Source organism: Orcinus orca, chromosome 1 (assembly GCF_937001465.1).
Source record: "Orcinus orca chromosome 1, mOrcOrc1.1, whole genome shotgun sequence".
Lineage (NCBI taxonomy): Eukaryota > Metazoa > Chordata > Mammalia > Artiodactyla > Delphinidae > Orcinus > Orcinus orca.
In genome coordinates this window covers 36,741,325-36,884,938 of record NC_064559.1, presented here as the reverse complement: position 1 = coordinate 36,884,938, position 143,614 = coordinate 36,741,325, and the positions used below count along the sequence as shown (strand labels likewise).

General features: G+C 41.5%; 5 protein-coding genes and 1 long non-coding RNA gene across 18 annotated transcripts; 2 read left to right on the top strand and 4 right to left on the bottom strand.

The window, feature by feature from the left end:
- Nucleotides 1-3,008: 3,008 nt before the first annotated feature.
- C4BPA (complement component 4 binding protein alpha) lies at nt 3,009-44,623 on the bottom strand. Of its 2 annotated transcripts, none has more exons than XM_033410462.2 (12): nt 44,459-44,623; nt 35,844-35,998; nt 34,679-34,864; nt 33,883-33,982; nt 20,990-21,075; nt 20,624-20,818; nt 13,483-13,665; nt 11,651-11,851; nt 10,360-10,548; nt 5,164-5,337; nt 3,985-4,160; nt 3,009-3,436 (listed from the first exon to the last, which is right to left on the bottom strand). In XM_033410462.2, the coding sequence occupies exons 1-12, from the start codon at nt 44,488-44,490 to the stop codon at nt 3,263-3,265; spliced, it is 1,851 nt and encodes a 616-aa protein (XP_033266353.2). In that variant the 5' UTR covers nt 44,491-44,623; the 3' UTR covers nt 3,009-3,262. The 2 variants fall into 2 exon arrangements, with proteins under 2 accessions (XP_033266353.2, XP_033266354.2); XM_033410463.2 differs by having other exon boundaries at nt 35,844-35,995.
- A 4,786-nt stretch (nt 44,624-49,409) lies between these two features.
- Nucleotides 49,410-59,273, bottom strand: C4BPB (complement component 4 binding protein beta). Of its 3 annotated transcripts, none has more exons than XM_049703046.1 (6): nt 59,145-59,273; nt 58,417-58,587; nt 56,488-56,664; nt 52,626-52,719; nt 50,589-50,712; nt 49,410-49,842 (listed from the first exon to the last, which is right to left on the bottom strand). In XM_049703046.1, the coding sequence occupies exons 1-6, from the start codon at nt 59,200-59,202 to the stop codon at nt 49,771-49,773; spliced, it is 696 nt and encodes a 231-aa protein (XP_049559003.1). In that variant the 5' UTR covers nt 59,203-59,273; the 3' UTR covers nt 49,410-49,770. The 3 variants fall into 3 exon arrangements, with proteins under 3 accessions (XP_049559003.1, XP_004282462.1, XP_049559006.1); XM_004282414.3 differs by having other exon boundaries at nt 49,410-49,618; XM_049703049.1 differs by lacking the exon at nt 58,417-58,587 and having other exon boundaries at nt 49,410-49,618; nt 59,145-59,250.
- Nucleotides 59,274-65,944: 6,671 nt separating this feature from the next.
- PFKFB2 (6-phosphofructo-2-kinase/fructose-2,6-biphosphatase 2) lies at nt 65,945-92,744 on the bottom strand. 8 transcript variants are annotated; one of them, XM_033410471.2, is made up of 17 exons: nt 91,719-92,744; nt 91,090-91,293; nt 89,872-89,979; nt 83,834-83,959; nt 83,221-83,317; nt 82,728-82,794; nt 82,521-82,595; nt 82,097-82,153; nt 81,075-81,199; nt 79,062-79,269; nt 78,304-78,450; nt 77,441-77,545; nt 76,557-76,686; nt 75,725-75,787; nt 75,401-75,465; nt 74,613-74,804; nt 65,945-68,242 (listed from the first exon to the last, which is right to left on the bottom strand). In XM_033410471.2, the coding sequence occupies exons 3-17, from the start codon at nt 89,957-89,959 to the stop codon at nt 68,180-68,182; spliced, it is 1,608 nt and encodes a 535-aa protein (XP_033266362.1). In that variant the 5' UTR covers nt 89,960-89,979; nt 91,090-91,293; nt 91,719-92,744; the 3' UTR covers nt 65,945-68,179. The 8 variants fall into 8 exon arrangements, with proteins under 8 accessions (XP_033266362.1, XP_049558872.1, XP_033266364.1 ...); XM_049702915.1 differs by having other exon boundaries at nt 74,625-74,804; XM_033410473.2 differs by lacking the exon at nt 74,613-74,804.
- Nucleotides 91,244-100,836, top strand: YOD1 (YOD1 deubiquitinase). Of its 2 annotated transcripts, XM_049703027.1 has the most exons (4): nt 91,244-91,342; nt 91,745-91,883; nt 93,207-93,366; nt 94,354-100,836. In XM_049703027.1, exons 3-4 carry the CDS (start codon nt 93,228-93,230, stop codon nt 95,055-95,057), a joined length of 843 nt encoding a protein of 280 aa, XP_049558984.1. In that variant the 5' UTR covers nt 91,244-91,342; nt 91,745-91,883; nt 93,207-93,227; the 3' UTR covers nt 95,058-100,836. The 2 variants fall into 2 exon arrangements, with proteins under 2 accessions (XP_049558984.1, XP_004282465.1); XM_004282417.3 differs by lacking the exons at nt 91,244-91,342; nt 91,745-91,883 and having other exon boundaries at nt 92,862-93,366.
- Nucleotides 100,837-101,804: 968 nt separating this feature from the next.
- Nucleotides 101,805-128,793, bottom strand: LOC117197672 (uncharacterized). Its single transcript, XR_007474176.1, has 3 exons — nt 128,712-128,793; nt 121,154-121,290; nt 101,805-102,178 (listed from the first exon to the last, which is right to left on the bottom strand). It is a non-coding gene; the product is annotated as an uncharacterized LOC117197672 (long non-coding RNA).
- On the top strand, nt 119,150-131,056 carry C1H1orf116 (chromosome 1 C1orf116 homolog). 2 transcript variants are annotated; one of them, XM_033410467.2, is made up of 4 exons: nt 119,150-119,217; nt 124,639-124,824; nt 127,182-127,359; nt 128,750-131,056. In XM_033410467.2, exons 2-4 carry the CDS (start codon nt 124,720-124,722, stop codon nt 130,285-130,287), a joined length of 1,821 nt encoding a protein of 606 aa, XP_033266358.2. In that variant the 5' UTR covers nt 119,150-119,217; nt 124,639-124,719; the 3' UTR covers nt 130,288-131,056. The 2 variants fall into 2 exon arrangements, with proteins under 2 accessions (XP_033266358.2, XP_033266357.2); XM_033410466.2 differs by having other exon boundaries at nt 119,209-119,342.
- Nucleotides 131,057-143,614: the final 12,558 nt, after the last annotated feature.

Sequence of the window (143,614 nt, the reverse complement as noted above, 5' to 3'; positions counted from 1 at the left end):
AAAGAATGGAGAAATAATTCATATCAGTGTGAATTATAGTCTCTGTACTGCTCCTTTATACTCACAGAGAATGGCAAGGAAGGAAACGTGAAGGATTGACATTTAAAAGCCCCAACTATTTCTGCTTGACAGCTAAAGAATGAAGCTTGCGATAGAATTCTTTATCTGAGCACATAAATAATACCCAAACATAAGCATACTTAGCTATTCAATTCTAATCCACTAATAAAATGATGTAGAAGTAAGAATCAGATAGTAGAAATCTTAATTTCATTTATGAAAATGAGAAAAATTATTCTCTCCCAACCTATCCCAATATCCAAACCAGTTTCTCTGTATCCGTAAAACCTTCTTAAGCACAGCTACAAAAATCTACCAAGGATTTCTATGTATATAATACATTTAAAAACATCAACTATCTTTATCTAATAATCAGTGAACTCATTAGTGAGTATAATTGCAAGCAGTGTTCAGTGATACTATATAGTATGAAATAGAAATTACGTTTTTATTCAATTGTAGAGAAGATATGTACTATAGTTAAAAAAATGAAATAATGTGATATAAATAATAATGATATAAATTATAATGAAATAGGAAATTAATTCAATCAGCACATAACAAAATAAAATAAATAAGCAAAGACATGGTTTTCAAATTATTACAGTACTTAATGAATGAAGGCTTTTCTGAGTGAGGTTTGTTGGCAAAGGAGGGAGATGGGAGCATATAATCACTCCTGCTGGTGGGAGAAGATGAGTGAGAAGTAGTAAAAGCCAGTGAGTGAAACAATTGCCAGATATTTATCCACATCTAATCGCAAGGAACTGGCCAGCGTCTTCTCCTCCAGTCCTTGCTGATGCTGGAAGTAGAGAGAACCATTGCAGGAAGACACAGACTTAAACAGAATGGACATCTCTTTGGGTTTCCTTTGCTTACAATTATCCAGCTCCTGCTAACATGAGACTATGCTGGCAATTTAAATTTTTTTAAAATAAATACATCTGCCCTACACCCTCCTCATAAGGCATGGAAATTATTTTTCCATATGTTCTAAACTTTAAATTTTTGGTATAAAATATCCAGGTCCCTTTTCTTCCTCTCACACAAACCCTCAATGAGCACCAAATTGAACAAGTTTCTCTCTTGCAGATTCTTCTAATAAAGCTTTCCTAAGCCTTCTCAACTCACTCCCATTCCTAACAGGATATTCCACTTTCTTAGATCATATTTTTGATGATGAATGTGAAGATAATTATAATACACAAGGTATTTGGACAATGAGAGCAGATGATGATGCAATCCTATTCACGAAGTGTCTGAAGAACCCCTGAGGCTCATACTGCATCCTCACATCCCAAACCAAAAAAAGGAAGAATAATATTTGTTACAGGGGATTGGTGAATTCTAACTGTTTTTTAGGCAGTGTGAGCAAATATTTGATTTGTTAGAATTCATATAACAAGAAATACCACAATTGGAAAAGAGCCCAATGGAGGATGAAGAACTAAACTGCTCACTGTGAAAAAATGAAGGGAATTGTGTTAAGGGTTACAAAATCCAACTGTTGCAGGAGTCTAATAAAGGCAAATGAGAGATTTGAGTAGGGAAAAAAGCATAGACTGGAACAACATGTCCACAGAGAAAAAGCAACCAGAGAAGACATCATCTGTGTTCTCCCCACATCCCTGCTCTGGAGATTACCACAAGCGTCCCCACAGAGCCATTGGCTACCTGTGTGTCTCGGCCTTGATGTCTTATTGCTGGCCCCACCGGCCCACAATGGGGTCAGATGTGATTGGGTGTCAGTGCTGCTAGAGCAAGTCTTTACCAATGAGAGGAGGGTACTGTTGAATAAATACCCAGGCTCATCCTTCTTAGAAAGACAACTCGGAATTGTGTTCCCCAAGCTCCCAGAAGGCAGTCAGCATGATTGAGCTTCTGCTTGCAACAGCAATGACCTCTTGAGGCTGTCCTCACTCCCCCATCTTACTACCCCACTCAATCACAGTGCTTTCTGGGGAACCTCCCAAGGAAAGTAGATCCCCACGTGTCTCAGGAGAAACCCAAAATAAACATCAACCAAAAGAAATTCTGAGTAAAAGGACCAGACAAATGGCTTTTAAGACCATGGTTATGGTAACTCACTTAGCAGTATTTCTATATGAAGATGAATGAGCATATTATACATAGAGTGAAATACAGTATTGGAATTAAAAAATAGTGAATAAAAAAAAAGACCATGGACAGATACCTTCTATATTAAGTATGTTACTATAGCAATTCAAACCTATCTAAGGTTTAGTGAAAGCCTGCTACACACCCTTGTCTCATTGGAGTATGTTTGGGGGAATTAAACTAAAGAGGTCACTGTTCCCCCATAGAGTTCTGTGTATAAAGGAGATAGAACAACCAAAGGAACTGAGATATGAATGAGAGAGAGATTTTAGAGGATGCAAGTGTTGGAGGAAGTCGCCAAACACCCCGAGACATAAATGTGATTAATATGGGGTTTCTCCTCATGTGGGGGGGTAGTTGCTTGAGCCATTTTACTTTCTATTAAGGAAAATGAGGACCATATCAGAACAAGGACTTGGGAGCACAAAGGTGGCTGCTGGGTGGGCTTCCACTCATCAGGCTTTCAGAGTCTCTTCCTGAGGATGGAATCAGGAGATCAGACACCGACATGAATGTCCTTCTCACAAGCCAAAAGCCAAAAGGGAGCATTAGTGAGGCAGAGGTCAAGTGCATGGGGGTTTAGAAAAGGGCGTGACTGCTTCAAATGGGGGACAACGGACAAGGCTTTTGGGGTGTGTTGATGTTTAATCTAAATACTGAACACCTGAGTGACTTGCACATGTGAACTGTGGAGTAAAGGCAATCCATGGAAATGTATTGGTGTGAACCCATGTTCATATGTCCAAGGTCCCTACAGTAAAATAAATATATCAACTTTATGTATGGGCTTTTTCATAGACCGCATTTCACAGAGTCCTAATGACCACGAAGACAAAATACTGTTGGATATGTAAATTGTTTAATTGATAAAATGTGTACTCTGTGTCCAGAAAAGCAAAAATATGAATCAGAAGATGATCAATAATTCTACAGTATCAAAGCACTAAATATTAACCAATTACCCTTTCTAGATAATTATTACCACAATTGATGGTGTAAAAGAGATGGTAAAGGTGATTAACTGAAGTGATCCATATTGGATTTAAGGCAGCAAGGCACATTTTCCTCCCCTTCATGAGAAACATTACAGTGAACCCTCCTGAGTGGCTTGCTTTGCCTCATCTTTCTGAAGCTCCAGGGTTTGAATCTCCAGGTACAGCTTATACACTTCCAGGGCCAATCTCACCTCCTCTGGATCTGGGAGACACTGCATGAGTTTCTTGCCTTTGACCACGTGCTCACAGCCTTCAGGGTACTCCTAAAGGAGAAATATGTGATGAGTGTGCTTAAAAGGCTTCTCTTCCAATTGTTAGGGGGCATAGTTCATGCTGACAAAGGCAGGACTACAGATTCAGGACCAAGACCCACCCAGAACTGGTGGATGAGCAGGAAAACAAGAAAACACCTTGGACCCCACCATCTTCTTCCTCAGAGGAATATAACTCTGCTCTGAGACAGCCTCCCAGAAAGCCTCTGTGGGAACAGAGACTATTTCTGCTGACCATTCAGAAATGGGACAACAGTATACCATATCCCCTAGAAAAGTAAAGTTAAGGAGTCAGTACTCCCAGGTATCTGAGAACCTCCACTCCAAAGGGGCTCAGTTTTCCCTGTTCTCAAGTGAGAACAGGAAAACTTGCCACTCCTTTCTGACCAGAGGGCTTCAAGGCAAAATTGAGAGTTCCTTTGCATGAATGAATCTTGACAAGTCAGATGTCACCTTTACTGGCAGGACAGTCCTTTGAGTGAGACACACCCATTTTAGGGTTTGATAGATTGTAAACTTCCTTGAATTGTGCCACTTACCCACTCACACTTGGGCACCTCCGGGTACCACGTTCTGTTTTCTGAACAAGTGATACTTTGGGAACCAACCAAACCATAATGAGAGTCACACTGGACAGTGACAGTTTCAGGTTCAACATATCCATCCGTATCCACAGATAACCTTCCATGTTCTATCTCTGGTTTCAGACACAAAGCTGAAATGGAACATAATTTTAAGCAATCTGTAGATCTAAGAAAAAGATATGAGTCTACGGTACTACAAATGAACTATATTGAAGTGCTGCTAATTGTTTTACCTTTTCTTTCATCTTGAGAACAAAAATAATTTTCATTAACATATTTATTGAGCATTGGCTATGTATTAGACTTTGGGCTAGTACTTTATGTGATTATCTTATTTAAGTCTCACTATTTTATCTAGGAGAAAGTGAGATACAGAAAAGTTAAGTAACTTGCCCAAGGACATAACAATTTTAAATAGCATGACAGAATATAAAAAGGGCATGTGACCCTAAATCCTCATCTATCAAATCAACTACCTCTCGTATCTTGATCCCTATAAGATGCTGAATACAAGATTTTCCCTCTCGCCTATTATCCTCCCGTGTGCAATGGAAACAATGGTGGCAAATAATCCCTGCGGTTGTTGATGACAAAGTGATATTAAACTTGTGTGCATGTAACAATCAGACCCGATCTTGTCCCCTCTTGTCCCCACACAGCTGGCACACTAGGAGTCCCCCACTCACAACATGCCTACGTCCTGGGCTGGTGGTGCCCTGCACTGGCTCTGATGGAAATACCTGTGACTTCACCACGACGCTTGCAATTATCCCATGGGAGTCGACATTCATGCTAGACCAACATTCCATGACAATTTTGCTATGGGCCACAACTACACTCAGATAAGATGTACCAACTGTAGAATATTTCTGGAAGTATACAAGAAACAAAGAATAGGGGCTGCCTCACAGAGGCTGAATTTTGCACCTGGGAGAAAGAAGTAGGAGAGATTAATGTTTCTGTTGTGCCCTCTGTACTTTTTGCTTCGGGTACTGTCAGAATATAGTAAGTATTTTAAATAAATCAAATCAAATCAAATATTTTTTTGCTGCCTCTGGCAGAGAAGAAACTGTGCTCTCAAGCCTTTCAGGATAGTTCCCCCACACACAAAGCTGAAGAGAGAGCTGGAGTTACCTTTACATTGAGGGGCTTCAGATGACCAGCCTGAAGAAGAGCAGGAGAGTTTGTTCTTTCCAACCAAGGTGTACCCTTCATCACATCTGTATGTAGCCTCAACATTTCCAAGTTGAAATAATGAACTGCCTAGTTTATGATGTCCATGGGCAATGACAGGAGGAGAATCGCAATCTTGAAGTGAGACATAAAAATCAAAGAGGGTCAGAGTGTCGAATGCTTATATCAACACTTCCCAGAATCTGTGTGGTTTGTAGGAGGCTTCCTTCTGTCCTTCTATCTTCTCTGCCCATCTGCTCACTTAGCCAAACCCAGGACCTATGCTGCCCTTCTGTAGGCGTGAGGCTGGGGAACCTTAGAAAGGCTCCAATGGAATGACAAGCACTTAAGATTTGTTTCATTTTATTGACAATTCACTAAACTTGACACTATTTAGGAACCATTTTGGCATGAAGGCTGAATTCAGTCCAAAGTCTCATTGTACTAGTGGTACACTCCACTGATTTCAGGCTAAATGCAGAGATGTACATCTGGGAGAGACTGTAAAGATGCGAAATAAATCCACAATCTCTGACTCATTGCTCCCAATCAAGCCTGTCCATCCAACCCCCCAAGAATATACTTACTGTCTTCTAAAATATTTTAGAAAAGAGCTCATAGAAAGAATAAAAAAGGTGGATTGCAGGTTGGAATAATAGATGTGGCATGGTGCTGGGTACCTCTCTGAAAGGGAACACTGTCAGGTTCCACAAACAGTGCATGAGAAATTTAAATAGAACAGGGCACCAGGAAAGTCAGGTACAATATTAAACTGACAGGCTATAGTATCTACAAGTACTATCCTCAGATGCCTCCTTGAGGCATAGAAAACATGATGCTGACAATGAGATTCAAATGCTGGAGTTGCCATGGCACGTGGTAGAAAGAGAGATTAAGTGACTCAGAGAAGAGAGCATGCTGGAGTGGATGTACCACACACATGCTGGAAACCCCACCAAATGATTATGGTCCCTGGGAAAGCCTGGAGGATACAGGTACCAAGGTCAGAAGGAATATCCTAACAAGAAGAGCACCCATATCAAAGGCCAGAGCTGATGATGCGAAGAACATTAAAGAACAAATTTCACTCTTAGCAATCGCAGTCTGAGAGGTGCTTATATGCTTCAGAAGCTAAGTAAATGTAATCATCATAATGAGTGGCCAGTTAGAGAGACAACCAGAGGTGCCTGAGAGTTAGGAATACGGTTAATAGAACATGGCATTCATAAGGGTGAAAACAGATGAGCAGCCAACCAGATACGACTCAATTTGTACCATCGAAAGAAATTAAGGATGGATGATCAGGAGGCTGTTGGCATTTGGTCCAATAAAAAGTTATAATCCTTTGTTCAGTTTCTGGACCTGTGCCAGTTGTCAGGTCTGGAGATCATCGACTAAAGAAAAAAGACAGTTTCCAGAAGTAAAGATACTACAACACCTTGGGAAGTATAGACAGTAATGAGTGCCCCAGTCTTCTAAGAGAACCTATGTCTATTTACATAGGTAACTGTGCACAGGTGAGAGGTGCACAGTAATCCAAGGATTATTGAACATAGAGCTTGAGTTGACATGGATACCTGGAACCATCATGGCCCCCCTATTAAGCCATTTGGTGGCCTTTTCCATTATCTTTTTTTTTTTTTTTTTTTTTTGTGGTACACAGGCCTCTCACTGTTGTGGCCTCTCCCGTTGCAGAGCACAGGCTCCGGACGTGCAGGCTCAGCAGCCATGGCTCACGGGCCCAGCCGCTCCGTGGCATGTGGGATCCTCCCGGACCGAGGCATGAACCCATGTCCCCTGCATCAGCAGGCGGACTCTCAACCACTGCGCCACCAGGGAAGCCCCATTATCTTTGAAAGTATAAACAGGATAGACAAAATGGGTCATTGGTACAACCTCCACATTGGTCCTTGGCCTATGGGGTTAGAGCTGTCTTATCCAAGAAGGCCAAGTACAAGACATTGATACTACCTATACCCTCCCCCTGGAGGCAAAGAAGGTAAGTTTTTTTAAAATATCATGTACTGAAGGGTAGGGGAGAAGGAGAAATTTGTGCCACTCTTAAAGAACTAAAGATGCAGGAGGGGTCATCATATCCCCATGTACTTCACCAGTGTGTCTACTACAAAAATTAGGATTCTGGAGAATTCCAGTAGACTACTGAAAACCCAACAGCATTTTAGCCCCTATTGCAGCCACTGTACCAGATGTGGTATCTTTGCTAGAGCAGATTAATATGTCTTCGAGTAAGTGAGGCCACTGATTCAGCAGAGGCCATCTTTTCCATCCCTATCAGAAAAGAGGGTCACAAACAGTTTGCCTACACATGGAAGGTTCAAGATCAAATATTTGCATTTTAAGACCTTGGCTATGATAACTCACCAGTCCCTGTCATAATAGAGTCTGGAGATATCATGACCATGTGGACATCCACAGAATATCATATTGATACAGAACATCAATGGCATCATGTTAATTCTACTGAATAAGCAAGAAGTAGATGGCCTGATGATGTTCCAGAATACGGAAGGTAGAGAAGGAAGAAAAGAAGTAAGCTCCGAAAGGCAGGTTCACTAGATGTGGGCAGGTTTTATACTGTAGGTGAAGCCATATGGACTAGAAGGAAGAGAAGAAAAAAGAATAAATACCAAGAAATAAAAGGTAATAATTGAACTGTCTAGCTTATCTTTTAGATGTGGGCTCTTTTCATTGATTCAGAAAAAAGAAGGAATCCAGGAAGTTCAAAAGAATGGGAACAAACAGTGGGGGAAAAGAGAAAGTTGGACTGAGGGGGCAGTATTTTTTAACAAACTTATCCACTCTTAAAATCATTCAGGGTATACGAACTTTTTTACCTAATGTGGGGTTTTTTTTTTCTTTGTTTTGATTTCATTTTTCCAACTGAATGAGGCTGTAGTAAAGGACTTTCACTGCAAGTTCATTTGTTGCATTCAAATTATACAAACAATGTTAAGGGTTAAAAAGTACCACACATAAAAAACATCAGCATCAAACAAAACACCAGCTTTACACATTTCCTAAATTCTAAATTTACATTATAAAAGCAAATTATGAAAAAGGCATGGTAGGGAATGAACAATGTCATACTTCCTCTTTCTCAATGGAAGTCACAACAGTTACTAATATTTATCACCCTGTGAAGTTCATTGTTCTAATTTCCATTATCCAAAGAGGGAGTCTGTCCTTAAGGATATCCAAAACCCTATTATGCTGTGGTATTAGCAGCATCCTTGACACTGGGACAAAAGCCAAGCAGTTTGTTCTATGTTCAAGTTGTTGATCCATAAACAGCACAATAATACCAGGTTTCCTGGGAGGGTGCCCACATGCTTCAACCAGTGGGTTCCGAGATCAACATACTCACAGCTGATCAGGGTATAGGAACTTCTAGGTAAAAATGCAGAATAAGAGAATCTAGCATTGGAGCCTTTCTGCAGTTCACACACACTTCAGATGAACTAAGAGTAGATTTCCAAGAGAAGAAATCAAACTTAAATTTGATAATTTCACCTGCTTCTAGATTGTTCTTTAGTACTACTCCAACTCTTAACCTCCAAAAAGCGATGGGAAGAATGACATTCATCTCTAAGATCTGATTTTCTATCCTTTCATTCACTTAGCAGATTTTTTTTTTTTTTTTTTTACTAAAATCTTGTCTTTGTTCAGTCCACTTCCTCTTCCATCCAGGCCTTTCCAGCATAGGTGAGTCCTGCTGTTGATCACAGCTACTAGCCGCCAGGGTCTCTTGATGGTGTCTTAGCACTTTAGCAGTCTATCCAATACTTCTGAAGACTTTTCCATGTATCACCTTTCACCCATTTTGAGTTCTTCGTGGCAAGTTCTGGCATAACTCAGTGATGGGTAGAGACGAGTCTTTTCTTCTTACATGTATCACCAATAGGAGAAATTATGCCTTTGACAATTCTAATTTTCCTCTTCCATTCATGCAGTCCTTGGCCAGCTCAAACAACCCGAGGTGCGTGTTGATTATAGGATTAAAAAACCACAAGCAAGGAGAACCACTTCTGTCTTCTCTGAATTTTCCATGCTAAGAATTTGAAGCTGTTGATCTAAAAGGAAAGCTCCGACACCTCCCTTGTTTTTACAAAGGAAATTCTGCAAATCTGAGGTGTTTTGCAAGGTAGGCTATTGGAACCATTCCAACTTGTTTGTCAACAGTCTTCTCTAAGTTGGGCTGTAGCAGTGGTTTCACATCCAAACTGTAACTCTGTTCCCAAGGCTAGAGGCAAATTTACTGAGGTTTTTTCATTTTACAGAGAGACTGAAAGAATGAAAACTTTCTGCTCCACACTTGAATATGACCTTGCCTTGGGGACTGTTGTATTTGACCCTCACAGACTCAACCATCTTGGAACCCCTATGCTTGACACAAAAAAGCATCCTGGACTGATTCCCCTAGAGACCAGTTTCTCAGGGGCTCCAGGTGAGGGCTTACCGTGTCCTCAGGGCCAACCAACCCATGTCTCTTTTACCTAATTTGAAAACTTCCCTTAATAATCTCCATCATTTTGAATGTTCATACCAGCATTATTTACAGTAGCCAAGATATGAAAGCAACCTAAGTGTCAACCAACAGATGAATGGAAAAAGATGTGTATCTATATCTATGTTATATATATATATATATATATATGAATATTACTCAGGCATAAAAAAGAATGAGGTTTTGCCATTTGCAACAACCTGGATGGACCTGGAGAGTAGTATGCTTAGTGAAATAAATCAAACAGAGAAAGACAAATACTCTATGTTATCACTTATATGTGGAATCTAAAAAATAAAATGAATGAATATAACAAAACAAACAGATTCACAAATATAGAGAACAAACTAGTGGGGTGAAGGAAGCTAGGAGGGGCAAGATAGGGGTAGGGGATTAAAAGGTACAAACTACTATGTATAAAATAAATAAGCTACAAGGATATATAGTACAACACAGGGAATATAGCCAATTTTTATAAGTGGAACATAACCTTCCAACATTGTGAATCACTATGCTGTATGCCTGAAACTTACATAATATTGTACATCAACTACACTTTAATTAAAAAATAACAATCTCCATCATTTTGATGTGAAAAACTTCTAAAATAACATGCTTCCATAAGCTCTTACCTGGGTAACATTCTGGTGTTTTGGGACTCCATGTGCCATCTGCTGTGCATGTAGCATGATATGTATATTTCTCATGACATGTATATGAAACCTGATCTCTATAGAAATAGGTACAGCTATTGTCAATGTCGCTTTTTCTCAGTGGAGTGATTCTGCCATTGTTCAGTTCTACTACTGGGCAACAAACCTCTAAAAAATATAAAAGAATGCTAATGGTTAGTAAAATCACCATGAGGAGGACCCTATGGCTAAAAGTCTAATTTCTACCTTTAGAAGATCTCACCACTGAAGAGAGATTGGGAAAGCAGAGGCAATTTGAGTCTGCTCTCCCTGGCCCTGATTTGCTAAAGCACTCCAACTCATTTGTTTCCAATTCAGTTGTTTCCAATACTTTGTTATTTAAGTGGTGGCAATAATTTTTACTAAATATATTTTAATTCAGTGATATTGTTAAAATCTTTCATTCTATTTCCCCAGAATGAGTCTGAACGACTGCAATGGAACTTTAAGTCCTAATGTGAAATGACTAATCTTTCAGTAAGTGGGTTACCATTTTTCATTATTTGTGCATTTCACATATTTTTCAAATTCCAATCTACAGAATAATGTTCTCTGTATTCTGGGCCTCAGTGTCTTTACCTCTAAAATGGCAAGAGTCTGATAGATGTGTAGAAGAATGCATGTTGTCAATTCCATTGAGGCCCATAAAATTGCATCCATATATCTTTCAGCCCCTCACTTACTCCCAAGTGAGACTAGAGAGAGTCTCCTTTCTATCCTACTGAGGCAAAAGCACTGGGTCAGGGGTCAGAGTCTGTCTTCTAGAGGCAGGTCTTTCAGCCCACAGTCTCATGGCTCAAGAGACATGAGACACAAGTCACCTTGCAGCTGCTTGAGTTCATGACTGTTTCACAGACTTTCCTTCTGTCGAGCACCCCAAAGTCTACACTGGGGAGGAAAGGGCTGTGATGGAGGTCCGACTTGGGCGGTGGTGGAGCTGTATTCTCCATTGTACCTTTACCAGTAATGAAGCTCATACTTAAATCTTCATAACATTTGACTTCTGTGTTTTGTCTCATTTGATTCTGAACCAGGATAAGATTATAATTTCTCAGCTCCTCAAGCTCCAAAACATTTATGGTCCCTTCTGGCAATAATTGTTCACTATTGTGTTCAATTAGTATAATTCTAAATTTATCTTGAGGAAAAAAATTATATTCATTTAAGATGGAAAATCCTATCACATACTGAATATTTAATATACAAAAAAATTTTAAAAAAAGAAACTCACCCTCACATTGTATGTATGGGGTCCACTCCAAATTTCTCTGACAAGTCACAGTCATGGGCCCATCTGCCTTGGGTTTATAGCCAGGAAAGCAGGAGTACCTCAGTTCAGTCCCAATATCATACACCTCCTCTTCTGTTGGCTTCTGGTAGCCATACCTTCCCCAGATGGCATGGGGGATGTTTGGTAAGCCAGCACAGCCATCTGCCCATAAAGGAAGAACAAGGGAAAAGGACACTCTTACTAGGGATGCAACAGTGATCAATGAGCCTGTCCTATCAAAGGGTGTCATGTGCTCATTCAGCCAGGAACCAGCCTGCCATAGGTGATGAATCAGTCACACCAGAAAACACACATGGACATGTACCCAAATGTGCAAGGCACCAGAGAGGTTCTTACTAAGGGCACTAACAAGTGGTTTCTGTGTGTCGTGCCAACTATTCAAAATATGAATTCTTCTTCCTCTTCATTTTACTTCAGAAAGTTTGGTATCTGAATTGAAGCATTGGGCTTGCTAGGTGGATATGACTGGAGAAATGTTGCAGACAAATAAATCTAACTCTTTTGTTTCCTGGCTGATAGGAGAAAATAAACAAGAGTCATTCCCCTTATCCAGATGACACCAGAAACTTTATCATTTAAAGGTTTGGCAAGAACAAACCATGCACAAAGTGACTTCTGAGCCTAAACCTTTTATCTTGTCCTCTTCACTCTTTGCTGCTGCTACTGGTTCACAGTATGGAAATGTAATAGAAACATCTGTCAAGTTGGATGTTTATTTTATTTTTATCTTCAAGGGTAAGGGTCTTTTTTAAGTTTTATTAAGACACAAGTCACATAACATAACATTTAAAATACACTATCCAATGGTTTTTACTATATCCACAGAGTTGTGCAACCATCACCCCTATCCAATTTTAGGATATTTTTGTCAACCCAAAAAGAAACTCTGTACTCGTTAGGAGTCACCTCCTAGTCTTGCCTCCTCCCAGGCCCTGGAAACCACTAAAATTCTTTCTCTCTCAATGGATTTGCCTGTTCTGGACATGTCAAATAACCTCTGTGAATGGATTTCTCATCCTTAAAATGAGGATAATAACAGTGCCCACAATTCTGGACAGAATTCATTGAATTAATTCTTGTTATGTACTTAGACTAGCACCAAGTTACCATTGTTACCATTAAGATAATTTTTAACAGGGAACTCTACTTAATGCACTGTGGTGACCTGAATGGAAGGGAAGTCCAATAGGGAGAGGATATATATACATGTATGGCTGATTCATTTTTCTGTACAGTAGAAACTAACACAATACTGTAAAGCAACTGTACTCCAATAAAAATTAATTTTTAAAAAATATAATTTTTAGTGATCCACATGAGTTTATAATTTCAGAGTATCAGAATCATAGTTAGTCCATACAATAATTTTGTGCAAGTTAGAAAAAGGCATTTTTCCCTCAGGACACTTTACTATATATCTTTTAAAACAATCACCATAATATAATGATTTTTGCTAGAACAAAGCAATTTTCTATCAACTGCAAGAAAATTATTGAAATACACATACTAATCCACAATGTCTACAATGCTACATCTCTCTTTAGGGTTGTAGTGTGCACAACTGCGTGTGGCAGCCTTTTGTGATGTTATATGACCTTGCACAGTGTAGTGTAATCATTTTTTTTTCCAACAAGAAAAAAACTGAGGGATTGATCTAAATTTAAATTTTTACTGTGATTCAAATGGGCTTAGGCATATAAATATGTCCCCATCAATATTTCTGGATATCTTTAGATGCCAGACATTGAAACTCTTTCATGGCCCATACTTACTGAGTTCACAAATGGGAGGAGGAGGATGCCAGCTGTTATCAGCTCCACAATGGATTAACTTGTTGCCCTTGAGACGATAACCTTTATTGCAGTCAAATACAATAGTCTGTTTATAAGTATAGATGGGTCCAAATCCAGAGATTATTTTTCCACCTTTAACCACTGGCTGAGAACAAGTGATTTCTAAAAACTCAAAAGAAGAGACAAATGGGTTATATATATATTTATATATATGCTTTTTTTTTCAACTTTTTTGTGTTTTTTTTTTTGCGGTACGCGGGCTTCTCACTGTTGTGGCCTCTCCCGTTGCGGAGCACAGGCTCCAGATGCGCAGGCTCAGCGGCCATGGCTCACGGGCCCAGCTGCTCCGCGGCATGTGGGATCTTCCCGGACTGGGGCACGAACCCGTGTCCCCTGCATCGGCAGGTGGACTCTCAACCACTGCGCCACCAGGGAAGCCCTTTTTTCAACTTTTAAAAGCCTCAGTAAAATGAGATCCCATCATGTAGGTTCTATTGTGAGATGATTGTGGATAACTCTAACTTCTTCACTTTCCCAAGAAAAACTAGCCATATATAATCCAGGAAAAAAGACATATCTTGAGGTCCTCAAAACCTCTTCCTATAATGACCTGCTCTCCTGGATGAGTTTGATGGTGGGCCAGTGGTCAGTGGCAATGATGTGATAGTCATGATGCAGAGGTAGCCAGGGCATCAGAGAGCTGTACCATCATAAGCAAAGAACAAATTGCCCCTGCCTCCTACCCCACAGCAGTCAGTCATCAAGTCCTGTCAGTCCTGCCACTTTAATTCCTCTAGGATTCCTCAATTTCTCTCCAGGCCCACTGCCATGGCAACAGTTGAAGGAGCTTCACTACTTAGCAAGATAGTTGCAACAGGTACCTATGGGTTAAGTTTTGTCCCACTTCAAATTGTTGTCCATTCTGCAGCCAGAGTTATCTTTCTAACATTCAGCACATTTTGGTTAAAGCCTTTCAGTGCCTGCCCTTCACCTTCATTCTGAACTCATGAGAGTTCTTCAGGCATTTTAAACGGTTTGCAGTATCATGCTCGTTTATCCCCAATTTGATTGTGTCCTGTGCTGAGTCAGAATAGTAAGTGATATTGTGTGGGTGTTTAGTAGCAAAGGAAGATGCCTTAGATTAGCAAACTAGCAATACCACAATATTTCTTCTTGCTCAATTACTGTTTGCTTTGTCCTGTTGAACTTCCGGTGTTTAATAGGTTTTGCTTGCTCTGTAGGTATATGTGGTTGACATGAAAAGTGCTAAACAGTATTTCCAGTTCTGCTTCCTGCACAGACAAAAGGTGATATTCCTCAGTTCCCTTAGGATGAGTAGCATCTACACATTACTAGTTTTGGACAAAAGGCTGAAATGCAAAGTGATATGTGGTCATTTCCAGGAAAAAAGCTCTTAAAGCCAGGGGACAATTTGATTTTCTCTCTTCCTCTACTAAAGAGATTGTGAAAGCACATTTTGATATCATAAGATTGAAGCAATCTGGATTGCTGAGATGGTTGCTAAACTAACACCTAAATTATAGCTGCCCTAGAGAGTTTCCTGGACAGGCAGTAAACTCAATATGAATGAGAATCAACTTTTACTTTGCTGCTGGGACACACTTACCCCAAGCCCATACCCATTCCAGCTCCAGCCATCCCCCCAGGGTGGTTCTTGGGCAGAGCACCCTGGGACCCCCTCCCACATGCACCCATTCCAGCTCCAACTGTACCATAAAGGCAGACCCAATGCAGTGAGTGCCAGGATCCCCCAGCCCATGCTCATTCTGTTTTGCCTAATTCATAGACACAAACATGGAAAGTCAAATAAAATGAAGAGACAGAGGAATATGTTTCCAGTGAAAGAATAAAATAAAACCCTATTTTTAAAAACCCTAATGAAATAGAGATAAGTAATTTACCTGATAAAGAGTAAAAACTAACGATTATAAAGATGCTTACTGAACTCAGGAGAAGAGTGAAGGAACACAGAGAGAACTTTAATAACACAGAGTTAGAAAATATAAAAAAGAACCAGTTAGAGCTGAAGAATACAATAAATAAAATAAAATACACTAGAAGGAATCAATAGCAGGTTAGGTGGTACAGAAGAATGGATAAGTGATCTGAAAGACAGAATAGTAGAAATCACCCAATCAGACCAGAAAAAAAAATTAATGAGGCTAGTTTAAGATGCATCTAGCGCAACATCAAGGAAACTAACATTTTCATTAATGGAGAATAGAGAAGATAAAGGGGAAGAAAATTTGTTTGAAGAAATAATGGCTAAAAATTTCTCTAACCTGGGGAAGGAAACAGATATCCAGGTCCAGGAAGTACAGAGAACCCCAAGCAAGATAAATGAAAAGAGATCCACACCAAGACATTATCATAATTTAAATGACAAAAGTGGGCTTCCCTGGTGGTGCAGTGGTTGAGAGTCCGCCTGCCGATGTGGGAGACACGGGTTCATGCCCCGGTCCAGGAAGATCCCACATACCGCAGAGCGGCTGGGCCTGTGAGCCATGGTCGCTGGGCCTGAGCGTCCGGAGCCTGTGCTCCGCAACAGGAGAGGCCACAGCAGTGGGAGGCCCGCATACCACAAAAAAAAAAAAAAAAAGAAAAAAGTTAAAGATAGAGAATTTTAAAGACAGCAAAAGAAAAACAACTTGTCATGTACAAGAGAACCCCTCGTAAGTCTACCAGATAATTTTTCAGCAGAAATTCTGCAGGCCAGAAGGGAGTGGCAAGATGTATTTAAAGTGCTGAAAGGAAAAAAACTTACAACCAAGAATACTTTACCCAGCAAGGGAATCGTTCACAATTGAAGGAGAGATAAAGAGTTTTACAGACAAGCAAAAACGAGAGGAGTTCATCACCACTAAACCAGCCTTACAAGAAATGTTAAAGGGTCTTTTGTAAGCAGAAAAGAAAAGGCCACAACTAGAAATAAGAAAATATATGGGGCTTCCCTGGTGGCACAGTGGTTGAGAGTCCGCCTGCTGATGCAGGGGACACGGGTTCGTGCCCCGGTCCAGGAAGATCCCACATGCTGTGGAGCGGCTGGGCCCCTGAGCCATGGCCGCTGAGCCTGTGCATCCGGAGCCTGTGCTCCACAATGGAAGAGGCCACAACAGTGAGAGGCCCATGTACCACCAAAAAAAAAAAAAAAGAAAGAAAAGAAAATATATGAAAGAAAAAAATCTCACTGGTAAAGGCAAATATAGTAAAGGCAGTGGATCTACCACTTAAAATAGTAGTATAAAAGGTAAAAGACAAAAGTAGCAAAATCAACTATAACTATAATAAGTAGTTTAAGGGATAAACAAAATAAAAAGTTGTAAACTCTAATGTGAAAAATGTAGAATGGGGGGGCAGAAACAATATAGTGCTCTTAGAATTCATTTGAACTTAAGTGACTATCAATTTAAAATAAAAAGATATATATCAGTTTATTATATATATATATATATATATATATATATATATATATATATAAACATCATGGTAACAACAAACCAGAAACCTATAATAGTTATGCAAAAATTAAAGAGAAAGGAACCCAAACACATAACACTAGAGAAAATCATCAAACCACAAGGGAAAAGACTAAGAGAAGAAGAAAGGAACAAAAAAAAACTACCATAAAAAAACAGAAAACAATTAACAAAATAGCAGCAAGTACATTCATATCAATAATCACTTTAAATGTAAATGGACCAATTAAAAGACATAGGTGGCTGAAAGGATAAAAAAAATTTTAAAGGCCCTTTTATATACTGCCTAAAAGAGACTCATTCTAGAGCTAAACATACACAGACTGAAGGTGAAGGGATGGAAAAAGATACTCCATGCAAATGAAAACAACAGGAAAGCTGGGATAGCAATACTCATATCAGACCAAAGAGACTTTAAAACAAATACTATAACAAAAGACAAAGAAGGATCATCAAGACAGAACATTAATAAGGAAATATTGACCTTAAATGACATATTAGATCAGATAGTTTTAATAGATATATACAAAACATTCTATCTAAAAACTGCAGAATACACATTCTCAAGTGCATATAGAACATTCTCCAGAATAGATCACATATTAGGCCACAATACAAGTTTCTATAAATTTAAGAAGATTGAGTTCTCTTTTCCAAACACAATAATATGAAATTGGAAATCAATTATAAGAAGAAAAATGGAAAAATATAAACATGTGGAGGCTAAACAACCTGATACTAAACAACCAATCGGTCAATGAAGAAATCAAAAAGAAAATCAAAAAATACATTGAGAGAAATAAAAATGGAAACACAATTTTCCAAAATCTATGGGTTGCAGCAAAAGCAGTTATAAGAGGGAAGTTCACAGCAATATAGGTCTACATCAAGAAACAAGAATACTCTGAAATAAACGATTAAACTTTACACCTAAAAGACCCAAAAGAATTAGGAAAAAAAACCCTAAAATTAGTAGGAGAAATGAAATAATAAAAATCACAGTGAAAGTAAATAAAATAATGACTAAAAAATATAGGAAAAAGCAATGAAAAAGAAGAGAGATGCCTCAAACAAACTCAAAAGTAAAAGAGAAGTTACAACTGATATCACAGGCCATTTATGACAAACCCATAGCTAATATCAAAATCAGTCATTAAAGGATGAAAGCTTTTTCTCAAAGATCAAGAATAAGACAAGGATGCCCCCTCTCACTACTTTTATTAACCATAGTATTGGAAGTCCTAGCCACAGCAATCAGACAAGAAAAGAAATAAAAGGAATCCAAATTGGAAGGGAAGGAGTAACTGTCACTATTTGCCAGTGCCATGATACTATATATAGAAAACCTAAAGACTCCACAAAAAAAAAAAACTATTAGAATTAAGAGATGCATTCATTAAAGTTGCAGGATACAAATTTAATATACAGAAATTTGTTTAATTTCTATACACTAATAGCAGACTATCAGAAAGAGAAATAAGAAAACAATCCCATTTACAACTGCATCAAAATGAATAAAATATCTAGGAATAAATTTAAACAAGGAAGTGAAAGTCCTGTACACTGAAAACTACAAAACATTGATAAAATATATTGAAGATGACACCAGAAAATGGAAACATATAATGTGTTCATAGATTGGAAGAATTAATATTGTTAAAATGTCCATACTACCCAAAGCAATCTACAGATTTATCAATCCCTATCAAAATACCCATGGCATTTATCACAGAACTAGAACAAATAATCCTAAAATCTGTATGGAACTACAAAAGACCTCAAATAGCCAAAGCAATCTTGATAAAGAAGAACAAAGCAAGAGTTATCATGCTCACTGATTTGAAACTATACTGTAAAACTTTGGTAATCAAAACAGTATGGTCCTGGAACAAAAACAGACACATAGATCAATGGAACAAAACAGAGAGCCCAGAAATAAATGCTTATATGGTCAATTTTTCTAGGATAAAGGAGGCAAGAGCATACAGTGGGGAAAAGACAGACTTTTCAGTAAATAGTGTTGGGAAAACTGGACAGCTACATGCAAAAGAATGAAACTAGACCACTTTCTTACACCATATACAAAAATAACTTCAAAATCGATTAAATATTTAAATGTAAGACCTGAAACTATAAAACTCCTAGAAGAAAACATAGTCAGTGATCTCTTTAACATTAGTCTTATCAGTATTTTTTTAGTTGGATCTGTCTCCTCAGGCATGGGCAACAAAAGCAAAAAAAAAAAAAAAAAAAAAAATGGGACTGCATCAAACCAAAAAGCTTTCACACAGCAAATGAAACCAACAGCAAAACAAAAAAGCAACCTACTGAATGGGAGAAGATATTTGAAAATGATATATCTAATAAGGGCTAATGTCTAAAATCCATAAAGAACTCATACAAATCAATATAAAAAATCTGATTAAAATATGGACAGAGGACCTGAATAGACATTTTTTTCAAAAAAGACATACAGATAGCCAACAGGCACATTAAAAGATGTTCAACATCACTAATCACCAGGGAAATGCAAATAAACCACAATGAGATACCACCTCACATGTGTCAGAATGGCTATTATCAAAAAGACAAGAAATAAAAACTGTTGGCAAGGATGCAGATAAAGAAAGAACACTTGTGCACCATTGATGGGAATGTAAATTGGTATAGTCACTATGGAAAACAGTATGGAGTGTCCTCAAAAAATTAAAAATAGGACTACCATACAATCCAGGAATTCCATTCCTTACTATTTATCTGGAGAAAACAAAAACACTAATTTGAAAAGATATATGTGACCCCAATGTTCATTGAAGCATTATTTACAATAGCCAAGATATGGAAGCAACCACAGTGTCCATCAATAGACGTATGGATGAAGAAGATGTGCTCTCTCTCTCTCTATATATATATATATATATGTGTATATATATATATATATATATGCCATAAAAAAGGAATAAAATCTTGCCATTTGCAATAACATGGATGGAATTAGAGGGTATTACGCTAAGTGAAATGTCAGGCAGAGAAAGACAAATACATGACTTCAATTATGTGTGGAATCTAAAACAAAACAAACAAACATAAAACAGAAACAAACTCATAGATACAGAGAACAAATTGTTGGTCACCACAAGGAAGGGAAGTGGCAGGGGGGAATGGGGTGCAGAGCAAAATAGATGAAGGGAATTAAGGGGTAAAAACTTTCAGCTATAAAATAAATACATCTCAAGATGTAACATACAGCATAAAGAATATAGTCAATAATATTGTAATAGTGTAAGGTGACAGATGGTAACCAGATTTGTGGTGATCATTTTGTACTGTATAAGAATATCAAATCACCATGTAGTATACCTGAAACTAATATAATATTGTGAGTCAATTATATTGATACTTTAATTAAAAAAAAAAACTTTTACTTCACAAAGCCAATGAGATATCGGTGTTATTTATTACCACATACTGGTACTTCATGCATAAGCATCAGTTTACCAAAAAAATACTGCATCATTGCAATAATTAGTTTGTCTTTGAATCATTTCACTTCCCCCAATACATTTACCTTCCTTTTTCTTTTAAACAAAAAATTCAAACCAAAATTCATCATTATGACTTACTTTTACAAATAGGAGGGCTTGGATTCCAGACACCTATTGTCTTATTTTCCAGTCTGCAAGAAATGGAGGCTGTGCCTAACATTGAGAAGTCAGGGTCACAGCTGTAGGTGACAGAAGAGCCATAAGTGTAGAAGTCTTCATCTCCACCATTGTGCTTCCCATTGCTGATGGCTGGAGGAGGCTCACACTTGACAACTGAGATGAGTGAGTGAAGAGGAAGAAATAATTAGGGAAAGCATCCTTACAAATCTAACATTCATGATGCAAATTCTAATGAAGGGTATAAGAAGCAGCAAAAATGCACAGGAGTTTTATTACGTAACATGGTTTAGGTTTAGAGGCAAGTCAAAAAAAGTCTTTACTTACTTTCGCAACTGGGGAGAGGATCACTCCAGCCAACTCCTTTATCTTGGATCTCACAAAAACTAGTGGCTGAGCCAGTTAAGATATACCTGAGTAAGATAGGATCAAAGATTTTAATGGAATTATTCCTACTATAAATTAAGTTGAATAAACGAGTCTGAACAAATGGATTTATTACTCAATATTAAAAATGAAGAAATAATGTTTTTTCAGGTAACATTTCCTATTGAGAACTCCATTTTGTAAAATGTTATCACTGCAATGAGATGTGTGTGTTCACTTGTTCTTTTATTCTGTAATCTCTTATTGGACGCTGACTAGATATCAGGCATGGAGTTCATTCAGTGCTCAAGCAGGACAATGTAGAGTAAAAGACTCATTTGAGTGTGTTCTGCAATTTTCTTTGGATGAGTGTACCAGCCAGATTACTGGCGCCAAACTCTCTTGTCCTCTGCTTTGCCACCTCCTGACGTCCAGATGCTTGCCCTCTCTCATACACCATTAACTCCCACTTCATGACCCCCCATTTCTATGGCTCTTGACAAGTCCTAAGCTTTCTTCAATTTGTTTTACTACCCCATATGAGTTACGGTAACAGAAAAAAAAAAAAAGCATCATTAGTACAATTTCAAATTGTACTATTATCAAGGAATAAACCTATAATGTGACTGAACACTAATATAAATGTTACCTTCAGCAATCTAAGAGGTCCTGAAATTTATTTACTAATAACTTTTTAATGATAATTTAATAGTAATTTTAATAAGGTAAACTACAATAAGAATTAAGCATTTCTTTATCTCGAAATTTCTTAAAAATGTAATTTTTCTAACCTAGCCAGGAAATCAAGTGAAAAGTGTTGTTTTTGGTTATTCCAATAGAAACACTTTGGTGTTCCAACAGGATGTTAGTTCTGAATCTTCTCACTTTCCCTCTTGGAAGCCATACACAGTAAGGGAAACATGAGAAAATCAAACAAAATGAAACAAAATTATCCAAAAAGTGGAGAAAAAATGTTAGATATAGATGACAAGCATAGGAGAATCAACATATACTTAATTGGACAACCTGAAGAAGGAACACAAAACAGAACAAAATAGCTATCTTTAGATATATTTCTGGTAAATGTTACAGAAATAAAATAATATTTTAATCTACATTTTAAAATTGTACATCATATAGCAACAAAAAATTGAACCAAATTGTCCATATCAAAACAACTAAGAGTAGGATTACTAGATTTAAAAGGTACAGAATATCTTTGGACAGCCAAGCAAAGACTAAGTCACATATAAGAGTAAAAAACCCAGAGTTCTCTAACGCAACATCCTCCAGAAAAACAGACACAGCAATATCTATAAGATATTCAAGAAAAGAAAGTATGAGCCAAGGACTTTATATCCAGCCACATTATCTTTTAAGTAGCAAAGCCTCAGACAGTATTTAAAACTGCAATAATTCAACAGTAATTTTCACTCAGAGACTTTTCCTTGGAAATCACCAGAGGACAAACTATAGCCAACCCAGAGATTACAGGAGAAACTAGCAAAAACAAAAACAAAAAACAACTGATAGTGAGTACTGAGCATGCAGATCTAAGACAAAAAGGTGTGGTTAAGAGTGACTGAATGAAATATAAATGTTATGTGCTCTGACAAGCTGAGATGATATAATTAACAAAAATAGGAGATCCACCAGAGGACAGACAGCAGAAGCAAGAAGAACTACAATCCTGCAGCCTGTGGAACAAAAACCACATTCACAGAAAGATAGACAAGATGAAAAGGCAGAGGACTATGTACCAGATGAAGGAACAAGATAAAACCCCAGAAAAACAACTAAATGAAGTGGAGATAGGCAACCTTCCAGAAAGAGAGTTCAGAATAATGATAGTGAAGATGATCCAGGACCTCAGAAAAACAATGGAGGCAAAGATCAAGAAGATGCAAGAAATGTTTAACAAAGACCTAGAAGAATTAAAGAACAAACAAACAGAGATGAACAATACAATTCCTGAAATGAAAACTACACTAGAAGGAATCAATAGCAGAATAACTGAGGCAGAAGAATGGATATGTGACCTGGAAGACAGAATGTTGGAATTCACTGCTGCGGAACGGAATAAAGAAAACAGAATGAAAAGAAATGAAGACAGCCTAAGAGACCTCTGGGACAACATTAAACACAACAACATGCACATTATAGGGGTCCCAGAAGGAGAAGAGAGAGAGAAAGGACCCAAGAAAATATTTGAAGAGATTATAGTCGAAAACTTCCCTAACATGGAAAAGGAAATAGCCACCCAATCTGGGAAGCACAGCAAGTCCCATACAGGATAAACCCAAGGAGAAACACGCTGAGACACATAGTAATCAAATTGGCAAAAATTAAAGACAAAGAAAAATTATTGAAAGCAGCAAGGGAAAAATGACAAATAAAATACAAGGGAACTCCCATAAGTTTAACAGCTGATTTCTCAAAAGAAACTCTACAAGCCAGAAGGAAGTGACATGATATACTTAAAGTGATGAAAGGGAAGAACCTACAACCAAGATTACTCTACCAGGCAAGGATCTCATTCAGATTCAATAGAGAAATCAAAAGCTTTACAGACAAGCAAAAGCTAAGAGAATTCAGCACCACCAAACCATCTCTACAACAAATGCTAAAGGAACTTCTCTGAGTGGGAAACACAGAGAAGAAAAGGACCTACAAAGAGTTAGTTTGATCTGTTTAGGATTACACAGTTTGTGTTAGAACCAGAAGTGTAGTTTACTGATTTAAATTTAAATGCTTTTTCTATTCAGTCCTTCTGTATTGCCAAAACTGGCACATTCTTCACTATGTCAATATAGCTTATCTTTACTCATTTAAAAACCAGCACATATATCTATATGAGATATAGATATATAGATACATGGATATAGATATCATTCCTTGTCCAAATATATATTAAAAACCTTTTCGTCTTAAAAGAATGAAACACCTACAAAATTGTGGTTTCATTACAGATGCATGAAATGCAGGATATTAAAATTCTTTTAATGTAGGATAACTTTTAACCACACTCATTTTTTCTCTTCTTTCTCTATAATTGTTTATTTCCCTTACTATGTATACTTAAGGATTGCTTTTGAATAATCCTAAGAGATTATGGGACACTAAGATAGGCTGTAACTTTCAATTTTATCAGTTTGAGCCCTTCCAATCCCAAAGGTCATTTTAAGCCTATTTACTATTTAATATAAAATTATTTGGCTTTCTCAATGCAAAGTGATTGTTGGGTTTAATTGTAATATATAAACAATTTAGGCCATTTCATCTTGGTAATATATCTTGAGAACAAAAAGTCATGATGTATTCATGGAGTAAGAGTCTAGAGTTACAGCCTTGTTGTTGCAGTCTGCAATCACTATGTTTAGAATAACCTCTGTGTGCAAAAAAAAAATCTTTAAGCCACAGGTCCTGAGTTGGGGGGCGTATAGTGGTGGTAGGATGAAATGGAAATAGTCCATATGGTTTCTGCTCTCATAGAACTTTCTAAGTGATTTCACAGTTGGTCTAGTGCTCTTTAGTATCTTTCCTTAATAAGTAAATGGCTATAAATAAAATGGATAATTGTAAAAAAAAAAAAAAAGAAAAGGAGATGAGGGACAGAGTGGAAAAAAACCAAACTCATTGATTGCCTCATCTGTAAGTGCTGGAAGTAAAATCAAGCTATAGACATATATAAGTACTTAACATTAACGTTGAATACAAAGCAAACACTAAGATAATACAAATGACATAAATTTACTGGTAGAAAAGACAGAGGGGTGGGGAGGGAAGGAGAGAGTACAAGATAAGTTTACTGTAACTTATAACAAGGAACAAGTTTAAAAATAAAGATAGAAATAAAGAAGGTATTTAAAGGTATATATAATTATATAAAGGTATATAATAATTATATACAGGTAACCACTAGAATCAAAATTTGAACTCTCCTAAATATATATATATATATAACTGCACATATATACATATAGTACAAAATATGAAATAATATGAGAAAATTAAACCTATAAGTATCACTAATATCAATAAATGTAATTGGACTTGTCTCCTTTTGAAAGAAAAAGACCTTTTAGTTGCAACAAAATTCGACTCTATGTTGTATACAGGAGACAAATCTAAAAGTACCTCAGATAGGTTAAAAACAAAAGGAGGGGCAAAGTTATATAAAGCAAATGCAAACAAAAAGAAAATAAGGGATACTGGTTTTACTATCCTATGAACTGGACATCAGAATCAAGATCCTTAAATTACACAAAACGGGCATATTATGGTGTTAAAGATTTTGATTTGCAGTGAAGAGCTATAAATATTTATGTACCAAAAAATGTAGTAGCAATTTTAACAAAAAAAATACATGGGTCGGGGCTTCCCTGGTGGCGCAGTGGTTGAGAGTCCGCCTGCCGATGCAGGGGACACAGGTTCGTGCCCCGGTCCGGGAAGATCCCACGTGCCACGGAGCGGCTGGGCCTGTGAGCCATGGCCGCTGAGGCTGAGCGTCGGAGCCTGTGCTCCGCAACGGGAAAATACATGGGACATAAGAAAAGTATGCTATTATTTATCAAGAATTTTTGTGATATTAAATAATTATGAAATTAATTTACTTTAATTCTTACCTTTAAGCTTGATATATATACAGGAAAGCATAATTAAAGATTCAAAAGAGCTCATAAATAAATTATACCTGTTATGTATATATCAAAGTCTGTATACTAAGAGTAAACAATGTAACTTCATTTCAAGTGCCTATGGAATATCAATTAAAATTGATTATATATTATGAAGTACATAATATTCTAAAACGTAGAAACCTTAACAAATTCTAAAAAGTAGAAATAATACAAGTAATATTCTCTGTTAGTCCAGAAGTCTTAGTAACCAATGGAGGAATGCTTCTACCATTTAACACAGCAAAAGTTCCATTAAACTAAGGTTGCTCAATTTAGCAAATAAATAACCAGGATGCCTAGTTAAACATGAATTTCAGGTAAACAATAAACATTTTTTAATATAAGCATGCCCCAAGTATTGCATGGGACATACTTGCACTAGAATTAAACCAGGAATCCTGTATTTTATCTGGCAAATTACCTGGCAAATTAAACTTGAATTTGGGTCTCAAGTCTGGTTCCTCAAGCAAATGAATAAACAGACAAAGAAGGGTGTTACTTTCCTGACTGAGGTGATTAATCCTGATTAGCCATGGGAAATTGGGTTGCTTAAAAGCAACAATGGTGATGATGTATACGTCTGGAATGCAGGGAGATTTCCTGGGCACCTTTTTGCACTATTTTCATGCCCTCTAATTAAAGTCAATGAAAACTATAACAACCCAATACAGGCAGGACTGCTAATGGCCCAGACCCTTCAAGAATAAAAGTTCAGGGCTTCCCTGGTGGTGCAGTGGTTGAGGGTCCGCCTGCCGATGCAGGGGACAAGGGTTCATGCCCCGGTCCGGGATGATCCCACATGCCGCGGAGCGGCTGGGCCCGTGAGCCATGGCCGCTGAGCCTGCACGTCTGGAGCCTGTGCTCCGCAACGGGAGAGGCCACAGCAGTGAGAGGCCCGCGTACCGAAAAAAAAAAAAAGTTCAGGTGATCCCATTACGCAAGGAACCACGATCAGATGAAGTGGTTACTGAGGGTAAAGTGGACATGGAATGAGTAATAGAAGCAGGTAGTTATAAATACTAACTACAACCACATGACCAGTTGCAGAAATAAGAACCATAATAGTTATAAACATTTCTTTCTTATTTTCATATGAATAGATTTGGTCTAAATTAAATTTTTTCTCTTTATTTTTTCATTCCTCTAACATCTAAACAAGATGCGTTAATAGTAGTTTAGCTTATATCTCAGTATTTAAATTACAGGATATCAAAGGGGAGGTATGACTTTGCTTAAAGAGGATCATCTTTGGGGGAGAGAGTTAGCATGTTTTCAGTTTTATGAGGTATAGTTACATTATGTAAGTTGGAAGCATAATTTTGCTATTGCTTTTATCTGGAAGTTAAGCTAAGTATGGTTAAAACAAGTGTGTATAAATACCAAATTTGACAAGGGATGGACCCTGGTAGATTCAAATTATGTCAACTTAACTAAGCAGAAATTACTTTTTCCAGAATTTTCTTCCATGCATAGCACCAAGTTAGTGTTGTCCATAAGAGATGATGGAAGTGAATTAATACCCAAGTTCTGTATATGCTTGAAAGATCAGAGCAGAGCACAAGACATGACTGCAGTTCACACATATTGTTGCTTCTCTGTGCTATCACCTTGTTGGCATTGGGCACAGCCAGGACTACAGCAAACCCAGCTCCTGGAGGATGTCCTCCTTCATGTACTCCAACTCCTGATCCAAGTACATTAGCACTGTGGGGAAGGGCAACAGCTTCTACAAGACATACCCATCTTTGAAGCTGAAGGCTAAGAGGCAGTGAAAGAACAACGTGAACCCCAGTCAATACTCATGGGTATACTCTAATCCATACTGTGACTTCCAGTCTATACTCCACTCAACCATGTGGGTCCCATTTTGGTTTTGCTTCTCCCACTTCACATTCACCTTCCCTTTTTGACTGCCTGCCCTGCGGACCTCAGGCCACGTTAGCAAACATAGAAGAAACAGCCTCCTCTACACTGTTTCACCAGCTGCCAGTACTGTATCAAGTCAGATTCCTGTAGTAAATCCCTTATTTTATATTTATGTATATATAACCCTAACCCTAACCCTAACTGGTTGGTTTTTTTATATACATTTATATATGAAACAGATATAATATTATTTATATTTCTCTGAATGAGTCCTGACTAATATAACTAACTGATATAAATAGACAAGAAAAATAAATTAAAATAAAAGAAACATAAAAAATGGAAAGTAAGAGGTAAAATAATCACTATTGGCAGAGGATATGATTACAAACTGGGTAATCCCAAGAGAATTCAACTGTAAGACTATTATAAATAATAAAAGAATTCAGAAAGTTAACATGCAGAAATCAATAGTGTATATATATATATATATATATATATAAAATGTTAGAATATTTAATGGATGAAAAGACCCAATTTAAAATAGCAAAAATAAAATGCCTAGGTTTAAACACTTCAAGAAATGCAAAATCTATGTTAAGATAATGTTGAAACATTCCTGAAGAAACAAGAGAAAAACACTAAAATGAATGGGGCAGAACATGCCACCCCAAAATAGGCCACTTTGGCATCAGGATTATTTTCAGCTAAAGACACCTGAAAATCAGCAGATGCAAGAAGAGGTTCCTGACCTCCCCTTTTCTTCCTGAAAGCAGATCAAACTCCCAAGTGAAAGATGCCTTTTCTATACCAGGAGGAAAGAACATTTTTATCACCAGAGATGGAGTATTGATTTCACAGAGAAATCTGTACTGAAGGCCTTGTTAAAAATAATGCTTATCTCCCTTTAGCCTCCCTATATATTTTGATACTTTTCCACAATTACTATTCTTTCACCAATCTAATATAGAAGCACTTAGGCCTAACCACTTTGAGGTTCTTCATTTTCCTGTGAAGGCTCCCATGTACGTATAAAAGTAAGATTGATATACTTTTCTCCTATTAATCTATGTTAATTTAATTCTCAAGCCTAGTCAGAGACCCTAAGAGGGCAAAGGGAAAGTTTTCCCTTCCCTACAGTAACATATTCTTGTCTAGGGAGACTCAACATTAAAAAAAAAAAAAAAAAAAAAAAAATCGGGCTTTCCTGGTGGTGCAGTGGCTGGGAGTCCACCTGTCGATGCAGGGGACACGAGTTCGTGCCCCGGTCTAGGAAGATCCCACATGCCGTGGAGCGGCTGGGCGTATGAGCCATGGCTGCTGAGCCTGCGCGTCCGGAGCCTGTGCTCCACAATGGGAGAGGCCACAACAGTGAGAGGCCCGTGTACTGCAAAAAAAAATCTATTCTCCTAAAATTAAGTTAAAAGCTAATCCAACACTGATTTTTTTTCTTTTATTCTAATTTAATTTAATCTATTTTTTATACAGCAGGTTCTTATTAGTTATCCATTTTATACATATTAGTGTATATATGTCAATCCTAATCTCCCAATTCATCACGCTACCACCACCCCCGACCAGTTTCCCCCCTTGGTATCCATACGGTTGTTCTCTACATCTGTGTCTCTATTTCTGCCCTGCAAACCAGTTCATCTATACCATTTTTCTAGGTTCCACATATATGCATTAATATGTGATATTAGTTTTTCTCTTTCTGACTTATTTCACTCTGTACGACAGTCTCTAGGTCCATCCATGCCTCTACAAATGACCCACTTTTGTTCCTTTTTATGGCTGAGTAATATTCCACTGTATATATGTACCACATCTTCTTTATCCATTCATCTGTTGATGGGCATTTAGGTTGCTTCCATGACCTGGCTATTGTAAATAGTGCTGCAATGAACACTGGGGTGCATATGTCTTTATGAATTATGGTATTCTCTGGGTATATGCCCAGTAGTGGGATTGCTGGGTCATATGGTAATTCTATTTTTAGTTTTTTATGGAAGCTCCATAATGTTCTCCATAGTGGCTGTATCAATTTACATTCCCACCAACAGTGCAAGAGGGTTCCCTTTTCTCCACACCATCTCCAGCATTTCTTGTTGGCAGATTTTCTGATGATGCCCATTCTAACTGGTGTGAGGTGATACTTCATTGTAGTTTTGATTTGTATTTCTCTAATAATTAGTGATGCTGAGCAGCTTTTCATGTGTTTCTCGGCCATCTGTATGTCCTCTTTGGAGAAATGTCTATTTACATCTTCTGCCACTTTTTTTATTGGGTTGTTTGTTTTTTTAATATTAAGCTGCATGAGCTGTTTATATATTTTGGAGATTAATCCTTTGTCTGTTGATTCGTTTGTAAATATTTTCTCCCATTCTGAGGGTTGTCTTTTCATCTTGATTATGGTTTCCTTTGCTGTGCAAAAGCTTTGAAGTTTCATAGGTCCCATTTGTTTATTTTTGCTTTTATTTCCATTTCTCTAGGAGGTGGATCAAAAAAGATCTTGCTGTGATTTATGTCAAAGAGTGTTCTTCCTATGTTTTCCTATAAGAGTTTTGTAGTGTCTGATCCCACATTTAGGTCTCAAATCCATTTTGAGTTTATTTTTGTGTATGGTGTTAGGGAGTGTTCTAATTTCATTCTTTTACATGTAGCTGTCCAGTTTTCCCAGCACCACTTATTGAAGAGGCTGTCCTTTCTCCACTGTACATTACTGCCTCCTTTGTCATAGATTAGTTGACCATGGGTGCGTGGGTTTATCTCTGGGCTTTCTATCTTCTTCCATTGATCAATATTTTGGTTTTTGTGCCAGTACCATATTGTCTTGATCACTGTAGCTTTGTAATATAGTCTAAAGTCAGGGAGTCTGATTCCTCCAGCTCCATTTTTTTCCCTCAAGACTGCTTTGACTGTTCGGGGTCTTTTGTGTCTCCATACAAATTTTAAGACTTTTTGTTCTAGTTCTGTAAAAAATGCCGTTGGTAATTTGATAGGAATTGCACTGAATCTGTAGATTGCTTTGGGTAGTACAGTCATCTTCACAATATTGATTCTTCCAATCCAAGAACATGGTATATCTCTCCATCTGTTAGTATCATCTTTACTTTCTTTCATCAGTGTCTTATAGATTTCTGCATACAGATCTTTTGTCTCCCGAGGTAGGTTTATTCCTAGGTATTTTATTCTTTTTGTTGCAATGGTAAATGGGATTTTTTCCTTAATTTCTCTTTCTGATTTTTCATCATAAGTGTATAGGAATGCAAGAGATTACTGTGCATTAATTTTGTATCTTGCAAACTTACCAAATTCATTGATTAGCTCTAGAAGTTTTCTGGTGGCATCTTTAGGGTTCTCTATGTAGAGTATTATGTCATCTGCAAACAGTGGCAGTTTTACTTCTTCTTTTCCAATTTGTATTCCTTTTATTTCTTTTTCTTCTCTGATTGCCGTGGCTAGGACTTCCAAAACTATGTTGAATAATAGTGGCGAGAGTGGATATCCTTGTCTATTTCTGACCTTCTAGGAAATGCTTTCAGTTTTTCACCATTGAGAATGATGTTTGCTGTGAGTTTGTCATATATGGCCTTTATTATGTTGCGGTAGGTTCCCTCTATGCCCACTTTCTGGAGAGTTTTTATCATAAATGGGTGTTAAATTTTGTCAAAAGCTTTTTCTGCATCTATTGAGATGATCATATGGTTTTTCTTCTTCAGTTTGTTAATATGGTGTATCACATTGATTGATTTTCATATATTGAAGAATCTTTGTATCCCTGAGATAAATCCCACTTGGTCATGGTGTATGATCCTTTTAATGTGTTGTTGGATTCTGTTTGCTAGTATCTTGTTGAGAATTTTTGCATCTATATTCATCAGTGACATTAGTTTGTAATTTCCTTTTTTTGTAGTATTTTTGTCCGGTTTGGGTATCAGGGTGATGGTGGCCTCATAGAATGAGTTTGGGAGTGTTCCTTCCTCTGCAGGTTTTTGGAAGAGTTTGAGAAGGATGGGTGTTAGCTCTTCTCTAAATGTTTGATAGAATTCATCTGTGAAACCATCTGGTCCTGGACTTTTGTTTGTTGGAAGATTTTTAATCATAGTTTCAATTTCAGTGCTTGTGATTGGTCTGTTCATATTTTCTATTTCTTCCTGGTTCAGTCTTGGAAGTTTATACCTTTCTAAGAATTTGTCCATTTCTTCCAGGTTGTCCATTTTATTGGCATAGAGTTGCTTGTAGTAGTCTCTTAGGATGCTTTGTATTTCTGTGGTGTCTGTTGTAACTTCTCCTTTTTCATTTCTAATTTTATTGATTTGAGTCCTCTCCCTCTTTTTCTTGATGAGCCTGGCTAATGGTTTATCAATTTAGTTTATCTTCTCAAAGAACCAGCTTTTAGTTTTATTGATCCTTGCTATTGTTTTCTTTGTTCTATATCATTTTTTCTGCTCTGATCTTTATTTCTTTCCTTCTGCTAACTTTGGGTTTTGTTTGTTCTTCTTTCTCTAGCTCCTTTAGGTGTAATGTTAGACTGTTTATTTGAAACTTGTCTTGTTTCTTGATGTAGGCTTGTATTGCTATAAGCTTCCCTCTTAGAACTGCTTTTGCTGCATTCCACAGGTTTTGGATCGTTGTTTTTTCATTGTAATTTGTCTCTAAGTATTTTTTGATTTCCTCTTTGATTTCTTCAGTGATCTCTTGTTTATTTAGCAATGTATTGTTTAGCCTCCATGTCCAACACTGATTTTTAAATATGCCTAACTTTAAAGTTCACATAGAAAAATATACAAATACATATTGTCAGGAAAATCCTAGAAAAGAAAGGTAATAAGATAGGACTACCCATATTATTATTAAAGTATATTATAAAACATCAGTAAGTAGATGACTGTGAAATGTGTATATTAATGTATAGGCAAAACAACAGCATTGAATAGAAAGTCCAGAAATAAACCCAGATATATATAAGAATTTCATATAGTATCAAAAAACACTCTCCTATCAGTAAATTGAAGATAGACTTTTTAACAAATAATGTATGGATAATAGGAAAGCCATATGGAAAAATACAGACTGGGACATGTACCTCATACTGTATACTCTATAATGACTCCAAATGAATCAAAGCTTTAAATATTAATAAATATGAAAGCATAAAAAGTAGTAGAAGAAATCTAGGCAAATAGTTCAAAATCTTGTATTTGGGAAGACCTTTTAAATTAAGACCTGAAATTCAGAAGCCTTTTTAAAAGGAAGACTGATAAATTTGACAACATAAAGAAATTTCTCTTCAAGAAAAAACGTACCAAAGCCAAGTCAAAAGAAAAATAATATACTTGGGGGAAAAGTTGCAGCTCATATAAGAAACAAGGTCTAAACCCTAATACACATAGATTCATGTGAATATGTGTATGTATATAGCTTAGAAATTAAGAATAAAATGGTCAACAGGTTAATAGAAAAAAGAGGCAAAGTACATGCCAAGTAATTCACAAATATTTATTCACAATAAGTGTAAACATCTCTTGAACATATTAAAATATGCTCAATTTTACTCAGAATAAGTGAAGTATACATTTAAACTATAGTAAGATTTCATTGTTACCTCTAAAATAGGAAATTTTTCAAAATTTTTACAAGGTTTGAAAGTTTGACAGCACACTTAGTTGGAAAGTTTATAGAGAGACAGACATTTGTATACTCTGTAAAACCATGTAACTCCTACAGAGAGCAATTTGGAAATAACTTTCAAATTTTCAAATATGTGTATTCTTTGACCCAGGAATCCCACCTTGAGAATTTACCCTACAGATATGACTTATATGTACAAGGTTATGTATTAGAGCATAGGTTAGAACAGCAAAAGATTGGAAATATTCATGGATCCATCAAAGAGATTACTAATCCATGATACATCACACAATAAAATTCTATGCAGTTGTAAAAGGGAATTAATGAGAGACCTCTCTGTGCACAAACATAGAGATATCTCCTGTTTATATTGGTAAGTAAAAAATAAAGCAAGATTCAAAACTACTTTTCTTATTGGAATGGTGCAAAATAAAAATATATACTAATTTCTTAGCTTGTATATGTAAAAGTAAACACTGAAAAGGTACATAAGAAGCCAGTAAAGGTGGATCCCTGTTTAAGGATGGAAAGGAATGGTGCAATGGCAATGGACTGGAAGTGAGAATTCTCAATGTATACCTTTTTACATCTTTTTTTTAATATATGAATACATTAGCTATTTTTTAAAAATTAATTTAAAAGAAAAGTATCGTCTCTAGCTTGCCTCTCACTCACCCTTCTGAACAGCTGAATTCTATTTGTGATCCAAAAGAGTAATCTGTCTTAGCTGTCACTTGCCCGTTAAGTAATTCTCCTGGGTTTCCGCATCGTTTCTCTGAGAGAAAAATTAAAATGATGATTAGTGATTACATGTATTCATGGATATGGCATTTGAAAAGAGAGCTGATGGATCACTGTGGTAATAAAGTCTATGGCCCAGGATTTAACACACTGACCAGGGAGCTAAGCTCCATTCTACATCTCCAGTGTGTACTTTGAACTTAAGCCACTCAAAATGCATGTCCTTGGTCACAAAAGAAACAAAAAAAGTATAGATTGTGTGTGTATACCCCTACTACTGGAAAAACATCACAGAATTTATTCTCAACTAAGTGAATCACAGCATCTTCTTCCAAACACAGCACATATTTGGGGTGAGGTTTCTTTGAAAACTGCATTGCCATTTTCTAGCAACATAACTTTTTATAATTTTATAGAGTGAATCTAGTTTTCAACGTACTAAAATTGAATTTGTAGTTCACTTCCAAAAAAAATTTCTTACTGAATATATTGTAAAGGATAGACATTTTCCAATGCAACTAGGTGGCTCCCAATTTTTTTGTTTTATTCATTTGTTTGTTTATGTTTTTCAAAAAGTGGCACACATGTGTACATTGAAATCAGTAACTGACAAACCAAATTGTTTCTTAGTGACCCAAGACACTCATTTGCATTCATAAAGCTTAGTTCCTGAGATAAATTTGCAAAGAAGTAAAAAGCACAAATAAGAAAAATAAATGTTCATACTTACTGACACAGAATTCCCTGTATTTCCAACTGCCTGTTGAGTCACAGGTAACACCATGACTTCTTGAACTTGTCCTACTGTAGCCAGGGCGGCAGCTGTATTTCAGAGTAGTTCCAGTTTCGAACTCTGTCTCATTCAACTCATTTATTGGAGAAGCAAATTGTAAATAAGGTGGAGGACCACAATTGCCTGGACACCAAAATGACAAAACACCAAAAGTTATAGCTTGGGACACAGCATCTTAAAATTTCAGTAGCATTACTTTAGAGCAGGAACCATTCTTTTCTTCTCTAATCAAGAAAAATAGTAACTCCTATTATCCCCACTGTTCAGTGAATCCAGTGAATAATTAGTAATACATGTTTGTTGATTAATGACAATGATCCTGATAAAAGCCATAAATTTTTCACCCCTTCTCTCCTGTAAATGAGATGATTTAACTTAAAAGGATGGCAGACATGATTTCATCAGCCTATCAGTTTCCCCATATCTGCTGACTCAGATATATCCATGCAAATCCAGAAGTCCTACAATTTCCTTCAACAGAAACATTATTTCATTAATAATAACATTATGTAACATAGGTTGACTCAGGGAACAGAAACTGGGTGGCTGGGAGAAGGATGAGAATAACATCTCTCATTTGTACTTTTTTGTACCCTTTGGATTTTGAGTGATCTGAAGGGAGACGTATAGAGCCCTTGAAGCATAAAAATCTTCATCCTGCTTTGCCTGCAAGAATGAAATATAGGGCTGATTTACCTTTCAGGAGCCACAGTAGAATAATATACTTCCCCTGTCCATTCTGGATAAACCCACAGACAGTGAAGATTGTTTAGTCAGGCTGACAGATAATACAGATTTGTTTCAAGTCTTGGTTGGGGACAAATAGTTTTGGAAATTCCTGGAGAAGAAATTCTAACGGAAAATGTCTATAAAATGGACTCTTTTATGGGTAAAGCAAATTCCCCTTATATTCTAAATAATTCCAAATCCCCTTAAGTTCAGAATTCCAAGTAAATTCCAAACTTCTGATCAAATAAACCCTTTGTTGCTGAAGCTGGATTTCTGCTAAAAGCTTAATCAGCTCTCCGCTAGTCTTGAAAGTGAATGAGTAGATGATCTTGAATGTTTGTTGACAATCTGAACTTGTCTCCCTATTACTCACCAAGAACAGTAGCCAACAGAGCAGCAACCAAGGTCACTTGGAACAGAATTGGATCAGAGACTCTCCAGGGCCCAGAGAAAGGCCAAGATGCCATTGTCCCCTTTCTATGAAGGATCATAACTGGAGCTCTCTGTTGCTTCGCTGACACTTTTCTGCTGAAAGAACTCAATTTAATAAACAATCATTGAATTCCTGTTTGTCATAAAGCACTAGGATCAATACTATGGGATCCATGTCTTGAAGAAATTACAGCCTAGAGTGAAAGAAAAGATAGGCGCATAAATGTTACAACACAAAACAGTGGGTGTTAACCTCTGCAGAAGCACTCTGCTCTTAAGAGAGATTAATTCCAAGTGGAGAGATGGTAGGTGGCTGAATCTGAGTCAGGTATGCTGTAAATGTTAGAAAATGGATGCAGGGCAAATTGGGGGAGCAGTAGATAACACTACAATTTGGCTGCAAAGTAAGGTGTTGGAGATGGTTGTTAAGTAGGAGGCAGCTCATAGGTGTGTCTGAATGGGTTGTAAGGGCCAAGGTTAGGAACTTATGGACACTATTCTTTCGGGAGTAAGAGCCATTGTTTGTTGTTTAGATTTTGGTTTTGCTTTATTTGTTTTTAATATGTCCTTAGAGTGACACATTATTGTGCTTTAAGATCACTAGAGTGGATGCATACATGATAGATTGAAGTGAACAGAGAGGAGAAATGGAGAGGTTGATTAAGAAGACAATTGTGATTGGCCAGGTGAGCCACAAAGATGATCTGACCAAGGAAACAGCAGAGGAGTTAGAGAAAAGGAAACAAATGTAAAACAAAACAAAACAGGACTTCCCTGGTGGTGCAGTGGTTAAGAATCCTCCTGCCAACGCAGGGGACACGGACTAGATCCCTGGTCCAGGAAGATCCCACATGCCATGGAGCAACTAAGCCCGTGTATCACAACTACTGAGCCCATGCTCTAGAGCCTGCGAGCCATAACTACTGAGCCCGTGTGCCACAACTACTGAAGCCCGTGTGCCTACAGCCCATGCTCCACAACAAGAGAAGCCACCACAATGAGAAGCCTGCACACCACAAAGAAGAGTAGCCCCCACTTGCCGCAACTAGAGAAAGCCCACACGCAGCAACAAAGACCAAATGCAGCCAAAAATATTTTTTTAATTAAAATAATAATAGTTCAAAAAAATGTTTTAAAGCAGAAAATGATAAGATAGAGAAAAAGAGTTGGATCAGTATGTATAACGTTGGGAGTTCCTCATGACAACTGTCAACCAAGGCAATAAACCAAGCAATTTGCAGTTTTGGAAAAAAATCGTTTTATCTATAGATATAGATATATGTAGATATATATAGATATATAAACAAAAATAAAAATATATGGGACAAATGTACTTTCATTACTTAATCAGACTATTTAAAGACATATTTAAAGCAAAATCATGAAGGATGTTTTTCTCTTCACCACACTCCTGTTCCCATTGGAAATAAACAGTATACCTTAAATTTACATTAGAAATAGTCTCTGTCCTCAAAGGAATATATGAAGTTAAGTCCCAATGAAATATTAAACTTCATCTTTTATTCTGATATTTCTGTTAGATCCACACGATTCTTACGCTCCACATGTGTCCATAATTCATACTAATTGCATATCCATTTAGATAAAGGGAGTCCCCTCAATATTTCCCTCAAAGATGTTTCTGTCCCAAACTGAGGGGAAAAAAGTTCATAGTGGCCCTTCACACTATGTGTAGGGCCCCAACTTCTTCATTGAGCAAGGACTCATCTAAACTTATCTTTCTAAAACTCAGTTCTCACATTCAGTCCTCCACCTGCTGTCAGTTGTGGGCAACTCCACCCCACGTACATCCTATCCCATGAGCTCTGGACACGGCCACTAGAACAATTCCACCAAAAAATAAGTTTAACCTGTTGAACAATTTATCAAATACGTTGGTTACTAAAAATATGTTTGCAGAATTTGTACTGAATGAATTGAGAAGAGCCAGGACCAGGGTTCTGAGCCCCTTTCTTGTTTCCCCCTCTCTCTTTTCCTAATACCTCCATCCTGATCTCTAGTCTCTACTCCTTCTGTGCTAGCAGTCTCATGAGACTGGAGACAGTTGCAGGTAACAAAAATACTGAAAATGCTGCTTCAAAGAACATATTCATTCGCTATGTTCAAAAAGAATATTTATAATCATTGAATGTATTCAAAATGAATATATCTTAGAACAACATTAAGTAAATTGATAATGTGATAAATTCAACAGATCGATTTCAGTGAACTGATCCTTCAGGAATGGGCATTCACCAAACTGGTTTCCAATGATTAACTTTTTAGTTATAATCCAGCTGGTCTGGACACCCTGGATCCCTGACATTTCCAAACACTTTCTTACCTCCTACCCCTGCCCGTATCATCTTCCCTCTCACACTTTCCTCTTTAATTCCTACTTATTGTAGCCATCCCTTCTCCAATGTCCCCTCCTATCCTCCAGACCAGACTCTAACTTCCAATTACAATTGAGTGTTTATAACTCTGATTCTGACTTGGCTTAACTGACATCTGAAGTCTGTCTTCCCCACTGGACCATAAGTTCCTTGAAGTCAGAAGGTGGGCTCTTAATCATGCCCTACATGGTACCTAGCGCCGTGCCTCATTCAAAGTGCTCAATAAATGTTTGTTGAATTTACACTCAAAAGCACCTAGTGCTAAAATATGTTTTAAAGAAAAATAACACTGTTCCATATCTATTCTTACAGTGTTTGCTGTGTCAAGGTCAGATTTTAGCTGATTTTTAAAAAAGGCACATCTTGGGCTTCCCTGGTGGCGCTGTGGTTGAGAGTCCGCCTGCCGATGCAGGGGACGCGGGTTCGTGCCCCGGTCCGGGAAGATCCCACATGCCGCGGAGCGGCTGGGCCTGTGAGCCATGGCCGCTGAGTCTGTGCATCCGGAGCCTGTGCTCCGCAACAGGAGAGGCCACAACAGTGAGAGGCCCGAGTACGGCAAAAAAAAAAAAGGCACATCTTAATAAGAACAGACCCTAGCGATTTTACTCTCGGCTATTCCCCATTCTTAACCCGAAGTTATCATATCATCAACCATAAAACATAGGATAGTAAGGAGGGAAGGAATAAACAAACACCACAGGTTATGACAGGAGCGAAAAGGCAGCCACACGTACAGACCCTACCTTGTGGTGAGGGATTTACATCACACATCTTGTAACAGGGCCACAGACCCAGTGCTGGGGACACAGCAGGATAGTGTGTGGCCAGACCCTGGGCATGGAATCAGACCCAGGCCACGCAGGTTCAAACCTGGTTCCACCACATGGGAACTGTGTACCCATGGGCAAGATACTCAGCCCTCTGAGCTCCTCTAAGCTTCAACTTCCTTTTTCATAAAATAAAAATAACTACACATGTCTCCCAGAATTGCTGAGAGGGCTTGGTTTGGAGCATGGACAGCACATAGTAAATATTCATGAGAAACGTTAAGGAAAAGGGTGACAGAACTGGTGTTGGAAGGTGATTCTGACAGAATGAGAACTCCTAGAGTCAAAACATCATCATAATGATATAAAATTATAATGGCTGCAATTCCAGGGAACTTTAGCTAAGCCCTGGTGAAGAGGAAAACACGCTGGACTTGGGGCAGAAGTCTTGGTCAGGTCTTCACTGTGGCCCGTGATAACAGTGAAACCCAGTGCCGCACCCAGAGCAGCAAAGCTGGCACCCACGGCGGGGTCCGTCCTGGGCTTATTCTTCCCTCACCAGGATGTCTTCCTATAAGGAACTCATCCACCCCATGACTTTGACCATCATCCATGAATCACTCACAGACCTCTGGGCCCCGTTGTCTCCTATAAGTGCAGAAACATACATGTTCCATAAACTCAGTTGTTAATAAAAAATCTTACTCTGGGGCTTCCCTGGTGGCGCAGTGGTTGAGAGTCCGCCTGCCGATGCAGGGGACATGGGTTCGTGCCCCGGTCCGGGAAGATCCCACATGCCGCGGAGCGGTTGGGCCCGTGAGCCATGGCCGCTGAGCCTGCGCGTCCGGAGCCTGTGCTCCACAACGGGAGAGGCCACAACAGTGAGAGGCCCGCGTACCGCAAAAAAAAAAAAAAAAAAAAAAAAAAATTACTCTGCCCTATTACTTATCACATGTCAATTTTGAGCCATTCAGGCCTGCCTCCTTTACTTTTGTTAATAATTAGAAAATTCCTGTGCTGAGCCTCATGACTGTGGATCTTTCTAAAAGTCGGTGAAAGAAATTTCAGCAAAATAAGAAGGAATTTTTTTCTCTTCCCCTGAAGCTACAGAAAAGCAGATATCTACATCATAAAATTGATCTGCAAATGTTATACCTAACAAAGGAGATTGTTTCTCTACCACTTGAGCATAGTCTTCAACCCTGGAAAAGTCTATAATTCTGACTGGTTATCTTAGCAAATTATTTTTTGTCTTGGATAATATTTAAATTAACTATTCTGTTTTTTTTTTTTTTTTTTTTTTTTTTTTTTGCCATACGTGGGCCTCTCACTGTTGTGGCCTCTCCCGTTGCAGAGCACAGGCTCCGGACGCGCAGGCTCAGCGGCCATGGCTCATGGGCTCAACTGCTCCGCGGCATGTGGGATCTTCCCGGACCGGGGTACTAACCCGCATCCCCTGCATTGGCAGGCGGACTCTCAAACACTGCGCCACCAGGGAAGCCCAACTATTCTGTTTTTGAAAGTTATAAATACTCGTGAGTTTTCTTTGCAAATCCAAAAATAAATTGTTACACTTTCTTCTTCACTTAAAATCCTGAATGTAAATTAAAACTTTTGACTGTTGGATTTCTTTTTTTTTTTTTTTAATTTCAGCTTTATTGAGACATACTTAAATTGTAAGATACTTAAAGTGTACATCATGGTGATTTGACAAGCCTATACATTATGAAAGGATTTCCCCCTGCTCCCCCATCTAATTAATTAACACATCCATCACATCACATATTTATCTTTTTCCCCCAGTTTCATTGAAAAATAATTGGCATACATCATTGCATAAGTTTAAGTTGTACAGCATGAAGATTTGATTTACACATATTGTGAAATGATTACCATAATAGGTCCAGCAAACCTCTATCTTCTCATATAGATACAATCAAAAGAAAACAAAGAGGACTTCCCTGGTGGTCCAGCATTTAAGACTTCTCCTTCCAATGCAGGGGATGTGGGTTCGCGCCCTGGTTGGGGAACTAAGATCCCACATGCCCTGGGGCAACCACCCAGAGCCCGAGCACCACAGCTAGAGAGCCCACGTGCTGCAACTACTGAGCCCACACTCCACAACAAAGATGCCCCGTGCAGCAACTAAGACAAAGATCCCCCGTGCAGCAACTAAGACCCGATGCAGTCAAATAAATATATATATATATATTTTTTTTAAATGTAGTAACACTTAAAATTTAAAAAAAGAAAACAAAGAAAATAAAAAGGAGAAATTTTTCCTTGTGATGAGAACTCATGATTAATTCTCAACAACTTTCCTATATATCATGCAGCAGTGTTAGCTGTAGTCATCATGTTGTACATTGCATGCCTAGCACTTATTTATCTCATAAGTGGAAGCTTGTACCTTTTGACCACATTCTTCCAATTCCTCCCACCACCCCACCCCCACTCTCCACCTCTGGTAACAACAAGTCTCTTTCTATAAATTTGTTCTGGGTTTTCTGTTGTTGTTTGTTTGTTTTAGATTCCACATAGAAGCGTATCTTCTTTTTTTTTTTCTGGAAATAACATTTAAGTTCTACTCTCTTAGCAGATTTCAATTGTACAATACAGTGTTATCACCATGTTTAACATTAAATCCTCAAATCTTCTTCATCTTATAGCTGAAAACTTATATCCCTTTACCAACCTCTCCATGTTTCTCCCACCCCCCAGTTCCTGACAACCACTTCTTAGATTTCTTATTTAAGCAAAAACCAAACCAAAACAAAAACCCTTTTTCAAAATTTGTTATAATACGACTCAAGGTTCAGCTCAGTATTTCCAACTGCTTCATTTGTATCTCCCAGGCACCTTGAATCCAACATATCCCAAACTAAACATACTATCTTCCTTTCAACACTGCTTCACCTTTGCTTTCTGTCTCAGCTAAGGTAATAATCACCATCCAGTCTCCCAGACTAGAAACCTGAATCATCCTAGCCTCCTCTCGCTTGCCACCTTTCCATATTCAGAGTCACCAAGTCTTGTCCCATTGGCTGTAGCAACACTAGAATCTGTCATTCTCTCTTATACCCACTTCCATAGTCCTGGTTTATGTTCTCCTAGTTCCCTTCACCCCAGCCTCCACCACAGCAAAAGCCTTCAACAACTGTAAGCCACCTTCCATGTTGATGCAGTTATATTCCTAAAAAGCAATTTACTTAAAAATATCCATGGTCCCCAATTCTCTAGGTCCCCACAACTCTCCCAACTCTCCCTCTACTTCTGCTCACTTAAAACATTGTGCTTCAACCACATGCAAGTGCTTACCTTTCCCAAAACATATCCTGGAACTTTCTAAACACCTTCAAGCATTATCGTATGATGTCTCTTGTGCGTGGATACTCTTACCTCCAGCCTCCCCGTGATGCACTATCCAGATCAAATGCCACCTCCTTGGTGAAGAACTGCCCAACCCTCTCCTCAGGAAATATCAGTCTCTGCTATGCTTCCCTAATACTTTGCTGATACCTTCATTGTAACACCACACTGTATTGTAACTATTCACTTTTGCCTCTTGCAGTAGATTATAGGTCCCTTGGAGACAAAGAAGGTGTTTATTCAGCCTTCCACTTTCTAACCCAATATTAACTGGCATAATAATAGTTATCCAATAAATGTGAAATAAATGAAATTTAATTTTGTTTTATCTTCAGAGTGAGAATGAATAAATGAAATTTAATTTTGTTTTACCTTCAGAGTGAGAATGACTAAATACCTACTGAGGACCAAATGAAATAATATGTAGGAAGTGCTTTATAAATTTTGAAGAGATGATTCAGTGATTCGACTTCCCTTACTAGTTCTCAGGATGTGCAGTGGCTCAGTGGGCCAGGTGTAGCATTTACAATTCATCATCATGACCCACTGTGGTCCTTCAGCAGAGCCTGCATAGGACTCAGCAAACCACAGAGTATGGAGATGGAGCCTAGGACTTGTGAGCTGAGGAGACCTGAATTTGAGTCCCAGCAATACCAGTCAATTTCTATGACCTTGAAGAAGCTACATCAGCTCCTCAGATCTCAGTTTCTCACCCTTAAAATGATGACATTAAACTTGGATTATCTTTCTATTCCCTACAAACCCTAGAATTCTGTAATTGCCCACTGAAAATCTAAGACTTCCCTAGCAAATGCCCTCTTATTTCAATGACATCATCACCTTTTAAATTCATATAGAAATGAAACCAGCTCAAGAACTATAGTCACCATGGAGGGTCTCTTATGAAAAATACCATTGGCACTTGCCGAGGCAGTACAATTTGAGAGGCTCTGGGAAAATCCTCAGCCTCCAAATTTCTCCTCCCATTAGAGATTACTTTTTAAGTCAATGTATTTATTTTATCTAAACTCCCTTTTTAAAAATTCAGATACCTCTGGAAAGAATTAATTTTTCTCCAATCTCAGATGGAGTGTCTCCTGACTTACGCCTGCACTCTCAATCACATAACTTTCAGACTCCAGAAAGAACTTGCTTCCACAAAATTCTCTTCTTTCCTAGAATTTCTTTCTCTCTCTATCAGCTCCTTCCTTCTGTACCCATATTATATTCAAATGTATCTCTACACTTAATACAAAACTTCTATGATGCTTCTTCCTCTTCTGGGCACTCTACTTTGTATTCTCCTTTAGTACTACATTTAGGGACAGAACAGCAGTCAGCAAAGAGACGGGTGGTTGAAGAATTAAAACTAAAACCAGAGAAGTACTACGTCTTGCTCAACCAAGGGAGAAGGGAATTTCAAGAAGTGAAGTTAATCAACATTGCCAGATTCAAAAAGTGAGGGAGAGAAAGGAGATGAGGGCAATAAAGGCTTCTAGCTTCAGAAACTAACTGGAGGCTGACCAATATCCTCCTTGTGATTAAATCTAAAGGTCTTTGCTATCAGTGGTAGAGGAGATGTAGAGGGGTTAATAAAATCTCTAAAGGAAATTGCACCAATTTTCAGAATGTAGACTCTGAAAACCAGGTCTCCTGTGACTCCCTTTGGGACATCTGGCTTACATCCTGCCTCAGCTACCCTACGTGGAGAGGTAGTAAAGGATTAACAAACAAACACACTCAACTTTTAGATGCAATAATAAGAGCAACTTCTTACTTCTTTTTTGCTTCAGTGTATTTTATTAGCATGCATTATTATTCCCCTATTTATAATAGAAAATTGAGGATCAGTAGGGGTTAAAAGTACTTTCCAAGTCACACTGTCCCCTAATGCAGTATCCCTGAAAAGATTTCTGTTGAAAACACCCCCAAGTTTGGTCTCTGCATTATCCTTCTAATCTTGTATTCCTTAAAGGGCCAAACTACCAGCCTTTCCCCCAAGGTGCCCTGGATACTCCACTGACCTGCAGGTAGCCGAGGAAGAAGACTCTGTCATCGTGCCTTGGGTAGTGTGTAAGTGAGCAAAACTGCTTTGTTCTGTAATAGGCTTAGTTCCTCCCCAGATAAGAGTTTACCAGAGCACCCTGAAGCTGGCTAGTAATTGCTCCACCAAAAAGTCCCTGAATTCCAGCCATGTGGTTGGCTGTTCAGGGACGGCCAAATAGAAATGGATGGGCAGAGACTCCCTACTGGCTCAGTGAATGATTAACAGCATAAGTAAAGCAACCGTGTTTATCTAATCACCTTCCTCTTCACTAGCCCTCTTTCTTGATAACATGTCGCAATTGTTTACTTTCTCCTCTGCCAACCATTTCCCCTAAGTGAAAAGGTAATATAAATGTGACGCCAGAATTCTTTTTTTTCTTTTTATAAACAAAAGAGGGTTATACAAGATGCAAACCAGCTAGCCTGGAAACCTTAGATACTGCAGGGTTCAGACTAGGTCCACAAAAATGATCCACTTTCTGTGATTCTAGGTCCAGCAGGCTTTCCTTGCGTTCAGGGACAGATGACCTTCCCCTGTACTGGTCTCCATCCCACTCCAAGAAAGTACAGAGAGTGAAGAGTTCCGGTAATATGCTGAGTTGCTTGGCACATGATCAGTACTCCAGAAATACACGACCTCCAGAAGTTGGTCTATCACTGAGTGTTCCTCAGAAGGATGCAACAAAGGGCCAGCCATGTTTGTTATCACATGTGGTCCTAAGAAGGACCACAAACCCTGACATTATCCAATTAAGCTCTTAATCCTCAGGATTAAGGTTTGTATGCTCAGGGGACTGCTACTAAAGAGCAATTCTTCCTGACCACTTCACCTTTTCTGTAATAAACACCAAAAGTCCTATAAAGTTTTCAGAAAAGGAGTTGAACCACAGCAGAAGATTTGACAAAAGACAGGAGATTTGAGCAGGGCTTTGAATGAAAAGTGGAAATTATTAGATGAAAATAAGAAAGATACTAGAGGTAAAGAGAACATAGACCAGGAATTCCCTGATGGTCCAGAGGTTAGGACTCGGTGCTTTCACTGCTGAGCCCAGGTTTGAGCTCCGGTCGGAGAACTAAGACCCTGCAAGCCATGTGGCAGGGCCAAAAGAAAAAAGAGAGAGAGAAGCGTTTAAGCATGGACCAAGTCACAAAGGGGAGGCTGAATTGCTGATTTTTGATTTGACAAGAATGAGTATAAAAGAGGATACAAAACTGTGCAGTCTTGAGAACGAAGTTGGAGGAAATATAACCTTTAAAGCTGGGTCTTCAAATACCATTTCTCAATCAGCTGGAATCCTTTTCTTTACTTGCCATAGTGACTATTCCAGATTTTTCTCTCCAGGTCACCAAATTGTCTTACTCTCAGCAGATGATCTTGCCTCCTACTTTACTAAGAAATCATTCCACGTTAGCTTCTATCTGCCTCAGATTGTCTTCCCTCTTCACTCCTGTTTCAGAAGAGGTTTCTTTTCTTTCCTTCCTTATTTTCAATGTATCTTCCATCCTGAAATGTTCCCTCAGTCTTGCCAAAACTTCAAATTCAAGTTTTCTTCTGTTGTGAGATGTTGAACGGCTCAAAAGAATCTCCTATGTTTCCTGCCTACTTTTTCTCTATAATCACTCCCCACCCCTCCCATTGTGGTCTTCAATCTGGCTTCCTCCCACCTTTACTGACACACCTCTGTGAGGTGCGCCCTTGTCTCCAAATCCACAATTTCTTTAACTCAACACTTATGACTTCTCGGCAGCCTCTAATGCTGCAGATCATCTCTTTTCTGAAACTCTCTTCTCCTTTGGCTCCCATTACCCTAAACATTCCTGATTTTCCTATCTTACTAACTGCTCTTTTTTCATTGTTATTACCTGTCTTCCTACTTTTCAACCCTAAATATAGATAAATCCCAAGTCCTTCCTTTTAAAAATGTTTCTCTTTACATCTATCTTACCTGGTCTCGTGGCTTTAACTATTCCCTATAAGAGGGCTACCCCATAACTACATCTTTATCTCTCATTACTCTCCTAAACTCAGGCTTACATTTTTCATTGCACCTTTATACTCAACAAAGGACAACTTCTCATTTCCTGCCCAGAAACTTTACCTTCTGACCCCAAGATTAATCCAGGCTTCCTGGAATGGAATTTCAGCCTCACCTTTAAACACTTCATCTCCCTCATCCTCCAACGTTCAATCAGTCAACAAGATGTTTTGATCTTGCAATGTCTCTCAAATCTGCTGTCTCTTTTCTATTTCTAATGTCATCAAACCAGTTCAGGTCATCATTGTCTCTCGGGTGGATCTATTGCTATAGATCTTTCATTGGTTTCTCTGTCTCAGTTATTTTCCTACTACACCTGTCCTACATACTGTTGTGAGAGAAATCTATGTTCTGTCCTTATCACTTCCTTGCTTGAAAGTTTTCCATCTCTACTCACTGCCTACAAAATAAAGCTTAAATTCTCTAACTTGCCCTTTAAAAGCCTCCATAAACTGGCCTTTTTTTTTAACATCTTTATTGGAGTATAATTGCTTTACAATGGTGTGTTAGTTTCTGCTTTATAACAAAGTGAATCAGTTATACATATATATGTTCCCATATCTCTTCCCTCTTGCGTCTCCCTCCCTTCCACCCTCCCTAACACACCCCTCTAGGTGGTCACAAACCCCCGAGCTGATCTCCCTGTGCTATGCGGCTGCTTCCCACTAGCTATCTATTTTACGTTTGGTAATGTATATATGTCCATGCCACTCTATCACTATGAATGAAATTTTGGTCAATTTAGATTAATCGTAGGACTAGGAGTAACCATTTACTTGGTTAAAAAGCTTATGACTCTCATTTGCAACAATGTGGTTGGACCTATAGGGTATTATGCTTAGTGAAATAAGTCAGGCAGAGAAAGAAAAATACTCTATGTTATCCCTTGTATGTGGAACCTAAAAAAATAAAATAGATGAATGAATATAACAAAACAGAAACAGACTCACAGATATAGAGAACAAACTAGTGGCTACCAGTGGGGAGACGGAAGCAGGAAGAGGCAAGATAGGGGTAGTAGATTAAGAAGTACAAAATACTATGTATAAAATATTTAAGCAATAAGGATATATTGTACAGAGCGTGGAAATATAGCCATTATTTTTTTGTAACTTTAAATGGAATATAATCTATTAACAATTGAATCACCATGTTGTACACCTGAAATTAATATAATATTGTGAATCAACTCTACTTCAATTAAAAAAAAAAAGCTTATGACTTTTTACTACATTTCTCAAATCTTCTTTCCACTTGGAATATCTTTCTCCCTAATCTTTGTCTCTAAATCGTAATCACTTTCAAGGACCCAAAAAACCGCGCCGTTTGGGCTTCCCTGGTGGCGCAGTGGTTGAGAGTCCGCCTGCCGATGCAGGGGACACAGGTTCGTGCCCCGGTCCGGGAAGATCCCACATGCCGTGGAGCGGCTGGGCCCGTGAGCCATGGCTGCTGAGCCTGCGCGTCCAGAGCCTGTGCTCCACAAGGGGAGAGGCCACAGCAGTGAGAGGCCCGTGTACCGCAAAAAAAAAAAAAAAAAAAAATACTGTGCCATCTACCTTGACCATTTTCCTGCCTCGTCCTCCTCTTAAGACAGAAGTCAGCCTCCTCCCATGCAAGCGCCCATAGCAGTTTTCATGAGAGGGGTGTGCTTCATTCTAAACACACTGAATTAATGATATGTATATATGTGTCTATTAACAGACTGTAGGCTACCCGAGAGGCTGTTTCTTGTTCTCCCTCATAACTTCCCCTAGAGATTTTCCATTATTTCAGGCTCTTTTCTGTATTTTGTTTGTATTTTACCAAGAGTTCCTATGCATTTGGAGTAGAGGTCAGAGTCAGAGATGGGAGAAGCTTGTCATACCAGATCAGTATAAAATCTTGACAAGAAAACCTAAGGATTCTTATTTCTTTCGTCCTCTGAAAAAAGAATAAGAAAATATATTCAGGGCTTCCCTGGTGGCACAGTGGTTGAGAGTCCACCTGCCGATGCAGGGGACGCGGGTTCGTGCCCCAGTCCGGGAGGATCCCACATGTCGCGGAGCGGCAGGGCCCGTGAGCCATGGCCGCTGAGCCTGCGCGTCCGGAGCCTGTGCTCCGCAACGGGAGAGCCCACAACAGTGAGAGGCCCTCGTACCGCAAAAAAAAAAAAAAAAAAAAAGGAAAAAAAAGAAAATATATTCATATGTGTTGCAACATCTCAAACTGAAAAAAGAATAAGAAAATATATTCATATGTGTTGCAACATCTCAAATTGAGGGCTAAGTTTCATCCAAAAGGCAGTGAGCAATATTACCACAGAAGGTTTGGAAACCTGGTTTTATAAACAGGATGTCTGGGAGATCCAGGCGAGAGTTTGGGTTCTAACTCTACTTTTGTCTCCATAAGTCATTTTAAGGCTATAGCTGTTCTGAGCCTATTTTCCCAAAATGAGACATTAATTTTTGCCTCATAAGTTTTGGTTAATTGGGGGTTAATTTTTGTTAATAATTTGCATCTCATATTAAAAAATGAAACAGTAATTCCCTGGCAGTCCAGTGGTTAGTACTCCACGCTTTCACTGCCAAGGGCCCAGGTTCAATCCCTGATGGGGGAACTAAGATTCCCCCAACCCGTGCGGCACTGCCAAAAAAAGAAAAGAGAAAAAAAATAAGGCATGTACCTTCGCTGTGATCTGAGCTTCCCATTCTCTTTCAGACAGGAAATTAAACCTTTCCCTTCCCATTAATGCGTTTCTAATTCTGGTCTTAGACAATCACCACACTTGATCATTCTACATCCAACACACACGCACACACACACACACACACAGACACACCCCATGCGTCATGCAACTGCAGCTGGTTACTATGAAGTTGCATTTCGGCCCAAAGAAAGAAAAATCTGAAACCAATTTCAGAGCCAAGAGGAAATTTTATTCATAGGAGTATTTCTATTACTCAGTCTGCTCAGACAATGTCAGGGCAACATTTTTGTCTTCAACTCAGCTTTCCTTATTTCCAGAGAAAATTTTTCTTTCTCCACCGTTAAGCCACTTTTCTTTAATCTTTGTGTAAAGTTCACTATGGCTTTGCAAAGTTCCTTACTCTCCTGAAAGGCAAGCTGAAGAAAGAACATTTTTTGAAGTTAACAATTTAAGAACTGAGACTCAGCTCTACACTCGGAAGCTAATGAGTAGTGCTTAGGTGCCCAAATGGGGGCTCAGAACAAGGCTAGCTTCAGTACAGATCTGGGTCTTCAACATGATGAATCATTTAAATTTGCAGGTTGGTTGGGGGCTGCCTAGGGCCCCTTTCAGGATGCTGCCAAGTGTCCCTCTCTTCTCCCTGGGGTACAGAGATATATATAAAATCTTGCAACTTGGTGTGTCTTGGGGGAAGTTATCACTGCCTGCCCCTGAGGTACTTTTTTATTTTCTGAAAATAAAATTTAGTGGCTTAAATCTACTTGTCATCCCAGTAATAAATATAGACTAAGAGAGGAGTCTCAATGAAAATGGATCTGTTCAGCATTTTTGTGATTTTTTTTTTGAAGTCTAGAAAAATTTTAGAGACTTTTTGCAGCAATACTTCCAAGTCTAAGACATAAGTTTATGTAACTTGCTCTTTATTTATTTTGTTTTTTGCGGTACGCGGGCCTCTCACTGTTGTGGCCTCTCCCGTTGCGGAGCACAGGCTCCGGACGTGTAGGCTCAGCGGCCATGGCTCACAGGCCCAGCTGCTCCGCGGCATGTGGGATCTTCCCGGACTGGGGCATGAACCCGTGTCCCCTGCATCGGCAGGCGGACTCTCAACCACTGCGCCACCAGGGAAGCCCTACCTTGCTCTTTAAAGCACATGAGACAACAACCCCTACCAAAAGGGCCTCATGAGGTATTAATGATGGTGGAGAATGGGAATTCATATACAAAAACATGAGTTACTAGTTTATAGGCCCCACTCTACAATCAGGCCAAGACCAATCCATTCAAAGACATTCCAAATAGAACAGCTATTTACTGAGCATATGCCAACAGCGACACCAGGCCCTGGAGGCACAGCTGTGAATAAGACAGAAAAGAGCCCACTCTTACCAGTGCCTTCTCCAACTCCAACTCAGCTGGTTTGGGAGCTTCTCGGATCAACTCACAGACCGGAAGGGTACTGCTCCACTCCCCATCAATGCACTGTTGCTGCTGTGTGCCCACCAGGTAGTACCTGGACGCAAGTAAGAATGGCAACAACGTTTACACTTCCACTTTTTTGAACTGCGCAACTAAAGCTGGTTTTATGTAACAGTATTTCAGTATTTCACACTGTAATAGAATCTACTTTTCTGCCCCAGAGCCCTAATGCATGCGTAAGTTATCTCAATATTACAAAGTAGTCATAAAGTAAAACCATTCTCCTGGGAGCAGAGAGGACCCAAGGGATGAGTCAGACTGTAAGACATGGAGGAGTGAAAAATTCTAAATATGTGTTTTTACACACACAGTTTTTGGGTGGGAAGGGTGAGGGAGGAACCTCTTCATTGTTCAGTACTTTAAAAAGGCATCTGTCGGGCTTCCCTGGTGGCGCAGTGGTTGAGAGTCCACCTGCTGATGCAGGGGACACAGGTTCGTGCCCCGGTCCGGGAAGATCCCACATGCCGCGGAGTGGCTGGGCCCGTGGGCCATGGCCGCTAAGCCTGCGCGTCCGGAGCCTGTGCTCCGCAACGGGAGAGGCCACAACAGTGAGAGGCCCACGTACCGCAAAAAAAAAAAAAAAAAAAAAAGCATCTGTCATCTATGCTCTAAAAAGGAGTAGAAAGCTAGAGACAGCCTTGAAATAAATCTTGGGGAACTGCTTAAAAGGAGCCTCAGCTCTTAATCAGAAAAACATGAGAGTTGATGGCAAAATGCATTGGAGGTAAATAATGAGATTGAAATGCCAGTGAGGTCACATGACTCTGGGTTAATAAGATTGAGGCCAGGAAAAGAAAAGATTAGGGGATCTGTAAGCAGGTGACCAGGCAGTCTAAGTTAAGGTTAGACTTTAATTATTATGTCCTAAGGATCTCTATTCTAAATAATTCTATTTCTGTACTTCCATATATTCTGTGGGGTTTTTTTGAGTTTTTTGTTCTGGGACTGAGACTGTTTAGAAAAACATATTTTTTTGGGGGGGTGGCTGCATTGGGTCTTTTGCTGTGCACAGGCTTTCTCTAGTTGCAGCGAGCAGGGGCTACTCTTCGTTGCGGTGTGCGGGCTTCTCATCGCAGTGGCTTCTCTCGTTGCAGAGCACAGGCTCTAGATGCACGGGCTTTGGTAGTTGTGGCACATGGGCTCAGTAGTTGTGGCACACAAGTTCTAGGGTGCAGGCTCAGTAGTTGTAGCGCACAGGCTTAGTTGCTCTGCGGCATGTGGGATCTTCCTGGGCCAGGGCTCGAACCCGTGTCCCCTTTATTGGCAGGTGGATTCTTAATCACTGCACCACCAGGGAAGCCCCAGAAAAACATACATTTTAAATATTTTATCTTGTCTTAGCTAAGAGAAAAAAGAGTGATACTTCTATTAGGATAAACAGGAGGATCAGTCTGTCTTCTAGGGCTTGGGGAGAGCTGGCAGTGGGCTAAAGCAGCTCTCAAAATCAGAATGTGTAGGACTTCCCTGGTGTCACAGTAGTTAAGAATCCACCTGCCAATGCAGGGGACACGGGTTCGAGCCCTGGTCCGAGAAGATCCCACATGCTGTGGAGCAACGAAGCCCATGAGCCACAACTACTGTGCCTGCGCTCTAGAGCCTGCGAGCCACAACTACTGAGCCCACGTGCCACAACTACTGAAGCCCGCGGGCCTAGAGCCTGGGCTCAGCAACAAGAGAAGCCACCGCAATGAGAAGCCCACGCACTGCAATAAAGAGTAACCCCCGCTCTCTGCAACTAGAGAAAGCCCACGCACAGCAACAAAGACACAACGCAGCCAAAAATAAATTAATTAATTTAAAAAAATGTTTAAAAATCAATTAAAAAAATATATATCAGAATGTGCTAGGTAATCAGGGGACTAGGCTGAGATAGACTGGGTCTTTTCCAGAACAAGGCTACTAGTCAATGGGCAAGGTCTCATATTTAAAAGGCTGCAATACACTTACCTCGCTTCACAGTAATAAGTAATGGTAGATCCCGAGTTGAAATCTGTTCCTTCAAAATAGCCATGAGTTGGATTCTCAGGAGGGCCACAGTCTCCTGAGAGACAGGAGTATAAGAATGGCAGCTGTGAAGTCCAGTAATGCTCAATTAACAACGCCAGGGCCCTAAGTGCAACTGTGTAGTCCAGCACCTGCCACCTTCACAAGCCCATGTGGGATCTGGGACACGTTCTCCATTCATTTCCTTCTGGTCAAATCATATTTATCCATGAGAAAGACTCCCTCCCCTGGCTCATTCTCTGAGTCATTAGTGATGTGAGAGTACTCTGTGATTGGCAGGAACTTGAGGAAAGGAAGGTTAAGTTGTAGAGATGCTAATTGTCAGTGTACAAGAAGGGAAAAATTAGGCTATAGGTAGAGATGGAAGAAGTAACTCCTGAAACAGTAAATAGCATGAGCTCAAATGGAGGTTGACTACCCCTGTGTGACAGTTGTACCATATGAGGGATTCAGCAAAAAACGGAGAACAGAGCTGCGAGGAAAGAGAATGAATCTGTAAAATTATGGAAAGAGAGTCGGACAAGGTACTAGATGTTGTGAGTTTTGGTTTTGGCTCTTCCACTGACCAATGGCATGAAATAAGCCATTTTACCTTTCTCAGCTTCCTTCTTTTTTAAAAATTAATTAATTTTTCTTTTGGCTGCATTGGGTCTTCACTGCTGCACGCAGGCTTTTTCTAGTTGCAGCGAGCGGGGGATACTCTTCACTGCAGTGCGCAGGCTTCTCACTGCAGTGGCTTCTGTTGTGGTGGAGCACGGGCTCTAGGCCCGCGGGCTTCAGTTGTTGTAGCACGTGGGCTCAGTAGTTGTGGCTCTTGGGCTTTAGAGAGCAGGCTCCGTTGTTGTAGCGCATGGGCTTAGTTGCTCCGCGGCATGTGGGATCTCCCTGGACCAGGGCTCGAACCCATGTCCCCTGCACTGGCGGGTGGATTCTTAACCACTGCACCACCAGGGAAGTCCTCAGCTTCCTTCTTAATCTATAAGATGAGCAGGCTAAATAATATTATCCCTAAGGTCCCTTCCAGCTCTGAGGTTATGAGTCTAAACTTGTTGATCAAGATTAACAGCTGGGCTTCCCTGGTGGCTCAGTGGTTGAGAGTCCACCTGCCGATGCAGGGGGCACGGGTTCATGCCTCGGTCCGGGAAGATCCCACATGCCGCGGAGCGGCTGGGCCCGTGAGCCATGGCCGCTGAGGCTGTGCGTCCGGAGCCTGTACTCCGCAACGGGAGAGGCCACAACAGTGAGAGGCCCGCGCACCGCGAAAAAAAAAAAAGATTAACAGCTAAATTAAGAATAATTATGTATTTACTGAAACACAAAGTCTTCAAAACAAATAGATAACTAAAACAGCAAAGCATAAAAGAGCATGTATAATATAATACTATTTTTGTAAAACACAGGCACATACCAACATATATGAACAGAAAAAAAAAAGTCTGAAAATTATATACCGAAGTACTCTGTTATCTCTGGGTGGTAGGTTTGTAGGTAATTAAATGTTTTCTTCTTTTATTTTCTGTATTTTTCCACAACAGAGATGTATTATTTGAGCGGTTAATAAATAACTTTTAAAAGATCAAAACCTGAGTTCAAAAGTTGTGTGGAAGAAAGGAAAAAGAATTTCAATGAGTTGATTAAGGAACTCCAGTGTCCCAAATGGACACCTCACCAAAGATATACAGATGGCATATGAAAAGATGCTGTACATCATATGTCATCAGCAAAATGCAAATTAAAACAACAGTGAGATACTATTACACATCTATTAGAATGGTCAGTCTCTGGAACACTGACAACACCAAATGCTGGGAAGGTTTTGGAACAGCAGTATTCATACATTGCTGGTGGGAATTCAAAATGGTAGAGCCCCTTTGGAAGACAGTTTGGTGGTTTCTCACAAAACTAAATATACTCTGACCACATGATCTAACTCCCAAAGAAGGTGAAAACTTACATCATAGAAAAAAAACCTTCACATGGATATTTTTAGCAGTTTTATTCATAATTATCAAAACTTGGAAGCAACCAAGATGTCCTTCAGAAAGTGAATGGATAAGTAAACTGTGGTACATCCAGAAATGAAACATTATTCAGCACTAAAAAGAAATGAGCTATCAAGCCATGAAAAGACATGGAGAAACCATAAATGCATGTTACTAAGTGAAAGTAGACAAACTGAAAAGACCACACAATGTATGATTCTAATTGTATGACATTCTGGAAAAGGCAAAACTATGGAAACAATAAAAAGATCAGTGGTTGAGAGGGGTGGGGGAAGTAAAGTGATAAATAACAGAGCACAGAGGATTTTTAGGGTGGTGAGAATACTCTGTATGAGATTATAACGATGTACATATGTCATTATACATTGGTCCAAATCCATTGAATGTACAAAACCAAGAGTGAACTCTTAGGTAAACTATGGACTTTGAGTGATAATGATGTGTCAATGTAAGCCTATCAATTGTAACAAATGTACCACTCTTGTGAGTGACGTTGATAATGGGGGGGGCAGGGGGGAGGCTGTGCATATGTGGGAACAGGGGCAATAGGGGGAATCTCTGTATCTTCCTCTCAATTTTATTAGAAACCTAAAACTGCTCTAAAAAAATAAAGTATTGAAATAAATAAATTTGCAATGTGTACCATTCCAAATGAGATTTTAAAATTAATTTTTTGTTTCCTATTTTTTAATTTAAAATTCTGGTTAGGAGTGCATTGTAATACCAAGTCTGCCCATCCAGGATCTTTTCTTTTAGTCACGTCTTATTTTATGTCCTTTGGTAAATTTTCCTATAGGTGTCATGAATGGAATTATTTTTACATTTCAATATCCATCTGATAACTATTACTAGAAAGTGAAAACTGTTGATTTTTCAATATTTATTTTGTATCTAAGAATGAAGTTTTTAGTAGAATTTCTTGGATTTTTCAGGTATATTTTGCAAATAATGATATCCTATGACTCACCAATCATTCTAGGACTCTATCCTATAGAAATAGTAGCATAGACATAAAGATGTATGTGTATAGACATATATATATATACAATAACATTCATTTCATCATTGTTTGTAATAGCAAAAATATGGAAGTATAATAAATGTTCATCAATATGAGAGATATGGAATAAATCATGGCATATCCACATGTAGTTAAAAAGCAGGAGGTAGAGCTATACATACCGATCTGAAAAAGATTCCCATGTATATTGTTATATGAAAAAAGAAGCTATTTAAAAAATATGTATAGCAAAGTCCCATCTTTGTAGGTATATATGTGTGTTGGTATGTGTGTGTGTGCATTTATTTAAAATATCTGTGTAAACATAATAAAAAGTCATTAAACACATCCAACTAATTACCTCTGAGAGCTATGAACTATAGTGATAAAAGGAGGTATTTTCAACTCTTATTCTATGTAATTTTGCAATGATGAGTTATGGTCTTTTTTCCCCCTTTTTTTGTTTATCTTTCAAAAAAAAAAGTTATCACATAATCTTGAAATTTTAAAAAAATATAGTTGGATGTCCCAAACTACCCTGTGCTAGATCTAGTAGTACAGGAATCCTACTTGGGGGAGGGGAGGCGGGGGGGGGGCGGGTGTTGTTTATTGTTTGGGTGCTGATCATTGCATTAGAATGCGTTGCTTGTGTTGAGCTTGGCTCTTTCTTGGCTGCCTGCTAGATCCTAAACCCTTTCTAGATACAAAAAAGAGGACAGCCTTGTGGGCATGTGGTGAATGGCTAGACTTTTACTGCCGATCAGTATCTTTGGGATTTACCCTTTTTTTCTCTTATACTTACTGCTTTTGCAGACAGGAAAGGGAGGCACCCAGGTGTGGTTCTCTAGGCACCGGCTCCAATTGCTGCCCTTGAGGACGTAATGCTCATTGCATTTAAATGTGACAGTGTCATTCACGTTCACAGGCTCCAAGGAACTAAACTCACCATTCACCAGCAAAGGGTCAGGACAGTGGCCCACTGAAGAAGAAAACAGGCAGAGATCTGAAAGGGCTAAGCGGAAACCTACCACAGCAAAGGCTAGACCTCCTCAGGCTTCATCAAGAAAATTGAAAATGAGAAAGTAAAATTGCACCTTTTAATATGGACTGGTACATGGTACGAAACCATATCAATGCAGAATGAGAAAAGACTGGGTTGCCCTTAACTGTGGTAGAAAATGTCTTGATCATGCACAAGACTGACAACTGACATTTGAACTTACTAAAATTAAGCATGTAATTGGAAATTACCAATAGCATGTTCATCATTCTCTTATGTTAAGCATTGCTCAAAATTCTTGAGCCCATGTTTGAGGCAAATGTTTCCTTCCCTTTCATCCTGTCAAATACACACATTAGTCATCATTTTTTGCTTTGTTTTCTTTTGTTCTGCCCAGGTAGAAAAACAGGAGAATACAAAGGGATGTGAATTTGGTTGTATGAATAAAGGATAAATATACAGGTGTGCTTTAGGTATAAAGGAGAACTTTACACTCTAGGTTTAAAGGAGAACTAATCCAGCTATTCCTAAAAACAGTATTAATAAAGAGAATGTGGACTAATTATTCTCCATCTCTACAGACACCACAAATGAGTTTTATGAACCTGAACAAATCACTTAGATTTCTGTTATCACATTTGTAAATTGAGAACATAAATTTTCCCATTTCAAAAATTACATGATGGGGCTTCCCTGGTGGTGCAGTGGTTAGGAATCCACCTGTCAATGCAGGGGACACGGGTTCGAGCCCTGGTCCAGGAAGATTCCACGTGCTGCGGAGCAACTTAGCCCATGCGCCACAACTACTGAGCCTGTGCTCTAGAGTCCGTTAGCCAAAACTACTGAGCCCACGTGCCACAACTACTGAGCCCACATGCCACAACTACTGAAGTCCGTGCGCCTAGAACCTGTGCTCCACAACAGAAGCCTGCACACTACGACGAAGAGCAGCCCCCACTCACCACAACTAGAGAAAGCCCGCGTGCAGCAACGAAGACCCAATGCAGCCAAAAATAAAGTAAATAAAATATATTTATTAAAAAAAAAAAAATTAGGGGGCTTCCCTCGTGGCGCAGTGGTTGAGAGTCCGCCTGCCGATGCAGGGGACACGGGTTCGTGCCCTGGTCTGGCACGATCCCACATGCTGCAGAGCGGCTGGGCCCGTGAGCCATGGCCGCTGAGCCTTCGCGTCCAGAGCCTGTGCTCCGCAACGGGAGAGGCCACAACAGTGAGAGGCCTGCGTACCGCAAAAAAAAATAAAAATAAAAAAATTATATGATGGATGAAATGAAATGATAAGATATATTTACTTCAAAATAATAATAATGCAAAGCAGAATTGTAGATTAAAAAAGTCATGTTGATCATACATATGAATTCATTTTACAGTTCTGTCTTTTGTATATATTTAAAATTTTGCATAACTTAAAAATTTTAAAGCAATATGATATTAAACAAATTACAGCCCCCCAAAAAAGTAGTTTTAATATGTAGAAGAAATCCTTTCCTTCTTGTAGGGATGATTGCGTCTACTAATTCAACTAAATTAATACTAAGAGCTGATTATGTACCTACTAAGAGAAGTTCCACAACTAGAGTGCTTTAAAAATGTATTACTAGAAGTTGAGAATTTTCTTTCTTATAAAGTCTTACCATGGCCTACTGGAGGTACGATATGAAAGAATACAGAGGGATGACAAGGTGAACAAAGTAGCAGAAAGATCAAACTTACAGCGGCACGCTGGAGCAGAGGCATTCCATCCCTTAGATGCATTACAAAAAAGGGTTTTCTCTCCTACCAGGTGGTAGCCATTGTTACATAAGTAAGTCCCCAGAATTTGTCCTTCCCCCTCCTTTGCAACAAATATGCTATTGTCCACTGGGGGAAGTTCTGGACAGATCTCTGTTGGAGGGGAAAAAAAAAACACGATTCGTTTGACATATCACGTGCCCTGAGGAAGCACTTACTAGATTCCCCATCCAAGTGTCTTTTGGCTTGATTATTCATTCTGATTCCTTGTACTCTTCCATGTCCATGTACATCCACATCCCTTCCTGCCCAAGGATTCCCAAAGTTTTGTTTTCAAAAGAATAACAGGAGTTTTACTCAAGTTCAGCCGTAAGTTATCCACTCCTAAAAAAAACAATCCCCTTTCCAAATAGTGGTCCTGGAGTTTATCATAAATAAGACCTCTCAAGATTTTGAAATTGGTACATTTTTTGTTCCCAGAACAGAACGGGAAAGTAGCAGACAATGACCCACTTCATAGAGCAAAATCATTAAATATTTACTATGCCCCTATTTAGTTCAGAGCATTAGCCCAAGTAATTTGAGATTTTTCAATGAAGGAAATATATTTTACAAACTTCAGTTTCATTAACACCCCAGATAGAATGCCTCATAATCCACAAACTGATATCACATGCTTTACAAACTGAGGTTTAGAAAAGCATACGTACCATCTGAGGCAGAAATCAGCCACATATCCACAAGACAGCACATAAACCAGAAAAACATCTTGCGATCAAAATTGTTTGACCTGGGTTGGAAATAACCCAGCCTAAGATCCTGGTTTAGATCAAAATAGGTCTTCTCACACCACTTGAGATCAGACCAACCACCTCCTTCCTAGAGAAGGGGTTGTCTTGATTTCTCTTCCCTGGAAGGAAAAAAAAATTCTACAACAGGAAATAAGAGTAGCTGTAAGGAAGTTGGTACAAGGAGGGATTTTGCAAAAACCCAAAGGGGTGATAAAAAAGAGTTGCCAGTTTTAAAACTCAGTTTCAGAAATAGCCCAAGTGTTGCTTATGCAAATCCAGTTGACCAGTCCCTTTGAACTGCAGGCTGATCTTTCCCCAACAGATTTTGGCCAAATGGTCTTGCCATGACCTTCACATCTGTCGATATTTGCCAGTGTTTACAGTCCACCTTCTGCAACTCTCTCCAGCATTGTGTGTAGAGGCGGGGAGGTGGGGGTGGAGGTGTGCATTCCTTGTGCTTTCCCAAGTAAAACCCAACTCTGGGTGCTACCTCCTCCCCCTTTCTCAAATACCAGGTATCCTAAGACTGTAAGCAGCATTGAAGTCTAAAAGCTCAAGGAAGTCAACTAGCTTTACCTGTCTCCAACCTTCCAGACCATATGGCTTCCCAGAAGGGAGCTGGTCCTGGTGGATTCCAAACTTGAGAAGGACTCCAAAGTCCTGCAGCAACACAATGTCCTCATTTGCCAGCTCTGCACCAGGCTTCCCATTCCGTGGTCTTCTGGGCAGGATTTGACCTGAGTCCAGAGTCAACCAAATGAGCTAAGAGAGAGATGAGGGGAATGCTTTGGTCTTGGGAATGAAGCATGTAAAATTGCTTTTGGGTTCCCATAGCTTCTTATTCATGATGATTACAGCCATTAGCTAGTTGTCTGTGCTCCAATTACAAAACTGGGGTAAAATTCCTACAAAATCTTAAGTTTAAATAAAATAACAAATATAAAGCATAATAATAAATATAAAGGCATAAAAACACAGTAAGGTCTCTAATGTTATTCTCATCCCCATCCATTATCATTACTTTGTTTTTTTTGTTTTTTTGTTTTTTGGGTTTTTTGGGGTTTTTTTGCGGTACGCGGGCCTCTCACTATTGTGGCCTTTTCCGTTGCGGAGCACAGGCTCCGGACGCGTAGGCTCAGCGGCCATGGCTCATGGGCCCAGCCGCTCCGCGGCATGTGGGATCTTCCCGGACCGGGGCACGGACCCGTGTCCCCTGCATCTGCAGGCGGACTCTCAACCACTGCGCCACCAGGGAAGCCCCATTATCATTACTTTGTAATGATTTGTTCATGTCTTTCTGCCACACTAGACTATGTTAAAAAACAAAATTCAAGATCTAATTGGCTTTATTCAACAATTCATTAATCGGGCAGCATCCCACCTAGTAAATACAAGGGCACTCTGAGGAGTTGTACAAAATGGAGGGTTTTTATAGAAGGAGAGTGGGGCAAGGAAGTTACTAGCAAAAGAAAAGGAAGAATTGTTTCAGGATAGGTCACCTTCTTTGGGGGAAAAAATGAGAGTCTAATCATGCAGCTTACCTCATTAGTGCTGACCAGAAAATTCCAGACTGGCCCAATTAAGAGTGTATTCCTGGGGGCTTCCCTGGTGGCGCAGTGGTTGAGAGTCCGCCTGCCGATGCAGGGGACACGGGTTCGTGCCCCGGTCCGGGAAGATCCCACATGCCGCGGAGCGGCTGGGCCCGTGAGCCATGGCCGCTGGGCCTGCGCGTCCGGAGCCTGTGCTCCACAACCGGAGAGGCCACAACAGTGAGAGGCCCGCGTACCGGAAGAAAAAAAAAAAAAAAAAGAGTATATTCCTGGGGAAGGTCAAAATTGCAATTAGGTCAAGTATTAATATTAAATCTAGGTTTGGTATCAGGACTTTAGCACAGATGACGTCATTTGGGACCTGTGGTTCCCCCTTTAACAACTGTCAACCACTCTAGAATAGGGATTGTGCCTCATCTGTGTTTGCATTCCCTTCCTCTGCATTGCATAATGAAAAGTATTGATAGAATCGTCTGCTAAATGAATAAAGCAATGCAGAGTAAATGAAAAGAAGAGTCACCCAGAAACTCTACCACAGCCCCTCAAATCCATACTGATAACTTATTATATACTGCTTTTATGGTTTTTCTGTGTCTTTGGTCAACTAATATGTGAGCTCCTACAGTGCAAGCATCTTTTAAAGTATAATTTTCAAAAAATTAATAACATGACATTCATGTAAATATAAAATGAACAAGTGTCAAAGATTTCACTCAACTCATTAATTAATGAGGGAACCATTAAGACGTTACAGTGAATTTAAAGAAGAATTTGAGGAACAGATATATAATATATAGTCAGTCAAAGGCATTCTAAAATGACTTTTCTACTAGAAGCAAAACTGGTTAATATACAGGGCAACAAATTGTAATACTTGAAATCAGATTTTCTAAGTGATGGAAATTAATTGAATCTCTACTGGACAAAATTCTTTTGCTTTGCCCTGATTGGGAATCATTTGCATTGTTCTCAGAAAAGAATCATTTGCATTCCTACCCATTTTCTACAAATTAACCTCTACTCTTATAAGAGAGTTGTAAAAAAGCCTAGTTAATAGAAAGTCAACCAAAATTACACACCCTTATGGAATCAATAATCCCTAGAGAGTGTCTGCTAGAGAATACTCAGTAATTCATAAAAAATGTCTCCAGGGCTTCCCTGGTGGCGCAGTGGTTAAGAATCTGCCTGCCAATGCAGGGGACATGGGTTCGAGCCCTGATCGGGGAAGATCCCACATGCCACGGAGCAACTAAGCCTGTGTGCCACAACTACTGAGCCCGCATGCCACAACTACTGAGCCCGCGTGCCACAACTACTGAGCCCGCGCACCTAGAGCCCGTGCTCCGCAACAAGAGAAGCCACCACAATGAGAAGCCCGCACACTGCAGCGAAGAGTAGCCCCCGCTCGCTGCAACTAGAGAAAGTCTGCATGCAGCAACGAAGACCCAACGCCTCCAAAAAACAAATAAATAAATAAATAAATAAATCTCTTTAAAAAAAAAAATGTCTCCAGTGATCTCTGTTTGTCTAGTTCCAAGTTTTGAGTAATTTTTAACATGCCACATATTCTATTTCTTGAAGAATACATGTTCCTCAGTATCTAGTGTACATAATGTTTGCACAATAAATAATAAAAAATGAAAGAAAATTTTGTTTATTGCTACATAAACATGAGTATAAAATAGAGCATTATTACAGGAAATAATTGCAAATAAGTCTTTGTCTCAATGGCTTATTTTAGATTCAGAATGATTAGGACTTTAGAAAGGTACTATATTGCTTATAATACTGTCTTCCTAACATTTTCTTCGTGAAATGTAAAAATATTTACTTAAGTGGGATATAGATAGACTATAAATATCCTCACAAAGTTCAGGTCAGGTTTTATGGTCAAATAAATTAAAAGAAAACTTTGTTTTCAAAGCGTATTGAATTTTGTAATTCCATATAAGGGATTACGTGTTTTATTATGGGTGTCCAAGGTTGAATAAACTAATAAATGAGCATTAACTGACCCTTCTAGACTGTTGAACAATTTGATCTAATCCAGATTGTTTCCTGGAGAACTAGGGTAATAAATCAGGTGCAGAAGTTGTACTCAGACTGGTTTGATTACTTTACAAAGGGATGGCGGCCAGTAATTAGCGGAAGAGATCAGAAGGCGAGGGCGGAGGGGTAGAAAAACAAAAGTCCGCGATGCCTAGGCTGGGGGAAGAGTTGTGGGGAGTTAAACAAGGGGAACACACCCTGTGATGTGTGTGTGTGTGATTTTAAGAGAATTGGGAAAAGATTTTTAAAAGTTCTACAGTATGTTACGAATGGATTTCCTTCGGGTCTTTGTCAAGACAATTCAGAAAAGATCTAAATTGCTTCTCTGATTATTTTTTATTTACCGAGTTGATGTTTCTTGAATGCCTCACCAAGAAAAACCTGGGCCAGAAAAGTAGCCTTTATTCAGATTACATGAGAATATATAAATTTTAAAAAGGTCAAACTGTTCATGAAGCATTGTAGAATAAGCTTCGCTTGTGAGTCAAAACAGACATGCACTACAGCAAGATCAGACTTGATGAATGACAAATAGTGTGTCTTTAAGTAGTGGCAATATAACTCTTCAAAGACTACTGCTCACCTTGTTATGTCCCTTCAGACTTACTGCAAAGTCCCTATTACCTACTGAAGCAAATTGCTATTCATTCCCAAAATCCATTCCATCCTTCTTCTTTAGTAATTAAACCACAATTATAGCTGGCACAAGGTCACTTGGAATTTTTTTTTTTAATACATTTCAGCCTGCCTGCAGTAATATATAGCCATGAGCTATGAGAATAAGTACTGCGTGCAACATTTAGAAAACACCATTAAAGGAAGTTGGTGTACCCTTTTTGCTCCCTTTTTACTGACTGGAATGTAGACATGATTCCGGTAGCTTGATATTGTACTATGAGGTAGAATCCAGCACATTGTAGGTGAGAGTAACCTTCTGCATGTGTAAGGTGCTGTTATTTTGGATTTGGTGACACCTTCAGCTGAAACCAACTCTAATCTGAAACACTCATGAATACAAGAAAATAAGGGCCAACTGGTATTTGAGTGAAAGGACCCAGGAATTTAAATTTGGAAAAAAATGTTTAATAGACTTTACTAAATTGTGCCTAGAGGCTGTTTTCCATCCCATGCACAGATTCTAAAAAAGCAACGGATGAAAGAGAAAACCTAGGAAGTGAAAACTGAATGTAAACAATAAGGTAAATGGATCCCTAATGAAGAAAACCCAAACGGATAAACAAGCTATTCTCGGAAAGTAGGCTGGATACTTGGTGAAGGGCATTACACTTTTTGAGGCGAGGTCCCATTAGATCTGGAATGCTCTTCCCAAGGGTTCCTATGCTTCTGAAATTATTTCACTTAATTGCAAGGAGAAACTCACCTATAGAATCTGACTTAGTTTTCAAACGTGCAGTATCACATATACAACCAAAAAGCGTACCTAAATGTCTTTGGGAATTCAGAAGGGAGTTATTCTGCCCCAAATGCAGCTGGCTTAATGAGAATAAAAGAAGAAAGACTTTGTTCCTTTAAGTTAAGAAAACGAAAACATTACTCTCCATGATTAGCAATGTTATCTTATTACAATCTATTCAAATTCTTGACTAATCCACAATGTCCAGTTAAAAAAAAGTGAGCATTTCAGAATCTCATATATTCCCCTTCTCTGCTTAAGAGTTAATATCAAATAGATGTCTTCATTTTTTATGTCAAAGGAAAGAAAGGAAGATGAGGTGTATTTGTATGTGTGTAGATTATCATCTACCTCCTGGTTTCCTACCTTGAGGTCCAGGGATAGGCTTCAGGAGGTCATGACCCCCCACTAAATTGTATGTACAACTTATGTGTGTGTACCTTTTTCTGGGGAGAGACTCCTGAGCTTTTATCAAATTCTCAAATGATTTCAAGACAATGAGTGTAGGTTGGATGGTGCAGAATACTTCAAAACCATGAAGCATGGTAACAGGCTATTGCCAGACTGCCAGAGGAAGTATCAGTGGGGTTGTCACCAACAAGGACAAGCTAGTGAACCCAAAGGCTGACCCTCCTCATGGTGAGTCCCCAGTGAAGACCCTGGAGAAATTTAACACATGATGTAACAATTATGGCTACAGAAATAAAGCAAATAATGACCATTACCCAACACGGGAGCACTCTCCCAAAAGTCATTTTCTAATCCTGATCATCTTTTAAGTTTCCAGCTATATTGAAAAGTAGTATGTTATGTGTTTATTGGGCCCTCACCATCACAAATCTTATAATTTGACAAAAACTCCATCATTATTGAGGTGAGTCACACAATAAGGGTGTTCATTCACCTATTTATAAAACAGAGAGAATGATCAAAGACACTCCCCAGCCTTCTTCAAACAGTGGCTTGATTGCTGAATAAGAGGAAATTTAACAAAAGGGCTTGGAGAGTTTTCCAAGGAAATCACACCCTTGACACCTTCGTTATTGTTACTCCTCCAGATACATTACTAAAGCTCATACATTTAGCACTTTCTCTCAATTTCAAACTGGGAGAATTCCTAAGTCATTTTCATGCTATCAGAGCCCTTGAGCTTATAGAATTTATAATTGTTTTACTGTTACTATGAACGTTTCATTTTATCTCCATTGCTAACCATCCTATAGTGTTCCAAGTTCCTTATTCATAAATATTTGCATAACTATCATCTAAAAATGGTTTTGGTCAAGGTCATTTATAAGGGGAAGGCATTCCCTCCCAGAAGGGAGGGATGGGTTACAGACTTGCTGTTAAGTGTTTCCTTTCTAATAATAAACTCTAGAAAGAGGACAGACTGTGTTTTAGTCATTGCATGGCAACCAATAGGTGATCATTAAATATCCATTAAATAAATTAATAAAGTTCTAGAATGTTGATAATGCATGGCAGTAATGATCCCACTAATATCATTTTGAAATGTTAATGGAACTTGATAAAGGCAGAAGTCACCAGTTAAAACCACCAGTTGGAAATATATACACAATCTAATAATTTGAGAATCATTTTAAAGAAGCTAGCTTCAAATACATTATGCATGATGTTACTATTGTGTATGTATAATGTACCAAATATTACCTTCTTTTGTGTGTGATTTTAAAAATTAGCTGCACTTTTTAATTAAAAATAACCTTTATTACATTTCTTATTACAAAAGCAATACATATTATTCACAAATTTTAGCATGATCTTATTTATCCAGGAGGTAAACTTTTCTCCAGAGAAATGTATCTCTTGGTTTATACTTATAATAAAAATCAATGAAAAAAAAAAGTATTCAAAAGAAATCCACTGTGCCTTCACACAGTTATTATCCTTTTACAGAAGACGGATACCTACATTCTGAAATTTTAATTTAAGGTAATACTATGGACTTTAAACTTAAATACTCAAAATACCTAAATTTCTACCAAACACAAATTACCTTACATTCTGATTAAATACATGCAGATATTAATATGGGGACTTAAAAATGCCTTACATGGGCTTCCCTGGTGGCGCAGTGGTTGGGAGTCTGCCTGCCGATGCAGGGGACACGGGTTCATGCCCCGGTCCGGGAGGATCCCACATGCCGCGGAGCGGCTGGGCCCGTGGGCCATGGCCACTGGGCCTGCGCGTCCAGAGCCTGTGCTCCGCAACGGGAGAGGCCACAGCAGTAAGAGGCCCGCGTACCGCAAAAAAAAAAAAACCTTACATGGATGAATAAATAACTAAATAAAAACATTTATCAGATCATCAAAAGACAGTGTATTTAGATGCAGAAAGAAACCTGCATCACAAGAACAAAATCATTACAGTACAACATGCTATGAGCAGCTAGATGAAAATTACCTGCTACAGAGCAGGGTCAGGAGACTTTCTAAAGGCAGCTTTGTGCAATTAAAATAAGCTCCTAGTTGGTTGCTGAACTGCCAGCAGCCCAGCACATCACATCTTAGGTAACAGGGTCCTGTATCATCCACAGTATACAAGAACCATTCGGGAAAATTGCATTGCATCTTCTTGCTACTCACCCTCTTGACCAGCAAGTGGGCATCTGAATGAAAAGGGGGGAAAAATTTAAAAAGCTAATAACTTACTATTCTTTTTTAAAAAAAAAAAGATTTTGCTTGTAAGATATAGTATCCTTGGGAGCTTCCATGCCTTCCTTCAGGAGCAGTGACATATTAAAATCGCATCTGCAGGGACATATTTATACATTTGACAATCACTGATCTAAGGAATAATTACCTGGTTTATCTTTAAGGGAAACCACATGATTAATGCATAGAGGGCTTGGTGTCCCCCCATCCCATTCCCCCAAGGTTCTACATAAGAGACCAGTAGACCACAATAGTGACAATTAGCTAAGAGGAAGGGATTAGAAGACCAGATGCTCTTGAAGTCATAACCACAGCTTTCTTAGAGACCGTATCACGGTAGCAGACTCCACAGAAGGGCATGTCTCCCTGCACCTGTTCTGAAACCAAAAGAAGTCCTTGGGAGAGTTGATTCCCAAGGAAACTTCTTTTACTTCTTCATGTGATCCAAATGGCACCCTACTTTTCTCTCCAGCCCTCATTTCGAACCACGAGAGAGGATGACGTCAGCCCTCTTCAGCTGCGAGAGGCACACAGTATCAGGTAGAAAATACAGTAGCTACAAAAGAGAACTCAGAAGAAGGGTACATATTTTGTGGAGTCTTGTAGTCAGATCCTGCCCTCAAGGGGCCTGAAACAAGAAAAACTTCTCTAAACAAAAAGATTGCTACTAATGCTGCTCTTCCGTCACCGCAGAAGAGACGTTTTAGGGACTGAATTTCTCAGATACCCTCCATTCACCTGATGAATTTGTCTCGTTTCCAATGTGACAAAAAAGTGACCGCAAACCTATGTATATTGTACCCTAGCCTGCTCACTTGTAGTGGATGTAGAGACTAGCTCTTACAGCACAGAAATGGTTTGCTGGAGTTCAGCCCTCTCGCTTGGAAACAATTAAATCTGAAGAGGTACATTTGCACATTAGGCAAAGAAAGCCAGCTAGGGATACAGTCACAGGTCAGATGTTAAATGCCAAAATGGAACAGGATTGACCAACTTGGCCCAAACTTAGCAAAGAGATGATCAAAACGAAATTGGTTCAGGTTGTGAAATGTTTTGAGGCACAGGGAAGTCAAGTTTTTCAGTGTAACTGATATTCCCATTAGGCATGAGGGGAAGAAATGTGGTGCAGCTTTTTCAGGGCTCATCTGGGTGGCCCCGAACGTCCAATCCCCACTGAACTTCCTGTTCAAGCCCCTTTGGAGCTGACATGCCAAGTTTTTCAGTAGGCCAGTCTCCCGGAGAGGTCTGGCCTCAGCCTTCACATCATCAGGAGAGCAATGGGGGGGAGGCCGGAGAGGAGAGCCTATGCACAGCCAGCGAGGTCTCCGCCTAGGAGCCAGAGAGGAAGAGAAATAAAGCCATTACACCGCCGCCAAATGACTAACGGAGGAAGTTGAGCAGAACCCTCACCCACCCTTCCAGCGCCCCCCGCGGCTCACATCCCCACATCCGCACACGTGCGTGAACACGTTGGTGGGCTAGCACACGCCCCTCTACCCTCGGGAGTCAGACAAACTCTAATGGCTTAGTCCTGAGCTTCCTTCCCTGAGGAACCGACCTCGTGACCATGTTGGACCAAGCACTCCTTTCAGACCTGGAGCTAAGCCACATATCCAAGATAGGAGGCGGAAGCAGTAGGCAGCCCGGTGGTAAAAGGAGAGTATTTAGGCTACATCAGCCAAAAGGCCAGGCCAAAAAAATGATACTGCGGGCAGGGGCTACTTGGCTTCTGAGGAGGGTCCCTACCGCTGTAGTTATCCCGGTCCATCCTGAAATCAGTCATCAGAGCAGAAGTCAACTTCCTCCCATAAACTGGGATCCAACCTTTGAACTTGTGAGAAATTCTTCCCCCGAGAACAGTGTTTCTCAAATGTTAAATGTGCGTCTGGATTGCCTCGTCATCCAGTTAAAATGAATATTCTGATTCAGCAGGCCTGGGATGGGGCCCAAGAGCCTGCATGTCTAATGAGCTCCTGGTCCTTGTTAAGGTAACAAGGAATAAATAAGGCATGAGAATAGTGACACAATCCCCACCCTTTTTTCCTATCCCCGAAGAAGTTAAATGCCATTCTACCCCACCAGCTGTAATCTCTTTAGAAACAGGAAGGTAATATTTTAGAAGGAAGAGTCCACTAAATTCTAAGAGATCGCCAAAGGTTTTTTTTTTTCCCCACAATAAATAATGAGTTCCATGTTGCTAGTGCGAGTCAGAGCACAGTGTGGTCAAAGGTAATTTTTTCTTAATTCTTGTAGAGGCGCCAAAAAGTACACACGACTAAGTTCAGGTGCCTTCTATAATGTCCTTCCCACCTTCCCCAGAAGGTGGTGCAAGAGAGCCACGCCTCCACCAAGGACTCCAGTCACTCTGTGGACTGGCTTTTGCTGGTCTGACGCTCAAGTGCCAAGCAGCCTGAGGCAAAGTTTTGGGGGTGGGGGAGTGGTGGAGAACACAACCCAAAATACAAAACAAAAAACCCAGAAGCCTTCTGATAGATTCAAGTTACTCAACAATTTTATTTACCCATTCTACACACACACACACAAAAACACATTTCAAATACAGTTTATACACCTTATGTGGATCTGAGTGCCATATTTTGACATCAATGTCACCAGATTAAATTAGAATGCTGCTAAGGATTAACATTCCTTCTTTCAACACAGCTTTGCCTAGGAAACATGCAGGATAGCGCTATTGCTTCGGTTCCCAACTCAGTCCATTCCATTTAACCCAGTGGTGCTCAGCCCACTCCCAATCCCTCCAAAGGGCACAGCTGGCAACAAGTCCTTTGCTTTTGCCACAGCGAAACTATCACCATTATCAGAATGAATTCATTTTGTTACTTCAACACAAGAAAAAAAAAATGGACACAAGCAATTCAGATACAAAAAACACTGAGTAGCTAAAAATTGGTCATGGATCCCCAGTGAAAGCCTTACTGAAAAGAATACTTTTGCCAAAATTTCCTTTGCATTTTTATTGATTATATTATAATTAAGAGGCAAATGGGTAGTGGACTAAAAACAGCAGCATTATCCAATGGAATGCTACAGCCCATAGCAGGGAAGCTGAGGACACAGAAAGTTCAGAAAGTGAAGTCCTGCCCAGAAATGGGGGAATGGATAGGATGACTTCAAGTAAAGGTAACAGTGTCAGGCTCTGAGCAGGCATTTCCTTAGCTGAGTTTACAAAATAACTTACAAGTGATGTTCAACCTTCATTTTCTACAAAATGATTAGAATGTGGCTGCTGCTCTAAAAGAAATATCTGTTAAAAATCATAGTGTATAGAACTTCCCCCTAAAGAAAACATGTGGAGTGGTTACTTCCTTTCTTTGTAGGACATGTACAATAGACAGAGAATTGTAGTAACATGCATACAGTGTCAACTGGTACAACTGGAAAACAGTCAGACTTGTCAGCTTACAGATCTTAGTAGAGCCTGTTGGTTAGTCAGCATAGGGACCCTACCAGAATCTGTCAGGCAGCATGCAGACCCTACCACACTCTGTCAGGCAGTCAGCACATAGATAATTCTAGATACAGTGTTCTGGACATGATGAGTCTAAATTAAATTCCTGGACATACTTCTGATGTCTGTGTCACCTCGATCGGAAGTCAGAGATCAATCCTGCCAATGTTGCAACCTGATTCAAATTAAAATATTTAATTCCAATAAAATTATTTAATTCAAAGTAAAATATTTTAAAACACAAGTCAAAATGTATACCGGAAAACCTATGTAAAGTTATCAAATTTCTGGAAAACAAACACAACATGGCCTCTGGGCTTAACAAAGACAATGGAATGTGCATAAGACTATACAACCCAGATAGAGTTCCCTCAATTATTAGGCACTTATTCCCCTTGTCCTTTGGCTACCCCAAGCATCAGTGAGTTTCTCTGGTACTCAGACCTTCTACTCACAGATACACCATAAGATGGATTTATTTCCAAACAGCCGTATCATGTTTCTTCAAAATGCCAGTGTCTCTGAAGATCAAATGTGGGTTGCAAAGAGGAACACCCAGATCCTCACAGGAAACACTCAACCGTTCAGTCTAGGATACAAATATCTTGCACTCCTAAACCTAACTTCTTGGGAGGTAGTGGGTGGGTGGGGGATGGACAAAAAAACACAAAAAACAAAAACCAGAGATAAGGATATGGGGCAGACCCCTGGCACAATGCGTGTTTTTAACAGATTTTCTTATTCTACTTTCCAACTGAATGCAAAACAATCTCCTTACCAAAACAAAAGCAAAAACAATACAGATAATAAATAAGAGCTAAATTCCAATTTAAGGATTAAGATATAGGAAGAGAAGCTAGTTGTCTAAATCTGCTTTAGATTCCTCTTCACATCTGTCACGCAATTCCTCATTTAGTTTTAAAGCAGGGAAAAGATAATCAGTGATTATCAAAGATAATACAGTGATTGTTTTCCTTTCCTAATTTTCTACCAGTAGATTAAATGCTAAAGCCTTCACCTATTTCTCCCATAACACAGCTGAAAGCCTCAGCAAAAGGTACTCGGGAGTTCATCCTTTCTTACTAGCATTCGTGATAAATACATAATCAGAGTAACGTGTATATACTACCGACACACACTCAAATAAAAAGGGGAGAGGAGGACAGGAAAGAAAAGATAGGGAACAGGAATACTCTAAAAGGTAGAATAAGAGCTCTCTTCTATTCTATGCTCTCCTGGCTCCTTTCTGCTGAAACTTCTCTGGAGGGACCTTGCTCTAAAAACCAAACAACGCTGAAATCCTTGCTGTTGTCAAGTTCTAATTTCTCATGTCCAATCTGAGAATTATAAGACCACCTCACTCCTCTTCTTGGGGAAGCAAACTAACACATGGGGAGAATGGCAAAATATCGGCAGGCTGAGAACCCAAATGAACATCCCAGTGCCCTGTGTCTAATGCAGGGGTTTATAACAAGGTAAAACAATGCTAGTTTGCTAGAGAATTCTCTTCTCGCTAGGAGTACGCACAGCCCAAAGCCAAATCTTGGATCAAAATGCTCCTTCTCATGCATTAGTTCTGAATCACTCTCACCTCACAGCAAGAGAAAAGACTGAATGCCCATTTGGGCTAAAGATGCCACCAGCCAAGCAAAGCTAGACAAGACAACCTTGTAAAAGTGACACACACACACCTCCTAGACCACATCATTCTGGGGGACATTCCCACCTCCCAACCCTTTTAGTCTCATACATGTAGGACAAGAAAAAAGTCAGAAGGAATCTCTACTCCACTTCGACGTCCACATTTACAGACTCAACGTGTTGCTCTTTCACAAATGTTCATTTATTACAAATTATATGCTCTTTCTCTAAAATAACTTTTTCAGGGCAAGGACCTTTTCTGCTGCTTTGGTGTCTCCTTCTCCCACCACCACTCCACCCAGCCCAAAGCCCCACAAACATGGACACTAGGTACACATTATATAATGGCTAAACAGGAACAGGAAGTTACCTTATGTCTGGAAGGCAATTTAGAGCAGAATCTAGGCAAGTGGCCTTTGAGATTGGCTGTGATGTCCTACTCAGGATGTAGGAATAAAGGACTCAAGGTCACAAGCCAGCTGCCTGTGATGATAACCTTTATCATCCCACAAGTTTTATCTCAGTACCTCTCTCCAGGGTGCTTAAAATTCTCAGCTATTATCATAGGACATTTATACGACATAGTGATTTGGTCCACATCACCCTGCAATGTAAAGTGTTAAAGCCAGAACAGGCTGCTGCCTGAAGTAACAATGAGGGGGTAACTTCATTCAAAAAATTCATTCTGCTCACACATCTAACTCCAGGGAACTGTCCTTTCAAAACCATGAGGAATTCAGAATTCCCAGGTTGACGCTTAGTCCAAGGAACTACTGTTTCTCCACCCAACAACACAAAATAGAGTTCTAACCTGGAGTATGATTCAGAATCATCAGAGAAGCTATTTAAACACATGCATGCCCAGACCCTAACCCCAGAGACTGAGTCAGAACTAAGCCTAGAGTGGACACAGGCATGTGCATGTTTCAAAAGTTCTATAGGGGATTCTAATGAAGATTCCTAGATGAGAAGCACAACAAAAGGCCTCCTATTACCAAACAGAAACATCCCTGGCAAATAGCTAACTTGCTCTCACTGGTCACCTCTAAGAGACAGATGGATAACTTTAAGGTACGGAGTCCTCTCTCTCTTTTAAAAATCTCATGAGAACTCTAGACTTGCCTCTCAGAAAAATGCACATACGTATATTCATGTATTTTGTATACAAAATTGGGGAAGGTATACCATCGTGGGCCACCAAGGGGCTAAGAATCCCTACTCTAAACATAACCTTGCAGAAAAAAATAAAATGACACAAGTAAATGCGTAAACAGTCAACAGCTAGACCCCACAGGATTCTAAGACTACTCTAGACACCAAGATGATATAAATTAATACCCTAGTGAGGGAGATTTAATTTATCACCAGGCTTTCCCAATATCTGGGGAAAAACACTGCTCACGCAGAACATGTTTTGACTTAAAAAGGAGAATGTGTTGAGAATTACTAGAATGTGTTGAAAATTACTAGTTCACTAGCAGCTCTAGTGAACTCTTCTCTGCCTTTCCCTTGAGCAATTCAAACCTCAGTGGTGACTCCTAAATCTCACTCTGTCCTTCTCAACAGTCCTGGAGGTCACCGGCTTTGGCAGGAAAGTTCCTGTAGTTGGCAAAGAAGCCAGGAACCAATGGAGAAAATGTATGACACTCCTCCAAGAGCCCTGTAAGAGCTAGAGGCCAGCCTACTCTCCTAAACCTTACCCCTCTGCAGCCCAGAGACCTCACACCTCTGCAGCCCAGAGACCTATGTCTGAAAAATACAAACCAAGGTATTTCACACAGGCTGAAAGCCAGCTTCCCCCAGGGTACTGAAGACTTGAGGATTGTTTCTCAGGAAAGGAGGCAAGAACTCTCATCCTATGTCTACCTGCAGTCTCTAGAACATCTGTGGATGTTCTGTAGCCTGGGCTGACCCTTGTAGGACCTGGCTTGAGAGGAAGGGAGAAGGGAAAAGAAAGGCTCCCCCAGTCCAGATCCATCTAGGCCCACTGCAGAGAACGTCAATGGAGGGCAGACTTCTCTCCCACCCACTGCCCCTTCCCTCCTAGACAGACACACAGCAATGCCATGCATCACACTGGGCAATCCAAAGGGGACACGAGAGGGGGGAAGAAAGCAGGCAGGTCAGGACTGTGAGTAAAGCACACCTGGAAGAGACAAAGGTGGAGGGCAAATGGGCTTCTGTGTCCCCCTCCACCCTGCCCCCACTTTACCAACACAAGGACATTAGTGAGTTTAGACACTGTGGATGGACAAGAACCACGGCGTGCTCAGCCTCAGCCCCAGCTCTGCCAATCACCCCAGGAGACTGGATCCCTTTTTCTCCTCCTCCAGACCCCCCCCAACCGAGGACCTGTCCTAAAACACCCAACTCGCCAGCTTGCCCCTGGGCGGGGAGATGTCTCACACCGTACACTAGCTAGGGTTGGTCTGGAAACACGGGACCTCACATTCTCTGCTAAGATCCACAGTGTGGGGCTGGTGGGGGTGGGGGTGGGGGGGTGGGAGCTGGAAGTTAAATGACTCCTTGGTGATTAGTGACAAGGGCAGGAGGCCAGGATGGGAGGGAGACACACGGTTACACCACCGGAATGCTGACTTGGGTCTTCGGCTGGTCGGCCCCTTCTTGCATGTCCAGGGCACGGAGAGGGCTGAGGGGCTCGAGGGGCCGGCTCCCAACACTGTAATTTCTTGGACGCCTTACTGTATTCGAACTGGACAGAGGCGTAAAGCTGTTCCTTCTCATCCTTACAGGGGTTTGGTTCTTGGGGAAGTTGTTCTGATTGGAAACGAGGGACACCACACAAATGAAAGCCAAGCCAAAAGCTCACTCTTAAACCACAGCAGCCTCCTGCGGACGGGGTCTCTCCTAAGACATGGGCCGCGGCCTGGTCCCCCAGCCCCGGGAGACTAAGGGTTGTGGGGGTAGAAGCTCCTTGAGCACCATACTTCAAAGCAGGAAAGAGGCTCAAAGAAAGGAAGGGGGTTATTTAAGATCACACACAGATTACCAGGACAGACCTAGGAACAGACCTATACCTCCTGACCCCGCCTTACAGGCACCTCTGGATCCTGCTTTCTAAAGGGAGTGCTTTCTGGGGGGAAAATCTGCATTTCACTTCTGCCAAACACTTTCCATAGTTCATTGGATTTCCAAGAGCCAATCCGCAAGGTTAAGACTCAGGAAAGAGATACTGATTTTAAAAAATAGTAATTCCAACATCTCTTCTTTTTGGAAGTGAGCAGACTACATGGGACATGAGTTCTGGATCGGTTTTCCTTTTCTACGTAAAAGAAACCCAGTCTCTCGATGTCAAAGGTTCAAAGACTCGAAGCGGTGGGGAACCAGCATGTCATCCGTGGGGAAATACTTACAGTTGGCTTGTCACGGTGAGTGTTCACAGCCTCCACGTTAAGTTTAATTGTTTCCACTTTGCAGCCTGAGAAAACAGAGGAAAGTGGAGAGGGCTTCAGGAAAAAAGCTCAAAGAAAAATTGCTTAGTTTCAGTATGGTAATAAAAGAACATATATTTTCCCCAATACATACATACATCCCTTTAAAAATGGAAGGCACTGATGGAACTTCCCTGCTAGATACAGGTGAGGAAGTTGAACTTCTAGGCAAACTTCAGAGAAAATTCAAAACTCCTGACCTTCCTCTATCCCCACCTCCTGCCCAGCTCCTAGGCTCATAGTTACCGTAGGCTACGGGAGTAAGTTTGAAGATGGTATGCAGAGGGCACCTCAGGTACGGCAGCTCATCTGAAAGCAGAAAGACCAGGTGGAGGAAGTCTCAGTATTATGAAGCAAGGTCAAGTTAGTGGAAGAGAGCATCTGAGGCGCTCCTGAGTTTTCTTTACCCTGACCTGGAGTTAGACATCTCCTCCTCTAAACCCCCAGACAATTATCAACACAGCCTCCAAGGAAGCCACCCCAGCTACTGAGTGGCTAAGAAAGGAAAAAAGCCCACTTTAGATCTTTCCCTGTAGGCAAAGCAAGAGGAAGTGCTGCAGCCAGGTCCCCACACAAGGGAAGACTGGGGCACCGTGGGTACCCCAAAGGTCAACCTGCAGGCTTCCCAGCAGCTCAGGTAGATCAGGAAGGGAAGGGAGGGGAGTATCAGAGAAGACAGCAGCACTTCCTTATTGCTCTCCCCAGAAACCGTATACCCTGAATCCAAAGGATGAAGATGCTTCTAAGATAACACCCTCCTAGTAGCCCAAGTAACAAGCCGGGAATGTTCAACCACTTTTCTAATGCTGCCAGGAGTGTTAGCGCAGTGCTGCCCCTTTAGCCAGGCAGGACCAAGAGCTAAAGCAGCAGTTGCTCTCCACTGGGGGTTTTTGTATCAGCAGAGTAAATTCAGCAAGTAGTTGGCCCAGTGGCTGCTGGGAGCCCCACACTGCTGCCTGAAGAATGTACTCTGATTTGAGTGGAAGAGTGGGAGGTCTCGTTGCCAGGGATCCTGGTGCCACCCCAAGTCCAGCCCCCTCCCTGTGGATGTGTGCCCGGCCCTTCCCTCCAATGGCACCTGCACCCTTGTCCAAGAAGTAGGCCAGGAGGCAGCGCATGACAGCCTGGTGGGAGATGACGAGGACGTTGCCCTGACGCTCCAGCTCCATGATGACAGGCTCCAGCCGCTGCACCAGGTCCTGGTACGACTGTGGGGGAAGTGGGGTGGGCTGGGAGGAGGCGCAAGCTGGCAGCCAAGTCGGTGGCTGTGTCCAGAGTTAAGAGGCCACTTCTCCTTTCTCCCCAGCTGGCTTTCCTCCTGGAGGTTTGGCGCCTTCGTGTCGCCTGCTAACCACCCCCAGCCCTGGTACCTCTTGAGAATATCCAGACTTTTCAAGAGCAATGTTCAGACCGAGAAAATTGCAGGTCAAGAAGAGAAAACCTGAATGCAGCCTGTGGGGTTCTTTTTCTCTCGACAGAATAGGCAAGAGTGCAAGGCAACAAAGGCTCCTAGGGATTTCCTAGAGCCCTGTTGTTTTATTTACCTTTGCCTCACCCCCCAGACTACGAAGCCACTTGGGCCAGCAAGCAGCCTTAAACACCACGGATGGGAGGAAAATCATTCATATCCCATACATTTACTTGGGGCCTATACCTGCTTGGGTGGGGGTGGAATGAAAAGAAAAGAAGTTACAAAAGACCACGTGGATTCTAACATATACTCAGCAACAGAGGCTATCTTGTTACCCTTTCTCTGGAGATCTTAACAAATCAATGAGGCATTGGACTGCCGACTGCCAGAGCTGAATTAAACACAGCAGGCCCCAAAGGTAGGAAGAGAAACTAAATGATGCCTTAAGTACTCTTTCTCGGTCCCCAAACTCACATTCAATCCTTCCCCAAAATTCAAGCTAAGCCCCTAGCAAAAGGTGGGGCAGTCACCCCTCGTGAGGGAAATCTCACCTCCCCTCCAGGATATCGATACAGGTATTTCTCTTCATCTCGAAGCGCAAACTCGTCTGGGTACCGCTCCTTAATCTCCGCATAAGTCATCTCCTCGCACACGCCCTGCAGGAGCCACATGGCTGGAAGAGGCGAACTGGACCCACACAGCCCCCCAAATGAAAAGGCGGCCGTGAAGAATATTAGGCATTCGTGCCAGGCACTGGGCTGGCTCCCTTCATGCACTGCAACTGACCGACTAGCAGGGTGAGGGGCCACTGGGAGAGGAGGCCGCCTCTCTAGCTTAAGCTGCCGCTTTCTCCTACTGCTGTGGGGAACTTAGCGGTCAAGAAAAGTCAGCAGGATAAAAGGAACAGGAAGCAGGGAAGGAGGGGAAACTGAAGGCACTAGGGAATTCTTGTAGAAGGTATAAAAGGGTACAGAGGAAGGAAAGAAAAAGTGCCTACTTTTGCACTCAAGGACACAGAAAGCCAAGAACAAATTGGAAAGGACTTTTCCAGAACAGCTGACCAGGTGGCCTAAGCAGAAATTAAAGAAGTGAGTTGTCAGCTATTTCTTTTTCCTAGAAGGAAAATAAATGAAGGGTCCAAATGGAGCTTCACTCTCTCCAGGTGCCAGGGGCTAGGTCAAAATTTGGTTCAGGTCCCACCACTGGCACAGGTGTGTCAAGCAGGCAGGAAGCCCTGATTGGGGGTGCATTGTTCCCACTTATTCGCTAAACTGGCCATAGATTCAGCTTCCTCAAAGTCTCTACTTGGTGTTTCTAGTTTTCTAGATGAACGGCCCACATGGTGACTTCTGAGAGCTCCTGCCTGAATAGGAGACCCTTACTGGCTTTTTAGCCATCAGACCTTCCTACTCACAGCATCAATCTCATTCAGAATCTTCCACTGCTCATAGGTCACCCCCAGAGATTCAGCGGTCTGGATAGTCCTCTTCAACTGACTTGTCCACACTTTGAGGTCTGCTATCTCCTGTTCCTCCAGAAACTTCCTTAGAGCCTGGGCAAACTGGGGTGTGAAATAAAAATTTTAAAAGAAAACACACACACAGGGAATTCCCTGGCGGTCAGTGGTTAGGCCTCCACGCCTCCACTCCACTGCAGAGGACGCGGGTTCCATCCCTGGTCAGGGGAACTAAGATCCTGCAAGCCGCGCATGGCACGGCCAAAAAAAAAGAAAGAAAGGAAGGAAATACAGACACAGACACACACAGACACACACACACACACACACACACACAGAGGACTGTTAACTCAGTCTGAAAAGGACAATGTGTATGACCCCAGTCAAACTCTGAAAGGTGCTACATAGTTATAATAAACCCAAGAGGAAATGAACTTTAACCAGAGCATCCTGTACTGTGCTGAGCATACAAGTTGAGCTCAATAAATATGGGACGGCTGAATGATCACAGCAGAAATGGTTCCAAGTTACGCACCCTTCAATACACAGTTAGAACCAGTGAAAAAGAAAACGTCTCTTTACTTGCTTGACTATCTGAAACCACAGCCTAAACTCCAATAGGATTCAGTAAGAAGTAAGGGGATCAAAGAGATGACATCCACCATGCCCTTCTAACTCTAAGCCTGGGAAATCCAGCCTGCTGGCTAACTACTCACCTGTTTTCCCCGCACGGAGAGGCCTGAGTCACCCCCAATCTTTCCCAAGAGATTGAACTCGCTCTCTCCGTGCCGGCAAAGGTAAATGGTACGAGGATGGACATGGATATTCATGAGGTAGTAGACGATCTTGCTCTGGATGTAGTCCTGGACTTTGTTCACTAGAAATCGCTGGCCCACGTTTATCACCTTGATGAAAGAAAGATCCCTGGGACAGAGCAGGGAAAAAAAAAAAAAAAGTCCCCTGGGTATGAAAATCTGAGGATAACAGGAGGAGGGGAAAGGATCTGTATAGTTACTTGCAGGCTCCCAGCAGCTCTTCTGCCTCTCCTGCCACACCCCGACCCAAATGTAAGGAATCAAATGGAAAGAGATGGATGGCTCCTCAGAACAAAGATGCAGTAAACTTTCCTGAACTTCTCATCAGGCAGTACCATTTCCTCAGTGTCTACACTGTGCCAGGCACTGTAGCTAAGTTAGATAAACAGAATTCAGGCTTCCCCTCAGGGGCTAGACCAGATGGATGACCTGAAGATTCTGCTAACCCTGAAGTTTGTTGAGAAGCACAGCGCCCACCTGAGGCGGTCAAGACGGAGTCAGAGTATGGCATCTACCAGCGGGGAGGGGCGAGGAGGGGGGTGCAGAACCATAGACAGAGATCTCTGTGCGTTCCCCCCCATCTACATAAATCAAGTTTCTCTCAAAGGCACTCACATAGACTGTTTGCTTTGTGGCCATCATGGAATTGTTCTCACTATAAAAATAATAAGTGTTTATTCCAAAACAAATTTTTTTAAGAAAGAATGATGCAAATAAAAATTACCCATAGCCCTACCACCAGAGGTAACATCTACACACACACACACACACACACACACACACACACACACATTCTTCTAGAATATTTTTCTATGTAGGACTAACTGAGGGCTAACTGAGGAATATACTATTATGCCATATCTAGGGCAGTGGTTTTCAACTTCTGTATTAAGAAACACCTGCAAACACTAACATTGTGGGCAACATACTTGAAGGAACTGAAAGACTCGAAAGATGAAGCAGACCACTGAAGCAATTTAACAGTGGCTATGCACACTGTCTTGCCATTTGCTTGGCTTCAGGGCTGTATTCTTATCTGACTAGAGCTGTACTGACTGCATGCTTTTTCAAAGGCCACCTTCTCACGGGTCTCCCTGTGCACATGTCATTCTTCAACATGGACTTGGCATCTTGCTACAGCTCTTTTCGCCCACACACGTCAAGTTAACCTGTGTTCTATGCCACACTGCTGATAGGCACTGCCATAGTAAGTAATATATAAAAACCACTTAAATATATATATTTATATATGCATACACAAGTACAATATATTGTTTTATGCAAAATAAATTTACATATTATGTTATTTTACATATGGAATATATGCACATATATTCATATGTATTACTATATATTTTTATACATGTACATATATATATATACCTATACACACACAATAAACTTTAAAAATTGATCAAAAACTGATGACACACCTCTAAGAGGTGTCCTACAATACCCTAATTCAAAACTACTGATCTAGAGCAGTGGTTCTCAACAGGGGGTGATTTTGCTTCCCAGGGGACATTTGGCAAAGTCTGGAAACCTTTTTGGTTGTCACAGCTTGGGAGTGCTACTGGTATCTAGTGGGCACAGGTCAGGGATCCTGCTAAAGACAGCTACAGCACAAGACAGACCCACAGCACAGAATTATCCAGTTCAAAATGTCAATCATGCTAAGGTTGAGAAATCACGCTCTAGAGGACAGACCAGAAGAACTCAGGATAAAAAACACTCCAGTGTTCAGGTATAAGATTCAATCTGCCTAGAGGCCACAAATCCATACCTTGTTTCCCTGGAATGATGTAAACAGAGGTCTGGATGGTCAGAGGGAAGTCTAGGGACAAGGGGAGAAAGGCTCTTTTCTCAAATGAGACCCCTGCCTCAGGCCCTTCAAACCTTGGCCTTAAACCTTACTTGTCATAGTTGTCTGGGTCAAGGGGTTGATAGGTGACTTTGTAGCACTCAATTCTCTTTAGGAAGTCCTCCATCACATTCTCCCTGTTCCTTTCAGGGTAGTCAGGGCTCGACACCTTTACCTCCTGGAATCACAGGGAGAGCAGGGCCTAGTCAGAGGTCTGCCCTTAACAGCCCTCCTGCCAACAGCCACTGCTAAATAAAGAAAAGGAAGGCCATAGAAGTGGCCTTTCACTGGAGCATTGGCAATCCCCATTCACTGAGCAGCCCCTCCCTGTCCTGTGACCCTGGCAACCAAGAAGGGAAAGACAACTGGGGAGTCATGTGCCTGCCCTTGGCTGAAGGACAGAGGCAGTCACGCAGTTGAAGCAGTTCTTGGGCCCCAATCCTTTTATGTACCTTCCTGGGAAAACAGAATGGGATCCAATTTCTCCCCAAGGGCAATTAGAATAGGGTGCTTGATCTGATACACTGCTGACTCAGACCAGACACCTCTTCAGCAAGTTCCCACACTGCTGGGAGAGCACCACCATGACACAGTGCATGGATATCCACTCAGCACAGCACAGCACAACCATCAAATGGGCACTGGCATAAGCTGTGACCACACACAGCACGAGGTGCCCAGTGCATAGAATGCTGACCTCAATATTAGACAATTGGTGGGCAGATGACCTTCCTGTAAGGTGGCCCTGACAGATAATAAAGAGTCTGATCTATTCTAAGAACATACCTGGGTCTCAACATCTAGCTAATACCCAGAACACAGGGCCAGGGCTACTACAGTTTAAGTTTGGCCTCTGTTCAACAGCTAATTCTTACTTTCTTCCTCAAAGCCTCTTTCTTTTCCCAAGGGAAGAGTGTGGAAGTACAAAACGGTGTTCTGGCAGATCAAAAAGATCACCCTGTGTTGTTAAACATGTCTATTTCTCTCTTTCATTACCAGGTTGACTCCCCACACCACCCCCACCAACACACACACAAGGCATAAAGAGGTGGTGGTGTGAGGGGATGTCACCTACCAGGATGTTGGCAGCAATGACATCGGGATCATCGCAGACAGATTCCACAAAGAACACCTGGCCAGGGAGAGAAGGCAGTGATCAATGAGTCAGTAATGGCCAGGCTGTTAATTAAGAGCACACGCTCATATCTGCTCCACCGCAGCCACCACATCCCCTGGGATTTTCTTTCATGAAAGTGGCCTTCAAGGCCTCTTCATTTAAAAATAGCTCTTACCACATCCCCAGGGCCTCATACATACAGGCTAAGGAGCTGAGAAAGGACCTGAAAGAAAACACTCAAGGACTGGCGGTGACTCACCAAGAGGAGAGAATCCGATGTCCAATCCTGTCCTCACCCACCAGAATCAAACAGATCTGCGTGTCCCTCCTAACTCCCCACCTCCACTCACCCCTCCTCCTCCAGCTTGGAGGCAGATTCTACCTTGAAGGAATTCTCCTCGGCAAAGTTCAGAATCAAGGCCCTCCTCTCTCGAGTGGTATTGGTAGCATCAAACACCTGGGAAGAGAGCCCACAAGACAGATGAACGGGGACCGAGAAATGAAATCCCACCAAGGCGGACCCAAGGTGGGGCGGTGCAGCCAGGCTGCTGAAAGAGGGGAGACGGGGGAGGAGGCAGGTGAGGCTTACCGCAATCTGCCCACTGTCCTCCGTGAGATACGCCTTCACATCCTCCAGCGCCACCAGAGCACACTGTCTGCCGAGAGAGAGCAGAGGAATCAGCCAGAGGACTGGGCCGGGGCCAAGCTTAGGCACAGCCAGAGACATGAACAGCCGTGCCACAGGGATCACACCCCTTCCTGTTCAGTTTCCCCACTGATCAAAAATTTTCCCTAATTAGACCTTTCAGCTTGCCCGTTGAGATTTTTCTACCATCCTATGTCTTTCCTCTTCCCCTGTCCCATGCACATGTCTCACCCCTCTGGAGGCTTAGCCTACAAGCACACACGCAACTTTCTGAGCCCTGTTCTACCCACCCAAGCCCATGGCGAGCTGCCCAGCAGATAACTTCCACTTAAAATCCCCACAAGATATTTACTGAAAGGGAAACCAAGCCCCATCACATCCAGTCTCATGACGGCCAAGAAAGAGCTGGCCTGGCAGTCAGGCCTAGAAGACTCACTTGCGTATCTTCATGGCCTCCTCGTTGTCATGCCGGAAGAAGTCATAGGATTTATAGGACTTGACCGCTTGACGCCGATACACCCCAAGATTAAACACTGCAGAAGACACCCATACCCTCCAGCAGTGAAACAATACGATGTCCCAAAGGGGACTTCTTGGTCTAATGTCAGAGTGGCCAAGGGGATGAAAAAAGCACCATGGTATGTTGGAAACAACACCAGATTAAGAATCAGGTTAAGTTCAAGTTCTGACTTACTAGAATTTGGACAAGTCTTAAATTGTCTGACTTTCAATTTCCTCAGCCATTTTGGCTATTCCACATGGATACTGCTAGATAACGTAGATGTAAGGGATTTGGAAATGTAAAGCTCTGTACTCATTTAATTCTTAATACTCCTATCAAAGGCATTGCCCCCAAACTAGGCCAATTCAGCCAGGCCAGGAGGAACAAGTATATGGACAGGGAATAAATCCAGTAAACCGGGAAGCAACCGCTACTGCTGCCAAGAGAACCCTGTATCCTTGATGCCAGGAAGAATAAGTCTCCCAGAGGCCTGTGAGGCCCAGGAACTGATCACTTCCTTTCCCAAGGAATGCATGGTTGCACCTACCTTTGGTGGGCACCCCAATCCAGTTGAGGTAGCGTGTGAGTTTCTTGGACACGTAGGTTTTGCCCCGGGCTGGTAAGCCAATCATAACAATGAGGGTCGGGGAGTTGGTCATGTAGGATGCCCAAGCTAGAGGGAAATGGAACAGAACAAAACTAAATAAAGAGGGGTCAGGTAAGGTTTGTGCATGGGGCTGGGACTTCATGGTCAGGTTTGATCCTCATACACCTCAATGAGGCCAGTGTCCAGGAGGACTGGAAAGGCAAACCGAGCAGATATCGGGGAAACCCTCCTAAAAGACAGTCAAAGGGTCATGTAGACTTCCAGAAAGTACCTAAACTAAGACACGTCTTTCCCACTTGTCCAAGGTCTTCACAGAGGTGCACAAGATGGAAAGAGAAAAAAAAAGCGGCCAGGATTAGAAAGACAGTAACCATAGCATCTTCCTTAGCATGAGAATATCTAGTAACACGGCAGTGATAAAGCCATGGAGGAAAGTCTTGGGCCTGGAGATTCTACCAGTGCAGCACTGAGCCAGCTCCTATAACAGATCCAACAGAGTTTCTATCCTGAGGATCTCATCTATCCCTTCAGAACCACAGGCAAGAGTTTGCCCACGAAAAAAGAGCCTGGCCTTAACCCGTTTTGGCCTTTGTGCTCAGGCCAAAGTTTAAGCCAGAACTTCTAAACCATTTAGACTGTGTCAACGCCTACCTGACATAGGTTCTGACTAGACCTCAGGAAGCTTCGTGGTAAAGCTGGCCAACATGGGCATCACAGCCAGCCTGCCTCAAAGGCCCAAGTGAAAGCAAGACAGTTTAAAAGCAGGAATAGCCATTGGTCCGCCCTTCTTCAGAATACAATTGATTTCAGGAATGCTCATTTACAGAGACAGGTCTCACTGGGCAGCTGGGGGCAAAGTAGATGCCCAGAGGCCAGGTGACTTGCCTAAGGACACGCAATGAGTCATGGGAAGGGCTGGACCTAGAATCCTGATCTTGTGCTTCCTGGGCAGCTTTTCTCCATAAAAAGAGCCTCTGATTCCACCATCAGCTTGCTCACAGGCGCTGGCTCCTTCCTGTCCATCCTGCCACGGAGGAGTGGTGGCAGAGTGCCCTGCAAGCTGCCAGCCACGTTCCTGGGGCCAAGACCCAAACTGAGGTCATCTGGGAGGGCTCAGATGGGAAAGGAGGGAGGCCCTGTGTGCAGATGGGGAAGAACCACTTTTGTCTTCGTCTTCCCAGCACTGCTTTTCAGAGGGTGCCCCACAAGTAGTTGCCACTCTTCTTCCCTGGGACAAGGTGACCCTGTCAGGCTAAGAAACAATTCAGCAAAACTGGGGTACTTGGATGGGAACGTCATCCTTTCTTTTTGAGAGGGGAATGTAAAAAGATCTCAGTGGAGAAGTGGGCAGAGAGGTGTGGGTAGAGAACAGAGCTCGGAAGGAAGAGAGTTTCCTAGGGGTGTTTGGCAAGAAGTACCCAGAAGCCAAACAGGGCCCTGGCGGTGAGGGAGGGGTGGATGCCCAGACTTGGGGTCAGAGGGGTTGGCTTTTAGTCCTTTACCTACTACGCACACGGAAAATTCCCGGGCCTGAGCAGGAGCCCCTCCAAGGTAGGCAACGAGCAACAGAAGTGACTTTCATCTCTGTCCAAAGAGGGAGCACAAAGACAAGCAAACGCCATGCTGCAGCCTCCGCTGATGTTCATGCCTGATTTCTGATCCCTAACAGATCAGCTGCCTCAGGTTTCAGGAGTGAAATCCTCCTGAGTCTTCACTTTCTCCAGCCCTGCACTGCACTCTTCTCAATCACCATGGCTTGGCTCATTACCTGCACTTCTAGTACTGCTTGGTCCACACCTTCCAGCCCATTAGGCACTTCTCCCAAAGGTCCTGTTATCCTCCCTGAAGCTGAAAATGAACTGATACTTGGGAGACACTCTGAGGCCGACCAGGGAACCAGCTGCTCCATGTTTACAAAACTGGACAGAGAGTTCTAAGAACAAAAGAAAACACAGGCCACCAAGGACTCCCCACGGTGGCCCCCAGCACCACACCTCCCACCTCTGCCCATAACACACCCACGTACACCTGGTGCAACCAGAGCTGCTCAATTTCCGGAGGACAAAACTAAACCACACTTCCTATCTCGAATTGCCACATGGGCAAAACTAGGTACATTCTGTCCTGCCTGTTAAAAAACAAAGCCATCACCACCTTAATTTGAACAGTAGACACTGCATGTTGATTAATTTTGGAGACAATGTAACTTATCCCTTGACAAAGAACGGAAAGCTGTTTCAATCCTGAAATTCTCTTCTACCTTCTTTACACAAGGTTGAACTCACTTTCTCAATCTTAAACTTATTTTCCCTTCATGAACACACTTCGAGGGAATGAAGGTGGGATAACTTTCCTCCTACGGACAGAAAACCTCAAGCCCAGAAAAGGGAAGAGCTTGGCCCACAGTCCCTCAATATAAAGTCAAGGTCAGGGCTCTGACCAGACTCCTGGTTTCATGACTGCCCAATCAGTCCTAGTACCCAGCTCTTGTCAGCACCTGACAAAGGGAGCCATGTGGCCAGCATAACTCTGCTCTCTAATCTAAACCTGAAGGGTGGTCTAGAAGGCCAATGGTTCCCGGCTTTCTCATGACCAAGCCATCTTCCACTTTTTGCTCTAAACAGCCCCAATATTTTGAAATATGCTGCCCTTTAAAGTGTGCTTCATTAGTAATATCTTCTTTTTATTCATCAGAAGTCATAAAACTGCCAATTATGTCCTGCCGTTTGACTGATAAGCATAACATATCGAAGTTCTGCAGCCAAACGCTAAGAAAGTTTATGTTTTAGTTAACCATCGAAGCTATAGTTTAATGCCCAATTTCTATCATGCGCTTTGAAATATTAAAAACAGCTAACAATGTAGAACTTTTGAGGGATGCTGATCAATGTTTCAAAGGTGTCTGCCTTTCCTCCTGTTATTTCTGTAGGGAAAGCTGCTAGCACAAACAGGTGTATATGCAAGGATGCTCACTACAGCATTGTTTGTGACGGTGGAAAATTAGAAACAATGTAAATGTCCATCAGGGAGAGGCTGGCATATCCACACAAGGCAATACCATGCAGGATGAAGTAAATGTGAACTTATCGACATGAAAAAAATGTCCAGAATATAGTTTAAAAAAAGTGTGTGTGTGTGGGGGGATAGTAGAACAAAATATGTACAGTGTGGACCTATTTCCATTAATAGGATACACCAGAATAAGATTTTGGAAAGAATCAAACATAACAGGGACAGGAGAAATGGTGAGATTTTCTTGCTTTTTACTTTCTTTCTGTATTGTGTGAATTTTTCATGAACATGTATTGCTTTTATAATTAGGAGAAGGTTCATACAGGGACTTGTCTGTTCCAGACCTATTCAAAATATCAAAGAATAAAAGAAACAAAGAAGGAAAAGCATGTAGACCTTCCCTGCTACCCCTAATTCCTGCTTTCACTGAGCCCTGAAACCAGTTATCTGAGCACCTTAAGGGCACCTCAGCCAGCACCAACCCCCCTTCTCCCCCATCCCTGGAGCAGCTGAAATTCCAGTACTGCTCCTTTGGAGGTTCTGGCTCCCTAAAGACATTCTTCAGCTCTCTAGTTCAGGCACTTCCCAAGTCAAAGTCAGCCAACAACAGGTATAATTAACAGCAAGGGGATAACGGGAAAGCTATTAATAAAGCAACTGCTGGGTGTGAACACTAAGCAGCCCAAGAAGCCTGTTCCAAGATACAGGAAAATAACAGAGAGAAGGGAAATAAACTAACACATACTCTCATAGACTGTCACAGTCCCACAGTCCAACCACGAAAGGAGAAGCGGGGGGGGGGGGGTAAATGAATGACAGTGGCTTCAGGATAACCCAGATACCTCCAGTGGGGGAGAAGAGGGTAGAACTTGGAAAGGAGAGATCAGGAATTAGAGTCTAGAGGAAGGAAAGAGACCTGGGATTACTGCTGCTTTGACTAATCAAAAGCCCTCAAGGCAAAAAAAAAATGCAAAAAAAGTTAGGAAGGCAGGTAGGAGAGTCCCATGGAGAAAAAGCAGAACTAGAAGGACTGACACTGAGCATTGCACAGGGTCAGAGACTCCCACAGTTATCAACTCCCCCTGACCCCCAAACACCACCACCTGTTCTCTGCTCTTGTTGGGCTCAAGTGTCCTAGTAGCACGAGGGCACCTCTATTTAAAGTGTGCATTCCATATCCCCAAATCTGGGTTACCATATTGTCAAACAAGAGGAGAAAACATTTTTTACTGAAAATACAATTCTTCACAGAGCTCTTTTAAAAAGTGAGCTCCCAGCACAGCATTTAGACTATAATTCAATCTATATATAATGTTTCAGGAACAAACACAATACGCAAATAGAGTCACCAGTGAAAAATAACACAGTTTAGCCACATGCCCAGTACTCTTCTAGAAGCTGTCCTGTATTTACTCATTCAATTCTCATATCACTCTGGGGAGAGATACTATTAGTATCCCCATTTTATCAAAAAGTAAACTGGGGCATGGGGCAGAAAAGCAAGTTGGTTAAAAGCCCACAGTTAGGCAGTAGTAAAACCAAAATTTGAACCCAGGCAGTCTGACTCCAGAGGCTGCACTCAAACGTCATGCTATACTAGTTATCTTCCACAGGGTGTTTGCCCTCAGTACCTGGCTTCCTGCCCTGGCGGAGAAAGAAGACCCTAATCATAGAGGTGCACCAACCCCAGTATCACACCCAAACAACCTGCCTCTGCTGCAGCCCAAACCCCCAAAAGCCTCATCAGTGCTACGTGAAAAGAGATGACCATCATGAATCACGAGACTGACAAGGTCATGACATCAAGGTTGAGACTCTGGGGAAAGCTTGCAACATGAGATGATTCCAGGTCTCATGCTAGTTGGCTGTTTCCACCTGCTGATATATATAACCACTGAAGTGAGAAGAACTGACTGATAGCGTTCCAGAGGAACCTGGTAGCAGGGACAAGAGTTAGCTTTCCTAGAGGTTCCCCAAAACATCTGGGGACAAACTGCTCAGGACCTTTTGGCCTAGGCTCTGCAGTCTTGCAGTCTATAAGGATGCTTAGGCATGCAGACGCATGGGGACAGGAAACAACACTTCATCTCTCTGCAAACCCACCTGCTGTCTCTGTCTAAAAGATGGGCATGGAAATGCTCCTGTGAAACCCATCCCCAGAGCAATGAACCTGCAGGGAAAATAGTCTGCAGAGTGTAAAGACTAAACCTGTGAGAAAGTAAGGTGCCCAAGACATGGCGAGAAGTGAAATATCAGGGCCGATTCCCCTTAGGCCTGTAGAAATAAGCTAATGGTTCTTACCTGCAATTTCTGCTGTGAGCAGCACCCTCACAAAACTTAGCCCAAGAGATAAAGGGAAACTGTTAACAGTATCAACCCCAAGGAATTCCTGCACCCTGCTACTCAGCCTTACTCACTGCGTGTACAATAACACTGGCTCTAACTTGCAGCATCAATCAACTGTGCAGATACCCCCAGGGTGGGGGAGATAGAGATTCAGTTAAAGAAAGCAGGAAGAATATGCTGGGCTAGGGCTTCCCTGGTGGCGCAGTGGTTGAGAGTCTGCCTGCTGATGCAGGGGACACGGGTTCGTGCCCCAGTCCGGGAAGATCCCACATGCCGCGGAGCGGCTGGGCCCGTGAGCCATGGCCGCTGAGCCTGCGTGTCCAGAGCCTGTGCTCCGCAACGGGAGAGGCCACAACAGTGAGAGGCCCGCATACCGCAAAAAAAAAAAAAAAAAAAAAAAAAGAAAATGATGGGCTACACCAGCAGTCTAGCCCCAAGGACAGACAATTCACTGAGTCTACTTGTTTCAGAAAGGAAATTCCCCTGGTAGACTTTGTTTTAAATTACCATGTCGAAGAACTATTTCTCACTCCCACCAAGCAGCAAAGTCTAGAATTACAGCAATATTCTCAAGGTAAAATCCTGGGAGACAGCAGCCCCTCCTCTTTACCAACACTCACAACATTTCTTCTCTGACATTCGTAGATTTGTTTTGGTTTCATAGTTGTTGTTGTTCTGTTCTGAGGAAGGGGCAGAATTCCCAGACATGGCAGCTCTTCAGGGGATGTCTGGAAGGGACAAAGGGGATGTAAGGAAGGGAAGGAAGGAAATATCCCTCAAAATACTCAAAAGAGGATCAGTGCGGTATAAGTGAAAGAACCCTGGGCCAAGGGTCAAGTCCAGCCCTCATTCTCCCACTTAATAGCTACATGCCCTAGGATAAGTCATGAATGTCCCTAGCCCTCTGTTTCCTTATCTGTGAAGAGTTGCACCAGAACCCCGATCTATAATGCTGACTTAGGAGTGTACATTCACATGAATTATCTCCTTCAATCCTTCCAATAATCCCATAATAAAACAGATTTTGCTACCATTATTACTTCTCCCCATTTTACAGATTGAAAAACTGACGTTTATCAAACTAAGTGGCCTATCCAAGTTCCTTCCTGACCTCAGATTCCAATTTAAGAATCTGGGGAGAGTAGTGGCAGCAGCTGGGGGTGGGATGGGTTGCAAATAGATCAAGTTCATTATCATAAAGTAATTGCAGTCCAATGGTAGAATTCAGTTCTGAAAAAAAAATAAGTGGGGAAATCTCAAACATGTTCCCTTAAGGAAAAACTGTAGCTAGACCCGGGGACAGCCCTAGCACGTCACTATTTCTCCTCTCAAGCCCTTGACCGCACCCTCTCCCCATCTATCTCCTAGGAAGCAGTCTATGGAAGAAACACTGGGGAGCAAAGAGGTGGCAAATAACTTCTCTTATTCTGGTGGTAAATAACTTCTCTTATTCTGAAAGATCACTTTCAGAATAAGGGGTAAGTCCTGACTCGAACGGGGGTGGGAGAGCCCCGAGTTCACTGCGCAAACCCAGACAAGGGACTCGTGAGGAAGGAAAGTCCTACTGCTTCAAGGATCTTGCACTGTTATTCCACTGACCACACAAATCCTCTAACTCACACGTCAGCTGCGGCTCTGGGTCCCTAAACGTCCGCACTCCGGCAATGCCTGGGGGCCCGCACTTCCCCGAAACAGCTAGGCTTCATCTTCCCGCTCCTCATCAGGGTGCACGCAGCCCCCCTTCTCTCGCCCGCCTAACCCCTTCAAGGTGCTGTACAGCCGTCGCTCACCCTAGGACCCCTCCTAAGATCCCTCCGGGCTGTGGCCCCAGCACCTACCCGGTAACGCGACAGCCAGGAGCCGACACGGTGGCCGGGGTCCGGCACACCAGTCTCCGGAGAATCACGTGCCTTGCCTGGCTCCGCCCACTCTCGCGTTGGCCCTCACCTGGAGAGAATCGTCCACCAATCGAGCGCCCGCAGGCTCCAGGGGGCGGGGCTCAAATCGGAATCGCTGTCGCTAACTCCGGAAGAAGGTTGGAACTGTGAAGGAGAAAGATCACAAGCTCGCAAGTTTACCAGCACTGTGGAGGTTAGTTACATCGTTGCCTGGCAACTAATAGGGATGGGGGCGGGGTTAATTAAAAGCACGACGTTTTTCATACTCTCGCGAGAGTGAACTAGTAGACGTCTTGAAAGGGTGTGACTTTATGGTGACGGGAAAAATTTTTGCGGAGATTAACGCTTTCCTCCCTGAATCCCAGCGGGACCTCGTTAGATCCATGAATTGAAAAGTAAGCTATAGAAGAGGCTTTGCTAGAGTAAACTACCAAAGTACTTAAGCTGATTACATCTTAGGGTGTTTGCATATTCCCTTAGGTCAGACACTGTAAACTAAGAAAATCAACTACTCTCATCGCTGAACCAGGGGCTTCCCTGGACCCATGCACATACTCCAGTGGACTTACCACCTTATTTATTCTCCCGCTTACAGCCCACGCTGTAACGTCTGTTATGGCCATCTTGAAGAACAAAAGAGGAAAATTGCTCCAGGAGAAAACTGGCTCATGAAAGTTTTGAAAAGATGCATAGTTTCCATATAACTTATTCAGAGGCAGATTTTTACAGTGGAGGTGAGTTTGCACATTTCAAGTGAACTTTTCACAGTTGCCCTCAGGCCCATTTGATGCTTGATTGTGGTGATAAACCCCCTCTAAGCAGGGTAGGCTTTGCTCCTCTGGATCCAGGATAAAAAAAGAACGAGTACATATTTCTCGGAAGAGAGGTAAATTCAGAGATGTTTTTATTCCTCTTTCACCCGGGGATTAAATTCATCCTTCAAAACAGCTCAAATAGTACCTCCTCTTTGACGCTTTTTACAACTCCATTACGTCACAGTTGCCCTCTCTGTGCCTATACAACTCCGTTTTATCCATTCAGCAAGTATTTACTGAGCACATATTTGCGAGGCACAGTCCTTTGTTCTAGGGATACAGGGTTGAAAAGGGTCACATAATCTAGCATTATCACGTTGCTATGAAAGTCAGTAGTTATGTGTCCTTTACACACCACCCTCTCTCTCGATTACGTGAGTAATTTGCCATTTTGAAGGCAGGAATGGAGTCGCCTTGGTATTTGTATACCTAGGTCCTGAACTGGAATCTGGATGACACATGTTGGTCTTCTTCATTCCTCCTCCTTATACTGCCACCACCTCCTGAATGTAGCAATTGCCCTCAGCCCAGATGCTGACCTCATATTGCGCTTTCTGATGTGGCAAATGGACGTTTTCAAGTTACAGTCTTATGGAGGTGGAAAGGCCAGTCTTCCGGCCCCCTTAACCTCAATGAGTCAATGTTTGCTGCAGCCATGAGTCTAGCCACGAGTATTTGTTTGTCTTTGACTGGTCATTTGAGTCACAGACCATTCTTGGCATTCGTTTGCATTCCGAACTATGATTCTGTTTCTCCCGGTGTAGTTTGGAAGCCCCAATTTAATCATTTCCGACCTAATTGCAAGGATACATTCCACTGTATTCGATTCAGGAACTCCTTCCGCCGCTCTCTTCCCTTAAGCTTATATGCTTCCGACGCGGAGGGTACCTCACTCGCTCTACAGGTAGCAAGACCAGTCGTACGTTAGGAATACGGGTAAATCTTCATCCTTTGCCTCCTGAAGGGGGTGATGGTGAGAGTCAGTTATCACTTTAAGAGTGTGCTAAAACAGAAGCCGCAGAGTATCGCGAGAACTGTAACAACCAGCGACATCTCGCGATGTTTGGACCGGCAAAGGGTGGCTATTTTGGAGTCCACCCGCCGGCTTCTTACCCCGGCGGCGTCTGCCAACCTGCTGCCGGGACCAAAGCTGGCCCCACGGGTGTCTGGTCTGTGGGCGGCCGGACCGACACGATGTGGCGGCTCCGCTGCAAGGCCAAGGATGGCACCCATGTTTTGCAGGGGTTGTCCAGCCGGACCCGGATGCGGGAACTCCAGGGCCAAATTGCCGCCATCACCGGGATCGCCCCCGGCTGTCAGCGAATCCTCGTAGGATACCCGCCCGAGTGCCTGGACCTCAGCAACGGGGATACCATTCTGGAGGATTTGCCCATTCAGTCAGGTAAGGGAATCGAGGCTAGGCCAAGGCTAGTCCTGAGAGGTCGGAGAGAGGCATAAGGGAGAACAAACAGGGCGAGGTGGTGTGGGTCAGCTGGGGGCTTGGAGGAACAGGATAGGAAAGATAAAAGAACAGAGAACTCTGACAGAGGCCAGGGCAAGTGTCTAGCAGGGAGGGCCCAGCCTCTGTGAGAAGCCCAAAGCCTTGGACTAACCTTTCCTCAATCTGCTTTCTGGTCTCTCTTGAAAACGTCTCATTCATTTTGTTTCCCTCTGCGTCCGCAACAGTATTTTAAAAATGGGACCTATTTTCTCTGTCCTGATGGCTCTTTTCCCCTATATCACTGAAATAAGACAGCCGGTCTGAAGGATGTAGGATACTTTTTTGCTTTCCTGGTTCATTTTTGCAATCACCTTCATACATACTTACTTTGACAGTTGTATTCATTTTAGAGTTTGCTCTGACACACCCAGTAAAGGCCCTTTCAAGTTCTAGACAACAGCAGTTATTTCTGTGCAGTATTAAAACTTGAACAGCAATAATGGTAATTAAAAGCTTTCCGTTGTTGTATCAAGGATCCTGTAAACACTGAACAGGGTAGGTATGCAAGTTTCGTAAGGAGAGGACCCCCTAGTGGCCGAGTCTGTGACAAACACCTTTTGGAAGTGTTTTTAAACTGCAGAGAGCAAGCTTAAGAAAATTTTGTTCTTGAAATGTATCTTTTTAAGCAAGTATGAAGGTGTATAATTCAGGCCCCTTTACTAAATGAGGTGCAGCCTAAAATGTTTTGCTCTTTGTTCCATTTGCGTCTTTATGAAGATACAGTGAACAGAAAGTGTTACTGGTCACATGTCTGCAAAGCTGTATTCTCCCTAGTAACCCCAGCTTATACTTTAACTCCTTCTGTTTGTAATTTACAGACTTGGTTAGTAAACACCCAATTTCACCTATACTTTCTCTTCAGTTCTGGATTTGTTTTATTTTTGACAGGCGACATGCTGATTGTTGAAGAAGACCAAACCAGGCCCAAAATGTCACCTGCATTTACAAAACATGGTGCTCCTAGTTACATCAGGGAAACTTTGCCTGTGCTTACCAGAGCGGTGGTCCCAGCAGACAACTCTTGCCTCTTTACCAGTGTGTACTATGTTGTTGAAGGAGGAGTCTTGAATCCAGCTTGTGCCCCTGAGATGAGACATCTCATAGCACAAATTGTAGCAAGCAATCCAGACTTCTATAGCAAGGCAATACTGGGAAAAACAAATCAAGAGTACTGTGACTGGATCAAAAGGGATGATACTTGGGGTGGAGCTATTGAGATATCCATTTTGTCTAAGTTTTATCAATGCGAAATATGTGTGGTGGATACACAGACAGTACGAATTGATCGTTTTGGGGAAGATGCAGGATATACCAAAAGGGTCCTGCTTATTTATGATGGCATCCACTATGATCCGCTTCAGCGTGTCTTCCCCAACCCAGCCACCCCTCCTCTGACCATTTTCTCCTCTAATGATGATATTGTTCTTGTGCAAGCACTGGAATTAGCAGATGAAGCTAGAAGCAAGAGACAATTTACTGATGTAAACCGCTTCACCCTGAGATGCATGGTATGTCAGAAGGGATTAACTGGACACGCAGAAGCAAGGGACCATGCCAAGGAGACAGGCCATACCAACTTCGGAGAAGTGTGATCCATGCATAATGAGGATTGACGCCTACTACCTCACAGATCCAGAAGGTTCTGGGTTTTCCAATAAGCTATTCGTAACCCTAAAGAACAAAAGGACACAATGCTTGAACCATCCTTTTAACCTAAAGCCACTAAGACACTGAATTCCTTGTTAAAATTAGTGTGCAAGTTTACAGATGTGTGTCTACAGTGGTGATACATGCCCTCTCTCTGCTGGGGTGACAGAATATAGGTGGTCCTTGCTACCTACTGACACTAACCTGAAGATTGACTTTTAGTATTATAAACTAGCACCCAGCAGCATTAACTTGTAGAAGAAAACAACTTCATATTTTGGGTAATGTGAAAGGCCTCAGGTGAGGCCACCGGACATAAACCACAATGTCTCCGGTAATTGAGTCCTTTTAAGAACTGAGTTAATAGTTTCTAAATTATGAATTGATTCCTCAAGTGAAGATACTCAGAATTGTCAAAACTGATTTATATTGCAACTTGGTAGACTTTATAAATGTGTACTTCACCAGTTAAAAGTACATAAGAAGCAATTTTTACAGGGTTGAGTCTACTCCTTGAGAATGTTACCTAACAACAAGAACTGATAGTGCCCAGTTAAGGATTTCTAGTGTTATAAAAGTAGAATGTATTAGAGAGGAGGTGCCTGAGCAGATTACTGAAGCTTTAAAAGACCGTTGGCCTCATGTTTTGTTTTGTGTTTTTTTTTTGTGATACGAGGGCCTCTCACTGCTGTGGCCTCTCCCGTTGCGGAGCACAGGCTCCGGACGCGCAGGCTCAGCAGCCATGGCTCACGGGCCCAGCCGCTCCGCGGCATGTGGGATCTTCCCGGACCGGGGCACGAACCCGTGTCCCTTGCATCGGCAGGCGGACTCTCAACCACTGCGCCACCAGGGAAGCCCGGCCTCATGTTTTAATGCAACTCATTTATTCATCTTTGTCGCATTGGATAAAACTTTAAAATTAAGCAGGATATTTTTTTTAATTGTAGTTCCTTGAAATTTGAATGCTCTATTTTTGCCTTTCTACCTAAGATTTGCCTGGAGGGATTTGATTTCCTCAGCCTTTTGTTAAGAGCACTTCCTCCAACTCCTAAAAAAACTTTTCATCTAAAATTATAACGTGCTTTGGTTTGGTTTTTGTGAGATCTTTGGCTACCTAAACAGAATTTGTTTTCATGCTAGCCTTATCCCACCACTAATGCTCTTTTAAATGATTTCATGTGTCTGAAAATTAGCACTTTTATCCACCATCTTTTACCTTGATTTTTGCATAGTTTTAAAGTAATCGGGATAATAATATTGAATGAATTTGTTTCACTTACAAAATATGACAGTTTTTAAATCTTTGCCTTATTCAGCCTTCTCGGAATTCTGCTTCTTACTGATATTAGATGTGTAGCCATTTGCTTGGTGGGCTAATCCACAAGGCACACCCTCTAAAACTTAGCTTCACTATGAGATCTTCCAGATAAAAGTTTTCTACCTCTTTTCTTAATTCTTCTGATGATCAGGGATGCTAAATTATAATTTGTTATGCATTATCTTACATAATGTGAAGAGGCCTGATGTTGTAAAGTTTTATTATCTTGGTCTCATTTTTGATTAAGTATCTCACTTAGAAAACCAATGGTATGGGAATTCCCTGGCGGTCCAGTGGTTAGGACTCCGTGCTTTCATTGCCAAGGGCGCGAGTTCAATCCTTGGTTGGGGAACTAAGGTCCCACAAGCTGCGTGGCGTGGCCAAAAAAAAAAACCCAATGGTATACTTTAAAGCACATGTATATTTTAGCATATCTTCTTGGCAAATGTTTCAAAATTGAGATTTACTTTTAGCACTTTCACTTGGTAGAGATAGCCATATAAAATTAAGGAATATGTAAACAATTTAGGAGAAATGTACCTTTAAGGAACAATTCACAAAATATGCTTGAAATCATTAGATGACATTTCTTGAGTACCTTTTGTGTGAATAGGTCTTTTAGGCATTATAAGTTATTGTGGTCACTATAGCTCAAAAGTGTTTAATTTTCTATTTAACTAAGCCTTAAAAATAGCACTTGTGAGTTTGTGAAACTTAATGTTTGGCGATCATAATGTGTACAAGTGAATATGATTGAATATCTCTTTGTACCTGTCATCAGGTCTAAAAGGATTTTGTATCTTATTTCCCCCAGAAAATATTAAATTTAAAGCTGTAGGTTAAGAGTATACCACTGGGTAGCACCCATCAAATTGAGCTTTATGCATCATTATTCATAAACCTTGCCTTCCTTTCTTAAGTGTTTCAGGGGCCAAACTTGATACTTGCTTACTGGAATTTTAGAGAAGTCTATTCATGCAACAGATATTTATTGAGTAATTTATAATGTCAGGTATATATTGATGCTTCCCAGCATAAATTTCTGTTGCTTTAAAATTGAGTATCCTTTATCTATCAATACATTTGATTTTTTTTTAATTTTGTATTGAAGTATAGTTAATTTACAATGTTGTGTTAGTTTCAGGGGTACAGCAAAGTGATATATATATATATAATTTTTCAGTCAATACATTTGATTTTAATTTAATAAATTTCCAATTTAACAAATGGAAAGAAATAGAACCTGATATTTTATAAAATTAAACCTGTTATTTTAAGTGGCTTTGTTTGCATATTTAAGCTTATGCTTTTATAACAAGTCAAATATTTATTCAGGGGCTCTTAGTTTATTCTGTTTTACCTGTTAATTAGGTTGTGCATTCTTCAGCTGGACACTGATAGATCGCTCTCAATAATGACTTTTTAAATTAATCAGCTGCTGAAATTCAGCACTAGGACTTTTAAGTAATGTTCTGATCATGGGGAATTCAAGATGAAGCACTATTTGCAGATCATTTAATTATTAAGGATTTAAAAACCTAAACTTGTGCTAATTCTGAACTCAAGCTTGTAAGCCTCACAGAACTTAGATGTTTTTAATTGTACTTCTTATACTCTTGAAATTAGTTTATTAATGTCTATAAATTCTAATCTTGAGAATTTTGAAATCTTGCAACAGGATTAAAAGAAACTTTTTCTTAAATTTGCTGTTGAGTAGAGTGAAACCCCTCTTCCTATTCATTCAGTTTTTGACTGCCATACAAGATTTTTTTTTTTTAATTAAAATGAAGATAGTTTACATTGGTAGCAGAATGAATGAAGATTGTGCTTTCCCATCTCCCACTCCTCCTTTCCCTTATTCTTCTTTTTCTTACTCTTCTTTGGATTTAAAGATTAGATGTAGGGCAATGAATGTACTTCTAGATAGAGAGAGTGATTTCAGAAGTTAATATCTCTGGGAATTTTGTGATGTGATAGCCATGTGAAGACATCAGTATGGTACATCTTCTGTTAGTGGTTCATGGTTGATTTCTTAATTGTTTCCCATGAATGGATAATGGGCACAGTCAAGTGATACCCTTGAAAGGTTTGGGGGCTGGTCAGCTTGAGGCTGTTGGCAAAAACTAATATAGTCATACCACTTGATTATTCCATGAAGTTCAAGTCCCAGCAAAATCATAATCAGGAATGAATTAACATATTATTTAGCTGTACATGCCCATAAATGCGCCTAACTTGCTTGTCTAGCTTATTCTTTCTATCTTGTGTAGGCATTAAAACATGAATGTTGCAAGTTGCCCTAACTGAACATAGTTTTCTATGTCTTTTTTGAAAAAATTGAATAGGGAGTTTAGAAGATTAGCAGCAGAGGGATTTTTTTTTTCTTTATGTGTCAGGTGGCCTTCCTAAACTTCCATATATTAAGATTTTTATGTTCTTTCATGTATTGAGAACACACATTTGTTATTATTTGCAGCACTTTAAAAATATGAAATAAAAGTTTACATGTTAGCCCTCTCCGGGGACCTTGTCAAAGACATTAAAATATAATTCTGGAACTGCCAACTATCAGTTCTTCTTAATCAGCAGTTACCATCAGTGAATAGTGTATCCAATGGTACAACATTCTGGTGTTTTGGTAACAGCAGAACTCCATTTCAGTAACTATTAGCAGCATGCTCTGTGCCCTAGCATTCAAAGTGTTACTTTTTTCTATAATGTGATTGTTCTTTATTCATTGTACAATGCAGTATTCATATTTGTCCTTGTAGCACAAAGATGACTACTACAACTTTGAAAAGATTAGATGCTTAAAACCCTTCATTTGTTTCTAAGCAAAACGATTTTGAGCTGATTTTTGAGTCAAAGGCCTTAAAAGCATCATGTGTAAGCAACATCATTAAGTCTAAAGTGAAACACTTGATTTGAATAAGCTAGTTTATTAACTAAAGATGTTTTCTTACTAAGAGTTATGGTATTTCAGCACATTTCATCCAACTTAAAAGATTATAAAACTTCCCTAATTGTGGATAAGGGTTTGTTTGTTTTTTTTTCCTTCTCCAGAAATTAGTTGGCATTTTGTTTACAGTGCTTTGAGTATTTGACTTAGAAAAAATTATTATTATTGCTTTAGGTCTTGGTTGATAGAATTTAGAGGAGATTGGTAACCCTGCCGTGCTGTTTCAGAGTAAAGGGAGAAAGGGGCAAGAAGATAAAGTGCCACATAAACAGAAGAGATCCTCAAATGAATGCATTCCTAGTCTTGAATTATGCTTTTCAGAAAATTTTTCAAGCAATGCCTCTGCATCACCTTAACCCTCCTCCCCCATTTCTTGGCATAGAGTGTAGCAAGGCCGTAATGGAAAGGCTTGTCAGTACAGTATAAAACCATGACTACAAGGATTTTGCTATAATGCTTTTTTTTTTTTTTTCTTTGCGGTACGCGGGCCTCTCACTGTTGTGGCCTCTCCCATTGCGGAGCACAGGCTCCAGACGTGCAGGCTCAGCGGCCATGGCTCACGGGCCCAGCTGCTCCATGGCATGTGGGATCTTCCCAGACCGGGGCACGAACCCATGTCCCCTGCATCAGCAGGCGGACTCTCATCCACTGCGTCAGCAGGGAAGCCCTATAATGCTTTTTTATACTTGCTTTTAAAAATACAAATCTATGTCTAAGAGTTTAGGGATAGTGAAGATATGATTTAGTTATGTTGTAGGCAAACAGGTTAACCTAAGAAAGGTTTACAATTCCTACTAAGATTACATGAGCGTGACTCTATACTGGTATAGGATATGTAGTTAGTTGTAGCCTGTAAGTTACTTAAAAGGACCAGGGCACCTAATTCTTGTCAGTTTTCCAGTTCACCTTGGTGCCATTCATCACATAAGCTGTTTACAAGAAATATAATTTCCTTAGCAAAGAGTAACTTTTTTTCCTTTAAAAAAGTATTAAGTTTAAAATACAGAATAAGTACATATAGTCTGTCAAAAGGAATAGAGAATGACAATAGTCCTGTATTTCCTGTATTAATGCAGTAGAGGTTGAAATTCCTGAAGCAAGAAGAAACCCATAAAACTGTCAAATTTAGAGCTTTAAAATATGACTTGAAAAGTATAGGGAAGGACAAACAACAAAGTTCTGTTTCACTTGGCATAAGAAAATATTTTTTCTTAATGAAGATGGACAGTGCTTTCTTGTTTTAAAAATATTTTGTCTATTTGCCAGCATCTTTTCAAAGTTAACGCACTGCTGCTACTTGGGAGATGTCTGCTTTCATTTTGTACAACTCTTATGTGATTTTGCCATTGTCATTAAGATGCATTGATTTTATGAGGTGTATAATTTTAAATACATAAATATTGTATGAATTGACTTGTTTTGAAGGAATAAATGAAGTGAAAATATTGTTGTCTGAGCATATTTTGGGGAGGGCAGAGGGCCAGTGAACAGCTGCTACAGTCAAGTTACATATTTATCATCACTGCTTTGACTTATGTACGAATCTCTGCCAAATCTCACTCTATAGGTGGAGTCTTAACCACTTGGATAAGAGAAAGTAAAATGTTTTTTCTTTTTAACACCAGAGGGCATTTGAAATTTCCCGTCTTTGACTCCAAACTTTCTGGTATGCAATCAGCTCCTGAAAGTTGTAATTCAATGTCTGTTGCTGACAAAGTGTCAAAGTGGAAAGGCTGAATGTTCCCTTTCATTTATAATAGACTGAGGTCTGTGTGAACTTAGATCTATCTGTTTGGAAACTGCAACATCTCTCTGGGAGAATTTATTTCATCTTTGATAATATCAACATTTAAACATTTATTTGAAACAGCACTGGAGTTAGAATTGGCCAGAGTTTCGGCTCTCTAACTAAACTGAACTACTTACCCTTTCCTTCTCAATGAAAGCATAAAAATTATGGGAGTGGAACCATAATGCAATCTGATCAATTTGTGCATCAGGACAAAATGTATCTTTGGGGGTCAACATAAATCCAACCTTAGAATAAGTCAAGCCAAACATCATATTAAAAGGTTTGTAAGGAGTCTCCTGGGATACGTGGTGGTAGTTTGTTGAACAATTAACTACCCATAAGGCAATGCTTCTCAAAATGTGTGCATCACATTGCCTGGGAACTTTTTAGAAATGTAAATTCTCAGAAGTCAGAAATAAATGAGACCAACAATCTGTTTATCAAGCCCTCCAGATAATTTTGATGATAATAAAAATTTGAGAACCACAACTATGACCACGGTTATATAAACGAATCAGTGTCAACTTCCAGAAACCTCTGATGGCTTATGTCAGTCCTATATACTTGGCCTCATGCAGTCCGTCTTCATCCACTATTTAAAGACAGTTATTAAAGTTATAGATGACAATTCAAAAATCTCAACAGGCTGAAAAATCCTAAGATTGAATACTCATAAATGTGAAGTCCTGCCCTTAAGTGCTAACACAACACATTATGTGAGTCCAGGATGAGTAAAACCTGGCTTTATAGTTGAATTGAGGAAGAAATAGCAATAGAACTTAACTATTCTGATCCCAACAGGGTGATATGACTTTGGTTGCAGAAATAGTTGCATTTTAATAGTTAAAAGATCTAGAAAAAAGGAAGCAATAGTATTAATGTATCCTACTTTAATCACATTGCATTGGTTTGGATGAGGGTTTTACTTGTAAAACATGATGAAAATCTAAGGTTTGACAGCTGTAATCGGATGTCTGAAGGAACTGTAGACAATTACCTGTAAAAGAGAAAAGGGGTCTCAGATTGATGTGACAGCTAACTTCAAATCTGGGAAAGTGTTGTGTGAACGATGAAGTACATTTATTCTCCGAGGCTCTGAAGGAAAGAACTCAGACCAGTAAGGGGTGAATATTACAAAGTAAAATTTACCTCAAAAACGTAACACAAATAGAAAGGGATGCTTTGATATTAAGGTCAAATATTGTGATGTAACCTCCTGCATAGTGAAAAATAGAGCTACAAGTCATTAGGCCCCTGACATCTTGAAAATTTTGTTTCAAATGCTAGTTATGAAATGAATAATTTAAAAAAGAACTTCTTCGCTAGGAAAAAAAAAAAAGCATGTGGTTTTCTTTCTTTTTTTTTTTTTTTCCTCTCTTTTTCTGCTCTTACCATCCAGTTAGTGTTTGGAAAGGAATGGCTTACACTCTTATTTAGTAATAAGGTGGAGTCTACAAGGTAGGGCTTCAATAATTGGGAGTAGTATATACTATGTTTATTATATCTCTAAATCTAAAATGAGAGGTTCAAGAATAGAAAAGCATCTCAAATACATTTATGTTTTAAATTTTTGTTCTGACTTGGATTGTCTTTATCTCTATTGTGTTTATAGATTTTGAGGGTATTTATCAGATGACATCAAGTGCCAGGGTATCATGAACATATTTTCCTACACTCACTAAAACTTTTATGACTTCCATATGTGTGAGTTTAGTAAAAAATCAAGAATTCATGAGAAACCAGCTTTGAGAATAGTCTTTTGTCTTTACTTTGGTAACTGCCTTCCTCATAACTGCTTCTCTGCCATTCTGTCTTTCTAAAATTCCTTCTGTATAACAAGAAGTGTTTTCTGATCTTACTATGATGGCGTTTCTCTGTAATCAATTGAAGGGCTTCATTAATTGTTAATAATTAGAGTAGGTGTCACAGTGACTTGACCAGGTCTAAAACCCTAATGATGGCTCTCTTGAATAATTGCAGTAGGCTGAAAGCTGTTAATTTGGAATTGAAGCTTACTCAGGTCAAGTTCAAAATCAATGCTGAGGTTAAATACAAAATATAGACAAAATTATTCCTGATAGCCTCTTAACTGGCTCACAAAGTAGAGTATATAGACATAACCGTAACTTAGTAAGTCCAACAGAGCTAGTCCCCATCCCAGTGCTGGGAGAGTTTATGCTCACTCTCGGGTACAGCTCTTTGAGGTCCCAACCGGCAGTGAGTGTGGTTCACTAGGTCCCAACCATTAGTGGATCTGGACTCCAATCTCTGATCCCTTGCTTCTGAGGAGCTATCAGAAGCATCCCTCAGCATCTCAGCCACCCATTCTGGAATAGAGGAATGTCTCCAGAATAAAAGTGGTCCCAAATGTTGGTTGCATCACACCTGACTTCTATCCTTATCCTGATACAGGCCTTGGCAATCCTTCAAATTCTTCACTGTATTTTTGGCTTTCCACTGCTTCAGCAAGAAGGGTTTGTCTGAATGCCTAGCCCAACATTACTGGAAATGGAGGTCCACAGCAACACCTTTTTTATGATATTCAAAAAAAACTGCCATAAAATGTGTTTTAAAAAAAGATATAATGTTGGAAATGGAAATATCACGTATGAAGCAAATGATTTAATAATTTTAGGGCTTCCCCGGTGGTGCGGTGGTTAGGAATCCGCCTGCCAATGCAGGGGACACGGGTTCAAGTCCTGGTCTGGGAAGATCCCACATGCCGCAGAGCAGCTGAGCCCATGCACCACAGCTACTGAGCCTGCGCTCTAGATCCCACGAGCCACAATTACTGAGCCTGCGCACCACAGCTACTGAAGCCCACATGCCTAGAGCCCGTGTTCTGCAATAAGAGAAGCCCGCACACTACAACGAGGAGTGCCCCCCACTCGCCGCAACTAGAGAAAGCCCGCATGCAGCAACAAAGACCTAACGCAACCAAAAATAAATAAAAATAAAATAAATTTATTTTAAATAATTTTACCATCAACAATGGAGGGGGGCATAGTGAGAATTTGTCAGTATTTATTTTAAAGGAAGAAGTACTTTATCAAGTAACAATGAATATGTCTAACACAGTTCACTTCAATCCTGTTGGATATTTATGTTGAATTAAATAGAAAAAGAAAATGTGTCCTTTATCATAGAGTAAGAATCCTTTTTAGAGTTTATTACATGGGATATTTCACAAAATTATCCATCCTATTGTGGACATAACTTTACAACTATAGAATTCCAAACTTCCTTCTACTATGACTTAAATACTTTGTATTAGGATTGATAAATCTTTCTCTTATGAATTTTATTAGACTGAATTACTTCTCCCAGAGCTTGAATATTATGGAATAAACTAATCAAATCAAGTTTTTTAAACCTACAAAACTAAGGAACAGACTTTGAATTATGTTCACCTTCTGCCAAAGTGACTCTTCCCATTAGACCCTTCCTTTAACATCCAGCCGTATTGTTTTTACTCTTACTCTATAACAGTGAAGACTGAGAAAATGATCTTGAATTTGGCTAGAAACAGCTAAAGTCAATATATCTCAGATAAATTGTTAAGCAGTTTTCTTTAATTTTACTTCTTGTACCATATGGTATCAACTACCTCAGGATTACAGGGATAGTCATTCACTCAATAAGCATTTTTGAATGTTCATGTTGTTCTAGGAACTGTGCTAGGTGCTGGGTATACATAGGGTAGGGGAGGGGAAACACAATGCTATAAAGAAATAGAAATACAGGTGCTATGACGAGAATAATGGGGTGGGAGAACCTAAAGTGATTAATCTGGGAAAGCCTTTTTGAGAAAGTGACATTTGAGCTAAAACCTGAAGCATGAATAGGAGTTAGCTGATGAGTAAGAAGAGCATTCTAAGTAGGGCTATAACACTTGCAAACACTATGTTGCAGGAGGAAATGAAATATTTTCCAGGCCAGTCTGGCCATAGTGTGGTAAGCAGGGAAAGAGGAACATGAGATGAAGTTTTAGAAGCAAGTATTCAGATTCGCAGCATCTATAAGCTATATTAAGCACTTATCCTTATTCATATTTACCACATGTTATTTGCTTATTTTATGTGTGTCCCCAAATAGTTTGTCCATGAGGGCAGGGACCAGTTATTTCTTATTACCATTCTATTCTGAACACCTAATAAGGTACTAGATATATAGTAGACATTCAGTATTTATTTAAATAAATGAAAATATAAACAAATGATGTTAACGTGTAATTTAGGAATATCCTAAGAGCACTGGGAGGACAAAGCACTTTAAAGAAGGCATCAAATTTATGTTTCTCCAAGTTATTTTAGCTGCTCTGTAGGGAATGGATTAAGGGGGCAAGAGTGGAAGTGGAGGACCAGTTAGGAGGAAGCTACTGCAGTAATATGTATATGTGATGATGATGGTGATAATAATTATAATAGCATTTGTTGAGTGCTTACAATGTACATACAGAGCATTGTCATGTATTATCTCATGTAATCTTCACAATAACTCTATGAGATAGATATTATTATTCTGTATTTTGTAGGTATGGTTACTGAGGATTAGAGAAGTTTGATAACTTCTTCAAGGATCAAAAGCCAATAAATGGATAATAGCTTGGACTAGGTAATGTCAATAGAAGAGGATCATTTTAAGATTTATTTTGGAAATAGGATCTCCAGGACTTGGTGACATGAGGAGTAATAGGGATGCATCTAGAATGTCTCTCAGGATTTTTACTCAAGCATCTGGTGGATGAAAGTGACATTTATTGACCCATGGAAGATAGAGGGGAGGAATATTTGGAGGGAAGAGAGAAAATAAGACTTTGGACATGTTAGGTTTAAGATGTTTGTGAGTCATCTGAAAGGAGATGTCATAAAGGCAACTACAGGCCTGAAGTTAAAAAAATATGTCCAAAGATTAAGATCTAAATTTTCAATTTCTTGACCTATAAATAGTTACAAGATATAAGAATGGAAGAGATCAACTAGAGAGAGTGTGTAAAGAGAGGAAGGCTCATCACCAAACCACAGAGAAACTACCAACATTTAGAAGTCTGTTAAAGAAGGAGAGCCACCAAGGATAACTGAGAGTTCGGAAGAGATCAGAGGTGTGTAAGAATTTCTTGTCATGATATCCAAGAGAATATGGGTATTTAAGAAACAGAACTGTTTGTTGGATGTTATACAAAGGTCAAATTAGAGGAAGCTTAGAGGAGTCTGTAGAATTAGGCAACCTAGAGCTCACTGATGAACTTACCAAGAGCTATTTCAGGGAAATAGTAGAGAAAGAAGCTAGATGGATGTGGGTTGGAGTAAATAGGATGTCTGGTTAAAGATAGCAGGTTGAACATATTCATTGGTCGTCTACTCTCCCCAAACTGCATTAAATAATAATTATGGGATTTTAAAAGGCAGAAACTCTCAAGGACAAAGAGATGATAAATAATAGCAACAAAATTTTGGAAGATAGCCAGGAGTTGGATGAGTGATAACTGACCTAGCAGATTTGAAAAAGCTGAATCCTAAAGCAGCAACCCTATTTTTCCATGGAGCTCCCCTCAAATTCAGGAATTGGTGGTGTTAATACCTCTGGAAACAGGGGTGGAAAAAAATCATGAAAATGGAGAATCTGGTTAAGAAATATACCTTTCAGATCTCCTCTCTCACTCCGAGCAACTAAGTGCTTGCTACATCGCCTCTAGTTGAGGGCAAAACAGAGGGTCTCTGTACTAAAATAAAGAGGATGATGCGGCGTTTTTATATGCTGAATGTTGAGACAAAAAACCTTCTTCTGCCACTAGGCTCCAAGAATGCTAGCTGCCAGAATTATGCCCTTCAGGCAGGATTTTGGAAAACTCTACTCTGAGGAACAACACCATCAAAAGAAACTAATGATATTGACATGAAATATGTCAATATTCATATTGACATATTCAAATATGTCAATATTCATGTCAATATATTGTCAATATTCATGTCAATATATTGACATGAAATATTTTCCAACCATGATCCTGGCCCTACATGATCACTCTACAGTAAATTCCACAGTAAACCAGCCCCATCCACACCACAAAACTTAGTTTTTGCCAAATTCTTAAATTTGAGTGGATAGTCAAGAATCATCAGACATCTGAAGATACTCTTTAATAAGAAACACAAAAGTGAAAACAAACAGGAAAAAAAATAACATGGAATAAACAGAGACTATGGTGACAGAAAAATACTAACATTGTATTTACACATATATTCTTAAAGTAGTAAGAGAAGATTTTGCATCAATGAAACTACAGAAAAATATGATAAAAATTCAAAAACAAACAGTAATTCTTTGAAATTAAAAATACAATAGCAGAAAGAAAATGCAACAGAAAGCTGTAGGTAAATTTTAAGAAAGCTCCCAGTAACAGAGAGATAGAGGTCCAGTCCAGGAGGTCCAACATCCAAATAGTGGAAGTTCCAAAAAGAAAGAACAGAGAAAATGGAGGGAAGGAATCCAACAACTAATAATTCAAGAAAATGTCCCAGAACTGCAGGTCATGAGATTCTAGATTGAAAGGATTTACCAAGTACCCAACATAGTACATAGATTCTCTCCAAAACACAGCATCATGAAAATTTGAGAACACTGGAAACAAAGAGAAAGCCCTAAATTTAGAATCATAAATCCTTTTGGCTTTTCAACAGCAACACTGAAACCTAGCAGACATTAACCTAAAATTCTATACCCAGCCAAATTAGCAACATGTGGATGAAATAAAAGATATTTTCAGACATATAAGATCCTATGTGCTCTTTCTCAGGAAGCTACTGGAGAATGTGTTTTGCTAAAATAAGAGAGCTAACTCAAGAAAGAGGAAGAAGATATGAGATCTAGGTAATACAACAAAAGAAAGAGGTGAAAAGATTTTTCCCAGTAGGGTGATAAAGGTAGATATCAAAATGACAGACATGCAACAGGCTGGAGAAAAACCTATCCAAATGGAAGTGGATCAGAATGCCCTGGAAAATATTTCTTCAGGATGAAATTAATAGAATACTATTAAATCTGAATGTATTGAGAGAAGATTTACATAATGGGTGGGGGTGGAAAGACAAAAAAATATATAGAAAAGGAAGAGCAAACATAGTATATCTCAAAGCATTAACTCTCAATAGCATTTATTTAATGCAAAAGCAGGGAAGCAAATCAGGCAGTTTGGCTCCAGATATACTATACTATATATTGTACATTTGAATGCTGACAGGAATTATTATAGAGGAAAGGTCGAAATGATGATGTACAAGAGAAGATCACAGGGATGGAGTTCATAAGATGAGATCCAGAGTACATGTACATCATCTGCTTTTATAGGAAGAATATTTCCTTTGTTGTACCAAAAGAAGAATAACATGGGTGCAAAGGAAGGTAGGTTTGTAAATTTGGTGATGGAAATATGGAGTTCCTGCCTATTGGCTGCTGTTTTCTTACCATTTTTTTCTAATTTTGTGTAAAACTCATTTTCTGAAAATAAAGGAAGCAAAAGAGGAGTGGAAAATTTGAGGAAAGAGAGGTCTTGGAAAATGGGAAATCCAGCTTCCTAGAGAAATGTGGTAATTGCCTGGGAGTATACAGTACCCATTTGAGGTTGTTATTCTTGAGTTTATAATAGTGCCAATCTTCTTTACTTTGAATTTTTTTATTGAAGTGTAATTTACAATATTATATTAGTTTCAGGTGTACAGCATAGAATTCAGTATATTTATAGATTATACTCCATTAAAAGTTATTATAAAATAATGGCTATAATTCCCTGTGTTGTACAATATATCCTTGTTCCTTATATGTTTTATACATAGTAGTTTGTATCTCTTAATCCCATACCTCTGTCTTGCCCCTCCCCTCCCCTTTCCATATATATATATATATATATATATATATATATATATATATATATATATACACACATACCACTTTTTCTTTATCCATTTGTCTATTGATGGACACTAGGGTTGCTTCCATATCTTGGCTATTGTAAATGACTATGAACATATGAACATTGGGGTACATGTATCTTTTCAAATTAGTGTTTTTATTTTTTCCAGATATATACCCAGGAAAGGAATTGCTGGATCATATAGGAGTGCTATTTTTAGTTTTTTGAGGAACCTCTATACTGTTTCCCATAGTGGCTACACCAATTTACATTCCCACCAACAATGTACAAGGTTTCCCTTTTCTCCACATCCTTGCCAACATTTGTTATTTGTGATCATTTCAATGATAGCCATTCTGACAGATTTGAGGTGGTATCTCATTGTTGTTTTGATTTGCATTCCTCTAATAAATTTTGATGTTGAGCATCTTTTCATGTGCCCACTAGTCACTGTGTCTTCCTTGGAAAAATGTCTATTCAGGTCTTCTGCATATTTTTTAATTGAGTTGTTTTTATTTTTGATATTGAGTTGTATGAGCTGTTTATATATTTTGGATATTAACTCCTTGTCACTCATATCATTTGCAAATGCTTTCTCTCATTTCATAGGTTATCTTTTCATTTTGGTGATGGTTTTCTTTGCTGTGCAAAAGCTTTTAAGTTTAAAAGAAAGATTCACAAATATGGAAAATAAACTAGTGGTTACCAGCAGGGAGAGAGAAGGGGGGAGGGGCAAGAGGGGGAGGAGATTAAGAGGTACAAACTTTTATGTATAAAATAAATAAGCTACAAGGATATATTATACAGGGAATATAGTCAATATTTTATAATAACTATAAGTGAAGTATACCCTTTAAAAATTGTGAATCACTATGTTGCAACCTGTAACATATAATACTGTACATCACTATACTTCAATTTTTTAAAAAGCTTTTAAGTTTAATTAGGTCCCATTTGTTTATTTTTGCTTTTATTTCTTTTGCCTTAGGAGACAAATTTTTTTTTAGTTACTGAGATTTACGCCAAAGAGTGTTCTTTCTATTTTCTCTTCTAGGAATCCTATGGTTTCAGGTCTTACATTTAGGTCTTTAATCTATTTTTATTTTATTTTTGTTTATAGTGTAATGAAATGTTCTAATCTCATTCTTTTACATGTAGCTGTCCAGTTTTCCCAGCACCATTTATTGCAGAGTTTCTCTTTTCCCCATTGTATACTCTTGCCTCCCTTATTCTAGAATCATTGAGCATATAAGGGTTTGGTTTTGGGCTCTCTATTCCATTCCATTGATCTATGTGTCTATTTTTGTGCCAGTGCTGTATTGTTTTGATTACTATAGCTTTGTATTATAGTTTGAAATCCAGGAGTGTGATAACTCTTGCTTTGTTTTTTCTCAAGATTGCTTTGGCTATTTGAGGTCTTTTTGGTTCCACACAATTTTAGGATTATTTGTTCTAGTTCTGTGAAAAATGCTATGGGTATTTTGATAGGGGTTGCCTTGAATCTGTAGATTACTTTTCATAGTATGGACATTTTAACAATATTAATTCTTCCAATCCATGAGCATATTATATGTTTCCATTTCTTTGTGGCATCTTCAATTTCTTTCATCTTCAACTTCTTTCATCAATGTCTTGTACTTTTCAGAGTATAGGTCTTTCACCTCCTTGGTTAAATTTATTCCTAGGTATTTTATTCTTTATGATGCAGTTGTAAATAAGACTGTTTTCTTAATTTCTCTTTATGAGAGTCTGCTATTAGAGTATAAAAATGCAACAGATTTCTGTATAATAATTTTGTATCCTATGATTTTACTGAATTCCTTTGTTAATTCTAACAGTTTTTTTGTGGAGTCTTTAAGGTTTTCTATGTATAGTGTCATGCCACTGGCAAATGGTGACAGTTTTACTTCTTCCCTTCCAATTTGGATTCCTTTTATTTCTTTTTCTTGTCTGATTGCTGTGGCTAGTACTTCCAATAAAATTGGTGAGAGTGGGCATCTTTGTCTTGTTCCTGAATTTAGAAGAAAAGCTGTCAGCTTTTCACTGTGGAGTATGATGTTAGCTGTGGGTTTGTCATAAATGGCCTTGAGATATGTTCCCTCTATACCAACATTGATGAGAGTTTTTATCATTAATGGATGTTGAATTTTGTCAAATGCTTTTTCTGCATCTATTGAGATGATCATGTGATTTTCATTCTTACTTTTGTTAATATGGTGAATCACATTGATTGATTTGTGAATTTTGTCCATCCTTGTGACCCTGGAATAAATCCCACTTGATTGTAGTGTATGATCCTCTTATATATTGTTGGATTTGGTTTGCAAATATTTTGTTGAGGATTTCAATATCTATATTCATCAGAGATATTGGCCTGTAACTTTCTTTTTTGTAGTGTCTTTGCCTGGTTTTGGTATCAGGGTAATGGTGGCCTCGTAGAATGAATTTGGGAGTGTTCCATTGTCTTCAATTTTTTGGAATAGTTTGAGAAGGATAGGTATGAGCTCTTCTTTATATGTTTGGTAGAATCCCCCCTCTGAAGTCATCCAGTCCTGGACTTTTGTTTGCTGGGAGTTTTATTGGTTATAAATTCAATTTTACTACTAGTAGTCATTCTGTTCAAATTGTCTGTTTCTTCTTGATTCAGTCTTGTCAGGTTATACGTTTCTAGAAATTTGTCCATTTCTTTTAGGTTGTTCAATTTGTTGGTATATAACAATTCATAGTATTCTCTTATGATTTTTTTGTATCTCTGTGGTATCAGTTATTTCTCCTCTTTCGCTTCTTATTTTATTTGGGTCTTCTCTCTTTTCTTCTTGGTGAGCCTGGCTAGAGGTTTATCAATTTTATCTTTTCAAAAAAAAACAGGTCTTAGTTTCACTGATTTTTTCTATTGTTTTGGGGGGTCTCTATTTTAGTTATTTCTTCTCTGATCTTTATGATTTCCTTCCTTATGTTTACTTTGGGCTTTATTTTTTCTTCTTTTTCTAATTCCTTTAGATGGTAGGTTATTTGTTTATTTGAGATTTTTCTTGTTTCTTGAGGAAGGCTTGTATCACTCTAAACCTCCCTTTTAGAACTGATTTTGCTGCATCCCATAGATTTTGGAAAGTTGTGTTTCCATTTTCATTTGTCTCGAAGGATGTTCTGATTCCTCTTTGATATATTCATTGACCCACTGGTTTTTTAAGTAGCATGTTGTTTAGTCTCCACGTGTTTGTGCTTTTCCTATTTTTCTTTCTGTAATTGATTTCTAGTTTTATATATTGTGATCAGAAAAAAATGCTTGATATAATTTCTATTCTCTTAAATTTATTGAGACTTGTTTTGTGGCCTAGAATGTGATGCATCCAGGAGAACTTTCCATGTGCACTTGGAAAGAATGTGTATTCTGCTGTTTGTGGATGGAATGTCCTGAGGATATCTACTAAGACCAGCTGGTCTACTGTGTCATTTAAGACCATGTTGCCTTATTGATTTTCTGTCTGGATGATCTGTCCATTGACTTAAGTGGAGTGTTAAAGTCCCCTACTATTACTGTATTACTGTGAAGTACACTTTTTCCCCACAGCTGATCACTGCCCCCACCCTGTTATGGAGCCACACTGCAGGGCAGGTGGGACCCACATGGATTCTTCGTGTGTATCAAGGTGTAAGCTGTGGTGGACTGGCCACCATCAGAGTTCTGGGTCTCTTCTGAGGCACTGCTTGAGCACACGCCAACAATGGCCACCACCACCCCACCCAGATGACAGTCTGGGACCCCATTGCCTCTGTGTCCCACGGCCGAAATTCTTCTCTGGTCATGGCAGCCCTAGATCCAGTGCCGAGCTACAACATGGAATAAGTGAGACTGGACCATTTACTTGGATCAGACTGGGGCACACGCAGAGGTGGTCAGGGGAAACCCAGCAGCCACTAGAGGAGTCTTCAATCCAACCTCCCTACTCTGCCTTGGGCACAAGCCAGCATGCATGCACTCCTCAAGGGCAAAGTTCAGGCTTCCCTCAGCCCTCCTGTTAGTCCCAGTGGTCCTCTGACCAACGAAGGGGCTCATCTCCCTTGTGTAGGACCCCAGGAGTGGGGTGCCCAATCTGTGGCTCAAACCACTTACTCCCCAGTGTGGGTCTCTGCCCGTGTAATCTCCCTTTTCCTCTAAGTCCTCTTCCAGGGGCACAGGTCCCAACCTGATCACTTTTCTTTCCTTCCTATCTGATTTTGTGTGGATCTTTCTTACAGCCTTGTTTGTACAGAAGTCTTTCTGCCAGTTTCCAGTTAGTTTTCAGAGAGAATTGCTCCACATGTACATGTATTTTTGATGTGTTCATGAGGGGAGGGGAGTCCCACATCCTCATACTCTGCCATCTTGATTGATTCGTGGTGTTAGTCTTCTTGTGTGATTGACAAGAGATGTTAGTGATTTGAAGGAATCCAATGATAAAAAAAAACAAAAGCAAGAGCAGGAAATTCTGACACGTGGAGTAGAAGGTTAAAGTTTACATTTCTGGGTACCTAGACACTAGCAGATAGGAGGGAAATGGTTACAGTCTAATCCATCTGTCTGGCTTATAACTGTTACTATAATATAAGTAGGTATTCCATGGTCCTGTATACTGCTAACAATGAATAAAATAAATATTAATATATTATACTCATAGTATACTTAATGCAAATTCTATGACAAGTGTTCCAAGAAATAACAAGTTTGAGAAGCAAAATATATTCTTGAATTGGCAATTTCAACAAATGACTTTGTGTAGAGCTATGAGGAGCTTGCTGGGAGATCCAAATATTGTCCATTTATGTTCCCTAGTATTTTCCAGTATTGAATATTTGCTATAAGCTATAGTTCTTTGTAAATACTATTAAACTTGATATTTCTCATTTATTAAACAATGTTTCAATACAGATATCGATAATAATAAATAAAGAACATAAAGAATGTTAGAAGCATGTTAAGAAAGATAATTGAAATCAGTCAGCCCATTGCCAGATGCGTTTTAAATTATTGCAATGTAAAGTATCGTCAGTTGGGGGCTTTCATAATATCTCAGACTCATAGGTATATTCATAACATCAAAAAGTCAAAAACCTCTGAAACAGTCCTGATGAGCCAATGCCTACTACTTTTAAGAGTTACTCACAGTTTAATAGTATGTCAAGGGACAAGATTTGGGGAAAAAACAATAAGCAAAACTGTAGCAGTAGATGGGTTATCTACCGACGCTATCTCCAAAAAATGAATTTTTTAGGGCAAGTTTGTTAAATAAAGGACTTCAGTTTCCCAAAAGTTTATCATCAGTTTTGACATTAATATATAACTACTATAATATAATAGAAGAATTATACATAGAAAAATTTGGTGCCCTTCATGAATTCAAATTTTTCAGGGAGAGAAAGAGGACAATTACATCCTAGTGGGTTAAATCTAGAGATATGTTCATTGTGTTAAGAGATTACAGTGAAGCAGCACCTAACATCCTATTCCAAAAGGTGGTGCTTGGGCTGAACCTTGAAGGAAGGCTAAGACTAAGCCAGGAGAACAGGGTGGGAATGGGTCCAAGCAAAGGGTGCAGCCCAGTAGCATGAAAGCACGACAGTTTCAGAAAAATTAGATGTGACTTTGGTAAAGAGTATGGATGAATATGTGGTGGGGAAATGCACGTAGGCCCAGTTTATGAAGGTTTTTTTATGTCTTATAGGGACTTTGAATTTCATCCTGAATGCTATGAAAATACCTCAAAGTATTTTAAGGAGAGGAATGACAATTCAGATGTGCCTCTATAAAACGAAAAATGTGAAACAAGGAACTTCTGTAGTTTCTTCCATCCTCAGTGGTCTGTGATCCTACAAATAGTGAAGTCCTGATCAGAGTAGAGAGGATGAAGAGCCGGAGACAGTTATGAGAGTGATCTCACAGGAGCTATGGGAGGATTGCTGTGAAGTATTGAGTCTGGGTGCTGCAGTTAGGTGGCATGAGGATAGAGGAGAGAGGCCAGAGGTAAGACGGGTTCCATTTTGAACATGTTAAGATTTGGCATTCCTTACAAAACCCACTGATGCTACTAGATGATCTCAGCCCTCCCCTCAGACTTTCATTAACACTGGGAAGAAAAGGACTACTGAATCCTCTAAATTTTTATGGTAGGTGGGCCAACACTGCTCTCAAAAAAGAAAAAAGGGAGAAAAAAAGCTACTCCCAGCAACTACTTAATGATTAAGTCATTTCAGAACTTCATCCAAATCCACTTAATTACACCCTTTAGTTCCCATCTAATTAGTTTAGGCTTAACACTAATATCAGTTTGGTGAGAACTTGCTGATCTATTTGATCTCTTAATCTGGCCTATCAATTCCACAGTTTATAGCCAAGTTATAACCATCCTCGTCTGAATCCTTTCCCAACTGTTCTCTCTTTAAAGCAAGTTCTCGCTACTACTCAAAGAATAAAACCTTCCCTCTCCCCAACAGAAGTACATTCAGAGACCCAGCACGGAGTACCATGCCCTACACCATGAACATAGTGGGTACCCAGCATTTCCTAGGGCTGGTGATAATACATGTTCAAAGTAACTTCATTTTTCCTTTGGAGAGGAAAAGGAGAAGAAAAGCACGGCTAGGATGTGACTGTAATATGAATGAATAAGTATCATGAATGGTTAGAGTGGAGGTCCACTGTATTTTGCAGAGAGTCCAACTTTATAAGGGGCCCAAAGAGGAAAGATTGACCAATGACTGTTTGTGGTATATTTTGGTTTTAAGGTGGTGTGTGTGTGTTTGTGTGTAGGGGAAGGGAGTTGCCTCAGTGGGGAGGTGGTACTGAGAAAGGAAATAAACTAGTTTCGGACAGTCGAGAAGATGACTGCACCACAACAGCATGCAAGGATGGAGAAGGAATGAGGACACAGATGAATCAGGTGGGCTGGACTGTAATTAGATTCCACGGTCAGGTCATCAAATAGGAATTCATATACAAAGAGCAACAACACACACTGCTCCTCAAATGATGATCTACATCAACCAGGGAGCCTTAGTCTCTCAGGTTTCTGACTTGGGAAATCCTTTCTTTCCCCTGGTCCAGACCTCCTTCTCAATTCTCTTGGGACCTTAGAGACTTGGTATTTCTTTCTTTTTTTTTTTTTTTAGTAAATTTATTTATTTATTTTTGGCTGCGTTGGGTCTTCACTGCTGTATGCGGGCTTTCTCTAGTTGCAGCGAGCGGGGGCTACTCTTTGCTGTGGTGCGCAGCTTCTCATTGCGGTGGCTTCTCTTGAAGCAGATCACGGGCTCTAGGCACACGGGCTTCAGTAGTTGTGGCTCGCGGGCTCTAGACTGCAGGCTCAGCAGTTGTGGCGTGCAGGCTTAGATGCTCCGGGGCATGTGGGATCTTCCCGGACCAGGGCTCGAACCCGTGTCCCCTGCATTGGCAGGCGGATTCTTAACCACTGCACCACCAGGGAAGTCCCGAGACTTGGTATTTCTTCAAGCCAAAAATAAAGAAAGCAAATCAAAACGAAGAAAGATTCCAAGCAAACCATTTAAAGATATGGAGGATGAAAAACACCAAATTCAGAATAGTGATTTATTTCAGCTGGGGGTGTATGTCTGTTTTGAGGAGGCAGGAAGGAGTGGTGGGCAAAGTTTGTTAGCAGCTTGAACTGTAATGTTAATGTTCTATTTCTTGAACTGGGTATTAGGTACAGTGGTGTTTTATGCCAGAATATCTGAAATAGTTCATAATTTTCAAAAAGAGATGTTAAGAAAAGGAAAGAGGAGCTTCCCTGGTGGTGCAGTGGTTGAGAGTCCGCCTGCCGATGCAGGGGACGCGGGTTCGTGCCCCGGTCTGGGAAGATCCCACATGCCGCGGAGCGGCTGGGCCCGTGAGCCATGGCTGCTGAGCCTGCGCGTCCGGAGCCTGTGCTCCGCAACGGGAGAGGCCACAACAGTGAGAGGCCCGCGTACCACAAAAAAAAAAAAAGGGAAGAGTAACAGAAAGAGCATTTTGTCTATGTCCCTACTACTACCTGGGAAAAGATAGGGGCCCTTCCTAATTATTCTACTTTTATTATAAACTGAAAAACTGTTCACAAACAAGACTGTGCCTCCTCTCATCTCTGAGGTTAATGCTCACAAGTCAATTCATTTTTTTAGCAAATGTTCAAATCACACACCTATGAAGCTTGATCAACTTCAGTGACTCCATCCATGGGTGTAACACTAGTTGCATTGAACTTCTGATTCGTAGCTTCCTGTTTTGTTAGTATTATGACATCATACATGTTTGAATGACACATCAGGAAGAGAGGTCATCCTCCTTAAATGTTCAATCAGTTCTGTTATCCACATGCCGCTGATAGGGTGCTGAATTATTCCAGGCTTCCTCAAACCTCCTTTCTCCTCACTAGTCCTGCCCTACCTCTTCTGTACCTAAGCCCCAGAGTCACTGCACTTCTGCAATGATCACATTGCAGAGACCACACAGAGAAAAGATGAAAGCCATGTGTCATCTTGTTATAAAAGACATGAATAGGGCTTCCCTGGTGGCGCAGTGGTTAAGAGTCCGCCTGCCGATGCAGGGGACATGGGTTCGTGCCCCGGTCCGGGAAGATCCCACATGCCGCGGAGCAGCTGGGCCCGTGAGCCATGGCCGCTGAGCCTGCGCTCCGCAACGGGAGAGGCCACAACAGTGAGAGGCCCGCGTACTGCAAAAAAAAAAAAAAAAAAAAAAAAAGAGATGAATAGCTACAAGACAGAAATGAGACAAGACAGGATAAATCTAGTTATTAGAATTAGACCTGCACATTATCTGTGTATTTCATGTTTCCTACTTGGGATTTTTCTCCAAAATAGAGGCTGATTGGCATCATACTGATAGATGGCAAGCTTGATGTCAAACTGCCTGAGTTGAAATCCCTGCTCTGCCACATCATAGCTACAAGATCTTGAGCAAGTTATTTAACCTCTTTGTAAAATTTGTATATTAATAGTGCCTACATCCTGAAGTTCAGATAAAGAGTAAATGAAATGATGCATGAAAATGCTTAGCACAGCACAATTCCCAGTGCATAGCAAGAGCTTAATAAATGTTGGCAATTACTATGTGCCTTGATTTTAATTTTTCTTTCTGCCCTCTGGTATTGAGGATAACATATATCCAGGAAAAACCAGCTTCCAAGCAAAAGGCACATCTGGTAAAAGTGGCTTCCATTCCTGGAGGAAGATTCCTTCCTGAAAGCCTTGGGTTCTTCCAACTACTCTCTTCTCCTTACTCTCTTCTGGTTGTTTTAACTACAGGTGCCAGAAATCGGCTACTGGAAGGAGATAGGAGTTGCTAAACTGGTTGGTAGCTTCTTTTGTTTTTATTTCTTAATATTCATTGCTACCTTCCATGCACAGCTAAAAGGGACCAGAGACCCAAATGACAGCATGCATGTTCCCTCCCTCAAGGCTGTCCAGTCGCTTTTTCATCAGAACAGGGACCTCTTGGGGGAGAAAATGGTTTTATTTCCCCCAGGAGTAAATGAGGCCAAGAAGGTCGTTGGCAAACTGTAGGGCAATGGTTGTCTCAGTGCCAGCATCTCTTGCCTTAGACGCCTTTTTTCTGTGGTCCTGAGTGGAGTTGCTAGGATTATGAGCCGCTAGGAAAAAGCTTGAGGATGACAGTGACTCTGAAAAGCTAAAAAAGCGAGTAGCAAAACTGGCCACAAAGGATTTTAACTTGCAGAACTCAGGGGAATACTTCGAGAGGAAGAAGGCAGTTATAGATAGAAAATCAAGTTTCAAACAGACACACGGAAAAGCATACTGCCTAGTGGACTGTGTTTCTTTATAACAATATATTTTTTTAAATAACATGCCGACTCTCCTTCCGTCCAGTCTCAGCCCAAACCGGTCCCCCTCCTTCCAGCCCTCCTCTATTATTAAAGGCTCTTTATTGGCTCTCAACGAGGAAGGGAGGGCAAGAGACGATTGGCTAAGTGAGAGCAGCACCGCCCTGCGCCATCCCCTCCCACGCCCTCCCTGGATAAACAGCTGGAATGAGAAGTAGGGAGAGAGGGCTGGGATTGGCTGAGTGTCAGTTGCCAGGGTGGGGTGAGGCAGCACGGATGAAGATTTTACCTGTCTAGGTAAGTCAGGGAGAGGTCAAAAGAAGAAAACAGTAGGAAGCAGGGGAAGCAGTCTCTGTCTCCGTCTCTGCCCTTTGAAATATAAGGGTATTCCTTTCCTCTCTTCAGCCCCCCGCCCAGTGAAGGTGAGTTAATTCCTAACCAACTAACTATTGCTTATTCTGCAGCAAGGGGGGAGCCCTTTATACACCAGGTGGGGGTCTTTCCTCTCTGTTCCTCAACTCCGAGTCCAGTACGGGATCAGAGTGAGTTGGTAGCTTCTTGAGATTGGAGTGTTTTAGTGGAGACCCAGGCTGAGACACATTTTTTTTTTTCCATCCGCCTGTTTAGGTTGGATGAGCATATTGTGCTGACAACAAGAAAACAGATTTGTTTTAGAAATTTCCATCTCTGAATCATTGAAGTTGCACTGTGATTTTGGAAGAGAATTGTTAGAGGAGGTCAAAATGGAAAATCGCCTGGGGAAGAAAAGTGCTTTGGTTTTCCATTCTAACAGGCAAATTTCTCATGGCTTTATGAACTCAATGTCTATTGTTATTTAAATGAAGGGTGCAGTGTGTGTGTGTGTGTGTGTGTGTGTGTGCGTGTGTGTTCAGTAATGGTAGTGTGATAATGGAGCTCTTTGTGGATGGGTGTGTAAGGTGTGAGCTGTGCTATGTTTTTGTAAGGGTGTGTGAGATTTGGTTACATTGGGAAAATGCCAGCTCAGGCTACCAGCTCATCTTCGGAAAACCCACGGATAGTCTAGTTGCAAAGTCAAGCCTATTTGAGTTCAGCTTCATTAAATTTCTGACTTTGCCTGTGAATAGACACAGGGATTGGCAAACAGGAAGCTACTCAACTGTGCCGGGGCCTCACCTACATTAATATTTCACGGTAACATGTTGAGTCTAGTAGGAATTCCGAGTGGGGCTCAGGCCAAAGCAGTGTGGCAGAGTCCAGAGAGGAGAACCAGACCAGTGTTGTGGTTTTGCTTTGACTTCCTTCGGGTGTCCCAGTTGGCAGTCTGTGTGCCCAGATTCCCTGCACAAGGACGCTGGGTGTAGAAGTCAAGTCAGAGTAGCAAGTCAGCTCTCCGCCATCCAGCTTGTGGGGATTAACACTCTGGTCCCTAACTTCTCCCCTTTTCCTCCTGCTTCCAGAAAGAGGGAAGTGGGAAGACCCAGTGCCAGGATCCCAGGGCCTGGCACACAAGCCCTGAGTGAATATATTGGGTTTCGTCCTAGCAACTGAAGCTTTAGGCTTTATTTAGCTCAGCCCACACCACAGAACCAGCCCGCCAAGCTCACTGACTGAGGGCTGCCATACATGGCGACCTCGTCAGCAATAAAGGTAAGCTGCAGTGTCAAGCAAAAGTTCTTCTGTGCAGGTGATATTTCCACCCACCCTCTCCCTCAAACCCACTGGTGAAAGAGGCGATTATATCATTGCTTAAACACAAACAGAAAATTGCCCATGTGCTTGTGGAGAGGGATACACACACAGTGCAACTTTTAGTCTTCTTGGCCTTTTCCTTAGGATGTTCTCCAGCCCAAGGCACATTTTGGGTGGTCAGCAAAAAGCAGAGGCACCCGGTCTAAGAGAAACAGGAAACCTCTTTGACCACTGGGGAGAGAGCTCAGCTCTTGGAGGATATAGGAATGGGGTCACAGGAAGAGGGTGATAAGGGGGCCTTGGGTCTGTTCAGATGGTACAGAGAAGCCAAACAGGAGTGGAGCTGGAGGCCTCTTCCCACCCCACCCCCTCCAGATACCAGAGTTCCACACGCCATTTATTTACTCTCCTCCAAGGCTTGACTGGTTTCAGGGAGTAGTTAATATTTAATGTACCTTTGCATGGGTGGCCCCGATATAGGCTGTGCACATTTCTTAACCTGTTCCCTCCTCCCCTCAAGCTGCCCAAAGAGGTCAAGGGTTAAAAAATACAGAACTCTCACCTTGAGTGTTTTGCATGCTGTTCAGGCTTCTTATCAAGTAGAAATACCTCAGGTTTCAATGGCTGCCCTGAAATAGCCCCCAAGTTTCAAGGTTGTAAAGTTGGTGGAAGGAAGTGCAGCCTCCAGGTCAGGTCAGACTGGTGAGGGAAGGAGAGGGTGGTGAGAAGAAGAGAAGACATCTTTATGGTTCAGACTTTTCGGGTCAGGACACTAGGTGTGGAGATGAGGTGTGAGCACCTTAGAGCTCATTCAGCTTCGGTTTCAGGTTCAGGTTAATCTCTGCAGTGATTTTGTTGTGCCTATGACTTGAGCTTCAGTGGCATTTGGTGTCTTTCCCTTATTCTGGAAATAGCTATTGTGGGGACAAAAAGCTGGCCTGGATGCATAAATCTGAATCAGAGAAGAGTGGTCTTAGGGCTTTCAGTGTTTAGTCAGACGTGGCCAGTGGCCCTTCTTTAGGTACCCGGCCCTCTTGCCTCTGGACAGCTGCTGTAATGCCCTCTAGAAGGGCTGGGAGCCACAGGCTGCCCAATAGATGCAGTTATAAATCATTTCCTACTTCCCATAGGAAGGGGAGGTAGAAAGAGCCCCAGCTTTTGCATCTGTCAAATGGAGAAAATGCCACATCCTGCCTAAGGTATCAGGTTATCTGAAAACACTTTGTAAGCTATACCCTGGTGTGTGTTTTTTTTTGTTTTTTTTTTTTGGTGTGTTTTTTAAAGCATATTGTTTCTATCTCTTCCAGCTGCTTCAGGCCATCCTTTGTTTCAAAGTGAGAATGTGTTAGGCTGCCCTGGGAGGGAGGAGAGGCTAGCACACCACTGTAAAGTCCGAACTGTGCTTGGAGGAACAAGGGTAGTCATTTTTCTCTGAAAGGGAAAGGCAGCATCTGCTCATCCATTCACAGAGAACATTCTACAGTGCGTCACTTTTAATAGTTACTGCCCCAGTGTAACAGATAGGAAAACTAGAGCCAAAAAACAGACCCTTGGATCTGCACTGACTTCTTGGAAACAATACCTTTGTCTTAACAAAGTTTTGCTTGCCCCATGCCTATTAGGTACTCATAAATGTTAGTGTAACTGAAAGCATTGCCCAAATTCCATTAAGCCATATATTTTCTGGGAAACAAAATATTAAAAAAGAGCTTACATGGGGCTTCCCTGGTGGCACAGTGGTTAAGAATCTGCCTGCCGGACATGGGTTCGAGCCCTGGTTCAGGAAGATCCCACATGCCGCAGAGCAACTAAGCCCGTGTGCTGCAGCTAGTGAAGCCCACATGCCTAGAGCCCATGCTCCACAACAAGGGAAGCCACTGCAATGAGAAGCCCGCGCACCTCAACAAGAGTAGCCCCCGCTCACCACAACTAGAGAAAGCCCACGTGTAGCAACAAAGACCCAATGCACCAAAAAATAAATAAATAAGTAAATGTATTTTTAAAAAATTTTTTAAAAGAGCTTACAGTAATAGGGTAGAAGCCAAAAAAGAGACCTTCCAACAGTTCAACTAGTTCTAATGTCAACTGAGTTCTAGTGTCAACTCAGTAGACACTAGAACAAATGACGTTTATTCATCAGCATTTTTTGAGTGCCTTCTGTGTGCCTAGGCTAACGAGAAATGGATACTCTTTGTCGTAGTGGTCTCAACCCTTCAGAATGTTAGGAATGGGTCAGTACTTTTGGAACCTAGACAGTCATTAACGGAGAGGCTAGCTGAGGTGACTGAACTTCATCCACATGACTTCTCACATTTCTGTTTCTTTGGGATTCTGGATAATGGGGCACTAACCCCATGAAGGAATCCCAGGAGTTATCTTACCCCATGTTGATTTATCACTGGGTTTCTTTGGTATCTCTGTCCCCTCTGGTTCTCCCTCTCTCTCCTGAGAGGCTTTGGACCCGCGTGAACTACATGTGTCTTGCCCATAACGGATCTTACCTCTTCCTTCCCCATTGTCCTGCCCCCTCCCTACCTGCCCCAGTTGAAGGTCTCCTCCCAAGCAGGAGGGGAGCTCTGTGAGGCCTTGTGTCTGTCAGCTCTAGGTGGTTGGCAGACTGACTCACCCAGCACAGCCCAAACCTGACTTTGGCACTGGAAGCAATTATTGGCAGAGGCAAAAAAGACAACCCGCCTTGGAATCTAAAGCCCAAGTCTCAAGATCTCAAATAAAACCCAATCTTCCAGGACATTTTACCTAGCATTCAGAAGGTGGGAAAGATGGTAGAAAATAAAGCATGGCATTGTGGGGAAAATATGGATTCAGAATCAGACAAAGTATACTCTAATTCTAGCTCTTCCCCCAGGTCCCTACTTGATCTTAGAACTGTCTTTTAATCTTAATTCTTCTAGAATTTCATTTGAGCATAGGAGAGTCACCTTTGGCCTTTCCAGCTCTGGTGGAGTTTTTCCCACAAACAAGAATATGAAAATCCCTGGGATTCCCTGAAGGAAGATGACACTACCTTCCTTTGCTATTTCTGTTGGCACGATGAACTTGAAACTGTTCTTTCCCTATGAGTTGGAGTTGGGAGAAAGCTACCTAGAACATTGCTCTTGTCCATTTGACACAGATTAGGGAATCTCATTGGGAATAAATGCAACATCAGGAGGGTGATACACAAGAGGGAAACTGGGTTTCTGTCCACCACTGGGGTGCCATGCACATCCCTCCCAGACTAGGGGATGACGGTGGCTGGGGTGGGGGTCGTTGTGATGGTGCTGATGATGTGGCTATGGTAGCAGCTGACTGTTACAGGGCCGTGCACTGCACAAAGTGTTTTCCATGGAGTATTTCATTCTATAGTCACGAAAACCCTTTAAGGTAGGTACTATTACGGGCCCTGTTCCTTTTTTTTAAAGAAAGCTTTTATTTCCCTTGCTTCAGTCTACTTTGATCCGAGATGGATCTTGTCTTTTTCTTATTACAAAAACAGTAGTAGTTACTCATTTATTCCTTAAGTGTTTGCTTACTTACTACAAACTAAACTGTGCTATCGGTTCTCATTTAGTCTTACTATTAACCCTATTTAATGAAGAAAAACAGATTCAAAGAGTAATTTGCCTCGTCACAACACTTTAAATGGTGGAACTGGAATTTGAACCCAGATCCAGCTACCTCCAGAACCCAAGCTTTAACTCCTGTAATATGTAGTGTTTATAGTAATGAAAATGTAGGTTAAGCTCCCTGGTTCAGAGAAAAAACATGACCAAGAGAAATGATGGAATCTCTTTTCTAACTAGACTGCTTCTTCACCACCTAAGTCTGACCTTCTGCATGTATGTAAGCCAGCTTATGCGTCCTTACATGTCCAGCTTATGTGTCCCCCTGCAGGCTGGGGGTTTGGGTTTGGGTCATGGCTGAGCATGGCCCCTTCCAGCTCTCTGTTTGCTTGGTGTCCCTGCTGCCATGCTGCTCCAGGGCCTGGGCAGAGCCTCGCTGGAGCCTGGCTCAGCTCACACGTGGCTTTGATTCTTCTCTTTTCAGGCCCGGCCTGGGACATTCTTCGCTTCCCTTCGCTTCCCCTCTGAGAGCCCCTTTCACCACCCCTGCACCTTGCTTCAGGCGATGCCCGAGAGAGAGCTGTGGCCAGCAGGGCCTGGCTTGGAACCCGTGACCCACATTGGCAGCTGCGATAGCATGATGAGCACCACCTCCACCCTCTCTGGATCTGTACGTACTCTCTGTCTGCAGCCTGGCCCGCTCTCCGCACCCCTGCCCTGCCCTGCCCTACCCACCACCATCCTTGCTCACTGTTCCTTGTCTTTCATCTTCCTTGTCAGGGAGTGAATCACACCAGTTGGTATTCTGCCTCTGAGTCACCCCTGGTTCTACAGAGAATAGAGTGGGACAACCCCAGAGAGTAATAGGACAAATGAGAGTTTTTCCCAGTTTTCATTAGGTTGCGTGGTTTAATTGAGATGAGAGAGTGGGTCAGTGATCTGAGGTCACGGTGGAAACTAGAACGTAGATCCTTGTAGCCTGTGGATTCCTGAAGTCCTCTGCAAAGAACAGTGTTACTTCCATCTTTTACAAAGATCAAAGAGCACGGAGCAGTTAAGAGCCTGGGTTCTGGAGCCAAACAGATCTGGGTTCTCTACTTATAAGCTCTACGACCTTGGACAAATTACTTAATTTCTCTAAGCTTCAGTTTCAGTTTTAAGATGGGCATAATATTAATACCAAATTCATAGGGTTCTTGAGGTGAGTAAATGAAATGCATGTAAAGCACTTAGCACGTGCTTCTATGTAGAAAAGAAATAGCCTATCTGTAAGTAGAGACTGAGAATTTTCCAAAGTCCCTGTGTTTAACTATTTGTGAGTGACATGTAATAAATTGTAATTTTTCTGGGAATGAATTTAAATCTCAATTCTTATAAGGTTGGTGTGACAGAGTAAATCCTTCCTATGTCCAAATGTAAGCATTCCTTTGTTATGGGTACTCATCACATACATAATAACCCTTTGAGAATTTATACTTTATTGTTCTATATCCTATACGTAGAGGTATTTGATAATTTAAGGATCGTAATGATCTCTACTGAATCTACAAAGATGTTTGATATAGTCGGTGAGTTTTGATATGTAAAAATGAAGTAGGAAAAGCAGCACACAACACACAAAAAACCTAAAGTGCAGACAATCTGTAGATAATTTCTTTTTAACCCTAGATGATGGGACCTCACAGACCACGTTCAGTTTCTGTTAAGCAGAGGCCAACATGAGTAGTTACATACCACTGGACACAGAATGTGACAGGGATTAAAGGTTTTCAAAGTGAATCATCCATGAAGGAGAAATTCAGAATTGGAGTTTTGGAAGACTATTTTAGTAGGAAGAGGGCAGTAGAGAAGATTTTGTTTAGGGAACCTCTGGGGTCTGCATCAAGGCTTCCAAGGGCTGTATTTGGGACTTCCCTTGACCATGTAAGCCTCCCTCAATCAACTGACAGATGATTCTTTAAGGAGCCTGGGGAACTGGAGAAGTTATTCCAACAACCATCTCCCCTCCCCCTAAGATATTTTTAGGGCTTTCTCAAAATCTTTCCTGGACATCTGAGTGGGTCTGGAAAATATATAACTCTGAAGTATCTCCGATATTAGGAAGAGGGGTAGAGACGGCAGGAAGGGACTCAGGCCAAATTTCCTATATTCCCATCTGCCCTTTTGGTCCTCCCTTCAACCTTCAACTTTGGAGAGTGATTATCCCATGGACCTTCCTAGCCTTGTAGAACATAGGCAGTAACCATCTGAAAGGGCCTCACTCACATAGGAGTGCTTTCTCATAATGAAAATTATTTATTTTAATTTCTACTTCATATTTAATACTAAGTTGCTTTCCCCTCACCCCATACCAGTTTCTCCACCTTCCTCCCTTAAGTTAATATTTGCTTAAGAAATAAATGCACACGTTTTTGAATGTTAGCCAGAGCCAAATGCTATCAAGAAAGTAAATACACAAAAGGGGAAAAAAAAATCCTGTATGGAATGCATTTCAAAGTCAAGTGTAAATTACTTAGTAAATTGATCTGTGACTAGTCATGATAAATCGGCTGTCTTTCCTGTTTGTCCTCATACTGTCCTTGACATGCCAGATCAAGAATGCAGAAGTACTTTGAAAAGTTAAAAGCAATACCATTCAAGTTTAAGGTCAAATCATCATGCTGCCCACATAGTTTAGAACAACATTGGAGACACGCAAAATGAGATACTTGACATAGGTTACACAGAAGAAGTGGAATTAGAACCTGGGACTGCTTCTGATCTTGGCCCCTAAGCATTCCACCCAGGAGTGAACAAAAGAAATGTCATTTGCCATCTGCCTGCCCGGCTGGGTGTTACTGGGACAGCAGCCCGACAGTCTCTGCCCTCCTTTGTGCCTGCAGTTTCGGAAGCAGCTCAAGCAGGTCTGCAGAGTGGCATGATGGAGGGGTTTCCAGCTCTTCAGCAATCCTTCCCAGCGCAGGGTGGTTCTCGGGCCCCGCCAGTTTCTGGGGAGCTACCTCTCACAGCGCCCTCTCCTCTCTCTAGAGTGACAGCAGCTACGACTTCCTGTCCGCTGAAGAGAAGGAGTGTCTGCTCTTCTTAGAGAAAACCATTGGCTCATTGGACGCCGAGGCTGACAGTGGACTGTCCACTGACAAGTCTGGTCAAGCCACAACTCCCCGAGGTCCCCGAACACTGCCCACGACCCAGCCTGCCGCCCAGGGTAAGAGAGAGTGTCTAAAAAAATCAAAAAAGGGGACTTCCTTGGAGGTCCAGCGGTTAGGACTCTGTGCTTCCACTGCAGAGGGCACGGGTTCGATCCCAGGTCGGGGAACTAAGATCCCGCCCACATGCTGTGAGGCCAAAAAAAAAACAAAAAATAAAACCCCCCAAAAAAGCAGTACATCCTCTGGCCACTCTCCATCTTGTCTGCCCTCTGCTCTAAGGGTCACAGGCAGAAGAAGGAACAAATGCTCTCCTCTGCATTCTCATGGCTGGAATAAAGCCTTGTTGTCCCTGCAGGGAAGGAGGGATTGCCGACAAGTCAGCCTTCTATGTCTTTCTATGAAGTATCAGAGGCCTGGGAGGGAAAGGGGTTTGACCAGCACCCATCCTCTTATGGAGAAATTCTAAAGCAATATGACCACAGAGGTGAGGGAGAGATTCAGGGAGGGGTGGGTGGTTGGCTCTGGAAAAACTAAGTCAGTCTGTGGAGCTAATCTGGGTGACCCAGAGGATGAGGCTGCAGGAGATAAGAAGAGGGAAGGGCTCCCTTAACTTCAGTGGGTGACGTCTCAAGGGCCTTGTGAGAGAGTATGGAGTGGCGTTGAGGCTCAGTAGACGGGAAACAAGATGACATTTAAGTGTGGCCATGAGTGCAGGGCCATATGCCCCAGGGCGAGGGGGGCATTTTACTCCTGAAGACAGACCCATTGGTATCCGGACTGTGATCACTTATTCATTCATTTAGCAAATATTTATTGACAATGTGTTAGACCCTCCCTGAGATAGAGGAGGAAGTGGGGAGGTGGGGCTTCCTCTGCTGCCTGGTGCTGATTTCCTGGTCCAGTGGGCCTGATACGCGTGCTTACTCGCTGGAAGAAAAGAGCCCCTGTCACTCTGTGGTGTGGGGACAGCTGTGGCCATTACAGAATCATCCAGGTGCCTATAGAAAGTGAAGGCAGAAGAAGGCAGAAGCCTGGTCCGGCAAGAGCAAATCACCTGTTGACCATGTTCAATGCTGAATGCTCCCACTGGGCTCTGTTACCTGAGGGCCCCAGGATAGCTAGAGGGACTGTCCTGAACCCCAACCAACCCTGCCTCTGTAGAGGGTTAGAAAGAGCCTGAGTCAGGAACATGGAGCTGTCTGGGGCTGCCCTTTCCCCAGCCATCAGGAAACATTAATCCTTGGTTGAAGGGAAACTGCTAGTACTGATCTGTTAGTCTAAATGACATCCAAACAAGAGTTCTGCCCTTTAAGAGCAAAGAAACCGCAAAAAACAAAACCCATCCATTGCTAATTAGAGATCAGAGTCTGGGAGGTGTTTTCTTTCCCCCCGGCAGCAGGGTTCTCACCACGCACTCTTCTTTGCCTGTTTTCCCGACCCTCACAGGACATCCGAAAGAGACCGTTCAGCAAGGAACACAGCCGAAAAGAGTGACTCCATTCAGCTTGTCTCATCTGCCCGAGCCTCAAAGCCTGGGCCTCAGGTCTGGCTCCTGCAGCCTCCCCAGAAATATCCACATCGGCAGAGACCAGATCCTCAGAAAAAGCACCACACACACTAACAGCCACATCCCAGGGGTATCTGACGGGCTTGTCCCAGGGCCTGAGAAAGAGCAGGTGGGCCAGAGCAGTGAGCCCCCCCAGGCACCGACGGGCCCCCGGGACGCTGCCCTTGATCTGGACAGGGCTTTCATCCCCCCACCAGAAGCCTTCCGGGACACCCAGCCGGAGCAGCGTGGGCAACGCGGCCTGCCCAGACAGCCAGGGGAGCTGAGTCCCAGGCCCCAGGTCCACATATCACTCAGCCTCCAGCAAAAAAGGGAGACCACTTCAGAGGCCATGTCCCAGAAAGCCAATGAGGAAGGCTCAACCGGGGAACCTGGACAACCTCGGCCTCCTCCTGCTGTGTCCTCTCAGAATGCAAAAGCTGAAGATGTTCCTGTCCCATCAGAGGGGGCTCCACATGCCCGGCTGGCTCCCCTCACAGCCCCTAAGCCACGGAAGCTGCCGCCAAATATTGTTCTGAAGAGTAGCCGGGGTGGTTTCCACAGTGATCCCCAGAACCGGCTGTCTTGCCACTCGGAGGCTGGCCCTGGAGACTCGGGCCCCACCTCGTCATCACTGCAGGAGCAGAGGAGAGCACGCAGGGAAGCGCTGGAGAAGCTGGGGCTGCCCCAGGACCAAGATGAGGCCAGCACCCACTTAAGTAGGCCCTCCATCAGGCTCAGGGAGACTCGCACGCAGGCCCCCTCCCCGGCTCCGCCTGTGGTTCCAGCTCAGGTCTCAGCAGCGACAGGAAAGGCTCCAGCACCTGCACCAATGCGGGGACCTTCTCCAGTGAAAGCTCCGGGTCCGGCTCCAGCTCAGCCATCTTCTCCAGGCAATGTTTTGGTTCCTGCCCAGGAAGCCACTCCAGGGAAAGTTCCAGCTGACAAATCCATGCCAATTCCTATCCCTAGGGCCCCACGGGCAAATAGTCCCCTCACTCAGCCGAAGCCAGACTCTGGGCTGACTCTCCAGGAGAGCAGCATCCCTGGCCTGAGACAGATGAACTTCAAGTCCAACACGCTGGAGCGTTCAGGCGTGGGGCTGAGCAGCTACCTCTCAGCAGAGAAAGATTGCAGCCCCAAAACCAGCACCTCTCTGGGAAAAGCCTCCTTCTTGGACAAGATCTCACCCAACGTCTTGCGTAACTCCCGGCCGCGCCCGGCCTCCTTGGGCACCAGGAAGGACTTAGAGGGTATCCAGGTGGGCAAGTTGGCCGACCCGGAGCATGAGCTGGGTTCCAAGCGTCTGTCTTACCAAGGACAGAGCCGTGACATGCTGCCTCGATCCCACTGTGTCAGTGTCAAGATCTCCCCAAAAGGCGTGTCTGATGAAAAAAGAAGGGAGGCTCTCAAGAAGCTGGGCCTGTTGAAGAAGTAGGCACTGGCCACCAGCACCCCCACACAACCCCTCCCGCACCCCGTTATTCGAGAAGAGACCCAGGGTTCCACTTAGTCTACCCCACCTCACAAGTCAGGGGCTGGGCAGGGGTCGGCTTCTCTGCAGTGTCCTCTTCTCTCCGAGGGAGAGATTGGAGCACACATTTCTATTCAGAGTGGCTGTACCAATGAGCGCCTGCGTGAACCACCCTGAAGATGATTTCCACAGGAGGGTGTGTGTGTGTGGTATAGGCTGTGTCTATCACCGAAGCTATTTATATGACAGAGTCATTGCTCAGAATTCCTCACTTGTTGGAAACTTTCTTACATCGGGTAGAGCTCAGGCAAGCCAGAACTGAGTGCAGAGGGGTGGCTAAGCCTGAGAAAAAAAAGTCAAATGGGACAATGGATGTACCCGTGACACTAGGCAAATGCAGGATCACATGAAATGTGGGTCTCCCAGAACCCCTGCAGTGGGTGGAGACTGGCACAGACCTTGCTGGATTCCCCTTTCGCTTCTGGCCTCCCGGATAGGGGCCTGCGGCCAAGAGGGGTTGGTTTGTTATCTCATCGTCTGCTGCCTTCTCTCTGTCCCTAGTCCCAAGGACCAGACACATCCCTGTCACTAAAAACTCTTGGTTGACTGATACCAGGAGAGCTCTTGCTGGCCTGAGAAGTCAGGATGAGTGCCCACGCTGCACACACCTCCACTGGAGAGGGCCTTGTCTGTGGGCTTGTTAAATTCAGTAATAAACTACGGTGGTCCCTGACTCTGATGTGCCTATCCTTCCTGCTCCGGATCTCAGTCTGCACAGTGACCCCAGGGCTGGGCCAACAGTGAGATGGGAGCCCAAGCCCAGAGGCTTTGTAAATACCGAGGGACTCTTACAGGCCTTTGTCTACACGATTACAAGTTGTTTTTTGATTTCCTCAATTCCTATGGGAAATCAGCACAGTGCATGCTCTGCTAATTATTCATAGAATATCAGAGCTGGGAGGGGCCTTAGAGACACTCTAGTCCCACCCTGATGGGGAAGGGAAGTGACTCATCGCGGTCACTCTGCTGTTTAGTAACAGAACTGAGATCAGAGCTGGAGCGCCTGATGCCGCTCCCATGCCGCGTGACCCTCCCCTCCAGCGGTCCCTTTGTCCCTCCACTCAGCATCCTAAGGAGTCACCAGCAAAGGCCCAGCCCTAAAGCTCTTCAAGATCTAAAGTGTCTTCCGAAACATCAGAGATTAAACGTTGTTCAGGATCGTATTTAGTGTTGTGGGTTTTTACTTAGTTTGGGAAAGTAGCAATATAATAACTCATTTTTAATCCCAAGTTCCCTGACCAAGTTATGCACCTTGAGCACATGCTGGAAGGGCGTACTGTGGGTAGGTGGTGTGGGCTTGTGAATACAAGCTTGGAGATCAGACATGGCTGGGCGTGACCCCTGCTTCCCCTTAAGAAATTAATGTTATTCAGAGACGTGACCTGGTTGGAGTCCAAGGTCCCCAGATGTGAGGGGCAGATAAAGGGAACCGGGTTGAAAAAGTGCCCTTTAGGTCTGCTGAGCGTTTCTGGGCTGTGTCCTTAAGGACCCAGCACATCAAGGCTCTGTATCTCTGCAAGTGGTGAGGAGGTTAAGGTAAGGACAACAAATGGCTGCGCCCTGCTATGGCATGTGGGATGTGGTTGTGACAGTTTCTGTGTACACTCTCACACACACCCAAAAGCGGATGCCTTACTCCTGGCCCTGGGTGAGGACCTGGCCTGTCACAGCCAATAGGGTCACCCATGACTGTCTGAGCCACATCTTATCACAGACACCCCCCAGAGAGAGAAGACCCCCTCCTGCAATACTGGTCAGACATGCTGTATTTGGTTGAACTGCTTCCCAAGACACAACCTAAAGAATGCTCACTTTATTATTATTAATTTCCCTGATAAATAGGGAAACTTGGGGCCAGCTATAAAGTAAGACTTGGTAGGAATCTGTGGCCTTGGCATTAACACAATCCTCACTAACAGGTTGGTCAGGGCCACATCCTGTTAAATCCCACTCCCTGGTGAAGGCAATTTCTCTCCCAGACAAAGCAGAGTTACACACAGCCTGCCCTCCTGCTCTGTATTCTCATCCTGCCTGGTTCCCCAAGTCACCCAATTTGAGATACTCCGTCCCCTTGTTATTTAAAGATACCATGCTTCCCCATGTCCTTGGCCTTCAAAGAGCATGTTTTGCTCTAAGGATGGTCTTTGGGATTCAAGAATAGGATAATAAATCCAAACCTGGTTGTCCTCATTTTGAAGAACATCAAGGGGAGGTAGTGAGGACATCCACTGTCCTGAGTTGTATCCATCTTCCTGTCCCAGGTAGGACTGCTCTTCATTCAGCTAGAACTGATTGGGGGAGAGGTGAGAGTGGGGTCAGGGGTGTTCTTATCCCCTTTGAAGGATTTTAGGCAGAAATATGAGTTTAAAAACCACAGTGACAGCTCTACTTTCACATGGCTTTATTTCTCCACTATCCCCTGCCTGCTGTAGTCTTGCTGCTGCTGGAAACGAACCATCTGCCAAATACAGGAGCTGGCCCCTCCTCAGCCTAGCCCGGTGGGGTCTGTGCCCTCAGACGCGTTGGCAGCCACTCCTCTGAATCACCACTCATATGCCACCCTGAGAGTTCTCCAGGCCCACGCACTATCCTACACAGAGGTCAAGGGATGGACCCAGTCACCTCTTAGGTGGCCCCCTCCATAGTGGGAAGTGTGGTATGACAGATGCCACCCTGGGGGTACGTAGGTGTGCAAAAGTTGGTGTTTATTGCATGCCAGAAGAGCAAGTGAAAGACTGGAGAGCAGGCCCTACTTGATGTTATGAGTTAGAGTCGTAGGTGAAGAATTTGAATATGTGTAAATATGTGAGATGAACCAGTTCATTCCTCGATCCATGATCATTTTGTAGGAAGAAAAGGATCATACTGTCAGAATATGAAGCTGTAGGTTCATAAACTAGAGGAGGGGGAGAACCAGGGGCATGGGCAGGAGAAAGCATGCCTACCGCAATCAGAATCTAAGAAGGAAGACAGATACAGTGCTCCCATGCTCTTTTCTTCACGTGAGTGACTATGGAGCCTATAGATCTGGGCTCAGGTTACCTCCATCACTTACCAATGAGGGAACCGTGGGGATGACACTTTAATTTTTGAACCTCAGAGTTCTCATCTGTAAAATGGGTATAATAATACCAGGCTTTCAAGATTATTAAGATGAACAAGTGATATAAAAAAATCTAAAGCTTAGTACTTGACATAGCATAGATAGTCGATAAATGACAGAATTATTCCTTCTGGGTCTTATTCCTTCCTTCTCAAAGGGAGCAAATGTAGACAGGGTTGGCAGCCAAGAGCTCACCCAGTTCAGCTCTGAAGAAATCGGAGAGAGCTTGCTGCAGATAAAAGTCCAAATTAACAAGTAGGCTTTGGCATGCTCTCCAAGTGACTCAACTTCACCCAAGCCGTGAGTCCCGGAACTTGAAAACAAAGGGATCAGAGTGAATATGGTGTTTCTGTCTCCGTGAAGGCTGAACCAGCTATTTCCAGCTTCTCTATCCCCAAACACAGATTGCCATTTATCATCAATCTCTTGTTGTCCATGACCATAGAGTTTACTTCTGTTTGCTTCCTTTAACTTATTTTTACTGTGGTTCAGGGAACTATATGCTGCTCTATAGTTATTTATTTTTCAAATGGAGGGAAAGAATAAACATAACAGGAGGGAACTCTGGCTAAAAATCAGGAAGAGACAGAGGTTTCAAGATTCCTGGGGCATTTTCTAAAATAAGGTAGGCATCTTTCAGGAATGAATCAGGCATTCGTTAGCAGGAGGAAAGAAGGTATATTGGGTGAACTCTCCAAATCCTTTTGATATGAGGGCCCTATGAACTGGAGGAGTCATCACCCACATCACCATCCCCACCACCACCATCATCACCATCACTGACTTAGCATACAAGTGAGGTAAAAACAGATGATGTTCTAAATCCCACCCATCATTCCCTCTTGCTCATTGCCTATCTGGAGCATTGTCTTTATTCACCACTCGCCATGTATCCAGAGTTCAAAATAATCTGAAACGGATTCTTTTTAAAAAGCTCTGGACCAGGTGAGCTTTAGTAAGTCGCTTCATCTCATTCATGAAATGGGGGGTTGGACTGGACTGATCCATGCCAGCCTTGAAGTGTATGTTTCAATACATCCAAGCAACTTAATTAGGAAGACCAACACCCTGCCAAAAATAATCGCAAGGTAGTCTAAGCTAAAAGACACCTCATAGAACCTAAGAGCTGGAAGGAAACTTTTAGGCTATCTAATCCAGCCTCCCAGCTAAAGAGGAATTATGTCTATAAGTGGATACAAATAGTCAGAAAGATAGATGGGTGGATGGATGGATGGATGGGTGGATGGAAGAGAGGAGAGGGAAGAGAGGATTGAGAACATATAGTGGCCAAGAGCACAGGCTTAGGAGTCAGGCTCTCTGCACTTCAGCTTCCTTTTCAGTTTATTTCTTTTTGATTCCTTTAACTTCCTTTGTAAGGGAACAGTATGCTGTCCTACAGTCACTTAGTTTAAAAATAGAGTTAAAAAGAAAAGAACTTATAACAGGAATGAACCCCATGGAAGCAATAGCAATACTTACCTGTTACAGTTATGAGCATAGAATCAAATGAGATAATACATATAAAAAGCACTTAGCACATTGCTCAATAAATGGACTCTATTAATGTTATCATCATATACATATTTAATTCAGATACCAAATGGGTCCCCCTTGAGGACTGGATTAATCCTAGCCTGCACCTAAATTCCTCAACCTGAAACAGTCAAAAGCCCTCACCATCAATCCTCCTGTGTTCCCTCTACATCTGTGGTGCTGCTTCTGGGCCTCCCCCGACCTGCCCACCCTTCCACCCCACACACTGCCCACCCCACAGCATCTTCACTGTCCCTAGAGCCCAGGCCTTTAACTGATTCCCAAGGGAAATCAAGTTTAAGCATTTTGTTGTTTTCTGAGTTCCTAACTGAAGATTGAGTTGAGATGCCAAGGGACCGAACATGAGGCACAGAGCCTACCACCACCTCTGTGTCACCCTTTTTTCCCTCTCTGTCCCTTCTGGTGTGTTACAGCGCTCCCAGGAAACTCTCACCTCCATCCACACTCAGGGCCTCTCATGCTCTGAGCATTTGCCACAAGAGACTTTTCAAAACATTTCTTATCCATGAATAGGGGTGTCTCGTTGAAATGAGCTCTGGAGACTGCAGTGTTCTCTACCTCCTTACCTCCACCCTTGAAAGCTGGGGGGTGGGCTGGGGCACAGAGAGTCTACAACACAAGGCGGCTTGTGACATCTACGCTTCCAACTCACACCGACCCCACTACATTCTTCCCAAGGGCTTCAGCAGGGCCTCCTTTGGATAGCTCCCTGCTCTGTGGATAAGCAAAGAAGTTTGGCCCGCTCTTCCAGTGACACCCCACCCTACTTTTTCAGGCAGGGGCTCTTCTGTGTTAGCCAAGGCCCCAGGTAAGTGTTGTGGGCTGTGGGAATGTCATTTAGCTGATTAGTTCAAATATGGTATCATTAGCATTTTAGGGTGATTTTGTTGACTTAAAAAAATTGAGAAGTATGTTTTATTTGGTGGACAAAACTGAGGACTTAAGCCCAGAATGTAACCTCTCAGATAGCTCTGAGAGATTGCTCTGAAGAGGTAAGGGAGGAACCAGGATATACAGGAGTTTTTGCAACAAAGACCAGGTAGTTGGAACACCAAAAGATTACTGTTAATTAAAGAAAACCAGACATCTCAAGTTAAGGAATTTAGTGCTTTTCTATGTATGGGAAGATGTAAGAGTCTGGACTCACTGATATCATTCCTTTGATATGCACCTCAGCTATCTGGGGCCAGTATCCTGCGCTTTCTCAACCTGAGTCTTCTCAGGGTGCATCACTGGGGTGTGGTTGCAGTGATGACTGCTTGGTGGTGGGCATCCTGTTTCCATCTTGAGTCTCCTCAGGGCCCACCTTCAGGGATGGCTGTAATGTGATGGCTTGATGGCTACAGCATCCTTTGTTTACTGATATGGCAGGCAAATTTTTCACTGAGACTTGAAATCAGGCACAATTCTAGACCCAATCTTCTGCCATCTCACCTCCACCTTGAGAGGCAGGGATTGCCCTGTGCCTCTGACATCACCCACTGGTAAGGCACATTCTCTGGTGGACACCATGCCCTGAGCAGTCAGCCTTCTGCAAGAAGATGGAGTGACTACCAAGGTTTTGTCTATGTTTTTGTTCTTCTGCATTGGACTGGAATATCTCCCTGTGATTTATAATTGAAAATGTATATTTGGTCTTAATCCCCATTTCTGGCACAGAGCTCCTAAAACCTTTGAAATAGCCTGTGATGAAAGCAATAAATGTATCTTTCCTTGTGTTAATGAGGTGACTTTGGGAAAGCCCCTACAGAACCTATGAATGGGGACTTGATCACCAGGGTAACCAACCGGGTGATTAGAGAGTTCAGTCCCACCCACTTCCCTCCCCCTCCACCCTATACCCATACCTCTAGGGAGGGGAGAGGGGCGGGAGACTGAGTTAAATTGCCAATGGCCAATGATTTAATCAATCGTGCCTATACAATGAAGCCTTCATAGAAATTCAGAAGGATGGGGGGCTTCCCTGGTGGCGCAGTGGTTGAGAGTCCGCCTGCCGATGCAGGGGACACGGGTTCGTGCCCCGGTCTGGGAAGATCCCACATGCCACAGAGCGGCTGGGCCCGTGAGCCATGGCCGCTGAGCCTGCGCATCCGGAGCCTTGTGCTCCGCAACGGGAGAGGCCACAGCAGTGAGAGGCCCACGTACCGCAAAAAAAAAAAAAAGAAAAGAAATTCAAAAGGATGGGGCTCAGAGAACTTCTGGGTTGGTGAACCAGAATGCTTCCATGTGCCACTGTGCCAGGCTGCAAACTCCACAAGGACAGAAGCTCCTTTGTTCAGAACCTTGCCCTATACATCTCTTCATCTGGCTGTTGATTCATATCCCTTAATATCCTTTGTAATAAACCTGTACTCTAGTGAGTAAACTGGTTTCCTGAGTTCAGTGAGCCACTCTAGCAAATGAATTGAACCTAAGGAAGAGGTCATGGGAACCTCCGATTTATAACCAGGCAGTCAGAAGCACAGGTGACAACCTGAGCCTGCAATTGGCATCAGAAGTAAAGAGGAATCTTGTGGGACTGAGCCCTCAACCTGTGGAATCTGATGCTGCCTCAGGGTGGATAGTGTCAGGATTGGGTTGAACTGTAAGACACCCTGCTGGTGTCACACTGGAATTGGGTACCAGATCCTCTTCCCCATGCTGTTGCACTCACTTCTTGACCAGAAGATCAGGGCAGAATTCACAGCTTGAGGAATAACTCTTTAGCCCTCCCCTCTGTGCTTTATGCCTCAGGTGCCCACTCCATTGCCACTTCAAAGTCGACATGTCCAAACACAGACCCATGTGAGGGACCCCTCACCAAATCTGACTCTTTTACAATGTTCTCTATCTCAGGGAGCAACCCTAGCATCCTTCCAATCAGTCAAGCCAGAAACCAAAGCATCATCCATGACGTCACCCTCAGAAATCAGTTACCAAATTATGACAATATCACTCCAAACATCATTCAAACCTGTCCTCTTTTCTGCTGCCACTGGAGCTGCACCAGTTCCCCCATCTCTCTCCTGGTCCACAGCAGCAGCTTCCCAAGTGTTCTCTTCACATCCGCTCAAGCCTCCCTCCAGTCCCACCCAGCAACCAGAATGGTCTTTCCATCTATATTACATTTTCTTTCATGGAAGAGAAAAGAAACCCTAAGAAAATGCACATGTATCTGCACATTTGTGCAAAAAGAAATACAGGAAGGGTAAACCAAAAACTAGTGCGATTGATACCTACAGAAGGTGGGTGGGAAAGCTGTGGAAAGAACAGAGGAATGGGAACACGGTCAGGAACAGGGGGTGGTGGAGAGAACTTGGCTGGGTATGCCTTTCTGTATAGCTCAGATTTTCAAACCATGGTAATGTGTCACATAACCAGATAATGACTATATAAATAAATAAATAACAACCAGAATGCTTGTGTGTTTGAAGGAGGAGGGTGGAAGGATCCAAAATGGAATGCAAACAGTAAAAAGTAAACCTAATTGTATTAAAAATGAGTAACATAACCACACTGAGGGGAGTGGGGAAGGGAAGAACTAATCTAAGTAAGGTTGAAAAAAGTATTTTTACCATATGCTGTCAAAGGCTAACGACAGATTCTATTTGATGAATGTGTTTTTCATGTTTATGGGTTAGCATTCTGAATTTATGTGTATTACTGGATTGAACAATAAGTACCTATATTATGTATAAAAGAACCAGATTTCTCATTGTCTGAAAAGGGAAATAAGAAGGGAAACTAAATACTCTGAGACTATGCAAGTATCTTCTCATCATACTTTCTTCCACTAATTTTAGCATCCATTAATGATACTTGCCTGCAACAATTATTACAATTACTACTGTGCTGTTTGCAAATTGTCATTTGTCTATTTCTACCATTCCTTCTACATTTACTGTTTGGAATTTTATCCTTTACTTTGACTCTTTTTTTTTTTTTTTTGCCATACGTAGGCCTCTCACTGCTGTGGCCTCTCCCGTTGTGGAGCACAGGCTCCGGACGCGCAGGCTCAGCGGCCATGGCTCACGGGCCCAGCCGCTCCGCGGCACGCGGGACCCTCCCGGACCGCGGCACAAACCTGCATCCCCTGCATCGGCAGGCGGACCCTCAACCACTGCGCCACCAGGGAAGCCCTACTTTGACTCTTGTCCTTTTGACATACCCCTATACTTTTTTGAGTACTTCCTTACTTTTTGCCACCACAAAATGTTTTAGGCCCATCTGTTCTTTCCCTGTCTTTACCCAGGAATTCCTCACCAAGGACTGATGGATCCTCTTCTTGGGAAATGATATTTGGAAACTAAGATCTGGGTGCTAAATGTGCCCATTGCTTCTAGACCCTCTCAGCAGAAAGAGCTAGAAAATATATGTATGAATATATACACATATCTATATCTTGTCTACATTTATCTATCTGTAATATGTTAAAAATCATGAGTTCACACTGATACTGGGGCAGGAGATAGATGGGCCCCAGGCTGGGCAGCTGGACTTTGTCCCTTGTGGACAGATACTCCAAGATAAAGATAATAGCAAGGGGAGGAGAAGCTGAGCCCCTGTCCAGATAAGAGATAAAAGACCACATATTTCTCATTCTCAAAGTCAAGGAGACCTTCCTGACTACACATGCACAGAAAGGCTTATCGGGGGTTAAAAATGTAGGGGATGCCACCCCGTAGTAGGTGATGTCAACCTACCCATAGACCTCTTTGCTAGAATCCATCTTGGCTAAGAGATGCACGTGCATACTTGGGAGGACCCTGAGATAAACCAAATACGAACTCAGAACCAGGCAGAGCAAGATGATTGGCCAAAGGAAACCCAGAAGAAATGCCCCATATAAGTGATTCAAACTGCCACGAGGGTGTGACTCTTTCTCTGAGTCTGCCGGTGTGTCTATCCACATGTACTCTTTTTCCTCCTAATAAACACTTTATTTTTTTCACTACTTTATATCTCTTTGTGGAAATTTATTTCTACAAAGCTGATGGGCCACAGCCTTGTCACTGACCGCTGGTCCCTGGTGGTCTAGTGGCTAGGATTCAGCACTCTCACTGCTGCAGCCTGACTTCAATCTCTGGCCATGGAACCAAAATCCTGCTTCAAGCCGCTGCAGGCCAAGGCTACCTGAGATCAGTACCTTCAATTCCAATCCAAAATCACAAGGTTTGTTCTAGGCTTCCTCACTTTCTTATTTATTTTTAATAAATGTCAAAAGGACAAAAGAACCAATGTAAATAGTCTCTCAATAGCCAAGTATGGAGTAAGTTGAGCAACAAAATAAATGATAGCCATGGACTATAATCCAGAGAGTAAAATAAGTATACATGATTCCATACTGATATAAATAAATAATTGAATAAATAATTAAGTGGAGTTTTAAAAAAAGTTCTTTTTTACAGTGGAATTCCAACAAAAAATGTAGAAAGAATGATGGAAATAAAAAAATGACAGTTTGGCAAACACCACAGTAATAATTACTGCAGGCAAGAATCATTAATGGATGCTAAAATTAGTGGAAGAAAGTATGAAGAGAAATAGGATATTTGCATAGTCTCAAAGTATCCTCCTGCAAAATACTTATTCACTGAAAAGGGAAAAAAAGTAACTGAGTGATCAAAGTTAACATCGCCAATTATGACACATATTGACATAAGGTACCTCCTATTACACTGTATTGAGAAAGACACAATACCACAGCTGTGGTGTTCTTCCCAGAAAAGCACAACCTGAGCTTAAATGAGGAAACATCACACAAACACAAATTGAGAGACATTTTACAAAATAATTGGCCAGTACTCTTCAAAAGCATGGTGGTCTTGAGTGATAAAGACCAAAGAACTGTCACACATTGGAGGAGATAAGAGAGATATGGCAAATAAAAGCAATGTGGGAGCCTAGCTTGGATCTTGCAAAACATCTCAATTTGGTTTTAATAAGTACTATGTAAGATGGTAACATCTGGGGAAGATGGGGGAATAATATGTGGGAACTCTTAGGGCAAATTTTTTAAAATCCAAAATTCTTTTAAAACAAAAAGTTTCAAGAAAGAATTTTTTTTTTCAAAATAGAACACTGAAGCATACATGACCTGGCTTCCCCACTGCTCTTAGGATGTAGATCAAAATCTTAAACATGGACTGTAAGATCTCCAAGTTCCATCATAGGCAGCCCCAGTCCATCCCTCCAGCCTCCACTGCACTCTCTCTGAGCTGCAAGTCACTCCTCCAGTTCATGGAATTAGTCACTCTCTTCTCCAAAGGGCATTTGCTTATAGCTATTTAATTAACATCTGCTCCTCCATTAGCCTAAGGCCCACAAAATCAAAGACCATGTCTCTTTTTGCTCATCATTGTATGCACCGCCATTGCATAATTCCCAGCATGCGGTAAACACGCCATGAGTATTTGTTGAATGAATGAAGGAATGAATGATGGAATAGGGTGCAGGGTGCCACAAAGGCCCATCATTTCTATAGTTCATACAAAAAGTGAGTCAGTTTTGATTAACCAGGTCTCAGGTACACCTTTTTAATTTTTCCAAATAGGCCGCATTCATATTGAGACCTGCCAGGTATTAGATAACCTGGTGGGCCTAGTGGTCCTCTTGATAGTCAGGCTTCATAAGCCAATGTGTGGACGTTGTCTCTACCCGGGGCTTGGATTGTACTGTAGAACTTTCTAAACAGAGAAGGGGAACCTCATCCCAACTCCCCAGGACCACGCTCATGTGCCTTGAGAGGTAGCAGAGAACAAGTTAAGAGGGAAAACTCAGGAAATCGGATCCTGGGGCTCGTCTTGAGAATTGTAATGATAGGTAATATTTGCTGCAGTTAATCTGTACAAGATAGGAGACACAGAGGTAGGCATTTTACCCACATTATTCTTTGTAATCCTCCCAACAATCCTAGTATTATTGCCATTTTGTAGAAGAGGAAACTGAGGCATTAAAAGGGTAAAAGATTTGCCCCAAGTCGCCTGCTGCGCACCCTTGAAGAGGCGATTCACAGAGTTGTTTTGAAACTCACATGAGATACATATTTATGAAAGCACCAGGAGACCTTTTCAGTGCTGTGAGGATGTTAATAGCTCTTCTTATTCCTCCAGCCTGGGGGCAGAGACCCAGAGCAGCTCTGCATGGAGTAGCTGGCCTGGCAGCTGCGGTTTGCACAGTTAAAGGAGGCAGACAGCGTTCTGTGGCTTTGGCTGCCCAGCAGCACGTGGACCACACCTCTCTTCTAGGAATAAAGCTGAATCAGGCCTCTGTACCCTGACACTGAGTTAAATCTCGGAGACAGGATTTTGGGTGAAGTAGAAAAGAATAGCTTTATTGCTTTGCCGGACAAAGGGGGCCACGACAGGCATTAGCCCTCAAAATTGTGTGTCCCCACCTGGGGGCGGTGTTGTAAGGAGTCTTATAGTCCAGGGGGGCGGGGTTGCTGATAAGGATCAGGGTGTGTGCAGGGCCTGCATTCCTTCAATCCAGAGATCATCTGGCTCAGGTGGTGATGGGCGAACTGTGACCATCTCTGGAATGAAGAGTGCTTCCTCAAGTAGTTAACATCTTCTATTTGTGGCGGGGGTGGGGGGGTGGGGGGGTGGGAGTGGGGGGGTGGGGGAGGGATGGTGGGGGGTGGGGGGGTGTTACTTCTGCAGAAGAGCTCAAAGACATTTTGTATATCGCTTGAGGTGGAACCAGGACCCTGTCCCAAGGCTGCAGTATTGTTTCTTGACTGCTCCTCCCTTGTCTCTGCATCCCCTCCCTTCTCTGATTAGCAAATGTTTAAACTGTTCTTTGGAACTCAGGGAAGGGGACACAGAAAGGCTGTTTGGCCCAGGAGCCCCACAAGGTCCTGCTGGGTTTCAGGAAATGGGCATCCCAGGCAGAATCTCACTGAGGTTGAAGACCTCTTCTCCTCACCTCCACTTCAACTAATATTTACTGAGCCCCTGTTATGAGCCAGACATTCTCACATCCTGTATCTCATTTAATCCTCATAACAACCACACAGGTTTATACACAACCTCCTAAAAATTAAGAAACTGAGGCTCAGAGAGTTTGCCTAACTTGCTCAAGTTCGTAAATTAGTGATTAGTAGAAAGGTGGTTTTTAACTTGTGTCTGCTTGTCACCAAGGCCAGTGTTGTTTCTGACATTACAAAGCTGCCACAAACATAATTTCATTTGAACTCCAAATAGACATAGACAAAGGTAAAATTAATACCCTTGTTTTACATATGAGGAAAATGATTTTCAGAGAACTCAAGGGGTTATGAGAAATAGAACTAAGGAGGGAATCAAGACCCCTGGTTCAGGGCACTCATTCATTCATTTGTTTATTTATTCATTTTACAAACAATTGCCTAAGTCCCAGTCCCCTACCCAATATTGGGAAGACAAAGATGAATAAGACAAATTCATAGAGGTACTCATAGTCCAGTGAGAAGAAAAGACAATAAAATGTGATCGTGATAAAGATAGTAAGGATATGGAACCATAGAAGATAGAGCTCTACGAGAGGGAGGTGAAAAGCTTGAAGAAAAGAAGGTATTTCAGGCAGAAGAAACAGCATGTGCCCAGAAAACATGAA

Bases quoted from the DNA above. Each gene is read 5' to 3' on its own strand.
- YOD1 (XM_004282417.3), top strand. From the start codon at position 93,024: ATGTTTGGACCGGCAAAGGGTGGCTATTTTGGAGTCCACCCGCCGGCT. The intron at 93,367-94,353 runs GTAAGGGAATCG...TATTTTTGACAG, and splicing joins GGATTTGCCCATTCAGTCAG to GCGACATGCTGATTGTTGAA.
- C4BPB (XM_004282414.3), bottom strand. From the start codon at position 59,202: ATGTTTTTCTGGTTTATGTGCTGTCTTGTGGATATGTGGCTGATTTCT. The intron at 52,720-56,487 runs GTAAGTATAAGA...CCTGTCTCTCAG, and splicing joins CTTTCCTGTCTGCAAAAGCA to GAGACTGTGGCCCTCCTGAG. The intron at 50,713-52,625 runs GTAAGTGTATTG...ACTTGCGTCCAG, and splicing joins ACTTATTACTGTGAAGCGAG to GTACTACCTGGTGGGCACAC.
- C4BPA (XM_033410462.2), bottom strand. From the start codon at position 44,490: ATGACAGAGTCTTCTTCCTCGGCTACCTGCAG. The intron at 35,999-44,458 runs GTCAGTGGAGTA...GAGTTCTTTCAG, and splicing joins TCTTCCTCGGCTACCTGCAG to CAGAAAAGTGTCAGCGAAGC. The intron at 3,437-3,984 runs GTAAGTGGCACA...TTTCTCCTTTAG, and splicing joins AGGTGCCCAAGTGTGAGTGG to GAGTACCCTGAAGGCTGTGA.
- PFKFB2 (XM_033410470.2), bottom strand. From the start codon at position 85,475: ATGAAAGTCACTTCTGTTGCTCGTTGCCTACCTTGGAGGGGCTCCTGC. The intron at 83,383-83,833 runs GTAGGTGCAACC...CTCTGACATTAG, and splicing joins GATTGGGGTGCCCACCAAAG to ACCAAGAAGTCCCCTTTGGG. The intron at 82,154-82,520 runs GTAGAATCTGCC...CTCCCTGGCCAG, and splicing joins CCGAGGAGAATTCCTTCAAG to GTGTTCTTTGTGGAATCTGT.
- C1H1orf116 (XM_033410467.2), top strand. From the start codon at position 124,720: ATGCCCGAGAGAGAGCTGTGGCCAGCAGGGCCTGGCTTGGAACCCGTG. The intron at 124,825-127,181 runs GTACGTACTCTC...TCCTCTCTCTAG, and splicing joins CCTCCACCCTCTCTGGATCT to AGTGACAGCAGCTACGACTT. The intron at 127,360-128,749 runs GTAAGAGAGAGT...CGACCCTCACAG, and splicing joins GACCCAGCCTGCCGCCCAGG to GACATCCGAAAGAGACCGTT.